This window comes from Glossina fuscipes, unplaced genomic scaffold (genome assembly GCF_014805625.2).
Source record: "Glossina fuscipes isolate IAEA_lab_2018 unplaced genomic scaffold, Yale_Gfus_2 42, whole genome shotgun sequence".
NCBI classification, from domain to species: domain Eukaryota; kingdom Metazoa; phylum Arthropoda; class Insecta; order Diptera; family Glossinidae; genus Glossina; species Glossina fuscipes.
This window is the reverse complement of record NW_023998426.1, coordinates 3,190,327-3,319,082: the sequence shown is the minus strand read 5'-3', so window position 1 is coordinate 3,319,082 and position 128,756 is coordinate 3,190,327. Positions and strand designations below refer to the sequence as shown.

Sequence of the window (128,756 nt, the reverse complement as noted above, 5' to 3'; positions counted from 1 at the left end):
ATATTGCCTTCGAGCGTGGATATTAACATTGCATGATCCCAAAGGGCCAAAACGTCGCAATGGCCAAACGTATTAAGAGTTAAAATAGTAATGTTTTTTGAATAAAATTTGAACTCTTAATACACTTCAGATGTTTTTATCGAAAACTAAAAAAGAATTTTAAAAAAATTTCTTTTGCTATTAATATTTTATCGAAAAAAAAGTTCTTTCTTTATTTAAGAAAAGAATTGAACAAAAAATTAAAAAAAAAAATTTCACTAGTCATTAATTGTTTATTATTTAAAAATTCAATTTATCATAAAAAAAAGTTTTCTCACAAACCGCAAAAGACCGCAAATTCGAAAGGAAAGCATATTTAATAACTACACCCTTCAAGTACAATGTTAAACAAAATTGCAAAAGCTTAGGTAAACTTGTGAAATAAATAATAAATTGCAAAAATTCAAAAGAATTCTGTTGAAAGTGATCTCAAACTTTGTAGTAATAAAATTTAACAATGATATTTTGTATTATAAAAAGGACGTACTTACCATCACTTCTTTTTTCCATTTCAATTTCTTTTTTTGACACATGTTCTTTCCTGCTAAATTCGAATAAAGGAAGTAAACACTGAAAAACATCGAACATTTGTTTGGTTGGTTGGTTGCTTTGGAGTATTTGCTTTCAGGTTACAATAATGAAAGACGAATCAGAGAATGTGAAAAATTTGATTTTTGGCGAAGAAAAATGGTATCTGGGACCATAGTGCATTGGTTGTTGATGGCCAAACACCATCAACGCAACATTCGTTATCAGTTGCTGGAAATTGCTGTCGAATAAGTTGCCCTCGGTGGTTCAATTTGCAAAAGTGAAATGCCACCAAAACTGCGTCCATTAATGATTGCGACATGTACTTGCTGTGTGTGTGTGTGTGTGTTATGGAAAATGGAAAAATTTTATTTTATTCTTAAGATTTCATTGCATGTCTATGAGTTTTGCATAAAACGTGATAGTCAGTCGTCAAGTACAGTTAGACAAAATAATTTCGAAAGCTTTCTTTCAGGCTTTTAGTTTTACAGTGAAAATATATTCGGACTACGGCAACTCTACTGATAACGGAATTTCAAAGCTTTTTTTACTACTTCATTAATTCATTATTCCATGATGATCATTGCGCAGAGAGCAACACGGCACAGTTCAATTCTCTGATTTTAATTTTCTACCAAAAAAGAAAAAAGCTTAAAACTTGCGCTAGCATTTGAATTAACCTTGTATTCTCGTGTTTATTATTAAGTAAAATGTTAATATTTCACTTTGCCCTATTATTTATTATTCTTTTCCAATTTTTTTTTTTCAAGCACTTTTTTTCGCTTTCTGCTTGTTGTGCTCAGCCAGCTTATCTTGCACGAATTTCAATAAAATTTCAGCCCCTTGCTGATTATTTTTTTTATAGTATGGCAATTGAGACATTACCTCTAACCAGGATTTTAATTTCGGGAATTTTTGCTCATCAATTGGTGCGAATAGAACAGCCGTTGAAACTGATGCGACGCAGCACAAATCTGCGATAGTCATATGATCACCGCATAAATATTTGCTTGTGATTAAACATCTTTCAAGGCCATCGTAGGCTTTTTGCATATAGGTAACCTTTTCTTCAGATATTTCTCCGCAACCAAAGTAGAGAACTGGTTCGACCATTAAACGAACTCGTGGAAATAGATGACCGCAATCGAAATACATGCGTGCATCGACTTCCATTCGTTCCAATTTATCTTTAGGATAAAGAGTCTCATCGACAGCATATTTATCAGCCAGATATGAACAAATCACATGAGAATCACTGATAATTAGACCGTTATCATCTAAAACAGGTACCGTATGCAAGGGATTCAATTTTAAAAATTCCGGTGTTAAATGATCACCATCTTTTATATTCATAGCTCTGCATTTCATCATAATAAATATATTAATTATTAGTTATATTATTCGAATAAAAGAAATTAACGACGATTGTGTCTACTACTAACCTTAAATCCAATTCAACACCTAAGGCAGCTGCCGTTAATAAAACAGCACGACAAGGTGGACTGCGTGGTGTATAATATAAAACTGGTTTGCTGGACATGTTGCAATGTACGAGACCTTAATCTATCTTAAATTAATTAAAAAATAAAATAATTTTTTGTTTAGCAACAAATATTCTTAAAGGATGAATTAGCAATAATAATATTAATTATCTCATTATTTAAAACAGTTACAACAACAACATGCAGTATATATATATATATATATATATATATATATATATGTAGTATTTTTTTTTTTTTTTTAAATTTTATTACAGCATTTTTTTTTTTTTTTAATATTTTATTTGATAATAACATTAAACGCACCACCTGAAATCTTTACCTGACCGCCCGAAGTATAAACAAACAACTGATCGTAGGTTTGTGAAGAGAATCTTTTGTGAAACGTCAAAGAGCAAATAATGATGAAAGCTTTTCATACCAAGTTGCCACTTTACAGCATGAAGATGATAACAAATGAAGCTTTTCTATCGTCAAATAGTGGAAGTATATGAAAGCTGCATGATATAAAACTAACTTAGCTTTCTTTTCTATGCAAACTGTCATCATGTCACGAAAAAGATCAATGTTACATAGAATATCTGCATAGCTTTCGGAAAGTTAAATACTAAACGTAATGATGGCGTCATAGTCGCCACGCCTAGCGCATAAAGCAGAATAAGGTGAACACGCAGTGTGTTCGCTTTGCTAAAAGAAAATTGTATGCTTATCGTTGGATCGCACGTTTAAACAAAGCGGAAAATTTCTTAAGTGAAAAATTTTCTTAATCAATTTTTTAAAGCAACAGAAGAAAGAAAAAAAGAAGTTTGAAAAAATTACCGAAAAATTGGTTCCGTCCTAAACTTTTGTGCATTGGCGTTAGTTTAATCAAGATGTGGTAATAAAGTCAGAAAGTTTAAAATTAAAATTGTTGTTCAATTACTTGGATGCTATGCGTAATGAATTCTTTCCGTTACAAAGAAATGTTTTCCGAACATTATGAGTCGTTAAGTGTAAACAACTTCTGCCGCTGGCATCCCTTTCGCACACTGCTTTGCTTCTTTGAGAATTTTTCACCACAAATTCACATTTTATCACTCCACCTTCCTATTCGGCTGACCCAGCTTAACCTGTTGAGTAATCATGTAGCTCAAAGTTAGCTTTCGCTTTAACCGGTTTAGCCGATTCTGCCAACCAGCTGAATAGAAACACCACAAAGCTACATTTTCCATTTCTTATTATCGCTCCGTTTTAGTTTTTGGCACTCAAAAAATTAAGGTAACCCAAGCTTAAGAAAAAATTCATATAATCTATGGCTACGGCCTTTTTCACGCAACCTTATCTCGTCGATTGACAGGAAAAACTCTCTAAGCACGTTTTCAAGTTTTAAAAGGTGACGAGATTTTAATTACTATTTTGTCATAAAATGTCCTATGAAATTTCACTATTTCGGTCCGATTCCGTAGGGAACTATCAGATGTACTTTATAAATTTCTCTTACCGTATGCAGTAATATAATGAACATTTTGATCACGTATCAATTACATTTCTTTATTAGAAAACCCGGCTGGGTGCCCTAGTAAGCCAAGGATCCTGAATGGTCGCGGGTTCAAATCTCAAAGTTATAGGTAGAGTTTTCAATAAACCCGATAGCCTTACTAAGACCTTAATTTTTAGAATTTATTTCTCTTATTATGATTATAATTATACTTATAACAAAAGTAAAAATTAATTAATTGAAAAACCAGTATTTTAATCTTCCCCTACTTAGCTTTCGCCATTAGATGGCTCCGGTAAGCGCTGTACAAGTACTGAATTATCATTAGTGGGTAAATCTTTAAACCACGGGATAACTTTCTCTGGGGTTAGATCAGGACCGCAGAGTTTTAAAATGCTACTCTTTTTTGCTGGCGACATAAGTATAAGATTAGAGAATGCCGAGAGAGTATGCAGGCCTCAGCCATCATTAGATGGCTCCGGTAAACGCTCTAGATGTACTGAATTATCATTAGTGGGTAAACCTTTAAACCACGGGATAACTAGAATTAGACTAGGATCGCAGAGTTTTAAAAGTTTAGAGTATACAGGCTTCAGACCTAAAGTTATTGTCCATCTGTGACTGCTTCTAGCAACATTTATTTTTTATGGTCAGGTGTATAGTCAACTCTATGAAATGTTCTAAGAAAGATTTTCTTCGAATTTAAGCCCCTTTCATTTTAAGCCCCAATACGTTTTTTTCCGTCCACCATTTATGTGTACATTTTTAATCAAGTCTAAACTCCCTTTCATTATTGGCTATCCAAAAATTGTTTTAAATTTTGTTATAGTGCATCATTTGATCTAAAGTTGCGGGTTTTTTATAGCTTGGGCAACGACAAAGTATCAAAAACTATAAAATAATTCTTCTGGCAATGAAAATGTCCAGTTCTGTGGCAAATAAAGAGCATTCGCAGGTAGCCTTTTCTTCCTTGCTTGAACTACAAAAAGCTTTTCTTTGCAGCGTGCTTCAATTAGCATGAAAACTGGATCTATCTTGATCTACCCTAATGTAAAAATTTAGAAATAGATCGATACGCACCATTCACACCTATTAGAAAAGTGGTGGCCGCCGCCTAGTGGATGTGAACTCAATCGATAAGCATTGTGCCTTTACCGAATGACCGCTCGCTATAGCTAGGACCAAAGTAAATTATATCCCACTGAGAAGCTAAATGTGTATCTTCTGTTCCATATGGACATCTCTACCGTTCCAAGTCGTCTACATGTCTTTATTAATTTGTAGCTAAATTTCATGAATAAAGAGGCAAAGTTTAAATATTTTGATGAATACATTCCGGGGCCTCAATGGTTCATATTATGCATTAAAGTTTTATAAATATTCTTTGATAACAAAGATCGAGAGGATTACTTCTTGCTTAACGTAATTAGCTTACACTGTTTACCTAAAAGTATGCTATTTATTTAAAACTCAAATGCTCTCTCTTCTGTTCAGTGTGCATTCTTCTTATATGAAGATTATTTATAAAGTAATTATTATAAGCTCTCTAAACATATACAAATGTTTGCAAATGTTATGAGTCGTAGTACCACTAACTTTGCAATATTTTCATTATTATTTCAGATGTAAGCTTGCATGAAGATTGACGTTTGCATGTCGTCGCTGCATCAAAGTTAAATGAACTCTTGCGCACTTTTAGGCAAGCAAACTCAAGTTTGCCAAGAGAAGTTTGTCAAAAAACTATTTAAAAAAGGACTTCATTATGTAAAAAGCAACAGAAATGTGAAACGGACGAAGAAGACGGCAGCAAAAAAACCCCATTCGCGACTTTTAATATATTTTTTTTAGGTTGTTTAGAAATTGAACTCTGCCAGACAATGAAAAGCAATTAAAAATCAATTTAATGCGAGCTTTTAATAAAGAAATTGTTTAACGTTTCAATAGGATGAAAGAAATTTCAAAAGACTACTTGAGTCAGGCCCGTTCATGCATTCTTAGAACCATTGCCAACATAATTGCATTCATAAGAAATGAAAGTTCATAACTTACATATAAATATTGGAATCGTAATTCTGAAACAAGTTTGTGGCGATTTAACCTTTCCGTGTCTTCTGTTGCCTTCCAGGAAACAGTAAAAAGAAAACTTGTCAGTAAATTAACCTCTTTACAGCATTAAAGGAAGCAGTGAACACCCCAGATGTAAATCCTATTAAGCGGGCCTTGGGCAATGACACCATTTCTTTAATGATTCATTTGAAGTTTAATTTGACATTTTTCCTTTTTTTCTTCTAACCGTAAGGGTATATTAAGTTCGTTTGGATGTAGGCGGCACCCAGATGGACTTGAGATAGACTCACCTTTGATTGTCTCGATCGACTCAGAATCATCTTCCGAAAGAATCTAAGATTTTTTTATCCCTCTTGATTCCTTGTGTTCACCCTACAATCTGCAATTTTTGAAATAATTTGGTGAAATTTGGTACACTGAAGTGCTTTGGCCCAAGCACGAATGCTGCTGAAAATGCTTCCGATCGGACCACTTTTTTGAATTACAGATTACAGCAAAAATCGCTTAGTAATAATATTTCGAGGTTCTAAGTTGGTGTGAAAAGTTTGGATGGGATAAGGCTATTTCTTCAACCTCTTGCCTGCTAATCGCATCTTGCCTGAAACTGCGTCTTTATATAGTAAGAAGCTTTATTTTTCAATACTGCTTGAAGGAAATTCGTTCATAATACTGATAAACTGATATAAAAATTATCCTTAGCAAATTTAGATCACGTGGGTATTTTTTTTTATCTCAACTCTTATAAGAGATTAATGAAAATTAAGCCTTTATATGACAGAACGGTCCAATTTTTATTATGTTATGATGAAAACTAGTACTTAGTAAAATCTTGTTTTTAGACCACGTCATATACAGGCGCTTTTTTCTATCGCAGCAACATCTAATCTAATGTGTGTTGGGTTTAAGTCAAGTTTCCTAAATTTGGACCAAGTTAGTTTACGTTTTAAGTATCGTCCAATATAGAGGCTTTGATAAAAATTATGGGGTTGTACGTAAGATTGTGATATATAATTTTTGGAGTGTTATTAAGAAAACGAGTGAATGATAGTATTAGGCGAAGTGGCATAGAATATCTCAAGGTCGGCCTTGCCCGGCTATAACATTCTTATTTATTTATTATTTATTTATTGATTATTTTCAATTATTTCGAACTTGTAATGGAAAAAAGCTGTAATTATTGAAAATTTAATTTCCATCTGCTTACATATCAGCGAGTTATCATGAAAAATAATCAATTTTAAAGGGAAATGTAGTTTTGCAAGTTGAGCAATATAATCCTGTACATGTGCATGCATAAACATTTATTTAACACCCATCGAAAATATGTTTACGAACTTATGTAAATATAAGTGACCTTTCTGACATATGCCCAGGAATATAGAAATTTCGATTTAATTCAATTTTATAGATTTTATCGTAATAATATTTTGTAATATAAACAATAAAAGGAATATAAATGAATCATTGTAATAAAATCATTAAAAACAAATACAATTCATTTGTTCTACATATTTTTTGCAGCCTCTTTAAAACCAAAAACCAACCTTCAATAGTTAATCTTTTCAATAATTTTACTTATATTTAAAAATTGAAAACAGAGTTTATTTGCCATATATTGAACGCTACACTGTAGTTGCTCTCTCTCTCTCTCTCTCTCTCTCTCTCTCTCTATCTCTCTTTTTCTCTCTCTCCTTTTAATTTGCATTAAAATCGTTTCACTATAAAATAAAATTTTGGAGAACAAATTCATTAAATCGAAAATTTAATTAAACGAATTACTTTGAACATATCTGGTATACAGGAAAATAAGAATGAAAACGAAGTACATTGCCTTTAAAAATATGCAATAAAATTTATAGTATGACGTAACATGTAAAAGTATACTACAAAATCATTGCAATATACCGATTACAAGGATTTTCTCCGACTGATGAAATGTTTGTAACGCACTTAAACCAGACTCACCGGAAATCTCGTCAAAGATTCAAATGGAGCGGAGGGTCTTTCAGGTCTAACGATAATGATTTCAAGGTTTTCTCTGGAAGAGTGGCTCAATATTAAAATCCGCCTTCTTATTTTTGTTAGGAAATCAGCTAGTCCACGGATATTTGTACTCATTGATGGGCTCTAAACCATTTTTAGGTCAAGTTGTTCTCATTTTTAAATTTTACATTGCTACCTCAATTCAAGTCGTGTAGATTAGAAAGTGTCTTCTTTGTAAACAAATTATTTTTGCGTCTCTATTTTAAACTACCACACTATTTATTATAAATATTGGGGCTTTGTGGCACAAAGCAAAGTCGCCTTGAAGCTTTTTTAAAGGAATTCAATGAAAATTATATAACTAAGCGCTATTTTTATGCCTTACACAGCTTAATAGACTTGAGATGCATCCATCTCTTATCAAACCAGTGGAATCAAAACCATTTTATGAATCAGTTTAAGCTTGTCTGTCCGTCTGTCTGCCTTACTTCCTTGTATTTAGCCTGCAGGTGGCAACTTTTGAAACACTTGCATTGATATTTGATACACTGAAGTATAGAGAGTGCTCAAGAATGAACGCTATTGTTTGGATCCGACTACTTTTTTGATCGCGAAGTCCCATACAAAGACGTATTTATAACTGTAGGAGATGTACAGTGTTAAATGGTACGCCATGGCTCGCGGTGCATGGCAGGCTAAGGAAAGAAACTTAATCAAATTTGGCTTAAAAAGTGGAATTTCGGCTTATAATAGATGGGAAAAAGCTTTTGGTTACAATGCAGTGCCCAGAACTAGTTTGAACATTCCGACCGTTTTCCGATTATTGCCGATGATTATCAAGAAACTAAAGGTTTTGATGATCAAAAATCATCGGCTCACCATTAGAAAGTCTGTACACATCACACAAATTCATCTCACAACAATACTCGTTCTCATACTACTTTGATTCTTCGAGACTTATGAACCAGAAATTCAATTCACAATTCAGAACTCCATTTAGCTCCGTCTGATTTTTAGCTACTCTCCTTGGAAATTTAAAAAAATACCCTGGTACACTTTGCAGATGATCGAGTGCTGATGATGTTGGCGTGAAACTTAAAACAGATATCAGTACAAAATGCTGGCAAGGAAAGGGAAAAAAATTTAGGTTTTTAGAAAAGCTTGCCCGACTTGCGTGAAAAAGTCTCTTTTACGTGATTTTTTTCTTTTTATTTTCAGAATTTCATTGAAAGATTGCTTTCAGTCAGTCGGTAAACAATTCAAACCGATTCATTGCCGTTGGTAGCCGTTAATATAAAGCGTTTTAGCAGTCTTTGAAAGCAAATAGCAGACAACACTACTCCGGTCCCACCAAGTGCGGTGCAAAAAAGATTTTCTTTTGCATCGTTCGCGAATGCTCTTTATTTGGTTCACAGCTCGACATTTTCGTTATTAGAAAAAGTCTCGTTGTTTGGCTTTGCGAAATGCATTCGTATTACTAGAAAAACAAGTTATATATATATAAAAACCACAACTTCCAACATATATTTCCTATATGTGACAAACTCCGATTTCATATTTGCATGCTTGGCATTTTTACATTTATTGCTTATAACATTAATAACTTAATGCAATTATTTTCCATTCGTATCGAATTGAACAAGAATTTTACGGGAAACAATATCCACAGATAGACGGAAATTCATAGCTACCGTTATACACCGTTTCGCTAACCTACTTATGCCTTTGTCTGCGCATATATTGATAAAAATATTCCATAGCAACGTTAGTCAACTAACTTATTATTGTTGTTGTTGTTGTTGGGTTTCTGTTGTTACTGTTTATATCTTTATTTCTATCTATATGCGTATGTTTCCATTCAATTGCTGTTGCTAGTAACGTACAATGATGGCAATAGAATTCATTTTCATCCTCCCCCCAAATCCCTCGTATCTCATAATTCCGCCGGTTTTTTTCTACGGAATCGATATCGAAATCGAATTTCCGGTAAACGGAGGTCACAGCAAAACGCATATATCCGATTATCATTTTGATTATTAATCCCGCAACAGAATCATCTACCTACATGTGCACCCATAAGTGTTAGTTTGTTTTTATTTTCTATTCATTTTTTTCTCTTGTTTTAACAATGTGAAGCTGGTTTAATTCAATACACTTTATAAAGGGATCCAATAGAATTTGCCTGATCTGAATGTGTGATAATTTTAACTTTTATCGACACCTTTCGTTCACTATTGTATATATGTACACATGCAAACGCAAACACACGCACACATACACATACATAAACAGGGCTTATAGACACGTAAACAAATTTTTGTTTCCTTTTTTTTTTTTTTGTTTTGTTGTAAGTTATTATAACATTCTTCTGTATCTTGTCATCTTTGGCTTTTCAGTTTTCTCCATTGTCCTGTCATGTAGGTATATGTACTCGATAAGCTACTTCATCTTCATTTCAGTTTGTCAGCGTTCCGAGTCTGAATAGCCGAAGTAATGATCATTACATTATAGCTTGTGTGGGTGTGCGTGGGTGTGTGTGCGTATGGGCTTATGGCAGTTCATATGCAAACAATTTTTATTGCACGAAACCGAGATTGGTATTGACAATTATTAAAATCATTTATGTTGGTTTACTATTTTATAGAACTCTTTTTATGACCACACGCCATCAGCAGATACACACGCATACATACATGCATTTCAAGTATGATATATTTATTGAAGAATTTCAACGTCCATCACATGTATAACAATCCAACAATGACATTAAATTAGTTCGAAGTCAAGCGGAAAATTTTAATTCTTCACAATGAATGCTGAAGAAAAAGAAAAATTATGTTCATCAAATAATTCCGCAAAATAAAGGAAAATCCTTAGGATTGCAAATTTTTGAGTCGTCGATAAGAAATCAAATTGTAACTTGCGCAAGTAATACCTAAAACACCGGCAGTCTGTCTTTACATTCCTTTCTGGCGACATTTGTTTTGTAGTCTGAGTTGGAGTAGATCGAGTCTGGCAGCCGGTTGCTTTACCGTTTTCCTGCCCTAATGGCAATCGAAACAAAAGTTCTCCGCGAATCATCAAAGATTTATGGCTTAAGTAAGCCTATCGCTAAGTGATCAACTGCTTCTATCTAATTCAATTTACGCTTTTGACGAAGAGTTGATGTAAGTGTTCCCCTACTCTCATTGTTATTAAGCATCGCTGTAAGCGGTGTAAGAAAAGGTGGGTCTATCTTTCACCTCCTTCTGAATATTATATACATCTGCAGAAACCTAGTATATCTTATATCGCAAACGATGTATGCTATGAAGTACAGCGAATGAATATTTCTTGTATCCTCTTGTAATTTTGGATGTTATTTATTAGAGCATTATAGTCAGCTACAGCCCAGACCTAACCGAAGCCAAGTACATTGCTTTAGTCTTCGTTATCAAGATTTTTTTGATAGCTATTGAGATTTCCTTCTGCTTTTATTAGCGCCCAGGTGTTCTATGATTTTTATTTTCAAAACATGTAAAAGGTACAGTTGTCCACGGCCCATCATGAAAAATCACCATTTGCCACAGATCGATGGATAAGCGGATACACGGATAGGCGAATAGACGGATGCACGGGTACACACACAGATAGACGCATAGACGGATAGGCGGGTATACGGATAGACGAATAGAAGGATGCATAGATAGTCGAATAGACGGATACGCTGGTAGGCGGGTATACGGATAGACGAATAGAAGGATGCACAGATAGTCGAATAGACGGATACGCGGATAAGCGGATAGGTAGATAATCGGATAGAAGGATACAAGAATATAAGGATAAGAATATATGGATAAGGAGATACACAGATACGCAGAAGTGAATCTGAATCACACAGGTGTACGCTTTCGAGTGTCACCTACATCCGCACAAACTTAATATACCCTTGCACTGCAAGTGCTGTAGGGCCGAAAAATGCTCTGACAAGACATAAGCAAGAATACTGGCGTAACACAGACACCTTGAATGAAAACTGAAACTTTACTTCTTCGCATACTATTCGAAAATCAATTGATTTTTTAACTAAAAACAAAATTTTATTATTTATTAACGATTAAATGATAAATGGAATTTATTAGCTTACTTTTAGGCTGTCTCAAGAAACAAAAAATTGCTTTTTCATTAAAGGAAATAATGCGCAATAATCTTCTTATTATAACACTCTAGAAGAATCCATAATGCCATGACGTAAGTATATAAAATACAATTGATTTATGAAAGAACAAAAGATATTTAAAAGATAGTAACAAGCCTCCTATATATGCATGTGAACGAGGTCAGGTGTTTTGCTTTCTTATGTATATTCTATGTAAATGTTTTGATAAAAATGCAAAATTTTCGTTTTATTTATTAAGGCAATTATGGCAAAAACTAAAATCAATTAAGTCAACGTGCAAATGTGTTCACCGAAGCTCGTGTAATACGCAATAAGTAGAATAAAAATTGAAGAAAGAAAAATTTCTTTTCGAAATAAAAATGCATAAGTAAAAGTACAAACAACCACAATAAAAAAAAACAGTGATCAACGCACATATATTCTACTATAAAATTATAAAAGTTGAGAAATCACGATAATAGTAAAATAAGGCGTGTGATGTTATTTGCACTTTGCATTGAAACCATTAAAGTGTTAAATTTTTTATTTTAGTTTTTTCATCTCATGTATTTGTTTTTTATAATGAAATTAAATTAAATTTAAGCAACTAAGAAGATTATAGTCAGCTATGATCGAATCTTTTATAACCACTACTCTTTTCTTACATGAAGAGACATAAAAAAAAAAAAAATAAATAAATAATAATAATAATAATAAATAAAATTCGGGAAATTTTTCAACTTTTTAGCTTACTTTATAGCTTTAGATATGGATATTTTCACCATTACACCTTTTCCATAGAATATGAACTATGAAGAAGTCAAGTCTTTGGTTTCGGAGGTTTTCTCAGTTTAAATTGCTTTATAAGCATCTGCTTCAACGGATTTGGTTGCATGCAAGAATATTTGATATTTCTGCCAAGTGTCAAACCATAACATGTTTAATTGTTTTTCTATTAAAATGATAGGAAGGGAAGAAAACCCATCTCTTTCTTTATAGAATACTGTTTGCCGTAGCTCCCATTATACATAACTGGCGACGATGGCTGTGGTGGTGTTGTCAACTTTTAAAATTTTTCAAAAACAACTTTTTTCTCCTACATAAGCACTTACAAGTCGTCCCGAATATTAATATTTACATCCGAAAGAAAACTTCTTTTTTAAGGTTGTTACCTCTTAAGTTCCTATAAGTTATCGAGCATAAGTCGATGAGCATAAGACATTAGAGAAGAACTTGTTGTCTATGCTAATAACCTTACAAAGATCATCAGTCAGACTCTCACACTATTTAGTTAGTTATGTAGAGTGTGAAAAGAAGTTTGTTCGTTTCTTACTGGAGGCATAAAAACATTTACCATACGTTGCGTGTTTGCAGTGCTTGCCTTCTTAACATTAGGTGAAGGTCAACTTGACAATTTTTGGAAATTTTGGTAACTGAAAAAGAAAAAAAGGTGTTATCTAATCTTTCACTTATGCGGCAATAATTACAAGAAGACAACATTTCGTTTATATTACAATACGTAAAGGAAAACCGGTTTGGCCCAAATCTTATCAGACTTATTTGCTCGTCTGCATTATTGTCAAAATGTAACACGCAACGACCTATAAAATATTGTGATGCTTTGTCGAACATCTCAGTACAATAGTTCACCAGCAATTGTCGTAATGTATAACTTGCTTAGCTTACTCGCAACTCTGGTGAGCGTTTGCGGCGTTTCCAGATCGTCTAACGTACTATCTGTCTTAAATGGCCGTATTTTTGGCGGTGATAATATTAACATCAGTTCACGTCCTTACCAAGTTACTTTACTGCTTCATAATAAACATCATTGTGGTGGCGTTATATACAACGAAAACACTATCATAACGGCGGCTCATTGCCTTATCGATGTACCGCCGTCTGAATTCAAAGTGCGTGCTGGATCTTCTTGCTGGAACAAGGGCGGTAGCTTAATACAGGTTGCAAGTTTTAAGTTACACGAAAATTTTAATGCAAAGAGCTTGGCTAACGATATAGCACTTATCCGATTAGCTAATGACTTGACATTTAACTCTAAAATCAAGCCTACGCCATTAGCTAATACAGTTCCTGTTGATGGTGCCGCAGCCATTGTCTCGGGCTGGGGTATCACTGATAAAACAGCTAATATTAGAGATACGTTTCCATTAAAGTCAGTCGACGTTAACATTATTGGTCGCGATGCATGCGCCTCCGCTACATATCGCTACGGTTCGTCTATTGAGTTGTCGATGATTTGCGCCCAGGATGCCGGAAAAGATGCTTGCATAGGGGATTCCGGTGGTCCGTTGGTCTCAAACGGCCAACTGGTGGGCATTGTATCTTGGGGTAAGAGTTGCGCTAAAGAAAAATATCCAGGTGTCTATGCAGATGTTGCGTACTTTCACGATTGGATAGAAAATACCGCCAAAAATATGAAATAAAAATAATAAATAAATTAGTAAAATAAATTTAAAAAAGGAGCTTTGTTTAAACGAGTAGACAACCCATGTCGAACACTTTAGTTGCAGGTATTTTTGCAAACGTAGAACACTAACTTTTATTATTGTTCTATGACGATCCCTGGAACAGTTTTAAAGTTTTACAAGGGTAATAAAGTAATTTGCTTACTCTTTCTCTCAAAGTGTAAAAAATTATAATAATCGTATAAATTAGTACTCTTGAATCGTTTTTCTTAAGTGGAACAATATTAGCTAATGGAATTTTTCTCCATTGAATTTTATTTTCCTACATAAACTGTATTCACATAATGCAAGAATAAGGAGGCAATTGCTTAGTTAGATTGACATGAAATTTCATTCTTATCAAGAATTTTTATGATCTACTACGACAAAGCCGACATTTCTTCCAGCCATAGATATAAAAATAATTTTATTATTCTATCCTATGCAAAGATATATTATTTCACCCATCACCGCAAGATGAGGAGTATATTCATGTTGTCAAAACGTTCGTAACGCCCAGAAGGAAGCTTCAGAGACCGCACAAAGTATATACATTTTGGATTAGCATTAAATTCTATATTGATTTAAGTGTGTCCGTCTGTCCTTTGTAAACATTCTCATGGCAGCAAAAACGGGAGTTCTTGTACGCAGGTTGGCATTAAAAATGGGCCAAATTGGTCGAAAAACACGCCCATAGCATCACTGCTTTTCAAAAGGAATGAAATATTGGTTTTTCGCTCATTACTCATACACTACACTAAATAAATGTGCAAAAATTTGAATGCATATGCTATGGGTGATGCCGTGGCATTCGTGCACAAGTATGGAAAAAGCTGACCACGCCTCTTATAGTGTATCAAAATTTATTGCATTTTCAATACCTCTAAAACGTCCAGCAACAAGCTTCAAGAACCCCACAAAATATACAAATGCTTGGGCAGTTTCAAATTTGGAATACATCTAAACACGTCCGCCTGCCTGTTTACGCAACTTTGCAGTATTTTGTGATAAACATTCTCCCGTTAGCGAAGGTGAAGATTTTTGCCTACAAATGTGCAAACGAATTTGGAATTAATCTAAACTTTTCAAAGGACACGCCTACAATGCCCACATTTCTTTTATTTTGAAAATAGAAGAAATTAGCTACGCCCATTCCATATTGTAGAACATGAAAATTTTATTGTTTTACTTCTTTCGTCTTTTTTTAGGATAACAGTGATGGGTATAAACGATTCGGTCCCGACCTAATTTAACTTTCTTACTTGTTACAACTCTTCGCAGACTGGTGGGAATGTTTTGTTAAAATGTTTGCAACGCCTAGAAGGTAAATTCAGAGATCCCATCTTCATCAGCATTAACTTTTGAATCGATGTAAGCATGTCTATCCCTCCAATTGCTCGTCTGTCTGACTGCCTCGTCCCTGTCCAGCTGTGCAATGCTTGCGTTGAATGTTCTGTTGGCCACAAAAATTAAGCTGTTAGCTTCAAATTCTTACACACAAATTGAACTCCGATCGACCGAAAGGGACCGAATCGAGAAGAAGGCAAACCTACAATGCAACAAAAATTTGGAGCATATCAACTATCTCGTTTTTTGCTCCTTACTAACAATACCCGTGATAACAATATTCATCTGTATATTCTACGAATAAAAAACAAAAACCATGCCATGCCCACCCAACGTTAGAGAATATAGAAATTTATTGTCTTTTTTTTTTTTATTTGTCTTTTAGGCTTAGGGTGATGGGTACGTAAACGTCACAGTTGCATATAGTCTTCTTACTTTTGCTTCTGTTATATGCGTTTAATTTATAAGTTAAAATCTGGCAGCAATCTATGCATGCAAATGACGTTTACTTTTATGCAAGCAATACGAAGGATACGAAGTGAAATTTCAAACAAGAAAAACTTAACTTTTCGTTTAAATTTTATTTTCATGTATTTGCCATAGAGTTTTAAATATTATTTACCGATGATGATATTACTGTACTGAGTGAATTTGTTTGTGTGTTTGTTTTGGGGAAGATGTGAGGACTCGTTTTTTTTTTCTTTTTCTCTATATCAAAGTAAATTGCTGAATATGTGTGCAGTTCACCTCTGTTATCCCAACATTTGTGTGAAGATTTGTGCAAGCAAGAGAAGGAAATCCGAATGGATAAAATTATTATTTTTAGTTTTTTCTTTTTATTTTTTGTTCCTCTCTTGAAGCGCATTCACCTTAGATAGATGAGAGAATGTTATCATCGGTTCAGCATATCGGTCACACTGCAATGTACGCGAACGTCGTGCGGATTATTAAGATATAGATAAAACGTATCTAAAACTCTAAAAATGTTTATGAGAAGACTTAAAATAGACGAAAAAAATGTGCGAAGAAGACTTTTGGAGGGGAGAAGATACATCCCTTAAAGCCAGATACAGGAAAATCGCTTCATTCTGTCATCTTATAAAATGCGTTAACATCATGGAAACATCTCAGTACACTGTTATAATTCACAAATAATCATCGCAATGTATAACTTGCTTAGCTTACTCGCAGCTCTGGTGAGCGTTTGCGGCGCTTCCAGACCGTGTAACGAACAATTTGATTTAAATGGATGTATTAGTAGCGGTAATATAACTAACGGCCGTTCATTTCCTTACCGAGTTTCTATACTGCATGTTACTAACCGTTTTCGTGGTACTGGCGTGATATACAACAGAAACATTATCATAACGTCGGCTCATGTCGTTTCTGGTGTAACACCGTCTGAATTGAAAGTGCGTGCTGGATCTTCTTCGTGGAACAAGGGCGGTATCTTAATGCAGGTTTCAAGGTATCAGTTACACGCAAAATTTAATCCAAAGAATCGGGCTTACGATATAGCAATTATCCAATTAGCTAATAACTTCATATATAATACTCAAATCAAGCCTATTCCACTTTGTGTTAATGCCGCTGGCTGTTACGCTTCCGCAGCCAGTGCCCTTGGCTGGTGTCCTACTGATAAAACTGCTAATAATAAAGATCCGTTTTCGTTAATATCAGCCAGCTCTGCCCTTATGAGTCCGAATGAATGTCATTCCCCATTGGGCGTCAGTTCCCTTAATGATGTGCCTGAAATTTGTGCTGAAATTCCCACAAACGATGCTTGCATAGTGGATTACGGTGCTCCGTTGGTGTCAGATGACTTATTGCTAGGCCTTGGAGTTAAAATTGCGGGTTGCGTTAGTGGAAAATGTTTAGCTCTCTTTACAAATGTTTATCATTTTCAGGATTGGATACACGCTACCGTCAAAGTAATGAATTAAAAATAAAAGGAACTTTGTTTCTATACCGTCGTGCCTTAGTTCCGGCTTTCTTAAAATTTAAACGAGTAGACAACCCATGTCGAACACTTTAGTTGCAGGTATTTTTGCAAGCGTAGAACACTAAATTTCATTATTGTTCTATGAGGATCCCTGAAACGGTTTTAAAGTGTTACAAGGGCAATGAAGTAATTTGCTTACTCCTTTTTTGTAAGCGTAAACAATTATAATAATCCTATAAATTAATATTTTTAAATCATTTTTCTTAAGTTTTATTATTATTATTATTATTATTGTTATTATTATTATTATTTTTAATTTCGCCATAGAAATAAAGTCTAAGACTAAACTCTTAAACTCTTGGCTTTTATTAAAAACTCTACCTCAGTTAAGATTCGAACCCACGACCATTGAGTTGCTAGTCGAGATTTCTCGCCTTCGGCTACTCAGGCGAACTTTCTTAAGTAGAACAATATTGGCTTTCGAAATCTTTCTCCATTGAATTTTATTTCCCTACTTGAACTGCATTCACATGATGAAAGAATAAGGAAACAATCGTTTATTTCGATTGAAATAACATTTCATTCTTATCAAAACGTTTTATGAGCTACAACGCTAAAGCCGACATATCTCTCCAGCCACATCTGAAGCTATATTATTTCATCTCTTCGTTTATTGTGGGAATGATTTGTCAAAATGTTTGCAATACCCAGAAGGTAACTTGAGAAATCCCCTATATATATATATTCGTCGTCAGCATTAACTTTTGAATCGATTAAAGCATGTCCATCCCTCCAGTTATCCCAGAGTTTTGTGATATTATTTTACCGATGATATTACTGGACTGAATGAACTTGTTTGTGCCGCTGTTTTGTGAAAGATGTAAGGATTCGTCCTTCTTTTTTTATACCCATCACTGTTAGATGGGGATAAACTCATTTTGCTTTTTGTCAATAATTACGTAACACTTAAAAGGAAGCTTCAGAGACTCTATAAAGTACATATATTCTTGATCAGCGTGAAATTCTGAGTTGAATTAATCATGTCTGTCCGTCTGTATACCTGTATGGCGTGTCGTTGGCAGTCTCCGGCTCGCAAAAATTAAGATATCGACTTCAAATTTGGTAAAAACGTGGGAAGTTTTTACACGGAGGTTAGTATTGGAAATGGGCCAAATTGGTCAAAACAAAAGCGCGAAGTAGAGCTTAAATTAAATGGAACTCAATTTTTTTTAACAAAAATTTTTAGTTTTTTGCTCGTTATTCGGAAATTATTAAACTTAGAAGACTGAAATTTTGCACATTTGCTTTGCGAAGCGCTATAGTCTTTACGTCCAAGCCATTTTCCATTGGCCAAAGTATGTCAATGCATGAAATTTCATCAGAATATTATGATACTTGTCGTACATAAGTTGAAGATATAAACACATGGACAAACATCAAATGAGCAGATGCCCCTAACGTGGATTCCTGCCGCTAATCTCCAAGAGACTGAATACACCTGTAATGGACAAAGACACACTCAGCGCGCCGGAGGTGACAAGTCCCCAAAAATCGAATGAAGACATTTATATGGGCACGTGTTTCCCTCTCTGCTAAAGACTTTGGGCCAAGCGCTCGGTTGGACGGAAAAACCAATTCCGAACAAGTAAATAAACTCTTCTCGTGATTTGGACCATTAGCAGCCACTGCGAACGTCACGCAAAGGGCCGTTCTTTCCGCCGGCCCAAAAGCTGGAGAATTGCTTTTGCAGTTTCTAGCACCAAAAGTAAAAGGAAAAAAATAAAAGAAGGCCGAGGCAATTAAAGTCTCTGGTTCGACTTAATAAGTCCTATCAGACTTAAAAACTCGCAGTGAGATGGAAAATCCGCAGATGACAGTGCGGAAAATAGAATCAGTCTATACTACTCGCATGGATGTAATGTTCGCACTGTATCTCCATCCATTCCATTTAACATGTGCAACGGTAAGCCAAAGCTCACTACGAATTCGAACATCAGCAATGTGAAGAAACCTGAAGATGAATATCCACCACGCCACCAAACCAGAAAGAGAAGAAGTCTCTAGCAAGACTAAAAGAGCTCCATGCGGCTCCCTGCGCCCCCAGTCGGTCCGTCACACTCAGATCGAGGAAAGCAAACAAAGACTTGACGGCCTCGTCGCGCAACAGCAATCGCTATTATTATCTCAGAAATAGACAGGGTGAGACTAGCATTGAAGTCTTCGTTCGTCTGCCATATTGCCACTGATTCTTGATAACTCGAAACTCTGACAGCCAGAATTAAATGATTTTCTAATACAATTTGTATAATTTCGCCCTTAGTTGAGGAGTAATCACTCACACCACTAATCTATCCTTCTGCCATAGTGGGCGTGTAGCACGTAAAGCCAGCAGGTTTGCTAATACTTTTTTTCAACTCATTTGAAAGTAAACATAAAATATTTCAAAATAAAAAATAAAAAAATTGCTTTTAAATCACTTACTAATAAAACGCCTCATATTTCATTAAGTCTCCAGCAAAATGAAATATTTTAACTAAAAAAAAAAAAAAAATATATGTATTTTTTTGTAACATAAAACCACGACACAAGTGGCTAAACAAGCGTACACACACATGCACATGTACATATAGATGGTTTGTGTTAGGCTTTGTTTTTAAATGAAATTAATTACCTTGACCCCCCTCGATCGATATGTATATGCATTTTACAATAAATTAAGTGCATTTTGAAGCAAGGAAGGCAAAGTTTTTATTACAAAATATAAATTTTTTATATTAAATAGTTTGTGAAACTTTTCGCTACATTTCGTGAAATGTTTAAAGTGCATAGAGTATATAGAGAAATAGCCTAACGTGTAGGTGTTCTGTAGGTAAATAAATATCTCTGTTCATGACTTGTTTTTAAAGCATTTCATTGCTACGGTATCTATGTGCATGTTTGTCGTGTGCAAACAAAATGTTTGGGAAAAGATAAGAAATAGAAAAAGAAAAAGAAAAAAAAAAGAAATTTTGGTTATATTCGTAGCGTGAAACTCTGCTGAACAATGATAAGATAACAAATTTTAATAAGTATTTTGCGGATAATCCCATCAGGTTAATAACCTTATAAGCTGCCGGATATTTTCATTCAGGCAAAACTCACTGACCTACACTTATTTCTTTCGATGGAATGAAATCTTTTTACCGAATTCATTGTAATAACTTTGAAAATGTAGTTAGAATAGACAACGATAGTCACAATTGGTTTTTGATACTTGGGAGTAATAAAATTGCAGTTGAATAAATCCTAATAAACCGACGATGACTAGGAAGATTGTCCACTCTTCCTCTCTTATTGCCATTTTAAATCCAAAAAATTGAAGTTTTTGTTTATCTCAAAGATACATTAATTTAAAATTTGATTTAATGGCAAGGAAGGCAAAGTGGCTGCCGTTTAAGTAAAACGCGCCCTACCCCTATACAGATTCATTTAGGACGTACGTGGAAATCTTTATTGTGCGTATATTATGATATAAGCAATGGCCTAAAAAACCTAGAGAGTAGATGTGTTCTTGCTTTAGGTTGCAGGGCTTGGCCCATTTCACCTCTAAGCAAGAGCTGCCTATCTTTCCACCAAATTTGAAACCGATGCATTTAATTGGAGGAGATAGACATGCGGACAGAGGGACAAACATGTAGATGAATAAAGGGACAGACGGACGGACAACCGAACGGGCGGATAGTTAACCGGGCAAACGGACATGCATTAAAAATATAATTACGCTATGGAGTCTCTGAAGCTTTCATCTCGAGATTGCAAACGTTTTGATAAAATGATAACATAAACAGCTCTCATCCCTCGGCAGTGAAATATAGAAAAAACACTCATCATTAATATATGCTTAACTTAATTTCTTAAAAGCTCTTTAATAGTAACCGGAGCCAGGGCCTTATAAAAATGGTTCAAGACATGTTAGAGGTTTGATAGAAAAAAAAAAGTTAAAAAATAATAGTAAAAATAAAAAAAAGTAGCAAAAATTTGTTGCCAATATTCGAACGATCAAAAAATTCGATGCAAATTTATTCGTTTGAAACTAACTGACGCGCTTTTAATTAACAAAAAAATTATGCCCTTTTTTAGATATTTTGTTGCATATTCATGAAGCGAGGTATCCTTTAAAAAAGTGAAATAAAAATTCTTTCAATTATTTTTTAACCTCATTGATTCGTTCGGTTAATCCGTAGTAGTTTTTTTTTTCTTTCATTTACATATTTATTTGCATTTATTTGCGTTTGTTTACAATCTATCGATTGAGCAGCAAAAAGCAATCATAGTTAACATGCGTTAACTCGTCCGTATCGCAATTATTATACGCTACGCCACTTGTGGCATGATAGGTAGGATAAATGCATGTGGATGTATGCAGCAGCCAAAAGGACTTGAGATAGACTCGCCTTTTATCAGGCCGATCGATTCAGAATTGCTTTTCGAATCTGAATTCAGGCCCCTCTGTTCGTCTGTCCGTCTATCCCTTCCGTACTCTGGCGTTTAACCAATAGGCTCCTATTTCGGATATATGTTGATGAAATTGCGTACACCGATGTATTTTGATCCAAAGGCGAAGGCTATTGAAAATTATTCGGATCGGATCATTTTTTCGAAATTGTCCCATACAATGACTTATTTTGAAAAATCATTATGTAGGATATTTATCTGTAGTAAGATTTCTTTTCAAATTACAAAAGAAAAAAAAAACGAATTATTAAACGTGAAAGCGTGGTTTGTGGAAAAGGCGAAAATAGGCGGTAGCTATGATAAAGACAACCTTAATTTCCATATATAAAATGTTGCCCTTTAATGTTGAAAGCAAAATTAATAACTTGATCAATAACGGGTGTAAAGCGTAAAGTGATATGTAAATGAAATCTCGGTTTTTTCTTATTTTTTTTAATATGACGAGCCGTTTAAGAGATGTCTGCCATACATGTAACATGATGATGATCCTGAAGCAATAAAGGAGAGAAAGAGATATGGAGTGGCCGCAATCTAAAAGCCAGGAGATATTTCTGACCTGCAACCTGGGCATTAAAAGTTAAAAATGTAATACTGTTTCAGATCGAATCGTCAATGAGGATCGAAAGCAACTACTCTCCGACTCTCCATATGTATGTAGGCTGCATTTCATAAGGGGCTCAATGGGATGTAATTTATTACTATTATTTTTTCAAAGTCTAATGATATCATTAGGAGGACTACAATTGACTTGTTTGAACGGCGACGGGAATCTGATGAGTAGTTACACGACGCTGCTCAAGGGTATGATACTGTGCCAGCCAAACTTGGACTTGTAAGCACTGAAATGGAATTTTCTAACACACCGTCGTATTCTATCGACATTGTTCCTTGCTATTATGCTTTTATCGACCGAGCAGTCACTATAACTACGACCAGAAGCGAACCGTAATTTAAGTATAGTCCACCGTAATTGGAAATTGAACCGGGTATGCCAACTTAATAGCCGCGCTTCCTAATTACTTGACTAAGCGGTGAGCGTGACTATACTTGAGACGAAAATTTTTCCCAGCTTTTATTTTCTTCTTTCGGAAAGGTCCCTTCAAACAAAGTAATCTTTAAAAGGAGAGGAGAAATCACACTTTTTGAATATTTTATTCAGCTAATAGAAGCACATATTAAACATCGTCCTACTACAGTATCCCTCAGGGCTTATAAAATTGGAGGGACCACTGCAATACCATCTATAAGGGTTAAATGATGATAAAGTCTTTTAATTCCACTCTCTCTGATCCTTTTTCTCCCTTTAACAAGAACAAGAAAATATACTTTATCCCATGTCCTTATTAATGAATTCATTAGGAAACATAAAAATTTCAAATAATTTACTTGTCAAACAACTCATATACGTGAGGTCTAATGAAAAACGGAATGCCAGCAATTAGAATATCTTTGTTGTAATATATTTCATACTATATTATGTCATCATTACGTACCTTCGAAAGAAACTGGGAAAGAGAAAGCAGCTTATAAAGATTGTTACAAATCTAAGCGTTTGTGTGTGTTTGCAGTGAAAATTTAACCGCTTTTATCCTTGCACTGTTCTAGTTGTTGAGTTAAGGAATTCTTGTCACTTTTCATGGGATATCTTGCTTTTTACCGCAAACTCATTTCCTTCTTTATATTAAAACGGGCAGGAAAGCTATATTTGGCTTAGGCCGAATCTCGCATACCCACCATCATTAAAACCTTTACCACCTCACGCTTTTATTTAGGACCACAAAAAACTGAATAGGATAAAAGTTATTTTTCGTCTTTTAGTTCACTAAAAGGAAAAGAGGTTAAGAAAAGTTGAACGAACGGTGGTGTTCACCATAATTCATTTCGAATTAATACACTTAGCTTGTCGCATTCTACTCTTCAAGTGTTTGATACTCACATCGATGGTGTTGTGACGAAAAAACTAATCACCCTCGTTGTGATGCCATACATATTAAACTGGGGGCTGGTGTGTACTCTCAGCAATTTGGAGCGTTTTTCAATATCAATCTGCTTGCAGAAGCTTCCAATGTTTCTTCGAAATTTTAGATCAGTATATTCATTTTTGCGACCAGGGAAGGATCAACAATACACACCACACATGCACATACAATCACACAGACGGACAGGCATTGCTTGATCGATTCAGAGTTTCACGCTGATCATAAATACATAAACTTTATAGGGTCTCTGAAGTCGTCTTTTGAATGTTGCAAACATTATGAAAAATGAGTATACCCACATCTTTTCGAAGTAGGGCCTTGTATGGAAAGTGACGGAAAAAGTTGCCCTTCGCACGAGACATCTCTACGTACCAAGTATCATCAAAGTATCTCAAAAAGTGCGAGTTGTAAGCTGAAGATTAGAAAGCAAGGGGGAAGGAAAGACAGACTTAAATCGATTCAAGCGAAAGTGATTCAGAGCTAATCAGAATAATGAAAAATGGATCTATCTCAACTCTTTCTGGATGTTGTACACATCCGCACAATTTTAATGTACCTTTGTACAATAATTGCTGTGGGGTATAAAAAGTAAAGTTCGGTGCTCTATTACATTAAGTGGGCGTGGCTAATTTTTTCCATTTTTTTAAAAGTATACATAGAAATGTTTATAGCGTTTCCGTTGTAATTAGTGAATAGTTAATAAAAAACCGCGAAAACACAAATGTTAGCAGTTTATGATAGGTGGGCCACATTCGGCGATTTCCCCCTTTTTAAAATTTCGATACGGATATTCTGATCGTGGGACCTTTGCTTCCTAAAGACTTTACACAGACAGACATACAGGCAGACAAACAGACAGATGGAAAGACGGACCCAAATTTGCTACTGCTCAAGGAACATATTTACACTCTAGCGTCTCTGAAGCCTCCTCCTGGATATTGCAAATGACGAAGTGAGTGTATCGTCCCCCTCCGTGGATGAATACAAAACCACACACACAAAAACAAAATTTGGATGATATCACCAATATTATTATTGTTATCCTTTATACATCATGTGATGCAAATAGAATAAATAAAATTACATATATAATTTAAATTATATATAAATTAATATATTTATTTAAATAAAATCACAAAAAGTATAATATAATGTAATAAATAATGAAAGAAAAAACAAGTAAATAAATATATTATTACGTGATAAATAATTAAATAAACAAATACATTAATGAATAAATAAATGAGTAAACAAATCGAAATTCCTAAATATAAAAGTAAATGAATAGATAAAAGAAACAAATAAATAAATTGTAGCCAGCTGTGAATTCGAATCTGCTATACCTCGCCAGTTTTATCTCAACAGTCAAAAAAAAATCAAACCATTGCACAAAACATGAAATTTGGATAACACATTGCAGGGAATGGGAATAATTTCTTCCATTTTTTTGTACAGGTAAAGCAGGATCGCACTCGCTCGGGCGAACTTATTTCGTTTTACTTGGTGTATTTGATGAGTATAGAGCAAAAAACCCAATTTTTCTTTCCTTGGGAAAACAAAAGTATTTTTCCTTTATATGGTATTGCAGGCGTTTACTTTGACCGATTCGGTCCGTTTTAAGTTTAACTCTTCCTACAAGTATTTCGAATCTTTTTGGAAAATTTTAAACCCGATATCCCGTTTTTGCGACTAAAATTCGAGTTTATCGCAGATATTTCACAGAGGGACAGACGCATATCCTTGCGATGAATTTATTACTAATTCGGAAACCCGTCCAAAACCCTATTCAACCCATTTGTAAAAATGGAAAATATCGCCTAAAAATTTCTAAAAGATTTTAAAAATGGCCCAGATACGTGAAAGAACATGGATATAACTGCCACAGGTTTTTTGCTTGTCACTCATAGAGTACAACACTTGCGCCCTATAAATTTCTTTTTTTATTCTTAAAATAGAAAAAATCAGCCGCGCCCCTTCAATTTTATAGAATATGAAAATTTAGCCCTTTTCGTTTTTTAGTTTTTTTTAGGGCAACGGTAGAGAGCGGAGTTGTTTCTCCTTGTAGAGGTCATGGGTATGGTACGCTTTATAAGTTCGCTGCAGCTTTTTTCTGACTCTTGCAGACGTTTTGGACAAATAAATAGGCGCTTTAACCTTTGGCGATGAAATCATTGGGAAAAGTATATCACATCACAATCTCTATCCTAAAATGTGCCGAGTTAGTGATAGTCTGAAAATTATGCAGCATGGATGGGGCAGCGGAAATGAAAAATATACTTTCCAAACGTTATTGGCAAATGCATTGTAGGCTTTATCAAAGCAAGAGGAGCCGCCAATACAAAACGATCCTGACAGATATTTGTACAGACAGATTATTGTTGTCTATTGCGTAGATCACTTTGTTTTTTAATTTTTTGTTTTCTCTTTTCTGTAGAAGAACGAACGGGCGAAAATTCAGTCTTATATCCCGATGCTTGCGATTATAAGCGATGCGAATGAACCGCAAAAATATACAAAAGTCAGTCAACTTGGAATCTTACACTGTTTGAAAATGTGAAGGTATTTTTGCCTTAGTGACGGTTCGTAGTCTAAATAGCTTATCTAACATTTCAAGTTCGTGTGTATACGATTTCCAGTCCGTGTGTATAGTGAATGCATAAAAACCTCTATTAAGCCATTAAAACTATTCATCTAGAGCTTAGCATTGTCAGTATGATATGCAACATTCTTTTATATGAAAAGTTGAAGTATTGCCTTCCAATTTCTGGGTGTATTGTGCTCAACGTACAAACTTTAGACTAAGCTTTAATTATATGAGACTCTTTCATTTCAACGAATGGCCACACAGAGGCTAGGGTTATGTCTTTCCTCTGCTAGTACTTTTTCACACTTTATATCGATCGGCATCAATTTAGGTTTGTTTATCATTAGAGGGATATAGATAGAAATCAACTCAGGTACATTATATCGACTTAGATCATGTTAGCACGCAAACGTGGAGCTTTCTCCCACTAACATAGGTCTTCACTCTATGTTACGTGCTTTACACGTGGTATTAGGACCAAATAGCCGTAATGGGCAGGCGACTAATTGCGCCGCTATATGCAAATTCCGATTTCATATTTACATACCCAATGCTCGTAAAAAACATTTGGACGCTTGACGTTGTTCGTGATAATTTGCACGTCGCTCACTTCTGAGTGGCATTTCATTCATTTTCTCGGCAATCAGATGCCGTCTAAGTCAATGTTTGCACTGCTTTATTAGATGGCATAACCAATCCAAAAACGAGATAAATCATACATAACAACTAACCATTATTTGTGTTTGCTTCACCCTACATCACTCGTAGCAACGAGGTGCATTAAACTGGTGCGTGTGTACGCAACATCACGAAGTGCTTGAAATCCACCTTTCATCGATTCCTGAATCGATCTGAGCTTGTCGGACTGTCTTGTTTTGCTTGTGCTTAACTTTCAGACCACAATTTTTCGAGATATTTTGATGCCATCAGGTATTTTGGCTCAAGGACGAACGCTATTACAAATGGTTGGTGTCGGACCGCGTTTTTCGACAATTTCCCAGATATTGCCTTATTTTGAGAACTGGTTTAGCGAACAAAGGCAGATGTAATAGCGGATCGCGTCCCACTATAATGTTGATGTAAATATTAAAGATTGTATGAAATTGTCGGTTCTTCCTTCTTATTTACTTTATCATTTATTATTTTTAAATTTTGAACATGAATTTAATATTCACAGCACGTGCTTACATACATTTGCCGCTGAAAAGTGCCTTCATTTTATAGGCATTAGAATGGTGTTTTTTTCTTTTTTTTTCATTTTTAACATAAAATAGACAAGATAATCGAAAAATTCCTCATATCAGCAGCTCACTTGAAAAAAAAAATCAAGAATAAAATGAAAATTTGTCGCGCAGCGACTCTTGAATGCCCAACATTTCATGGAGATAGAAAAACCACAAAATTTCTTTAGCAAATGTATCAACACAACGATGATTATGAAGACTACATGCCATGTCGACAATTGTATACTGACACCGCATACTTATATATCACTCTCTTCCTCTTTCCGCCCTCCTAGTAGATATAAACTTTGCAACTTTACATGTATTCTCCTTTGTATGTATGTATATCGCAATAAAACAGTAAAATTTTTGTCTTGAAATTGAAATAACAAAAACACCAACACACTGTCTAACGACACCAATAACATGAACAGAAAATGGGGGGAAAAGATGAAATGTAGATATGTACGAGCATAACACCTATAAAAGCAACCGCAAAAACTAGTTTCGAAATCTGTTATGGAAATGTTTTGAAATGTCATTTAAGTAACATACAAACTAAGCTGAACACACACACACACCCAAATTTTCCTTTTTTAGGCTTTGTATGGCAAATATTTTTTTTTTTGCATATTTATGGGAGTTAATCAAAAAGACAGAGAGAATGCAGTACAATGTTATGTGACAGGTTTTTATTAATTGGCTTTATCAGTCACTCTAAGTGATTCGTATCCAGAGAAGTTTATTAGGTACATATAGCAAATGAGAAGAGCTATGGAAAGAAAAAAATATGTTTTTGAAGGTGGAATAAATCTTTTGATATTCATGAACTGTAAGTTCATAACATTCTTTATCAAGTAATGCTTCTCAGCTGAAAAATGTAAAATAGCCACTAGAATGGTGTATGGAATATGACATTGACAATTGATCGAAATGGCTCACTATATAACATTTACCAAGGAAAATAAATATCACTAGATTCATCGTTTATTTAGTAGTTCACAACAAAGATGCTTTAAACTAGGCGATGTCCGATCTTCAGAGCATTTAAATGTTCTTGAATTCTCGTTCGCCGCTCGAGAGAATGCCATTTTCCGTAAAGTAAAATCAATGTAACATAGCCAGTCCATCCTCATTCGGCTTACAACGAAAAAATACTTTTAAGAAATTAGCAAACAGACCTCGGACTTTCAGTATTTCTTTGTATTTTATAACACTGCGATCAAAAGACAGAAGAGCCCATGTAACTAGCATGTCCGTCGCCACACTATTTAATAAGCGACATTTCTCCTTCATTATAAAAGATCAACAACTGCCATCTGTCTTACAACCCATGCCAATAAAATCAGTATTTACTGCAATACTGCATTCATCATCTTTCGATGAGGTCTTCAATCGAAATAAAATTTTGTTTAGAATTGCAAGAATACCCAGAAGTAATACAAAGCTAAATCAGGCGAATAGGCCGGTGAGGTAACAAGCGATGTGTGACTTAATGTGAGTGCCTTGTTTAGTGATACGATATCTTTAAGACGTTGTTCATCAAAATACATTGTCGACATAATGGATCGTGAGCCGATGGTACCAGCTGGTAGAACAATCAACTTACGCTTGAAACACCAGATCTACTTAAAGTCAATGGCCAGAAGCTCGCACTGGGAAGTGTTCCAGGTCGGCCTACATCTCATTATTTAGCCATGTAAAAACATGAGTTTAATTTTTAATCAAAAAGTCTTGAAGAACACATAAAAAAGCAAAAATAGTGGGTAACTATTCCATTGACAATTCGTCTTGCCCGGCTTTAATTCTCATTGTAACAGATCACATTTTAGTTACAATAATTGTGTGATTTTAGTTGTGATTTATGGATCTTCACAAAGCTTGATAAACAAAAGATAACAGAAGGAATAACACTCTTCTCTAAACGTATATAAGTTAAATATAATTTGATAAGCTTAGCCGATATATATATATATATATATATATATATATATATTCAGTTTACTTTCACTTAAAAATTTGCAGAATCGCTTGCATGCATTTTGTTGAGGCAAAGGTTTTCCAATTAAAGCTATTTGTGGTGCAGCAAACAAACCAATAACCATACAACTCTCATCTAAGCAAAAATAATATTTCATCCTCAATACCGCAAATTGCAGTTGGCTGAGCATATAAAGTTGTAAATTTAAAGCATATACGACAACTCCAGTTTTTATTTTATTTAGAAACAAATTGAAATACATTGATGTTATAACTGACTCTTCTACGACGGTTTCGAATACGTTATCCTATCTCAATGAAATGAATACATAAATGGTTGCTACTTAAATATATTAAACCCGTTCCATAATATATATATATCTATATATATATATAAATAAACAAGTAAATACATATGTGTTGATCAAATGAGAAGCGTTTGTTTTCAATTCGAAATAAAAACAAGCGAAAAAAAATTATATTCGGCTGTAACCGAATCTTTTATATCCGTTGATGTTATCATAAAAACTGAAAAAACTTACTTTGCATACTGCATATAATAATGGATGGGCGTGGCCAAGTTTGTCAATTTTTTTAGAACACAAATGGATATTTACAACGTCCATCTACTATAGTTACGAGAAAAAAAACGGTGGTAAGGAATTTTCATTTCATTCTAGGCGTGGCTTTTGATCATTTAAGTCATTTTCAAATTCTTCAGTATCTTCAGCATTTGTGAGAACGAGAGTTTGTTTACCACATCCTACCTCACACACATAGTTGGGCGGACGGACAAACGCTTAAAGGTATCAATACGAACATTCTTTGATTGCAGTTAAATGAATATCTCTGGATTTTTGTAAAAATTCAATTCTAGCAGAACACATAAATCTGCCCCTTATTTCACGAATAGTAGTGTATAATGTTGATTTTAGGATCTCGGAGAATTTTGCTGTATGTTGGAATAAACCGTTGCCTTGCATACATAACCTCAAATTAAAAAAGGTCCAATGAAGTTATATCGCCTGATCGTTGTGCATTCTTAACATTTGTCCCGAATTTTTCAATTTCATTACGAATACTAAGCTCTGCAGGTCGATTGGGTTAATCATAAATTTGCTTGTTGACGCACGAAATTTAGACCGAACGTAACATTCATTATGCAACAGTGTACTTTTTCGCGTTGATTTTGCAGACAATAAGGGAACATAAGCAATAAGTGTCAATTTTTAGCGGGAATACATAGACGCAAAAGTACGCGGTATGAAATTTGAAAAAAAAAATCATTAAATTGATCACCGGAGATATATCACACATAAAAAAGCAATGAACCAAAATAAAACGAAAATTATTCTCCTGAGTTTTTCACAGTATTTGCACCTATGGGTGACGTACGATAAATGACTTGTTGCACCTATGGGTGACATACGCTAAGTGACTTGTTTGCAAAAAAAAAAAAAAAACAAGTAAGAAAATTATATATGGGCTCAGCGAATCTTTTATACCTATGAGCTTTATCATAGTAAATGCTGAAGAAAACCAAAGAATGAAATTTTCATACGCTATAGCGTAGGGCGGGCGTGACTGCTTATTGCCGTTTTTGTAGAATACATATAGAAATTTTTATCATCTGTCTATCACAGTTTATGAGTCAAAGGGCGAGAACTTTAAAAAGCGGAGGTGTTCTTAGTTTATGTTGCAATGACCTTGAGCGATTTAACCTATTTTTAGTGCCAACCTGCGCACAAGAACTTCAAATGTTTTTGGTACATTTGAGGTTAATACCTTTATTTCTCCGCCCAGGAGAATGGTTAACACGTAGACGGATAGATAGACCATTATTCGGGTATGCATCTGTTCCTGTAGCGCTGTGTAGATTCAACAGAATCCGTTCGAAAGCAATTCCTGCTATTTGCCCTCAGGAATTTGTGTTGGGACTCGCTTCTATCTTTGCCTGCTTATGAAAATAGATTGCTTTTGTTAGCCTTACCGTCACTGGAGAGACGTAGATTTATCCTTGGTATTTCCCTCTTAATTATGCTAATAAATGGTGCTATCGATTCGCCAACGTTACTTAGTGAGATAAGCTGCAATTTGCCAAAGCTTTTCTCTACGAGCTTCATTTACACAAAGTTTAATCAATGTAAATGTAATTACGAGCTTTTCAATTCTTTAAGAACCCTTTGTAGAAATTTACAATCTAATCTCAATAATGGAATCTTTAAATTTTATCAAGTCAACTTTCGCAAATGCCTCTCGCTTTGCCTACGTCGTATCTTCTAACCTTGACACCTTCGTACAAATCGAAAATTTAACTCCATTTATTTCACTGTTATCGGTTACCAAGCTTTTGCATGTTTGCAATAACTTAGGTATTCATCCCCACCCCGGATTTGCGCGGGCTAAAGAAGAATGAGGGGTACATTCATTTTGTCGAAGCGTTTGAAGGTCGCTTCAGAGGCTCCACAAGGCATGTGCATTTTTCATCATCAAATCCTGAAACGATTTTAAAATGTCCGTCTGTACGCCTGTGTAATATGTATTGCAAACTTTCTCCTGACCACAAAAATTAAGCTGTCGACTTTAAATTTGGCAGAAACATTGGCAGTTCTTATACGCAGGCTAGCATTGAAAATGGGCCAAACTGGTCGAAGAACACGCCTACAGTCCTACGTAAAGAGATGAGATAAAGCTGCAAAAATTTGAACTTATATTTTATGGGTGATGCTGTAGTTCCTCTACAAAAATGGAAGAAATCGGCCATACCTAATCAATTTTATAATGCGTCTTAATTTTTTTTTTCAAAACCCTCAAGCAAGCTTCAAAAACTCCACCAAGTATAAAAAATTCAAATTCGGAACGGACCTATGCATGTCGGTCCGTTCTTTCGTTGCACAAATTGAGATATCGCCCATAAACTTGGAAGAGAATCTGACCTAAACTTTTCAACTTTTCCTTTCCGTGTATTAATAACACTTAGCATAAGATTTATTTCTAAGAAACGATTGAATTCGTCTGATAATTTACTTAAGCTAAAAAAAACTAAATAAATAAAAAGTCAGATCAAATTGCACCCAGCGAGTCATCGATAATCCATAGAATACCTGATAAAGCAGACTAGGATCGACAGTTCTTAAGCTCATTTCTCAATGTTACATATTCAGCATCAAAGTTTATATTATTCTGTACTTCCAGGCTGAATGTGTTGTGAAGCAGAAACCTATAGTGTATACCAGATGGAAAACAAGAAGCCACAAAACTACAAATATGTTTGCAATCACCACTTTTACATGCTTATACACGTAGATATATGTGCAAACATGCCTCACGATAGCGGTTGTAAGCAAAGATATGAAAATCTAACAGAAAATACGATATACCAAACGATGTTGGGATCATATAAACGATATTAAAAAAAAAGGAAAAACAAAAAAAAAAAAAAGAGAGAAACATAAACCGGATAAAAAAGACTTATTTTGAGAAATTTAATTCAAAGTTATTCTCAAACGTTTTTAAAAACAGAATCTAACACTGAAACTATACAGACAGACCTACATAGATTGTATGATGTTTTGCGTATGCATAAAAATGTTGGTATAGAAAATAATATTCTATGCCGTATACATACATATACATATACGTATTAGATTGAATGCTTGTGGTTGAGCAGAGTAGCTAAATGGGTAACAAACTGGTATTTATTTATTTAATAAAAATATAAATTTAATTTAATTTAATTTTTCTCTTTTCCTCCCCAACACTACCCAAATAAGTGCTTTAGACTTAGATTTTCGGAAATATTTTATCTTTTATCTTAATTTTATTACATGCAATATGGGTTTGTTTTTTTTTTTTTTATTATCTTTATAGATAAATTTCTTTAATTTTATTGCTAAACATTTCTTCGTCCATGCTTCTATACGCGCAACCGACTGCACTGGAAAATGGTAAGGCGCGACTATGTCAAAATTTGCGATTTGCAGACACTTGACTTTTTATTCGGCTTTAGTAAATAATGAAAAATACACAATTAATGCAGAAAAGAGAAATTGAAAAAAAGCTATTGCGAAAAATATCTCATTTTAAGATTTCATAAGTCGTGGCAGAGGTCGATTGGCATAAAAGCATTTTTTATTAAACCTCTTTTAAAATAAGCAAACAAACACACAAGCACATTTAAATTTGGATCATCGCATCGATTACAGTATCTTAGTTACAAGTTTATTATAAGAAAAGCAAAAAGCACCGCAAGTGACACCCTAATAAAAGAGATTTTTTTGCAAATTTCTTTTTGCGTGGTAGAAACCGTATTGAGAACGTGGTTAACGGTATATTTGAACATGAAAAAAAAACAAAATTGCTCTTGAAAACTATTAAAAATTAGCAATACGGAAGACATTCTTGCGAGACATGTATGATCGAAAGGGCGCGCAGCATAGTCAACACAAATCTGATTCTAAAAAAATAAAAGCAGAAGAAGTAAAAACATCGCATTCCACTTACAATATAAAAATACACCTACAACATTACAACCCATCCTACAGTTATCCGAACTAAGGCATTATATGGAGAATAGTCGAAAAACTATTCCGATCCGAACCGTTTTCACGTATGCCGTGGCCCAACAGTTTCACTTGATTTCCACTAGTCTGCAATCTCAGATAGCTCCACTTTCCGTTCAATCGTGTGGAAGCTTTGTCTATCTGCTGATAATCCTTTCTGATACCCGTAATCCCTGGTATGATTTCTGAAATAAATAAAAAACAACAAAGAAAATTTCAGTCGGTCGTGACCGCGTTATTAGAATAACAAAAAGAAGAAGAAATAAATTTTTAAACTGTATACTGTCGAAAAAGTGGATATTTATATGCATAGGCCGGCTTAGGACATTTACGAGTTATTTTCCAAATTCGTAGACGAAATCTTCATTTTTGCGAATGGGAGAATCTTTACCACAAATACTTGGGCAGATGGGCAGACGGATAGACGAGCACACGAACATGCTTAGTTGCATTCAAAATTTGAAATTGACCAAGTGTTTCTATACTTTATGGGGCTTTTAAATCTCCTTTTTACGAGTTATAAAGGATTGGAAAATGGAATTAGGTTTGGGTATGTTATGATATTGGGGAGGCGTGGTAAATTTTTCTCCTTTTATGTAGGTACTACAGTATCGCCCATAGAATATAAGTTCAAACTTGTATAGATTTGTCTGCTGTAGTTTATGGGTACTGAGCATAGAACCAATTTTTTATTCCTTTTGAAAAACAAAGGTGTCGTCGCTTTACGTAATACTGTAGGTGCGTTTTTCGACCGATTTAGCCCATTTTGAATGCCAAGCTACGTGCAGGAGCTTCCAATGTTTTTGCCAAATTTGAAATCATTCTTGCCGCCTGGAGCACGTTGACAACAGATATTATGTAGACGGATATGCTTAAATCGACTCACAATTTAATGCTGATCAAGAATATATATACCTTATGTGGTCGCTGAAGTTTACTTCTGGGTGATGAACATAAAAATTATTTCAAAGCAGATAAGAATCTTATTTTAAATGGAAAATTCATTCCGAAACATAGGAAAATACATTTTATAGGGAATATATCGTTCCAGTTATAAGATGTTATCGTATTTCCAGCATGTTATCTTCAAATTATCTTCAATTAACGAGTTGTTTTTTTTTTTTGGTTGAGCGCTTTCGTCAAAGGAAAGAAAATTTAGTTATAAAATACAGATTTTCCATAAGAATGAATTATGTTACACTTGGGATTGATGTTCAAATTATCATCTTGTTAAAGACCTTTTCATTGAGGCACACACACTATAACATCACAATTTGCTACTTTGTATCTAAAAAAACATGAATACGGTCAATATTCCCTTAGGGGTTACAAAAGTTTGTAAGTTGTAAGTCATAAATGGTCATAAAGCATGCCATGACCAATTTGCACTCACTCACACGTCTCCCATACGTATGTGTGTCGATTCTCTAAAACATTTCTTTTGTATCTTTATACCATATGTGAAATGATTTGAAGACGAGTGATACAAGAAAGAGAGTTAAAAGTTTAATTTGAATTCCTCTTGAATTCTGGTGGGTATCAAATGTTTATTTTATTTTAAAGCACAAACAGCAACAACATCAAATTTATTTATCAAAAGGAGCAGAATGTCTTTTTATAGATATTCAGTCAGTAATGAGGTAATGAAAAAACAAATAAGAACATTATAGTCGGGCAACGCCGCCTATTACATACCCTTACCCATACCACTTCGTCGAGTACAGTTATTCGCTCATTTTAATAATAATACTCCAAAGAGTACACATTGTTTTCACACAAAGCTGTAATTATCATTTAAGCCCACCTATTGGAAGTTTACATATTCTCTCCATATAAGAGTTTGCGTTTAGTGGCAACGCCTATATATGTTGAGGTCCAAAAATAATAGACCCATGTGATCCAAATTCACCGTTCATTTTTTTGCTCAAAGACTACTTTGAATTAATATTCATCTTAAAATATAAATATTCTTCCGAAGGACTTACTAGTCATGAGACATCTTATATGAAGCTGGGCCAAGAAATAGACCCATGGGGTTCCGAATAGGTCTACTTAATTTTTTTTATCTAATTACTACTATGAGCAAGTTTTCATCACAAAACAACCAAGAACATTATAGTCGGGCAACGCCGATCTTTAAATACCCTACACAACATTGTCTAACACAATTCTTATTATACCCATCATCGAGGGATGCAGAAGGAAGCATCACATATCCCACAAAGTATATATATCCCTGATCAGCATCAAATTCTAAATCGATTGAAACATGTACCTCTGTCCGTCTGTGTAAAGTGTGTTGTAAACATTCTTCTGGCCGCAAAAATGAAACTATCGACATCAAATTTAACAGAAACATTGGAAGTTCTTGCGCGCAAGTTGGTATTGAAAATGGGCCAAATCGGTCAAAGCAAACACATCACGTAAACTGAGAACACCTCTGTTTTTCAAAGGAAATGAAAAGTTGGTTTTTTGCTCATTACTCATAAACTACAGCAATTTGAATAAATGTTCTATGGTCGATGCTGTAGCAAGTATCCACAAAAACGGAAAGAATCCATCACACTGGTGATGGGTACAAAAGATTCGATCCCGACAGAAGTTAATTTTCTTACTTTTTTTTTTTTTTTGAAATTACTGCTAAGGGTTAATTTTTATCACCACATATTAAAACTTACACTTTTCTGGTCTACAAAGAATCAATTTTAGTGAAAATCCTTATTACTGTAGGATTCAAAAAATAGGTCGAGATGATCCAAATTTGGTGCTGATAATTTTTCTTTTTTTGTTAAATTTCTATTATGATATAATTTTCATCATGAAGTATTGGAAATTTGTCGTATGGGCTTTTGTTATATGAGAGAGTTAAAAAATTGCCGCACCCGTCCAAAGTTGTCGTACAAATTTAGAATGCCCAAATACTACTACTTAGTACTTACTACTTAGTACTTAAAAGTGTAAACTTTTTCCGAGAAATTTTGAAAATGGCAATTTTTTTCTGTAAGTTTTCAGAATAAGAACCGAATTCAATAGAGTTCGTCCTTGAGCCAAAACACGTCGCTGTACTAAATTTCATCAAAATATCTCAAGAATTGCGAATTGTAGCTTGACCATAAATTTACATACACAACATCAGACGGACTGACGGACAGACAGGCTCAGATCAATTCAATAAACCATGGAAAAAAAGAAATTATATTTGCTTGCTGCTCGATTTTTCCGTACATAAAAAATTATGTGTTTACTGTAGTGCAAATACGACAAGAAACTTTGCCCGTAGAAATAATGAGAATGAAAGAGCAAGCACCCAATTAGTTGCTAATTAACAGCGCTACCACTGTTGTTATTGATAACAGCAACATAAAAAGTCCTTAATAATCTCCTAGTTTGAATTTTGCTTAAAATGTTGGGCTAGTTTGTTATTTGGTTGTCTCTGATCCATTCGTCTAGCGTGTTTTGCGAACATCTGAATGGTATATAAAGTTTAGTGTCGAATTTCCACCTGTTAAAAGGGCAAAATCAGCTCTTGTTAAAATCCGTACCTTCCCGTTATCTCTTTTACTGTTCAATGATGTTTATTGTGAGCTAATAAACTGAATAGTCTACTTATGGCTTACAAATTTTTTTAAAGGTCTGCGTCGATTTAATGGTACACTCCTAACTCGGAGCCACATGTGTCACAAGTACGCCTATGTACTAGATATGTACATGCTTTTTTTTTTTGCTTATTTGTGTGTTTACATATGGATATTGCTCCTTTTTTTTTGTTGGGATGCTATTCCCTTGTTGCTGAATTCCATAGGTAAATAGATAATTGAATACAACTTTAAAAACTGTTGTGGCGACAAGTACAGGAAGTACATTTCTTCTTTGCGTAAGAATGCTGCCAACTTAACGGCAAAACAAAAATAATAAAAATTCTTAACACAGAGATGTAAAACTACTTACTTTTGTAACCTGATACAAAATTGAGTTTACCTGTGTGCAAGGAAAAAGAAAATGGTATGTACTCTGTGTAATTATTTTTAGGTGCACGTTCAGTTTTAAAAACGAAACAAAAAATGTTTGCAATTCCGTATCTTTAACTATCACAATTGATTTTATTATAATTTTCCTACCCGATTCCTCTTTACCATATTTACAGTCAAGCGATTAGGAAATCCGAACTACTTTTTGGCTTTGACCACATTCAGTTTCATTTTCTAGAGCGGTAGGTCATAACTTCCAAAATATTAATAATAGAAATAATAACAAAAATCTTGATTTGGCTCAAACTTGACGCTGGCAGTAATAGAATTTTTCAATAAGTTGGGCATATAAGATGTTCCAGTAAAAATTTGCTTTATTATTCACTGCTAAATAGAGATTCACTAACTAGAATAATATTGCCTAAAATAAATCTTTAATGTTAATATTATAATAAAATACCCCTGACTACCTTGTGTTTACGAAGTTTTTGTTCGCTTTTAGAAAGCTATTGATTCTTAGGCAATTATAATTTCTAATTCACACGTTTCTTTAAAAATATTTCCATCTAATTGAGAAACTTGATAATTGCCCAATACCCATCTTTTATTTGGCAATATTAAATGAATTTTAAAATATTATTCCTATTATTACATTTAAGTTAACCGTAGAAATAAATTCAAGGTTTTTAGGCACTAGTAACGGTGGTTATTGGCTCTATTGAAAACTTTCCCGCTCTTGAGATTTAAACCAATGATTATTGTATTGTTAGTCCTTTGCCTACTCGGTCACTAAAGCAGATAATATTAATACAATTTTAATTCAATGTGAGTTAAATTGTTTTTCTTCAACAAAAGAAAGGTCTATTTTACTTTTTTATTACATTCCAATTATATTAAAATCACTGCCTTTTTCTTTTCATTTTTAGTAAAAGTCCAAAAAAATATTAAACAATTTAGCTTCAGATATATTGGTTGTCACGCCGAATTTGCCTTTCAAGAAATTTCTTTTAAAGACTGCACAATTTGCACAAATAAGATTCAAATTTCTGATTTAGCATATTATTTTAAAATCTAAAAAAAAATATTAAAGTTGGCAGTGCCGCCAATAGTTGTCAATCAGCTGTTCGCATTATTGCGTTGTGCAAAATAAACTGAAAAAACAACTGCAATTGTTTATAATTTTTAATTTTCCGGTAAACTGATTAGTATTCATAGAAAAAAACGTAACACATTTATCGGAGATCCACTTGTCACTTGTAATGAAAATTTTAAAATTGGTGATAATTTTTATGCTGAATCTGTTAAATAATTTAGAAACATTTGTTGCCACATTCGCAAATCGCAGTTATTTTAGACGTAACTCAAGTATGGAGCAAGATGAGCAAGATGGAGAAGTGTCGCAGCAACAGGAAATAGCGCCACGACCCGGAACGCCAGTCGAAAGACTTATTGAAGAAATTGAAGTTTTTGACGCAATGGATCTTATCAATGGTAATGAAAATTTTAAAATTGGTGATAATTTAATGCTGAATCTGTACTATACGACCGAAAAGTTAGGTTCGGGTCGGAGTGTTTTGTTTTTTTTGTTTTTTTTAATTAATTCACATGAAATTAGCGTAAATCATATCTGTTTGCAGACAATGGTAGCGATGACGAAGAAAGCGTCAATGAGGAAAATGACGAAGATGAAGAACGGGACAATACTAGGAGTAATACAGTGGAAATTGCCGCGTGGATCTTAAAACAACTGCATGATTGTTTTGAGCAATCTAAGACACAACCGACATACACTTTTACGCCGCATCGTCTTCTCAAATGCAATTATAAAGCTGTATGTGAATTTGGCGAATATCCAACAGCACGAAGTGGTCATCGTATTATAGCGTCAGAATCCACTCTATATTCGCTGGGAGGTTACAATCCGAGCAGAGTTCCTAACGTACTACGCCGTGATGGGTGCATGCTGTTTCAAGAGCTTTGGGCGTATAATTTTGCAACAAATCGTTGGAAATTACTTCTACATGCAGATAATTCTGATATGCCTAGAGAGTTAGCCTCAAATGCTCTTGTCCTTTACAATAATGTATTAATTGTAAGTGTACGAGTATTTTAATATCTTTTATCGACATTTATGCATTATTAATGAAATGATACAAACCTTATATTGAACGCTCTATATAAAAGCAAGTTTTGTCGAAGTCCTTCCTTATCTTCCGCCTGACTGGCCCTGTGGGTAAGCATCTACCAAATCGCGAATTCAAATATCAAGCTACACTGAGTGCTCGATTGGTAAAGGCATAATATTTACGGATTGAACACGTCCACGCTTTCTCGTTTCTCTCTTCTTTCTTGTTAGACAAATATGGCAAATCTCCCGAACCATATTGAGCGTTTAATTATTAGTTCAAACTGATAACGTGTATTTACAAGGTTTAATATAAAAGCTATTTTCTTTCCTTTTACAGTCACATGGAGGCACTGGTTACCCGTTCGGTGAGACTTGCTCAAATGATTGCTATGTGTACACCATTGGTGAAAACGCCCAGGTGATGAGATTAGGAGTAACGGGAGATTTGCCGACTGCTCAATATGGTCCAGGCATTGTTATACATAATGATTATCTTTACACAATTGGAGGAACGACAGGTTTTGATTATACTTGTGATGTTTACCGATTAAATTTACATACGAAGATTTGGGAAAATGTCTATATATGCAGACCCGATATGCGGGACGATCCTGAAGGTCGTTACAGGCACGAAGTAGTCTACGATGGCTCTTATATATATGTGCTTGGCGGGGGCACTTCGCATACCGTTTATGACCTTCAACGCATCCCTGCTTTTAATTTGACAACAAATCGTTGGGAATATTTTGATACAATTCCTGATCGAATGATGATAAGATTTTATGAAAATGGATTTCCGAAACCACGTAAATGTCTTTCCTGCGTGCAACATACCTTACCGAATGGTGATATAGAAGCCTTTATAACTGGTGGTTTGCAGGTGAGAACAGAAGCAAAAAAAAAAAAAAAAAATTAAAAAGCAATCGATCGGCAAATACCTTTCATACTTTCAGGGTGATTTTTCGACATACTTTAATGATATATGGAAACTGAATCTGCGAACTAAAGAATGGTGTAAAATAGTTACGGCCCATTTGCCGCGACCTCTTTATTTTCATTCAGCGGCTCACGCTGGGAACGGTTGCATGTATATCTTCGGTGGCATCGAATACAGTGAAAAAGAAGTCCGCCGAAATTGTCTCTTTAAGATGTGGATGACTATACCGAAATTGAGTGAAATTTGTTGGGATGCTATTACATATTACAATAATAATTTACATATTTACAATAGAGAGAAATTACTGCAGATAGGCATACCTGAACGTTTCGTAAATCGCTTGCCATTACAAAAACGACCGCGTAAACACATTTCAGATGAATCATCGCAATCGTTGATTGTGACTGTTAAGCGGATGCGTTCACAAATCGAATAAAACCAATATGAATAAAAACCCCATCTAATAATATAATTTGTAAGAAGTACGTTAGACTATTGATTGTTTAAATTGTAATTTTAATTAAAGTCCTTGTGGTTGCCAAATGCTTTTCTAAGCTTTAACGATAAATCAAATTTCAACTGAATTGAGTCTAATTTCTAACGTATAATTTGAAAGGAGCCAAGTCCTTAAATAATGATCTGATAATTTTGATTGCGGCAATGTTAACATACCTACGTTTAAACTTAGAAATATATATTTTATTTTATGTTTAATTAACAAAATTGGTGTTAAATTTAGACGAGAACTAGTGTAAAGTCCAAATGCTCTTGTGTACATTATGAAAAAAAGTTTATTTTGGTAAAATATTTATACGATTAAAAAATATTATGGTTCAATCTTTATGAAAGGGCAAGAAAGAACCGCCAAGAACAAATACAAAACGTCAACAAGGCAAAGCAAAAAAATTATTGCTATATAACTGGGATCGCTAATTCCTCGTCTCCTGACGTCGTCAGTCACACTTATAAAATGAAATTACGTTTATTTTTTCCTTTTGATTACTCCGTTCACACTACAAAAAGCTATACATACGAACGAAAATATAATGTTTTAATTATCAAATTTAAAAATTTATAGTTAAATAATTTAAATGCAAATTGATGAAAAATGTTATTGTAAAAATCAAATGGAAGACTTACTTTAAAAATTTTTGATTAGTTAAAATAAAAACTGCAAATTTATGTTAATTTATGAGTATATAAATCCTCAGTTGTTTTAACTTTTGCTCAAAGGTTCTTAGATTATATAGAACGGATCACAATATCTGTAAGCTATGCATCATTTTAAGATATCTTTCCCTTGTAACGCAAAAGTATTGAATGTTGACGACACTATTTTCCAACGACCGTAGCACCAGAAGTCTGAAGAGTACTTCAAGAAATAAAATTGTAAGGTGCCCCTCTAAATATACTAAATATACTATCTCTGAGGTTTACGTAATACCATAAGTGATGTGTGGATAATACCTACCAGCGGTGCAAGGATATACTAAATTTCTGTAGATGTCGTAAGGCTTTGAGAAAGACTCACCTTTGTCTAAGTTTGTTTGTCCGTCATATAGCTTTGTATTCAACCTATAGGACACAATTTTGGAGATATTTTGATAAAATTTAGTCCACCGATATTTTTTAGTTGACATCTAGATCGATCGTTATTGAAAATTCTTCAGATTGGACCAGTTCCCATATAACACCTTATGTTAAAAAGTCATATGAATTGTGGGATTATATAGGGCATGTAATGGTGGGCCCTATGCCGGTACAATATCTTCCCATGGTCCTTTAAACTTTGAATAAGTCCAGGTCTTTGCCAACAAAAACTGTCAAATGCAGGAAGAATTAATTCTAACGGGTCTGGCATAAAAATCATAAAATCTAACGAACAATGGGTTTATTAGACGGTTGTGCCAAGTCTCTATTCCATCCGTTTTGACATAACTGTCACATTTGGCCCTAACTGGACGGCCCTCTCTCTCTCTCTCTCTGTTGCCCCTTTTCTTATATTAAAACATTGATATTATTTTTCGTGTTCTTGGCAACAACATTATTGGTGTAATGTTGTTGCATCGACATATTACTGTTATGATGTTGTTGTTGTATTTGTTTTTTCAAAGGCACATCCAGCATCTCTCAATCCTTAATAGCCATAACGCGGATTAAAACTTCCCCATTTACGGGGCCAGCTGTGTATGGTGTGTTATAAGCTACTACAACCAAGCGTGGTTAAGGGACAATACGTACAACGATAACTACTGACCTAAATAACCTGAGCAAAAGCGACCAACGTGCTTATGGTTTTCAACCATCTCAAACTTGATGTCCGTTGAAAAGACAGATCAAAATCGAAAATGGGCGTCATTCGTATGCGTTACAATAGCCAAAAGGGTATAAGTTTAAATTTATGGCTGATATTAATCTACAATTTGTGGAAAATTTGCCACGACCACTTAGTGCGTGAAAGTTTCGAAACATTGACAATAGAGTAAAGTTTCTAACTGACAAAGTGTACAAGATATTGGATAAGGAATTAACAAATAGATTGTAGGCTTACTTAAGATGTTAGTGCAAAAAAATCCCGTAAAGTTCACAATAAAACAGCAGTAAATTGCTACGAAATAAGGGGGCATGGTGCATCATAGGGTGCATCACTCAAAATAAAACCTTTAATAAGAAGTGGCCGAAAAGGTGATCCAGTGTAACAAATTTCATCAAAATATTGAGCGCAAAAAAGCGACACAGACAGACCAGCTTGGAATCTAGAACCATTTTCTGAATTGATCGATATTATTTTAAGTCTTATTAGACCCTTGTTATCACGTGGTCAGATCTTGGCACTCGTTGAAAGGAAGAAGAAGAATTGCGCAACATTGCCCTCTCGCCGCCTGCTTGAGATGAAGAAGATTGCAATAAACACACTAGTAGTTATTAAGCAATAGTAAGTAGTCTACATTTACAAATAGAAGGACAAACATATTCGGTATTGTGATAGGCTATAAAAATTACAGGACGGGAGCGCATAAATAAATAAAAAAGACCATTTTTTTTTTAATGTCTCTTTTTACACTAATATTAAATATACTTTATTCGTCTTATTGATTGATTTTTTTTTCAAACATTTATATTATCTTTGAAATGTTTTCTGTTTTTTTTATTTTTTATTTTACTAAAAGTAATTAAACTAATAAACTATAGAAAAACGCATAAACAGAGTCATGAGTACTAAGTAAATGTAACTACATACTTGTACATGTTTGAATACACACATACGCAAACACACACACACACACATACATATATATATATATATATATATATACTTAAAATAAAAAAAAAAAATTAATTATCCGTTATCCGTAAGCGAAGTTAAATTCAAACTAAATTCTTGGCGCGAAAAAGAGCAGAAAAAAAAAAACGGATTAAAACTGCAGATTAACATATATTTGCATATGGATTATATGTAAGGAGCAAGTATTTATATATCTAATTTATAATTGTTTTACATATTTATAGTAATTCTATATATATATATATATATATATACGTTTATATATGTGTTATGATATATTAAATGTGTAAATTACTTACCATACATATATAATTATATATTTATTGTTTATAATAATGATCGTGATAATAATGTTGATGCCGTTGGTGATGATGATGATGATGATGATAATGATGATTACATATGACTAAATCATTACTTAATATCAAGTAATTATACATTTCCACTATAATGCGATATATTTTTAATATTAGTGTCTTTTCTGTTTTTCTGTTGTAGTTTGTTTAAAATATTTGTTTTATATTTATTTTCTCTTTAATTTTCTTCATCATCAACTGTCGTGTGTGTGTCTTACTTAAGAGAGTGAAGTTCATTGAAAGTATATTTAAATACATGAATGAACTGCATGCCTATTTCGGATAAATCAAATCCATGCAATGGGATGGTTTTTTCAAAATTTTGTTTAACAAAAATGCTTTCTAAAAACAGATCACGAAAATCAATTTAGCAAATGATAGATAGATAGATAGATAGGTAACTAAAAAAAATTTATTCATTCAATTTTTTGTTTACTTACATTACTGACTATTAAAAAAAAAAATTTCTTCTTAGATATCATTTTTGAAATCAATAGGAAAATCGGTTTGAGAAATTTTAAGAGAATATATCTCACTTTTCACTTATTCACATATAAAATAGCGCTACACAAACGCCTATGTATATTTATCATCAAGTAATACGACCCCGCCCCAGCGTCCAGGACAAACGCCATTGAATAAGTGTTTATTTCTACTCGATAAAATATGTAATAAAATTTGAAATGATAATCAAGAAAACTTTACACTGTTCATTCACTAAGTAAAGTTTTTTAGTCTTTTTTTTCTTTTCTGGAAAATATACTTTGGTCTATATGCCTACAATTATTTAATATTAAAATGTTATATAACAATATGTGTTGTTGTAAGTTGCCGAGATTCATAACTTTCCTAAAACATCACATACAAGCGTTATGAACTCCCTCCTTTCTCCCTTTCACCTTTACACGCCGATAATGAAATCCGGAGAGTAACGAAATAAGCTTCCTCCGTAGGCCATGTCATGTCGTAAGTGTGTGCGCTGCTCCTTAAACACCAACTGATCTCCTTAGCAATATAGGTATCATTACTTTACGTTATGTCTTTATGCCTATGTCGCGAATGATTTCAATTTTTTTATTTCTTTCTTTTCCTTTTGAGGTGGTAGTGTCTGGTGGTAGTCTATGCAATGGCGTACGGTTATAAAGAAGAAAAAAAAAAGCTTATAATTGAAACTCTCGTCTATTCTCTTTACGGGTATACCATATGTACGTTTATGTTAACCCATATTAAATTTTTATTAATTTCTGTTATCTTCTTGTTGGGCGTACGCCTTGCTTTCTCTTCTTCCTTTTTTCAAATTACGCTCCTTTTATTTCATATAAACAAAAGTTTGTTTGGATCGTCAGGTGTTGAAATTATGTTATTTCTATGATGAGATTAAAGTATTATTGAGCGAGGCCTTGGTTGATCCATTTGACGTGACGATAGCTGTCGGTCTTTTTGATGGCGTTTCAGTATCACTTACGGTCTCAGCGATCGCAGAGTCCACGACCTTCGGCTGTTCAAATGTGCTTGCATAGGTATTGCTTGTGCTGGCAGAATGATTACCAACACAGTTTAATTTGTTACCATCATTATCGTTATTCTTGCCGCTGTCGGCAATGTTGCTTTCGGTTTTCGTCGTTTTGGTAGCACCTGAAATATTTGCATTAAGTATTCCCGAGTACGTGACACCATTTAATTCCAGATTTACTGTAAGATGGTGTTCACCATTTGTACTAATATCTGAAAAAAAAAACAAAAACAAATAAAGCAAAAAAGATCGTAAATATCATAAACAGCAAAAAGTTGAAAAACATTTTCTTACCATTACGTGTCACTCGGAATTGCAAACCAGATAATAAATCGAAAGCTGAGTTACACGCCGTTAATTTGTCGACGCCGTTAGGGTTGTCGCTAGAGGGGTCGGTAGTGTGATGGACTTGCTTAGATAAATGAATTTTCTTGGTTGATACCGGCGAGACTCGAGTTGTAGCTCCAGACGCGGCCGACGTCGACGGTGAGTTTTCTATGGCAGAATCATCAGATTTGTCGTGGTGTACGCTGTTGCTCATGTCTTGGAACGCCGGCAGATGACCAGGTACACCATTTAAGGGTCTTTCATTTGCATCTCCAGGTGGGGAATTCGCCGTTGAATTTTGTTCACCGTCATCTTCGTCAGGTTCTTGATGAGGATCACCATTCGAGTCGTTGTCTTTATATTGGAAATTAGGAGCGACCGGTATGTAAAAATTAGCTCGTTTTGTTGGCGGCGGCTGATGGTTGAAGAAGTCTTCTCGTCCATATTGCTCTGGACTAGTTACGTGTTCACGTTTAATGCTGCGAATAGGGAGAGAGTTAGATAAGTTGCTTAAAGCTTTGTTACTAACATAAGGAAAATGCATAAATGACAATGTTTTACACGTAAATCACAAGTGGAGTGCAGGAAAATGTGAAGATTTCGAACAACAACTAATGTAGCTTTAAAATGAACTTATCAAAAATGGCGAAAACATTCCATTTGTGTATGTGTTGTGTATGTATGTGTAAGAATATAACTGCAATATATTAAGTTTCTCAAATTTCTTCGTCTTATTACGTTTACCACTCTCTGTACTATTATCAGAAATATCTGAAAATTCCGGGTTCGCAATAAATAATTGTAGTGAAAAACGACCCAATACCTTGCATCACTCTATAGTTACTCATACAACGACTTTTCAAAGGTGTATGGAATAGATCCGTCTCGAAACCATTTTCGCAAGTGTTCCTCCTTCAGTCTACCAAATTGCATCAAAATATCTTAAAAGTTGCGACCTGTAGGTTGAGCACAAAAGACGAGAGGGACAGACATGTGAAATTACTTTCTGAATCGATCGTGTAAAAGATGCGGTCACGATCGAATGTAATTTTCCTACTCGTTAACCTTCCGGTCGCTTTGTCTGCAATGCGCCCTTCAAGTTGATCATTTATTTTCACTACGTTTCAGTAACTCATAACATGTACCACGCCTTTCTGGTCCATTCAAAAACAGAAGCTCTCCATCTTCTCGAAGCGAGTTGCTTTTGGTTCCGATGCCGAACTGCTAGGATTTAGAGCTTGGGTTTTCCCAATGAATCTATTTTTCGTCCGGAAGTTTTACAAAAGGAAGAGGGAAATTAAAAGGCGGTAGTGTTTACACAAATTCGACTTGAAAGTGGAAAACCTGGAACGATGGAAAGAATCTTTAAACAACAAGGAGACGCTGTAGGGCGTTGTGTTGTATACAGGCAACTCTAGCAGAAGTGGGAGAGAAAGCTGAGAAATTGGAATAGTTCTTTATTAGTGAACAAATCGTTCACATTTTTGTATAGCGTTTGTAGTGGCGGGACACGTTACGGCGAAGGTGCCGTTCATACAATCTCATCTTTCTTGGGCGCTTACATATTTCACAACTCCTGGTCTGGAGCCTTTAGGCAAGACCGGGAATTTTTAACGTCCGAACATATGAATATAGGTTAATTTTTCGCCAGATACGCTTAGGATTTCATTAACTTCATTGACTCATGTTGCAACGATTATTTTATAATTCCAAGCTGTAAGGAGTTGCCGATTAAGAAAAGAGGGGGAAAAAGGAAGATCTGATGCAAAGGCAATTTTCTGCTATTGCCTTGAAGCAGCACTTGAACCGCTCGCCTTCCCTTGTCCATCCACCTCTTGATTCTTCTATGCTCTTTGCCGGTTTTCGTCCTTTATATCGCAATCAAAATTTTTTTAAAAGTCGCAACAAGATCGCGCTTGTGTTCAAAGAAGCTTTTGCAAAATGCAACATTGTCGTGCGCTAGAAATGTGCTAAAAACCTTTGCAGCTACTCTTGCATTTTCCGTTATGGTTGGGATATTTTTAATCTTTTTCTCTTACCCTGATATTTCGCTGGCAGTTTTGACGTTACCGTTGCCGACATCACCGCTGCTATCACCTTCGCCATGTAGAGATGCATTCACTGAGACGGGTGGACTTGCATGATTGTTAACCATTTGCCATAATGCTACACGTGACATTCCCAATACATTGAAAGCTTCATGTTGACTAACATCGGGACTTTGCGATCTCTGACGTGATGTCGACTGATGTTGTTGGGCCGATTGTTGCTGTGAATGTGTCATTGGGTGTCCATTGCTGTTACTGTTGCTAATGGCGGATGCCGCCGCCTCTACATTCTGCTCTTTGTTCGCTTGAAGCAGTTTCAAGTATTCCAACATGCGTTGCTCAAAATCGTGAGACATCAAATTCGGCACTTGGGCAAAGGCGGGAGCAGTCATCAGTCTATGGTGTGCTGCGGCAGCAGCAGCCTGTGCAGCAGCTTGTGGATTATTAGCGGCGGCGGCATGTGTAACCAATGCCAGCGGCGACATTTGTTGCAAGCCACCTGACAAACTTTGTCGGGCCATTTGTTGCTGTATTTAAATAAAAAATAAATAATAATAAGTTAACTAATCGTCTTAATGATCAGATGAGATAATATATATGCTTACCATTGGCATTTGATTATGTATGGCCTCGTATTGGCCATAGCTAGAACGACGTCCTTCACGACGATTGCCATCGATCGCTGCTTGCAGTTCGGCGGGTGTACTCAAATTTTTCTTTTCACATTCGTACGGATAAAGATATTTCATATATCTGCAAATATACATGTAAAAAAGGATTAACGTTGCGTTACGTTAAGTAATAACCAGCGTAAAGATAATAGAAAAAAAAGTTAAATGCAATCTTTCTACGCATATATATCCGATGTACGCATACATATATGTAGTAGTAGTAGTAGTAGTAGTAGTATGCACGTGTAATTGCTTAGAGAACATTTTGAAGTATTGCGACATTGGATGTGCGTTTCATTGTAATTTTGAGAAGAATTCCTTTTTTATTTTTTTTTATTTTTCCCTTTTAGCTTAAGAAAATTTTGAATCGTTTATCATCTATGAATTTATTTGCTTATAGGTATGCACATGCACATACATACACAGGCAACTGCGATGACATAAAGCAACATTAAAGATTTGCCTAAATCAACATTATCATCATTTTCTTGCACTTGAAAATTCAAATGAAATCTAAATCTTGTGCAGTAGAAGACAAAAGGTGACACAACAAAATGCTAATATCGACTACGATAGTAGTGAAACAATTATATAGTATTTGTACCTGGGAATGGTTAACCTTTTCTCTGTTCATCATCATCATCATCATGATTGTAATCATTATTATCATTATCGTTATTATCATTATCGTAGAGCAGTTTTCGAGTTGATCAAATATTTGAATAATGGTACACAACAACAACAACAACAACAACAATCAGCAATCATTATATCGTCATTCTTGAAACTATGTGCAACAGTTGTATGCAATTCATTGATTCTACTCGACTCGACTCAACTGAAGATGTTAATGACGTTTGTCTTAAAAGCGAACAAACAAACAAACAAACAAACAAACAAACAAACAAACAAACATGCGAACAAACAAAGAAACGAACAAACGAACGACGAACAGCATTTCTTTTTTAAAGTTGGTGTTGGATTGTGTTAATTAAATTAAAAAATGCTAATGGACGCAATCGAACGGAACGAGTTGCGTTGAAAGATGTGAAATTACAACACAATAACGATCAACAATGCAATGGAATGGATAGATAGATATATATTCATATACGAATATATGCACCGATAAGCATGTTTTGCTATTTCAGGTGGGACATTATTGAATATAATGTAATGCGTGCATAAGGAAAAGAAGAACAAAAACTAAAAAAAAAAAAACATACAAAATTGTGTGAATATTTGACATAAAACTGCAGAAAAACTTTTTCTAAAATTAGTATTATATATACATGTGTGTGTTTGTGTGTGTATGTTTGTGTGTACTAATGCAAAATAGATTTTATACGTTCATGATGAAAAATACACGAACCGGCTTAATACCCCTTAGATTTAAAACAAGTTAATATGTTATTAGGCCGACAAGACCGACTCCTAAATACCCTACAACACTTTACACTCTACAATCGCAAGTTGAACATAATTAACAAAACGATAATGATGTTTTGACAAAATTATATGTAGTAGGTCCGGATCGTGAACAGCCCTGATCTATATTTGGTGTAGTTCCATTTTTTTTTTTTTTTTTGCTTTAAAACTTGTTATTCTTCACCATTTTCGTTATTAAAAAGTAAAAATTAAGACGTTTTTGTCTTATAAAGATTTATCTTGTATGGAAGACGGTCAGAATCATTCAGAGTTAGCACATTTTTATGTCCTCTTTTCCGTCAGAGAATGTACCCTATCTATAAATCACGGTAATGGTCAGAAATAAGTGGCGAAAGAGATGGAAAGAGCGGCTGCACTAAGCGCTAAGTTAAGCTTTAAACGTTAGGCTCTAAGCACTCACTGTACCGATGTCCAAAGTAAAATCTACTCTATTTGAGATTTGAATCAGGGAACGCTGTCTTGGTACCCCCGACTTTTATTAACTCGGCTTTGCGATACTTTTCGTCACAAAAAATACTACAAATCAGAAAAGATTTACGAAAAAAAAAAAGACAAAACGATGACATGGGAGATTGATCAAAAAAGGCTTCCATCTAATCCCGATTTTCTCCATTCCCTTAGTATGTCGTAACATCTTTTTTCATCTCTTTTTATTGAGGAATATACAAAAAAAAATTTTCATACAATTAGTTTTTCCATTATATGGAAAGTGATCGTAAGCAGGATTCTATTGAGAACTCCCTTGATCCCTTGCGACAAAAGCATTTAAGTCAAATCATTTGTCAAATTTGTTCGAAATATCGTGAAAATTGCGGCCATGAGACGATCAGGCGGCCAGACGGATGGACACGCTTTAATGAATTGAGTAAGTGATTCAAAAGCCACTCGTCTTGACTTCTCCCAAGTCTTTCTCAATATTGCAAATACACGCATAAGGTGTAATATACTTATGTAGCACAAGTAGTGTAGGGTATAATAAGCAATTCTCATAATTATTATCGCGTTAATTGGCATCAAAGTCGAATGTGTGTCTACAAAATTCTCTTCGCGTTTACTCGAGAATTCAGAGAATGCAAGCAAGCAAATAAAGCAAGAAGTTTGCAAAAAAAAAAAAAAAAAAAAAAAGCAGCGCACATCCTCTCTAGAAAGTATGCTTTTTCTGTCTTCTTTCCTTTTCTTTTTCTTTCGAGACGTTCTCATCGATTGAACTTATGAGTGTTTATTGAATTAAACGCAATTTTTTACACGTATGAGTAGATATGAATTATAAACAAAAATACGCATGCAAATCAGACAATTCAGTAAATGCATGCATACACACATTTATACATATGGAAGATGAAGCGCTTAAAAAAATAAATACTAAACGTGTGTGTGTGTGTGTGTACATGTTGTCGTCTTCTTGCAGTCAATAACTTCAACGTTACCAGTAATGAAGATTCATATAAGAATGTGATATCCTAGAGCTCTCTCTGCACTTATGTTATATGGAAAATTTTCTGCGCTACAGGTGGTACTGTAAGCTATTAACATATCGTCAATGTCTTACTATATCTTGCGAATGAATTATTTTTTTATTTTTTTTTTTTTTTGTAAATTTTATTTCCTTTGCGCCTCGTTACATAAGTAAAAGTAACCTTACGCACCGAATTTGACAAATTGACAAACGAACATTGATCACTGCAAGAATATTTATTTTCACGTCAATTAAATACCATATGTGCAGAGGCATTCATTCTTGTTATATCAATGTGTCCGTCCTGACTCCCCCCCTCCGTCAGGGCATAAATTAATTGTTATTATTAAATAATAACAATAATAATAATAATAATATATGTAATTAATATTATTATGACATGAATGTACAGGCGCCTCTCATTCAACCCGGTAGTTCGGGTCAGCACGATTTCGATAAGATCCGATTTCAAAATATCGTATGTGTGTCGATTTTTGCTTTTATTTTTAATCTTTGGGTAAATAAGAGGAATTTCATTCAACTTTGACGAGAAGAACAACAGATTAGTTGTAATTTTCGATGAAAATGAATTTTGGGATCGTCATCATCATTACTCCCTACCGCACTCAGGATTCAAGAATGCAATAAGTTTACGGATTGAACACCTAAAAGGATTGACCTACTTTTTATTATTCCAATCGATTGAAAAGAATTAATTCCTGAATCCTGAAGCTTGCTGCTTGGGTACCCGTCTGTCGACTTGCTTTATTGTGATCAACCTATTACCCATGGTACAAACACGAGCATTATTGAAAACAGTTCGGATTGGATCAATTTTTCAACCACTTCCCATATGACAACTTATTTTGAAAAGTCTATATATAAACAACCATGGATTAGTGTGTGGCATTTAATGGTGACCCTTGACACATTGTAGTGTTTTCGCTTCTTGTTTGAATATATTTTTAATTTTTGTATTTCGTCGCAGTATTGGCTTTTCCTTTAATTTTTTTTTTTTTTTTGAATTTCATTTCTATGTATGTTTGTAATGAAATCCAAGCTACCATTAAATTTTACGTCTCAAGGCTGACGGTACATATTGCCTTGATTTATATTATTTTCAAGGTAAGTGTAACACAAAGCAAGTTTCGATACAGTACGGAACAGATTGTCTGGGATTATATTTAACCCAAGTATCTATTTTATAACTCTATACGTCTTCGATACACCACGAACTAACCGTAATAAAGGAGAGGCAATTTTAGAATATTAGATTTTAAAAGTTTTGTCCCACAAGGACAAGGAAGCTTGCACGTTAGTTATTGGCAACACAAGGTGCACACCACAACTGACTGTTACATAATGATACTACCAAAAAAAAGCATTTTCATGTTCTATAATAATGAGTGGGCGCGGCTGATTTTTTCTGTTTTCAGAAAACAGAAAGTGGAAATTTATATCGTGTGTGTGTTGTAATTTATGAGTAACAAGCAAAAAACATGGAAAGTTAGTGTTCACAACTTTTGATACATACGCATGTGAGCGTGTTGTAGGCGTGTTCTTTGTGAATATACGGGTGCTTTTAAAAGTCTCTTGCAAGTTTGTAAGCGGCATCTTGACTTTTGCGAACGTGAGAATGTTTACTACAGATACTGCATGGTTGCGCAGTTGGGCAAATGAGCGAGCGGACATGTTTAGGTGCATTGCGAACTTGAAACTGATCAAGAATGTGCATAGTTTATAGGGTTGACCTTGCCAAATTTGAACTCCATAGCTTCTATTTGCGGCCAAGAGAATACAACAGACAATGCGCAGACGGACAGGCAGCCAGACGGACATACTTAAACCGATTTAGAACTTGATGCTGACCAACCAGATGTATACTTTGAGGGGTCTCTCAAGCTTTGCAAACGTTTTGGCAAAATGGATACATCCCTCATACTTTGGTGATATATATGAAAACAAAATGTTTTCATTGCTATTGCCGTAACAATGACTTTGTGACAAAAATAAAGATTTTGTTCACCGGGATAGATGAGTCGTTAGAATACACGACTTATAAAACCAGAGATAAGGATGCATTTTAGAGAGAGAGAGAGAGAGAGAGAGAGAGAAAAATACACTGGGGTTGCTTTACGCGTCTCGTTATCGAGTTAGCTCGAATGTAATTTTTAATTTTGGGATGACAGTTCTCACTACCGAGTGACTTTGAACTTTTTTCGAAATTTCATTCGGGTCTAGATAACTTGGATAATGTTGTTTGCACGCTATAAGTTTCAATTGTTTGCAAACTATCGTTTGATGTATATAGATGTCTAAGGAGATGGACGGATTTTACGGCATTGCTGCCCTTTTTTTTATTTTCGACTGGATTAAATAGGAAAAAAAAGGCATGTGAAGCTACGGAAATGATTAATTTGGCTCCGAGGAAAAATGCAGTAAACTATTAAAAAAAAAGAAGAGGTTGCGACATTCAAAACAAATTCGCTTACGTTCGCCTGTCGCTAACAAAAGCGAGCCAGGGAAATGACCTTCAACTTAAACTGGAAGCTTCTCTCAATTGCTCCGTATTCGCTAGATCTATCTCCTTCCCATTACCACGCGTTCAGGTGGATGTAGTCATATTTAGCAGATCAGTCGCTTGCAGAAGTTGGAGATGTGCGAAAATACCTCAACAATTATTTCATCTCGAGATCATAAGTCTTCTACTGTGAGGGCACTCGCCGTTTACCCAAAAAGTAGCAAAAGGACAAATAAAAAAGCCGCTTGAAAATGTCGGGACAGCAAACGAAGCGAGTAACCTATGTGAACATGAAAAAATAACTAACGAATAAGTTCCATAAAATATTATGCAAGCTTCCAAAAACATAGTGTCATCTCTAAATGACTACAAAAGTTATTGTATTTGGAAGTGATTTTTCTAGCAATGAAATACGAAGAAAGTGGCATCTTAAAGATTACAAATTAGTAACAGTATTACTAGGTGGATTGATAGAATAATTTCAATGGGAAAGGGACCACGCTGGGCACCACTTTTGTGTGACGCATGATGGTCTGTAATAATCCTCAATATCTGTCTATCGAACAATTCACGTCATTTGCATCTCATGGCCACTCTACAGAAGATTAGATCTAAAAGAAATACATGTGCTTTACTCACAAAAAAAAAAGCCGAACGCATGAAAGCTGCTTACCGATCAGCCAAATACTAAGTCGTGGGCCATTCTGTACCCTAACCTACCTATGATCTTCTTCGGGCCATGATCTGCAATAAGAGACGTGTGGGTGTGTTTCGACATAAAATACGTGTGTCGATGCAAAGAGAATGCGAGTAAAGGACATCTTGTTGCTTAGCGGAGAAAAGTTCCAGACATATGTAACTTATTCGACAGAAGATTATTAGCTATAAGAGCGTATTTCGATGAAAGAGCTGCAACAGCTGTTGTATACCAAAGACTAGACGGAAATTGTATCGTGGAAATAGAAATTATCATTAAAGGAAAATTATCAAAGGGGCTGAGGTGCTTTGAGGTGTATATACAGGTGACGATAGCAAATTAACATCGAGAAATAGTCCTGCTTTTTAGCAGAAATGGACGCATACACTATAGCCATATAAGGTTACGATGATGTAATGGAATCAAATATTCAGCTTTGTCATCGATGTAAATCATTCCCCGGCATCATGGCTTGTACCAACTCCATTTCTAATCGTCCGTCTTTTTTAGTAATTAAAGAGTGACAACCTCTTCATTTTGAAGCTTTCTTTTTTGGCTTTAAAACTCCAGCCGCCAAAAATTAGGTTGCTTGGAGCCATAAAGAAAATTTAAATCTAAGGATAATGCTTTAACGTGAGAGTGATTAGGTTTTCATCCAATGCGATTTAACACCAATAACTTTCTCTATTGCAACTTTTATAAAGCCTGTCGATATTACTATTAGTAAGTACTAGTTTTAGTAGAAAGAAGAAGAAGATTCAAAATATATTCAAAAAAACACATTTTCTTTTTATTTCTGAGCGTTACAAAGGGGAAAACACACCTAGTTTAGTGATGGGGGTTAAAATTGTAACACGATTGCATAGCTGAATGAAAGCGAATTTTTTTTTCAAATCATTTTTACACTAATATTAAAAATACTTTACTGGTCTTATTAAACGGATTCCTTCTTTAAATTTATTTAATTATCTTGTGTTCTTTTTCCACTAAAAGTAATTACGCTAATGAACTAGAAATAATAAATGATAGCCTAGAAGAAGGCATGAATAGAGCTCGAAACACGACATCCATTATTCATCGAACTCTACTATTCAGCAGGGCTGTCCTTTTAATTAATTAATGCTTCTCGTTTATGGCATGGAACTCGATCTGATTGAAGCTCCAAAAAACAAATATATATATATATGTATAGATATTATATTATTTATCATAATAACTTATACTGATGTGTAAACACATTTACCGGAGCAGGAATCGAACCTGGGTCCTTCGGCTAATAGCCACGCGATAGGTTTTGCTTCATGTGAACTAACTAACGTTAATTTCTATAACTGATCCGTTTTATAAGATTTTTGATTTTCCAAATATGAACACTTTTCTGATGGCGACTGGGAAATTGGGAAAAAATCAAACTGTAGAAGATTACGAGAACTGTTTTAGAGTAGGACGCATATTTATCTATCTGTAAATATTCACGATACATAGAGAGGGGCCACAGATTGGCAAACATAAGCAGGAAAGGACGATTTACGATCTGCCGGAAAACAGGCGTCTAGTCTGGGTCTTTCGGCTGAGGAAAATGCAACTCGAGTTTGAAAAATTACGTTTCTTTCTTTTCCCCCCAAAAGATCATCTGTGACTTTGAAAATGTAAACAATTTTTTGTTGGTGATTGATATTGAAATTGGGAATATATCGAAACGAAGGCCATCCTGTCTGTTTTAGGGACAGATTGGACAAATGGATATCAATCAAGATTTCTTGTTCTGCTTAGAAAGTCATTGAAACAGATTGGGAGACAAAACTATAAGGTCTCCTATAGTTTTTAGTTCTACATATGAAAAGCATAAACCACACAAAGCGCGCACCTTACTTAAGTCAATGACATTTGCATTACGGTACGTGTACACGAAAAAGCAGTACGGAAACAACTTTTTAAGACCAAGTACAGCAAACGGGCAATGACAATGCTATTGCTCTCGCTGTCGCTGCTATCTTCCTTTTTCCAATTTTTTTTTATTTTTATTTATTTTTTTTTTTTTTGGTTGCATCGTACACAACAATACGTATAGGTCTGCATAATGCAGACATGCATGTAGGTTCGTACATATGTGTACATATATATATATATATATATGTGGGTATATTTATATTTATTTGTATTGTGAACATATAAGAGACATACGTATGTGCTACTTCTATGTCCCTGTCCTATACAGTCATAGGGTGTTGGCTCTGCTGCCGTGTGCATATAGGCTAAAAGGCATAAAAATCGTGTTTGAAATATGATTGACAGGCAGACTGAATGCCTGACAAACTGTGATGGCGGACTTTAAATTCATAAAAATTCGAAAGAAAAAAAAAAAAAGAAAAAAAAAGTAATTTTTATGATTGAAAAATACTTTACAATGTTGCAGTCAGTCATAGTACAACACTTCAGTGGCTATTACTACAACAGTGTCGTTCGTCGTTGGGGCTTCTCGGATCTACTGAGCCATAAAATAAAATGATGAATGCATATTTTTATTGTTGTTGCAATAATTATTACTATTATTAGCAGACACATTGTAATTTGCAAGTAATTTGTTATATTGGTAAGCCAAATATACACACAAATGTTAACAACAAAAACAACTGTAATATCTATAGAAACAATAATAATAACAACAAGTAACCAACCATTCATTGGTTGCTTAACTCGACAAACATCATAGACCCTTATTGGTTTAACGTTGACTCGCTCGCTATAGCCATAAGATCTCGTGTTATCAAAATTATGTGTACGTTTGCGTGTGCAAGCATATAATAAATACATACATGTAGATACGTATGTATATACATACATACATACATACATACATACATACATACAAACATACATACATACGTACGTATGCATTTATTCGTGCGTGGCTATATTATTCCGTTTGTCTACGCGATTGCAGAGAGAAACTTAAGAGAAAACCTATTTGCGGTTATTATATACTTAAGTTTTGCGAAAATTTCTCTCGAGATAAAAATTAAAAGTAAGGTTTATGGTTAAGTTGTTATTTTGTTTAAAAGAAAAAAAAAAAAAAAAAACTATTGTTGTATATGTACGTGTGTGTGTGATACGGTAACTGGTAACTAACTATCAACTAACTCTGGTAATGTAGAAAAATACATATATATGTATATATAAATGCATATATATATATATTCACATATTTATATTTACATTTTATTGTTGTTGCCTTTATATAATAATCGTCTTTTTAAAAACTAATTTGCTTGCGGTTTTTGTCACAGGGCCATGCATTTGCATTCAGTCGTTCACATTTAGGTCTTCGCCCATAATCCATATCCACATTTATTTATTTAACTTATTTTTCGTTTTTTTATAATATTTGTGGAACACATTTTGTTCGCGGTATACATACACGAACCACAAACAACACATATTTCATAATAATAATTTGTTTTTTTTTTTTTTTTTTCATGAGTCTGATAGCCTTATTTGAATCGAAATATGTCTTTGGCAAATTTTTAATTACTTACTGCGTTCTCAGCGTAAATGCTGCACTTGTTATGCTTGACGGTAAGTGCAGTCCCTTTATAATCTCTTGCCATAGCTTTTTATTAATAACATCGACTAATCCCCCGCGAGCAATTACCAAATTGTATAATTCGTACAAATCCAGTACGGATTTTGCCATTATGGGTAAACGGTTTATCGGCGAACCTGAAAATATCCATAAAACGGAAAAAGGGAAATTTATTATGAATCATACATAATACGACTGACTACTCTTAATATTGATTGATATTTGCATTATGCCTAACGTATAGATGTTAAGTTCTCTTATTAATTAATAAACTTTTCCCAGTCTCAACCGTTTATCTTTCTTCATCAAATAATTGATGTTTTTTTATTATTGTTACGTGACTGGCAGTGCAACTAGGACTGTTTTAAGACCATTCTCAGGCGATTTAATTTCCTTTTTTTATTGTTAGCGATCCCACGGTCGCACATTCTTCGCCGCCCTGAACGACGAACGGACCATTCTTTTTTAACGCCCAAACAACGAACCTAGACGAGGTCTCAGCCATCAGCTACAATATTGTTTAGCTGATCACCAACAAGGGCGGAGTGTTCTAGATTTTAATAATCTTTGACTTTGTGTTAGAAGCACTCACTCCAAAGCCAAGCAAGTTACAGTTCCCATTGCCTCCGGATAGGAATATTGTTACCATATATTGCTCTGTAGCGAAGCTGCCTAGTCAAGATACTCAGCAGTGGGAGTCAGATATGGCATTAAAAATCGTATGTACGAAAAATATTATTTATTAGCGCTAAACGATTTCAGTAGGGTGTTAAGTATCACGGAACTCTTTTGCCCAGCGCTTAATTAGGTCCAATGTGCTTTTTGCCTTGTTTAGCTAATCAATTTTGATAGAAGATTGCATCAAAGTTCAAGTTTCGCATTGGCCACAGAGAGCATGCAGAAAAGTTTTTGCTTGAACTCGGTTTTATCAAAAAATATCAAGAATGATATCTGTTATGTTATATATGGCACCCACGCTAGACAGGTAAGCTTTGCCACAAAAAACCAATGCAAATACAATCGTTTCTTACTAACAACCAAGAAGTCTCAGTAAGGATGACATTGGACGTGGTTTCTAAATCGTTGAGCGAAAGTTTCTATATTTTCAGCGGGTTGCGGTCTGGACTGCCACATAGCCCGATTGTACGGTATATCACACTTGGTCGCGGTTATAATGAGTTCTCAATCGGTAAAAGGCGATTTGGAATATGCTCACCACCATGTCTTTCTCTACTTCTGTCTAACCATTACCATGCTACATATATAGGAACCATCCTCTAAGGGAGAAGTTGCATTTGAGAAAAAAAAAAAAACGAAAATCTATGAGAGATTGACATGAAGTTTCTTTCATTGACATAGCAAAAGAGCAGACTCTATTGCAAATTGATTGCATCAGACCACCATAGTACTATCATTTTTCATGTAACGTTGCATTTTAAAAAAAATTGGTGTTTGAAAAATTTTTTAACAAAAAATTAGCAGGCAATGTGTTTTCATATATTAAACCCATGTGAAATATTTAGGTGGGATGCATGAGTTTTTTCAAATCCTTCCCATACACATTCCCACGAAATATAAACACCTTTTGGCAAACAACTTTAATTTTTAATAGATTGTAGTGAAAATTGCTCCATAACAATTGAGGATAAATTTCGACCAAATAACTCCATTTGTGGACTCTTATGAAAATAAGAGAAAAAAGAGAAAAAAAATGAAATTTGTTAAAACTTTTTACGTAGGAAGGTTTCACAGAAAGTTCGCTCTCGCATAAGAAAAACGGTTGTAATATAGGCAAAGCAATTCTATTATATAATAACGTAAATCCGTCTATTGTGAATTTCATGTTATTTATTCAACTTTTTTTGAAATTAAGCTCATACCACCGAATTGCGGTTTTAAGGACAGTGTAGATTTTAGTAATAAAATCAAGAGATCTATTACAAATTATTTACAGGAAATTTTATTAACGACGCTTTGATTGCCGTTCTGGTCTTTCCACTTTCGACTGTTTTGTGATTCATTTTTCAACTTTCTTACGATTCGCTTACGACTGACTCGACTGACCTCGCCTTCCGCAAATATTCCGTTTATCCCTTTAGAAGCACGTTACCATTACCTAAATTCGTCGCGTCATTTTCAATCCGTTTTCCGCCAAGTTTGTGCCATTTGTTGTTAATCTTTTCGTCAGTCGCTAGCTGCGTGATGCAAATAACAGGCTATGAATGTGTTTTTGGTAAGCGGCGCATAATTGGAATGTGTGTGGCATTCAATAAAAATTCTTCTTATGATTAACACCTATGCTAATTGATGACCTATTATCTCTTTGAACATTTAACGCAAAAATATGTGCTTACGTAAGTAGCTTTAGTAAATCTTCTTGTGATACAAAATTCTATCACAAAGATAAAAGAATCTTACTTTAAATAAAATTTCGAATTGAAACCAAAGATTATTAATAAAAATAATAAATCCGCTTCCACCCCTAGCTGTTCGGGTGTGTCCGCTACTCACCATGCAGGGCAAGTCGCTCGAGTTGCATTCACTCCCTCTACACTACTGCACTCCTCCAACTCAAAATCTTCCTGTCCGTCAATCCTATCGTTCCTAATACGGATGACGTTCACAGGACGACAGTACCACCCAGAAAGTTAATATTCGTGTCAAAGCTGGCGCTTGACACCTCTGAGGATAGCATGAAAAGTGCTATAAGCGTGTTAGCATTTTCAAGCTGGCTTCATCTCATCATAGAGCAATCTCGTCCTTTAAGGTCTTACTTCCGACCGAAGTCATGGAAGTTTAGTTAAATAAATCATTGTGACCAGTTGGATCCTTATTATAGGAATTCATCGCTCGGGATTGCTCTCATAATATTAATTTGGTAGTTCTTTCACTATTCACAAAACTAAATGTTTCTTCAAACGTTACGGGCCTAAACTCAAAAATGCGCTCTACTTTCCTAAGTTCAGTGCGTACAGAGTTTTCCCGTTAGGCTTTCACTGAAAACTGGTTAAAGCTTGATTTACATTTGCAATTCTTGCCAGATTTTTAGAAAGGATCGATTGGATTGCAATGCTGGTAGTGTTTGAATTGCCGCATCTGCTGTAGTCCCGTCCTATTCATTTCAAATTCTTCAAATTCTCTTCCTGGCGTTGAAATTATTGCAATTCCGGCCGAAAATTGCCAGTAAACAGTTACATGTAACTTGCTGCTATATTTCCCTAAATGCAGATATCTATACTTATAAGAAACATGCTGTCCTCATTTGTGACGTGGACGAAAAGTCTAAACCAACTGATATAGTTATAGAATCGGGGGACGTCAATTTGCCACAACTCCCTTGGTGTTATAGTGAGAGAATTGTAGCTGTATGGTCCCTACTTCAACATCTGATGGAGCTATTTCCAATAACCTAAATGGTGTCAATCACTCAATCTCAATGTCGAACTTTTTAAAGTCTATCAAAGCAACTACGCTCAATACGCGCAGTCTGCCTATGTCGTATTTAGAATAACTTGGAAGCTTATCGTCTCACTATGGTTCGAAAATTCACTGTGGAGTGTGTACCTCTGCGCTAATTGCTTACATGCTTTCCTTTTGTTTTTTCTTATTTATTTATACCTGAATTGTGCTTTGTGTTATTTTTTAATAATAATTAGTATAAGATTTCCGGGTAAGAGTCAATTGAATTCGGCTGTTAATTTATTTTTATTTTATTTATTGAGCTTCAGGTGTAAATGCGAATGAAAGCGAATTCTATTTCTCATCAAAAAACCAGTTAAGAATTAGAGTTGCGGGCATTTTGTTGCACTGCTGTCAGATCCCAATTTGATATACATACTAGACAATTCTTCAAGTGCCAGCTATTGAACATGGATTAATTTGTGTCCTAAAATGGTCACAGTCAGCATTTACTGTTTTATTATTTAATCCGTTCTCGACCAGAGCTTACTGGGAAAAACATCCACCACAGCCAAAGTTTTTTTAAACTGATACAAATACGCCACATACATATGACGGTTGGTAGCGACAAAGTTAAACAATGAGAAAGGTAGCAGATAGTCGGCTGTTCCTTATGGAAGTTTGCGACGAATACGATTTCAATACTAAAACTCATATGAAACCTGATCTCGACTTTTTAAAAATGATGGGTATGATGCGAATGGCAAAGATCGACATCGAGCATGGAAACCTGAATATGCTGATTCTGCAGATGCCCTCACATTCACATAGAAGATGATGGGACATTGCAGTCGTGCTTTGGCAGAATCTACGTGAATCGATAGCGACCATACCCATCTTTCAGGTGTTACCTGAGGGAGCGATGACCCCCGTGGAAGACTATGACCACACTTAAGTCACTTTCCATTGCCATTTGGAACTGTCGTTCGACCATTTCTTTATGTCCGCCCAGAGTTCAAAAGCTTGCCTATCCCAGCCGGATCTCGGGTGGTGTGGTCATCATGAACCGGTGAGACAGTACTAGTTTTGCCGTGTGAAGGGTCTTAAGTGGAGGATAATTAACGAGTCAAATCTTCCAAAAATGTGATACACGAAACCCATCTATCAAAGGAAGCCGTATCTGTTTTGAGTAGGTAGAAAGAATCGTATTCGTAGTTAGCGATCAAGCTATAAAGAACTTTCATAACGGTTGGATCAGAGTTAACCCCATTACACTACGGTTTATCAGGAATTCAATTGAAAGTTGTGAAGAAAAAACGTCTCTCTTCGCGAGAGACGCGTGTAGAACACATCGCATTCTTCAGTGAGCTCCTTGCCGATAACTTTTTTATAATCATTATCATAAAGTTTTCGATTTATCAAAAGCATGATGAAGTCTGTTATCGGCAACGTTGTCAAGCCATAGAAAATTTTATAATTTTATGAATTTCCTTTAATTATTTTGTAAAAGTAGAAAGCATTCCTTTACAGGTGCACCAGTGCCAGAATGTTATTATATATATAAAGTGTTACTATGATCAGCATAACTATACGTTCCAATCAAGAAAAACAATTTTAATGCATTTACATTTCGAAGAATTTCAGAAGAGAAGAATTTTTTATTTCAAACATTACAGTACATGTGGTACAAAGATAAGGTAAGGTGAAGTTTGTGCGGGTGCATGCATCAACTAGAAGAATTTGAAGACTTGGGATAGACGCATCCCTTATTATACCGATCTAAGCTTGTTTATTCGTCTTGTCTTCAACCTAGAGATTGTAAATTTTAGAGATATTTTGGGGATATTTGTTACACGACAATGTTTGGTCTGAAGGCGAATACTGTTGGAAGTGGTTCGGATCGGGAAATTTTTTCGAAAACTTTCCATATAACCCGTTATATTGCAAAGTTCTTATATGAGGTGGGGTATTTGATGATGGGAAGTATACCATTACAGTGTTATTACTTGTTTTAATTGCATTTGTTGGTGAACAAAAAGGCAAAAATTATGTACATTTGTGTGAGCTTTGGATGATTAACAAACAAAAACACGCAAAAATTTACAAATCTTCGGAGAGAATCCCTGACGCCCACACATCCATGTATTACAGCGATTTCACAAGTATACAATAATAACCCCTTGTAGTAAATAAAACGTCGAAAATACGAATAAAAATATTTTTTTCACAGCGTTTAGAGGAGAGGGGGAAAAATCAAAAATTGAATTTTTAAATTCGCCAAACATAAAACAAACAGATCTCTCTGAATAAATAGCAAATGCTTTTGCAAAATTTTGCGGGAGAACGAAAAAAAAAAAAAACCATTTAAAGAGTAAATCCGTAGGAAATATAATAGTGAATATAATTCACTTTTAAGTTTCTAATAAAAAAGGAAAAAAAAAAACAAGAAAAGATGAAAACAGAAAATCTCTCTAAATAGTAAGTCAACAAGTAAGGCAAATTAATAGATAAATTTTGTTTATATGGTATCATAAAATTTGCGCCTTGTTAGACGTGCACTCGTATTCGTACATACACGTAAGTGAAATGTAAGAAAAGTTTATTTGCTTCTATCTATCCTTCACTCTTGCTGTCATTTGCTGCTTTTTATAGCATGCAATACAAAAATGCATTTAATATACAAGAAAAAAAAAATATGAATATATAAAAATGATATTAGAGATAGATGTTGTTTTTATTTCATCATCACAATGTGATGATGATCATAATCATCTGTCACAATGATAAACAAGATGCTCAACATATGCTTTATAATTGAAATAAGTGATTGTTTTCGTTCAGGTTGCGTTCAGTGACATTCGATTATAATTAATTTAAATAGTTTTTGGAGCAAAATGCTCGAGAGGAGAGAGAGAAAGACAGAGAGAGAGAGAGATAAGCACAGTAAATGACTTCATATGATCAAGTTTTTAGTTACAGCGTCAAACTGTCATTTCAAAAGTTTTGATTGACACACATTTAGTTTATCCAACAATGGTCTTTCCTCATCTTCTTCTTTTTCTTCTTTTTCTTCTTTTTATTTATTTATAACTTGAACTACTATGACTCATATATATGCTTAAATTAAAAAAAAAAAAAAAAAAAATGTGCTGACATTCACAGAAATCCTCATAAATCATTTGAAAACGTTGTAATGCTTTTATATGCCTGCCAGCCTCCCTTGAAAATCAGCTGGAATCGGTTGTCAAAGAATTTGGTAACGAATTCATGAAAAATTGAAATTTTAAATAAAGTAAGAGGAGGACGTAATAACTTAGAGCAATAGTGTGAACTGTGTTGCAGATTTCTAGTAACGAAATATGTCAGAAAGATGAAAGATACAAATCGCGTTCCCATTAAACCTATTCGCTACTAGTGTTTAAAAAGCAAAAAACCAAAATATATCTCACGGGAAATACCAATCTGTCCTATTTAGTTATTGATAATTGATAATTCGTTTGTGGTGAGTGACACAATTTTTATTTATCAATAATAGATGTTGAAACACGGTGATGATCGGTAAGAGCGAGGTAAGAAAAGAGGAATAGCAAGTGTACGAAGTCTGAGAAGTCGAAGTACACATAAACTGTGTAATACAAATCAATACATTTGAAATGAAAAAAATTTAAAAAGAAGTGTGTGACTTAAGTTGCTGCCAAAGGGAATCCTAAATATTCAACTCTTCCGCCAATTACGCGTTTTGTACGTGAGCATGTTGAAAGAGAGTTTTCTATTGTATTGTTATGTGGCCCATCCACACAAAGATCTGAAAGATCCAGGCTGCCCGTTTGTACCCTTAGTCGCCCAACTTTATAATTCTTATGAATTCCGCCAGTTTACTCACTTCGGAGTAGCATACTGTGCTTGGCATTATGACATGACGTATGATGCGTGGCGTGTTCGTCAAGCATCTAGTGTCTGAACCAGCAGATTCTGTCTCTCATTCATTTAGAATATGTTGAGACGTTCCACTCGTCCCGTGGCGGAACCTGCATAAGTAAGAATCGGCGATGCCCATATAGGCGCCCTCTTGCAAATACTTATAATAATACTAATAATAATAATGATAATAATAGTAATCTTGATAATAATTACACTAAGTCACAGATCAAGTTCCAGCCTGTTTTTGAAAATGTGCCATTATTTCACCTGTCTCACTGGAAACATACTATTTTTATTCTTGACTCTTTACAACAATGCAGTTTACGAGTTATCTCGTTTAAGCGAACTTTGAATAAAATATGGTTTGCGCAAAAAAAATCCCGAAATTCTTAAACATCTTGGTTGTAAACTGGTGCTATCTAAAAGCCCTCAGGTTCATAAGGACATTGTGTATTACTTCTACGAAACAAAAGTTCCACTAAGGCACGCTAGTAAATACGAGATATGCAATCAAGCCAAAAAGCTAGTGCGAGATGAAACAATTAGTATCGTGATTGTTCTATGTGAAGGTGATGCTCGGGTCTGTGTAGGAAAACATCAGCAGTACGGCCTACTATTGGTTTTCAAGAGTACGATCTAACAAGCGCTTCTTTTCTTTACCTTAGGAAAAACCAACAGTACTGCCTGGCTGTGTGCAGCAGGAGTATACTCTCTAAGCAACGCTCTTCTTTTTATTACGATATCCGAAAGGAAAAAAAAACAAACAGTTCTTTTGTGAATAGTTTCAAAATATCTTTTATGCTTTTGTTCTTTTAGAAAGATATGGAAAATGTGTAGCTGGCGATGGATGATACTTTGAATGAAATCTTTTTAATCCCATGCTACTGAAATTTTCTTTTATGCAAAAGTAGAAAGAATTACTTGTACAAGTAACATGCGACTTTGTGAGCTCGCCGATAGATGACAGAAAATAATATAATAATAAATTGTTCCCGAAACTAATATTGATCGCAAATAAGGCTTGCGGTTTTAAAGTTTATTCAAATAGAGGTCGAGAAATAAATATCCACCTATTGACATTATTGACATTATTCTGTGAATGTCTCAGCGAAACGCAACTTTCACATTTACATGTACGAGTAAGGAACTTTGAATGTATTCAACAATCCATTTCCCCCGTGTACATACACAATCACGTTCACACTTCTCAAAATCAATTTTTATATTGCAACACAACTGATGGATATCGTATTAGGGCGCATCTATATAAACGAAATGTTTGTTGCTGTACGCCTGTATAATGAATGTGTGCATAAAAACACAAATCAAAATATATAAAAACTACATACCTACTATATACTATATATGTTTAGTTGTTCTAATAAATTGGCTGCATGCAAATAAAATACTTGCGATTGCAAGCATAACATTCGTACGATGCATGTATGGAAGCTTTTTGTGCGCCGCTTATTCTTGCTTGAATACTTAATAGTTGGAAAAAAGAAGAAAACTAAGAGAAAAAAAAAAGAAAAAAAAATTTTTACAGCTCGATACCATACACTCGTAAAAATTTACATATGATGCTTGCCGTCACTCAAGAGTGTCAACTAAACACACTAATGTCACGTTTGATCCATCTTCTGAAAATATTTAAAAGTTATTAATTTCATTTGTATGCATAAACACATTGAAATGTATGCATATTTGCAGACATGCACACGCACACGCACATATATGCATAAGTGTGGTAGTGCATATAAGTATTTTATTTATTGCTCTAATACGTTTCTCTTTTTGCAAAATATAACGTTCATGAGGTGATGCATATGGCAGTCGTCGCAGTCGTCGCATCCCTCAAATGAGATGTAAGAAAAAGAGCAAGAAGAAGAAGAAGAAAATCATAACGTTTATTTGACATTTAATTAACATAATTTTGCTTTTTATTATTACAAATCTCACGATCTGCGCTCTTCTGTATGTTTTAAATCGCGAAAGCGACTGAAAGTTCTTTCAAAGCAACGATTCGTTCCAATGTTGATCATGTCATTAACAATCAACGTAACGTTGATGGTTCTTCAAATACTAAGGGAATATCCGCGATTGTATATCGTCCCGACAGTATGAATTTTTCTCGGTTGCTTGATTACAAAATTTTCCGCTAGAGGACACGCACAGTCTTACAGTGACTAATAAAATTTTAATACACAAATTCTTCTTGATTTTCAGTTTAGAGATCTTTCAATGGTTTTTTTTTTCAATTTTAATTGCAATTAGTTTTCGCAAAAAGCAATTGAATCGACATGAAATAAGAAACGGGGAAGAAAATGGTTTTGGAATGATTTTCAATACATTATCCATAACTAAGTCCTATTTTGTTTCTTTTTTTCTTAAGTATATCGAAAGAAACAAAAAGTCAACTTTTAAGATCAATCATGATCATCCTCTGGTATTGTAATAAGAATAAAAGCAGGGCCTTCACAAGCTATAAGTCTACGAAGCAATGATTGGTAAATGTAGAGTGTTCGTGGTTGGTAGTGTATTCTCCTTGAGTCTTTCGGTGCGTTTGGCTTATTTTTTTTGATTACAGGACTTGACTCATTGCCAAAAACTGCGTTATGTGTACTTTGCTTAAACATTGGTCACTGCTGAAAGTGTAAGCGTAATCCACCTTAATAGGCGAGTTGGCAAGAACTGCGACAATGGTTTAAATCTTATTCGTGGCAAAGTTTTCTTTAGTCGTAGGTATAATGGGCCCACTAGACTGTATTCACAACCTCCTCTCATTCCTCTCTTCACTCAGACATCCTGTTACATGCACAGGGGACATTGCCTAAGTGATTAGTCATGTCAGACAGAAAAATACAGTACTTTAACGTAGAGTAGTTATAGTTTACCAAATCTTCGCAGACACCGCGTCAACAACTTGCTCATGCACTTAGCATTCCCAAAATAATATTTATTATGCATTTTCCTTGAAAAATCAAATTAGATGTGAGCTAAAAACGGATAGATATGCTTATATCGTTTCAGAAAATGTTAATAAATGATGAATCGATCACAAGTCTTTCTGGATATTGCACATATCCGCGCAAACCTTATAGGCCCTTGCATCCCATGTTATGTAGACTACAAACATATATATCAATTACGTACACCTTTTAGGGAAAAGAACTGATAATCGCAGTTGCTAGTGCTCGTCCTGCTTTCTAGTCTTAAAATTTATTTCTCTGACTAAAATAATTATAATAATAATAATATTATTATCTAACTACTAGCATATCTAAGCCTACTAGCATATCTAAGCCTTACTCAAAACTCTACCGCACCTGAGATTTGAAACCGCTACCACTGAGTTCTTAGTCGAGATTCTTTGCCCACTTGGACGCTTAGGTAAATAATGATAATACTAACAATATATCGGTCGGAAAATCACTTGAACTGGATAGGAGAAAAACAGTTTCTCTTTTGGAAAATTCATTTTCATTCATCATCAAGAATGGCGCAATCAGTTCAACGCTTCTCTGACGTTTTGATGCCTTTCTTACCGGATAATTTATCGGATTTCCTAAAATAAATTAAAATTTCCGGAATAATCCTGTCATTTGATCTGAATCATTTTCCCTGAAGCATCCATTTTATGATTTGGAAACACAGGATTTTAGCTGGATTCCACTTCTGGAGTATACTATGCGAGGAGTAGCCATTCGAACTACAGCTCATTCAATTTTATTGGCCCTCCGGATGAGTAAGGGGTTGATGTGTTTGCTCCGCTACGAGCGGTGCTCATTTAAAAAAACTACAACAACAAACGCCCTCTGCCTTCTAATATTTATGGGGTATTAAATATTTCTTCCAACTTCACTTTTTAATTGTCGGGAATAATTTATAGAATTTTTCTTATGTTTTCATATGTAATCACATCTTTTCCGATTGTAACCACTTGTTTTAGGCCTCCACCAAACCACCGGTAAATTGTTGTTTTCAACGAAATATGGCTGCCATGGGAATTTTCAAGTTAATGCTAAGTTTAAAATCTATTTTTCCCCATTAAAAGTCAAGGCACGATATTGGGATTTTTTTCCACTGTTTCGGATAAACAAATATAGCATTACGAAGACTCTCGCAAATCGCAAGAAATAATCAAAATAATATGAAATTTTGCCACATGTCGTTTGATTGTGGGCGTTTTAGAGAATAAGGTGGTGGACTTTTTGCCAGAAATAGCATCGATATGTAAGTCACAGGAACTCTATGATTGGCGTAGATAGATATCTCATTGCTTTCGAAATGCATCTGCAGGCCTCGCTTAATAAGTTTCATATTTGAAGGGCGATGAACAAATCTATTTGGCACTTCACATTTTGATGGCAGATTATATAAACACTTTGTTAGATCCCAGGTTAGGGAAAACGTAATACAACTAATTTATATTTAAGTGGACAAAGTGGACATATACATATATATATCTTATGGCGATTGTAGGGGTAAAATAAAATTGAATTAAATATTCTTTTTAATGCATAAAATGGGGTTATGTTGATGTGTTTACTTTGTTAATTTAATAAACAGTTGATAACTTTTCAATTTTAATTGCATTAATTGTCTGTCAATTTTTTAAAGCTACTGTGTATATACGTACGAAATGCATATATACTTGGCCTTTTTTTTCATTTTTTTTTTTTTTTTTTTTAATCTAAAAAAACAATATTTAATGCATTTATAAATAAATTTTATGACCAGTCATAACATCCACATGAATTCAAATGACGCCTCAAGACAAACATAAGCAATGAAAAGCGAAACGTTCGCTAAACGTTAATGATGTTTATGACAATCAAAAAACATAAAAAGTATAAAAAAAAAAAAAATAAATAAAAACACAAAAAGGAATTTTTAAATAATAAAGTAATTAAAACAAAATGAAATGGGATGCGTGAGACGTAAAAAAAAAAACAAAAAACTAGTAGGAATAGTTTGGCTGGGGAAACAACATAATTTTCGTAAGAAATGCAAAAAAAAAAAAAGAAAACAAAAAATATTAAATTCATAAACACTTACCCTGTTTTTGCATAAATGAAAATAAATCATCGAGGAATTCTTTGCGTTTGGGATCATCATTGATTTCATAAAGCTAAAATGATAAAAACAAGTGTAAAAATTAATTATTGTGATTTTGATATTTTTTTTTTTTCTTGATTCAAGTAATAATAATTTTATAATCTTCCAGTTCACCTTGTATTGTTGCAAAATTCATGTTTATAGAGCTACATGTTAATCGCTTTACGATTAACAACAATGGCACTCTATAAACACTTTATAAATATTTTGACACTTCAGATAAACCCCCGTATACTCTGATAGCCAATAGTAAGTAGTAAACCTAAGGGTAAGCAAGCAAGCAAGCAGACACAATGAAACTATTGTAAATAAAATTGATATTAACCCTCGAGTGTCAGCATGCGCCACAGGTTATACAATTGAGAGATAAATGAACTGATCATAGATGCACTCTCATCCACTGAACAAATGAATCTCGAAAACAAAACGAAAAAAAAAAATAAATAAAAAACAAACAAAAGGTAAAAAAAAAAAAAAAAAAAAAACCCGCCGAGAAACGGTTCACAATGAGCCCTAATAATCATAATAATAAGATCTCTATATCAGATTTTGCCACCACAGAAGCGCAGTGTTTTATTACTTTAACATATTTTCTCTTCCTGCCGACTAATAGAGTTTGGTTTGTTTGACGACAATGAATAAGTCGAAAATTTCGTATCATTCATTCATTCATTCATTCATCGTTTTTTTTTTTGTTTGTCTGCATTGCACGTTAGCATTATATACAGGTATAAATATATATATATAAATTTTCCATATATAAACTAATTGTTCGAAGAACAAAAGGCCTAAAAAGAAGAGAGTTGAGAAAAAAAAAAAAAAAAGAATTAAGCAGATTATAAAGAGATACACGTTTGCTAAGTTTATGCATAACGTCAGGGGGGGTTACGCTATATGTTCTGTCAATATTTATGTAATAAAAATAATTTTTATTAATATTTTTGCACAAGAGTTCTTTCATCCTTTGCATGCATTCTTCTCGCATTCTCTAATCAAATCATGTTAAACAGTTTCTAACTGTGGAGGAAGGCAAGAATTTGATCAAGAAAACAATAGTAATTTGTTGCCGACGGTATTGTCACTACCAACGGTCACAGTGTATCTTTTCAATAACATGATTAGTTACTCGACAAACAGTGGCTTTCGATTATTTAGAACATTTTGACTCACAAAAACTTTCAGGATGCATGAGCTCAGTTAAGTCTATTTAGGGAGATAGAAAGTGTTTCAATACGTAAGCGATAGATAATCGGGTATCGGAAATACAAATGCAAGATAGCGGGAGGCACAGAGAGAGCGCCAACGCAAATTGATTATCTTCTCAATAACTTGATTAGTCGTTCGACAAACATTGGCTTTTCATTCTTTGCAACATTGGCTTTTCATTCTTTTCAATCACAAATACTTTCAAGATGCCTGAGCTTGGCTTCCACTGTTTACAGCGTTAGAAAGTGTTTTAAAACGCAAGCAACGAACGATCTGGTCGCACTGGTAAAAGCAATACAGGTCGTTAACGAAGGCTTCTCAGGGACCTTGTGACCGAAATTAATGGCCCCGAAGGCGCGAATTCAAGTCCAACGTTATGCGCAGATGCTCGTGTTTATTGACATAAAGGCAGGATTAGAAACTTATCTAAAAGCAAACGGGTCTTGAACAAGGTCAATCTGTTTAAACTCTTTAACATTTCGTCGTCTTTTTTTATCTGACAACCCAAATTTGCACACAAATCAAACACTCAAACAGATGACAAAGGTTGGTTCTCCATGTTATGCGCAAGAAGTACATATTCTTTTAAGCTTGATAATCGTACTTACCGGCACCGAAGAACTTACTCTGACACTCGAGTTCTTGCAGTGCAAGTTTCCACTGAATCTTTCCTCCTACGTTGAGATTAGAAATTATTAATAGTAGTAGACAGGACGTGTCCCAGCAAGGACGGAACAATTTCTGTTGGCACATCATACAAACATTTGCGACCGCGTACCGCTTACCGAGCTTTAATTTCTTAGATTATTACGCGACAGGGAAGATCAGTCAACATCTTCGCAATATTGCTGAAGACTATACTTGATTCAAGCATGCATTTGTTCCCAATACCGGCTTAAATCCGATATTGCTACTAATGCCAATTTTATTAAGTAATTTCAAAGCCTAGTAGTGCGTCAACTAAGATAGTATAAAATTGTCGTAAAATTAAAATAAATTTGATAAAGTAATGCTTGCATGTATTTTGATCAGCGACATAGATTGACGAAAATGGTAAAGTAATGCGAAGTACACAACGGTTAAATGTGATGATTTTGACCTGGCCCTGCATAAAATAAAAACTTTCCATTTAGTATTATTAAGTTATTCATTGTGCACACAGACGCTAAAAATGCATTTTCGGCAACCATTAGTTTTTTTGGTTGATTTGAAGAAATCTGCTGGCGAAGCCTATCAAACACTGTTAGAAGCTGGTGATGAATTGTTGGTTCTGTGGTGGTTTTGATGTCAATGACAAAGAACCGCCTTGAGAACCAAAAGAATTCGAGGACAATAAATTGCAAAATTTATTAAATGGAAAGCCTGATCAAACTCTCTTAGCAGTTGATGAATAAACTGTCTTTACATGCGACGAGAAAGATCCAAAAAGGAGGGAAAATACCAACTATTGACTAAAATTGTAATTTCTAACCATTTCAACATTGTGTTTTTAGTGCTTGCAAGCGCAAGAAATCATGGGTTAGTCCAGGAGAACTATACCCATCGGCACCTAAACGGAATATTCATGGCCATAAAGTTTTGCTATCCATATAGTGGAATCAGCAAGGTGTAGTGTATTAGGAGCTTCTAAAGCCAAATGAAACAGTTTGTGCAAATCTCTACCGAAGTTAGTTGAACAAATTGAACGACGTCACACGAGCGAGAGCTGTTAACCGGATACGGTTGTCATCCTCTTACATGACAACGACATAGAAAGAATCTCTTCCATCATTTAGACATGAGATTGTTAAAAAAAAAGAAGGAGTTATTTAAAAAAAAAAGACGAGAACTAACAAATGGGAGTATTGCCGATTATGCTTTACATTTGGATGAATTTTTTCAGTTGATATTGCAACCCTCTCCACGGGATCAAAATATTTAATCGATGATTGCCAAGTTCACGATCATCGATTTAATTGGAAGTTTATGGTCTTCAAACGCTGCTCAATTATAAAATTTTGATTGCGGCATTCCTTCATCACCATAACGGTTTGAAAAGGGTTACGTTAAATTTCTTACTTCGCAAACCATTTTATCTCTTACACTGAGTTTAATAAAATTTCTTTGCCCAATAAAGAAATTTATTTCCTAAAATTCGTCGTTTGAGAGAATTTCCCAAGTTTACTAGGACCACCCTCTAGTTTACACACCAACAAGCCAAATAACGTTAACTTACTCCATTTATTTTTTTACTAATATTCGAAATGATAGAATGTTTCAAATGCAAATTCCCTTTATTTTTTGAACATAGTAGTCGCTGTTTTTCATTTAACCAACATTTCTTTGATGAAATTAAAAATATCTTAAAACCATGATAGTGAAAAAAGGTTTAGAAATATTTGTTACTTGTAGTATTTCAAGATATTTACGTTTTATTCTTAATTCGTCTTCTTTCGCTTAATAGCTTGTTTTAAGGCAAGGAAAGACTGAACTTGAACTTTAAATCTATTGCGCTGCAAACGTTTGACAAAATAAATAAAACCCCCATCGATCGGTGATGGGTACAAAAACTGGTAGTATAGCTTCGTGAAGGCAACCGCTGGCCGAAGAGCGGATTTAAGACTGAAGACTATTCGAAAATTTCTTTCGGCAAATGAATTATACATTTTCTGACCGCGTGTAGAATATGGTATTTAAAAAAGTAGCCTTTTGTACCATTGCCGTGTATTAGAGTAAAAAAAGTTGTATTTTTCATCAAAAAAACCAAATCTTTTATCAAAAAAAGGTTTTTTAATTATCTTATTCCTCCGATATTCTGCGATTAGATGGTGCGGAAATTTCTTGCGGTTTTTCCCGACATTAGGTCAAAATAACTTGTTTAAGTTAGCTGCACAGGTAATCAGTTTTAAAGGTATATACAGTTACGTTTATTTTGTAAAAATCTTCCAAAGTGGCAGATTGTTCTTCTTCTAGTATTGAAGCATAAATTTTAAAATCGAAGCCGGCATATAAACGCATAGAGATATATGTGCTCTGTGCGGGACTAATGCTGTAGCAGAACGCACTTGCCAAGCTTTGCTTGCGAAATTTCGTTCCGGAAGGCTTTCGCCTTCCCGTAGGCCAAGTGAATTTGATGGCGATCAAGTAAATGTTATGATTGCAGTTGATCGACTGAAAGCGATTCGTGAGATTGCAGAAAAACTTAACTCATCCAAAACAACTGCTAGTGACCGCAATGCTTTTAAATAACCATAAACGCTTTCTAAAGGCGTTTGTTGGCGAATTGAAGAAGTAAGATACGCATAGATCAGATAAGATGCAACTTCCCGGTTGATAGTCATTTCTCACAGTTATATTATAGAAATATTTTATTTTAGGTATGATTTTTCTGTCCGTATTCTAGAAAGCGGAAGGCATCTCCAACTGGCCAATAAAGAATAAAAAAATATTTGCGGAAAAAGTACAGTAGCCCTCGCTCCTGTATATGTACACTTATATGGAACTTGTTTTACTCGCTGAAAAATAGTTGATAAAACAAAGCAAATACCTTGATTTTATAGGTCGTTCTATTTCTTAGTCATGACTAAGTGGCATGGTAAACTTTCCGCAACCCCTAAAACTAGGTAGAAACAACCCCTATTCTAGTTGAATTTACTTGCATTTGCGGACGTAGGTATGTAAGCGCATAAAACGGATTGCAATAAATTCGCTCTTTGAAGGATAATTTTCAACCAATGAAAACAACATTTTTTTTTCTTTTTTTGTATAATTGTAACCCATAATAATAACCGAAAATATTTGATAGATGGTATAAATCAATTTTAATATCATCGCATTTACGTTATTAAATATGAATGAAACAGCAGACGTAAGAAAGAAAGAGTCGGTCGAAATGTTGTTTTCTTTTTCTTTTTTTTTTTTTATAGCTCCATGAATCTTACTATTAACGGAAAAACCAATTATTGCAGGGATCTGGATGATGGTGTAAGATTAAAAATAAATTCTTCAGTCGTGAGCTTTCATCTTCAACTTCAAAAAGTGTTCTTTTTACGAACCTTGAACAATCTTTTTCACATAATAAATTTTAGTAAATATTTTATGATTAAATATTCTTTTACTTTTTCAAGAATAACGACTGGAAATTTATATGGTCGATATACAGGGAAAACGGCAAATCTCTATCTCTTGTGTCGTCTATGTTAGCTTTATATCACTGTTTGTAATTGTAATGGATATTATGTGAAATTGTTGTTGCTGTTATTGTTTCCATTGGTGTTTTATTATGTGCTCATCCGCCATTTGTTATGCTGTACGACGCACAGAGCATTGCTATAATGTTGTCGAGGCAACAGTATTCAGTCAACCAAAGAAACAAAAAAAAAAGAAGTCAGCTGCAGCACAAAATCATACATTCATGGTTTGGTGCATCAAGTCGGGGCGTTCGTTGGAGTTCATCGCTTTAGTTTTCTTTTTTTTTTTCTTTTTCTTTTTTTGCATTCGAATATTTTTAACTCTTGCACTTTGCGTTGTAGGCGTGACGCTTTGATATCAATCAAAACACACCACAAAATAAAATAAAGCCAAGCAAAAAAGTTAAATTTGCTTTTTGTCGAATCCTAAATACCCAACATACATAATAATATAAGAATGTGGAAAACGATATCTGCCATACCTTCTAAATTATTGATCATGGTGTTCTTTGAGAGTTAGAGAGAATACGAGAAGACGGACATCATTTTCTACTTCCTATTCTTATAACATATGAACTCAGCTTTAACCTCGTATCTCAATTTTTGCTACTATGAGAGTTTTTATAAGGGAAGGCGGGCGGACGGACGGATTAACATATAACTATGCATAATTTTCTACTCTATAAAATATAGTTTTAGCCTCGTTTCTCAATTTTTGCTGCCGTGGGAGAGTCTCAACAAGGAAACGCAAGTGGACGGATATAATTTTCCATGACCTTCCTCATAAAACATATGAGCCAAGTTTTAGCCGGGCATCTTAACTTTTGTTATCAATACAATTCCAATAAAGGAAGACGCGTTCATAGACGAACGTATCGTTGTATACAAATTTCTAAACCCAATTTTAATGAAACACATGACCGCAAATTTTTGCTGCCAGAAAAGGTTCGATAATGCAGATCGATGGACGGATGATTGTAAATAATTTTCTGCTCCCATAGTAGCCAAGTGCCAACTTCACAGTTTAATTTTCATTAGAACGAGGATGTCAACCGCTTTGGACGCATGGACAGACAAAGTTTTATTTATAATTAAATCGGTTCAATATGTAACGTTTCACGTCGGTTACATCTTATTAAAAATCTTTCGAACTTATTTCTCCACGACGTTACATATGAAATGACAAAACTGATATATCCTCGCGTTTGCCGAGAATGGATACAAAAATTTGTACACAATATTTCTTCTTGCCTTTTATGATCTTACAAAACGCGCTTTATATGTGGCAAAGCTTCAAATTGTAAGTAAACTAAACCAAAAAAAAAAAAAAAAATGAAAAAACCAGAATACCCCGCGTACGTTGGTTGGCACTTACCTCCTGTATTTGATCGTCAGATAAGTGCATTTTTTCTCCCTTTTCCTTCACTTCTGTGCCTTTTTCTTCTTCTTACTACTAACGGTTTTATTTTAAGCCGGGCTTACTTCGAAAACACATCACAAATATTATTTACTATATTTTTCGTGCATTTTTTTTTCTCTTTTTTTTTTTTGTTTTTTTTTTTACTTTTTATAGTTTAATTTAAATGAATAATATTTCTTTTAATATTATTTACATTGTGGTGGTTGGTTGGTTTATTGATTTGCGAGTTTATCACAAGCGTTGCATATATATATTTTCAACTGATGATGTTACAATATCAAAGATCTTTAATCGACTAAAAATAGAGAATGTTATACACGCATAATCAACTAATATTATTATTATTATATATATATATGTATGTACACACACATGCATGCATTCATGCATACACACAGGCACAGAAACACGGGAAAAACAAAAACAAAAAAAACAAAAATTTAAAACGCACAGCACCCTAACTAAACTCTCATTGAACTAGAGAGGAAAAAAACAGCAAATGTTATATTACTTACTATATAATGCCTACAAATAAATATATTTATTTATTATCAAGACCTGAGTTTTTAGTACCAGCGCACGAAATATATATACGTATACGTATATATACTAAATATGTATATAGTTGTATTCATAAATTTCGGTGGTATGGAAATTGTTGTCTCTGGCTTATTTATTATTTTAGTTATTGTTGCTTGAATTTTTTGTAAAATTCGATTTCATTTAAGCAGTGGTTTTATGAACGAACACCTATATAGATGCACATATACTCATACACAGCCATACACGAAACATCCATACAAACAAAGAAACATTTATTTTATTAATAAATGAATTTAGTGACGATATATATAATATAAACGATAGCAACCCTTCTTCTACTTTTTCCTTCCACGGCCATGACGACTATATATGAAAATACCTATTCATTACTCTCACCTATACTTATGCGCAGGCAAATATTTATCAATTTGTACGTGCATCTACGTGTATACGACAATATATACATATTTTAATATATTTTAATTATTTTTTTTTTTTTGTTTTGTTTTTGTTTTCTTTTGGTTTCGAAGAAATTTTAATCGCAAAATGTTGTTTGCTTTGTTTTGTTCAAATTCATCAACAGTGCGGATTAGTTTTAGTTTTAATCTAAAATGGCGACAGGAAAAATCTCTAACGCGGAAAACAGATAATATTTATTAGGTGTATTTACAGTTTGGCCCTGACGCATGCACTGCTATCGTTTTCCATCGTATGAATAGATCAATGAATGCAAAATATGTTTGCATTCATGTTGCCTTACATAAATTTCATGAATGCTTTAACTCGACTATAATTATTTTTTCTTTGCGATTCGTTTAGAATGTCGAAAATATCGCTTCTTTGCGCTAAATAAGTGAGACTTAAAATCCTGAAATCTAAAATTTTGAGATCGTTTCACCTTATTGTGCATCACACCTTTTTTGGGTTTGTGCGCGACCGTATGCAACATCGAGAAAGTCTTGAAATGGACTCATCTTCTACTATACTTATCGTTTTAGCAACAACTTCTGAATCGATATAAGCTTATCTGTCCGTCTGTCCGTCTTTTATGCAGCCTTCAGATCGCAATTTTTGAGATATTTTGATAAAATTTTCATGTTTCCCAACAAGAACGCACACAGTTGAAAGTGGTCCAAATTATACCCCTTTTCCCATTACTTGTCAAATAATTATTTGTATTGAAAAGTCGTTATATGACCGAGTGTATCTAGTGAAGTGATGCAGCGTACTTAATCGCCGACCTTGGCTCGCTATGATATATTTACTTCTTTAGCTATTAAGATCGTACGCATATCTATCACACTCATCTCCAAAAATATTATTTATCTTCCTGGAATATGTACAATACTTTTTAAAATACCTTCTAACCGTCGCACGTTTCTTCGATAGATACAAAATTTCTTTTTCGCTTTATAGGTATAAAGTAAAAGATTTGTATTATATTATAATTAATAGAAATAAATTGCAACACACATTTACATTTACATGTCTACACTATTTACATAAAAATAAAGACGATTCTTATAGTAATGTAATGACGGACTTCATTTGGAACGAAATGTTTGCCAGGACTGGTAATGAAAACGGAGGCAAGTAAAAAAAATTTGTTTTTTGCCAAAATGCTTAAAACTTCAAAACAGAGATGCCGAGAGAACTGTCTGCGTTTTCCGGACTCTTCCCCAGCGTACTCGTGACAGAGTGTTTGGATTGCCTGGAAAGATCATATAGAGGTGTTTGCAGAACGTTAAAGTAGAGATGAAAGCTTTTTGTCTTTCGTAAAAATGTTGCAAGATTGGCGCGAACGGAAGGCAGAAAGCATTTGTTTTGTAGTGTCCGACTCTCGATATCCAGTAAGTGAATGTTTAGCTGTAGTGTCATGGGACATAACAACTATGATGCATACAAGCTTTTAGGGGTTTCAAGCCACTTTCCTCGTGTTTATTTAAAAAAGAAAAAAACTCTTCCCTCTGTTCCAAATTTTGTAAATTTCTGTTAAGAACTGAAGTATCTAAACATTCGGGTAAATTGACCCTGATAGGGATGTTTTATGAAGGGACCAATTTCAGCCAAAGAAATTTATTTGCATTTCTATTATTTTTAAAAATCTGACAACATCTCCATAAAAGTACAAAATGCAACATCTTTTTTTTTTGGATTAATTCCTGTTCACATTCCTCATCCCGTTTTCCCACCTATTGAGTTACAAAAGTAAATGAAGTGAAACTAATACTATTTTATCATAAACTGAGAAGGTGTTAAGTCCAAGCTTCGAAAATGTTTACTAGAAGGGTATCTAAAATTCGTTTTATATTCAAGAAGTTTTTTTTTTTTTTTTTTTTTTTTTACTAGTCATCTGAAATCGTTTGCGTAAAGATAAAGAGGATGCATGCATAGATGCAGACGTAGAGAACTAAGCGCTTAAAAACAATAAATAGGTATTAACTACCGCAACTAAACCTATATTAAGTCGATTTACTTTTATACTCTTAACTGCATGTAGTCCTTCTTAAGCACAGTTGTTGCATTGCCTACATGTATGTACATGTACACTTGATTATATATTACATTGAATTGATCTTTAGTAGGTATACTATTTTTGTCATAAGAATTTTTCTAGAATTCAATCGAATATTAGCGCAATACTTAGAATAGAATGCATGTACACATGTACATGTATATGTATATTATGTCGAAACAATGCGTACGCATTTCGGAACCGAAAAGTAATGCAAGTGACCAATCTGAATGACGATTTTAGTTTGTATGTTAAGTGTTTTCTATTTCCTTTATTTATTTATTTTTTTTTTTCTTCATTAAACTACCAGCTTGCAGAGGGATCGTCTCGTAACTAAATATTCAAAAGTATCAAATGGTATAGAATTTTATAATTACTACGGCTGTTGTCATTGCTACCTATTAAATATCATAAAAATGTGTTAAACACATTTCTTACTAAATTCCTTTTGATAATCCCGTTGTTTTACACTTTTCGCCTTGAATAGATTTTACACAATACATACGTACATGTCTTCATACACTATTCTATATATATATAAATATATATATGTGCATTAAATTTGATATCCATAAACATATAGGCGCGCATTAATGCATACTAGTAAGTGTACAGTTGCAGATATTATAAAATCGATGAGTGATTGTACGATATAGAAAATAGAATGTATTCGTTAATAAGAATTCAATTTCAACAATTCATCTAATTCAAAAAAGTGGATCGCAAAAAGCAAAGGCAATCGAAGATCGATGATTGGCAAGAAAAATGGATGCAATACTACTGTGTATCGAATACCTGAACTCTTTGCATATCAAATCATAGTAATACGTTCCACATTTTTCGTTTTACTTCATTACATCACTTGCGATACAGGGTACAATAAGTTTGTGTGTAATACCTTTGATGATTTAAGATAGAAGCACTTTATAGTATTTCGATCGATTCAGAATAGCTTTCTTAATCGATTTAAGTATGTCTGTCCGTATGTCCATGAATTTTTTTGTGCCACCTTTTGAGATATTTTCAGCTGATGTCATACATTGATGTGTTTTAGTCCAGGGACGACATTGGATGGACATGGATTGAATCTGACTATTTTTACTATCACTCCCTATATAACGTTTTAATTTGAAATAATCGTCATCTGAAAGAAATTTCCAATTTTAAAAATTTCTCGACAAAAATCGCTGATTAATACTACATCGGCATACATAATAACTTGATGTGAAAAATTTGGATCGGACAAGTCGATGCGTTGAACCCTTTCCTATATAATGGCTCCTAGGAAAAATAAATCTTTGTATCGGGAAACGGGCATTGAGAAATGATTCATAATCGTAATTCGACTAATTATATCAAACTTGGGTTTGTATATGTCCGGTTTCTGAGCCTCAGCCCACTTAAAAGCTTTGATGAAACCTAAGCCTTTATATGACAAAAGACCATATTTCGTAATGAATTTTCATGACAGTACAAAATTCGGACCACGTAGTTTTTCGGATCTAACCCCGTATAGTCGCCGTTTACGCGAAATAAAAAGTGTTTGTTCGTGCGGTATATAAGAAAGGATGAAACGAGGATTCATTTCTGCGTTCCCGAGTCAAATCGGCACTCAGCCGACTGCAGAGAAATGGGCGAAAGCCGTGCAAAGCGGACAAGCGTCCCTGAAACAATGGCGGCAAAGTAAAATTTTAGTATTTTTCTTTTCTTTTTTTTTTTTTATTAAAGTTAACCTAAGGTAATAGTCCGGCATTTATATCTTTGTGAATCAGAGAAACAGTCCTATCGGCGAATGCTTTTTCTTTGGTCCAATATTCGACATCTTGAATGTTCTTGCAAAGTATGCTGTTTTATGAAACTTGTGGCGAGTTTGAAAGTAACCATATTGATACCTAGGCCCATCTGTAGGCAAGTTGTTGCCTCAAATTCGATATAGTAAATTTAGACCATTGTTTGGATTCTCTTGTGCATCAAAATTTTCGTGAAGAATAAACCTTTATATGAAAAATAGGTCGTACTTTCGTTATTTTACACCAAAAATACGTCAAGCACTCTTTTAGGAGAAAAAAGATTGACGCTTAGAGTACTTAATGATCGGCTTTGATTATAACTGGTTTAAGACTAATTTGAAGAGTGAAAAATGATTTTAAACTCCACTTTAACTAAACCTTTCTTGATCAAATGCGAAAATGTGCTAAGCTTTATTAGTGCGTAAAAATTGTCTTTGGGTTGTGCAAGGCATTTACAAAGTGTGAAGGGTACATAACATATGTGGTCGGATGGACTGTATATACGACTGGATAAGCGACGACGTGACGTCGAAGTGAATAGATATTCAATCTATTTTGAATCAAGTTGGGTTGGTTTCTATCTTCTTTCTTAGAAATTTTAATATAACTTAATAACAATACAACCGATCCTATGAGGGAGAACTTTAAAGCCTTCTCAACGAAACATGTGGTTTTAAAACTTTTTCCGTTTAAAATAAATATTTTATCATATTATTTTCGCTGTCTTAATTATGGCAAGTAGTGGATGTATGCAACATCAAGAAGATCTTGAGATAGGCCAACCTTTTATTATACCGAATCATTTTCACCTATGTCCCTCTGTCCGCCTTGTTTTCTTCTGTTCAACTTAAAAACCGCAATTTTTGAAAAACTTTGGTGAAATATGGTGCACCGGCATGTTTCGGCCCAATGACGAATGCTGTTGTAAATGATATGAATCGGAACACTTTTTCGCCCACTTCTCATATAACGCCTTATTTTGAAAAGTCATTCCGTGAATAACTGTAGGATATTTAATAATGCGCCTTGGACCACTAGAGTGTTTTTACTTGTGTTCATTAAATTTACTCAATGAAAAAATTTAAATAAAATTTTTTTTGAAAAACTAAAGTTTTCTTCCAAATACACATAAAAAACTGTCTGCTGGTATATTTGCGGGAAAATAAAGGAAATCATGTATCCCATCCCTTTTGTAAGTCTATTCTATCTACGTCCGACATTAAAGTTGAAATTATTCAGTACGTGAAATATAATTGACGATGATTAATGAATGTAACTTTATGTAAACTTATATGTAGACGTGTACGCTTGTGCGTATTCGGAACTCTTTTTTTCCTTTGAAATATGAACTAGAAATTTCAATTTTAATTAATGAAAAAAGAAAAGCATTTGTTTGTGTAAAAATGCAAACATCACTGCTTATAAATGCGCATAGGCGCGTGAGCAAGACTTGTCTCTTTGACGTTCAACGAATTGCAAAAATGTATTAGGACGTGTAGGTAGGTAGAGGTATACGTATAATAATAAATACATTGATTACAAATTCAAAATTCGTAGAGGTTTCGTAGAGTTTTTACGTACATCGCCATTATTTCCTTGGAAGAGCTTTTGTTTAGGTATATGTTATGATGAAAATAAGCGCTAGTTTTCTTTCTGATTTCTAGTTGAAGATGAAAGTTAGATACATTTATGCTCCACTTAACAGAAAATCCCTTTCGTGGCTTCCAGTTACGCTACCACTAATAGCTAAAAATAACTGAAAAATTTCTGCCAGTTACCTACTAATATCCGGACAAAACGGAATATCCGAAAAGCAAATACTTATCGCAATCTTTTTTTTCAGCTTCCGAAATTTATTTTCCAGACTAGCCGTCAAAAAGTTTTTTCTTCCCACTTTCCACTCTTCAATTCAATTCAAACGATGTTCTCGATGGTCTCAAGTTAGCAGAGGTTCGATAATAGGACGTGAATAAATAACGGCAAACGGATGAAGTTCATAACCTACGGCATTATGATAATAGCAGAAAGCCTAGTCTTACTTCTTCATGATCACAGCAATATACAACCTTGGATGCACAAGTTCACTTTACTGTGACAGTAAATATAAAGATTTATTAAGAGATTTGCCATAAAATGCAAAAGATTTATTTTTGTTTTAAAGGGCAACGTAAGCCGCATTAGCAAAAAAAAATTGTTTTCTAAAATATTTGAGAAGCTAAAAAAAAAAAACTCTGATACTGAACAAGAAAAAATACTATAGTGGGATACGGCTCACCATTACGTACTATACACCACTTTGCTTAGCATAGTTAAGCAAATATATTCAAAACAATGCGTTACGTGGGTAGCAGCCCGATTCGAACTGGTTTCAATAGCATTCATCCTTGGAACAAAACACATCGATGTAGCAAATGTCAAGAATAAAAGACAAGGAGTCGGTCAGACAAGTTTTAAAAATTTCGCCGAAATATATAAAAAATTTTAACGTAAAGATTGAACATATGAAGACAAGATGGACAGACGGACAGACAGACGAGTTTGGATCAATATAAAAAAAGGACTCTGATTCGATCACTATAATAAAACGTGGATATGTCTGTAGGCGTTCTAGAATCTTAACCTTACGCTTGCACAACAAGTGCTTTAGTTGTTCTATCGGCATAGAAATAATGTGAAGTTGCATAGCAAAAAAAAAAAAAAAAAATAAGTAAAAACATTGTAGTCTAGCTAGGCTGACTATTACTTACACCATTACTAGACCCTATACCATTTTGTTTAGTGTAGTTCTTCGCTTGTTAATATTACACCAAGAGTACACATTACAAAAACTCATTTTGCCGATAAATTTTGAAAATTGCAATTGGGAGCGATCGGAAAAGTCAACCGATCCGAAACACTTTTAACAGTGTTCGTTCTTGAGCCAAAATAGGTGTGTGCGTACCGGATTTCATCAAAATATCTCAAAAATTGCAAATTGTAGTTTGAACATAAAATGCATGGACAGACATCGGAAGGATAGGCGGAACAAACAGACTTAAATCGATTTTAAATCATTTTCTCAATCGATCGATATAATAAAAGGTTGGTCTATCTTAACCTTTCGTGGATGTTGCATACGTCCGCGCTAACTTAATATACTTTGTGCTGCTGCCAAGTGCTGTAAGGTAGAAACTCTAATAACAGTTAAATAGGATTAGTCATTATACACTTCGCGTTTCATCTGCAACACCTGCCTACGAAAAGTTTCTGACATGCGATGCAAGCACGCAATGGGGGAGAAAGCAAACAGAATCGATCAGTACGAAATGTGCGGTCTCACCGTAGCCACTCCAGACCATACATGCCTATTTAGTAGTTTGCCAAAAATTGCTGAAAACTAGTTGAGAAGTTTGGATGCATACACCGTACCGTTCCGACCTTGCCCCATTCGACCGCGTGTTTCACTTAGAGCAAACCACGGTGTGAAACCTGTGAAAGCGGCTTCGTGTAGTTGTTTGCTCAAAAATCCCTGAAGTTTTGAAGGATTTTCCAAAAATGGAAATTGTTGCCAAATTGTTGTCCATCACAATAGCTTATGTCAGTATGTTATATGATTTCATGCAAATGACATTTTGTTGCAGAAATATCACGACGTTCTTCCTTGGCCATATATAATGAGATATTATTTGATGCATATATCTGCACAGGTTGTTGATGCATAATAAATGTCGATTCGATCTTTTTTCTTGTCTTTATATGGGATAATGAAAACTTGACTTTATCTTAAAAATACTATGGAAATAAAATTTGCATTTGAATAATGAATGCCATTATGAATTCATGAACTATTCTATTATTAATTTCAATAGTTTTCTACGCAATATTCATAAAAATAAGTAAAGGATATTATGATTTTCTCCACCAATGTGTGTACATGTGCATGTGGCAGGCCGACAATTAAACACATCAAGTAAAGTATGAAAACAATGCACATATACAATAAAACAGGTAAGTCGATGGATAACTGGCAAAAAAAGAAAAAAAAAAAAAGACTGTATGCGCGTTGGTTGTGGTTGTGGTTGTCAAAAGTAAGCTTGGCTCCTTGGACATAAATTTAACTAACAAAGGCGAGTTCGTATGTTCTTGTCATAAGGCAAGAGGTAAGCACTTACGCTCATTTCATCTTATTTAAGAATAGGACTGCATAGACGTAACACATACGCCCTAAACGTATAAAATAAAATTAGTTTTTGTTAGACTTAATTTTTACGAGATGCTGGATTTCTCATTGCAACCGTTTACTCTTCATCAGTTGTTCCTTATATATAAATTAATGAAACTCTTACACAGCCATACACAGGTCAACACAAAATCTATATATATGTTTATACATATGTTATATATATATATATATATATATATACAGATATATGTGTGTATGCGTGTATATAAATCTCTATACATGCACATAAATTATATATATATATATATATATATATATGTGTGTATAAAACAGGTTCGTTTTCTTCTATAAATTCAAGAAAACATTTTAACGCTTGACTGAAGATTTAAAGAGAAATCAACGTGCGCCAACAGTGTAAATAAGCTTTAACGTGAGATATCTCATCTCAGCTCGTCATTTTAAGCAAAGCAACGAAACAAATCTCCAGATATGATTTACATGAACATCATTGCCGATTCATCCATTGGCCCCTTGTTGTAACCCCTCAAATAAAACGGCAAAGGTAATAGCAACCGCAACAGCAACAACCGCAACAACAACAACAACAATAACAATAAGAACAAGAACTCTATGCGCTCTCCCTAAAAAAAAAAAAAAAAAAAAAAAATTCACACTTGGTCAAAGTATTTGCGGTCAGACTAGCATTGTTAATTACTGTTTGCACCAAGTTGCTCATTAAAACTCAAGTACAAAACAAACTAACATTAATGAGCGCATCACACAGAGTAAATTCGCTCCTATGTATACGCTGTCCATTTATACGTTGAATCGATCAGTCGATAGTGGTGATGTGAAAGCAAGTCTAGACTTGGACGAAAGACCTTTTTTTTTGTTTTTTTTTTTGTTTTTTACACAGAAAATTAGCAACTTTCGTGCAGAAAGCAAAAGCATGTATTTTATATTATTATTATTTTTTTGTTTTTTTTTTTATCTTCCTTCTAAGAGTAATGATAATAAGTAATCATCCTTAAAAATGAAAAGAATTTCGTTTCTCATTCGAAAAACCTGAATTTTTTTTTCTTTTTTTTTTTCTAGTATTATTAATCCATAATAATTAACCACTTCTTCTTATACGCTTTTTTTACGGTATGCAAGCAATATTGTTCACAAGGAATACAGGCTGTCATGCAGTTAATGTATAATTTACCAATTACTCGAGGACAGTTAACTAGCTTGACAAAGTATGCTGGAAAGCATTCGTTCGTTCTGAAAATACTTTTTTAAAAGATAGAAAAAAAATTTTTACACAAACCCTAAATGAACCACCTATTCAACTATTTTAATTTACTACTCGTACCCCCAAAATGTAAACAACAATTACTTAAACAAAATTTTAAAGAAACAAGAAAAAAGTTTTTTTTAATTTCAATTAAGTTGCAGTGTACAATATTTGATTAACAAAGCGAGAGAGAGAGAGAGAGAGAGAGAGAGAGAGCGCGCAAAGGTCGATTCGTTAAATACATTGATCGATATATTATAGCTTCTATACAGTATAACGTATTTATCTCAAATAACTAAAAGCCCAGTCAGTAACGAGTAAACTCAACCGCAATTTGACAGCAATTTTACGATCGAAAGATTTTTCATGCGATGGGACAGGCAAGAAAAATTCGTATAATCTCGAGAACAGTCCTTGATCGACAGATAACGGGTTTACTCAATCGACTTTATTCGGCATCCAAAACCATAAACGAGTCCAAGACATTTGTATAGTCTATCGGCCCAGCATACTTACAACTGTGTTCTGAGCAACAGCGCCGAGACACGACAAGTCGCGAGGCGTTTTTGTTGCTTTCTGGTTTACGCCATTTGGCAAAAACATTTCGTGATGAAACTAATATCAGAGCATTTTCTTATGATGATTCCTTCGGAATATTTATATTCTTATAAAATCAAAGCAAGTTTAAGAGGAATATAAATCGTTTACTTTTATGATCAGTGACCGATTACAACCCTAAGGTATGCCCCTTAGCCTTATAAACTGAAACTGCCTTCATCTTATTTGTGTATAGGTTTTTAGCGAATGTTGATGGATTTATGTTTATGAACCGATTTACTTGATTTTCGATGGCCTTTTAAAATTGTTAAGTCTTAATATAGAAAAGCGGAAGAAAACAATTGAATGAATTGATTATTATTAACGAAACCAGGGACCAATCTTAACGAAAATGGTAAGAAATCTTTTGGGGAATGAGTTTATCATTCTGGCGGAAATACAGAGTTCATAAAAAACTCTCTTGTAAGTCGTACAAGAGACTGGCAAACGGATGGACATACAAGACCATTCACTTCGTGATTGAAATTTGAATCAAATTTCAAGATATTGTTGCCATTTTTTTAATGAATACCATTGTCATTATTTATGTAACGCATACAATATATACAAACTTGTACTGCTCATAGAAATTGATTAAACCGAAAATCGTAAATGATTACGGAAATAAAGATTATTGCCCCTTTGATGTAATGAAATGAACTCTGATGCTCTGATGAAAGCACTTTTCCGTGTACAAAATTGCTTTGCCTTTGCCATCATTGGCGAAGCCTAAGGAAACACGATAACTAATCTTTTGTGGCAAAAGTTAAACAAAAAAAAAAAAAAAAAAAAAAAAAACAGTTATGTGACGACCCTATACAAACGGATAAAACACTTTTCCACTTTACAAAATCTAATGAGGGATATAAAAAAACTTTTTTTCTTTTTCTTTGTTTTTTTTTTTTTTTTTAACAACACCGGCAACATTTGATTAGAAGATGATGGTAAGTTACCAATTATTTGATAAAGCAATGTATATATAAGAGTAAACTCACCTGTCTGACTTGTTTGTATTGTTCTTCAAAACTCCAGCCATTATTCTGTTGAGACGAATTTGATGTATCGCTTGATGCTGACGTATTAGAAACGGGATTCACTAAAATGAATTACGAATTTTAAATATTTCGCCTTGAAAGTTAACTTTACAAAAAGTGCGATTTCAAAAAGATATAAATATTTGTACGCATAACTGAAATCTTATAAACGCAAATGAAGAACATACGTGCCTATAATTACGAAAGTCGTCTAAGTCGTATATTTCTTATTTCGAGATATTTAATGAATCGCATTTGAATAAATCAAAAAAAATATTTTTGTATTATGCTGTGAATTTTAATTTATAGAATTTTATTAGTCTTGTTTAATGAAAATTTTTTATGAATTTCTTAAAAAAAATGTTGTTCTTCAAGTTTGAATTGACTTTGATCATTTTCAAAATCAACTGAATGTCCCATAAATAACTTGAAGCAGTAAAATACTGTGAGTTTTATTTGAAACAATAATTTTAATGAAATAATTTGCAAACATTTATTAATTATTTTTAAAATGTAATCAATCTTATTCTAGCATATGAGGCTTTTATCGTTACGACTTCTTCAGATTTTCAAAGTATTTCTGAAAAAGTGAAGGGAAGTATGGTATGGTAATAAACACATTATATTTTTATGCTTTCCTTCCGTTACTGGTCTAGTAGTGGTGTACAATGGAAATAGTTTAATATTTCCAGATATTTTTGGTCTTCCCCTTTTTAGGTGAAGGATCCAAAAAGTGGAATTTAGAATCAGCTAAGAAAGTTTTACAGATCACTTTATAAGGTTCATTTTTCAAGAGATAGATTCATCCGCAGTATTTTTTACCCTTCTTATCGTTGGCTTTTCTAGTGATTTTGTCAAAATAAATTTCAGCTGTGGCATTCGTTTTACCGAAAATGTATTTCCTCTTCCACACTTCTCTATGAATTCATAATAATGGTTACAATTGTAGATGTAAACTGCTTATTATAGGGGTATATTCATTTTATCAAAAGACTTGCAATGCACAGAAGGAATATATATATTCTTGATCATCATCAAATCGTCTAAATCGATGTAAGCATGTCCATATGTCCATTTGTGTAATGTGTATTGTCAACATTCTCGTGGCTGTAAAAATACATTGACTTCAAATTTGTCAGAAATATTGGAAGTTCTTGCACGCAGGGTCGTATCGGTCGAAGGGCACGCCCACAGCACCACGTAAACTGAGAAAACGTCTTTTTTTATCGGAAGATAGGAGGATTTCCAAATTGGTTTTTTGCTCATTACTGATAAACTATAGCAAATAAATGTAAAAAATTTGAACGCATATTCTACGGACGATGCTGTACCTACCACGCCTAACCATTGTTGTAGTGTATTATTAAATTTTAATTAAAATGTAATTTTTAAATACCTTTATAACGCGCAGACACAAGCTTCAAAGACCTTATAAAGTACATAAATTTTTGGCCAGTTTAAAATTTTGAATCCACCTAAACATATCCATCTGTCTGTATGCGCAACTGTGTAGTATTTGTGGTAAACATTTTCCCGTTAGCAAAATGTACAAAAGAATTTGGAAACGACCTAAGCTTTTCACAGGACACGCCCACAACGCTCACACGCCTATGCAACAAGAACATTTATTTTGAAAGTAGAAAAAATCAGCAGCGCCCGATCCACATTATAAAGAATGAGAACTTAATGTTTTCACTCGATTCGGGTTCGGTCACGGGCGAATGTAATTTTCTTACTTGTTCTGTTTTCGTTTCTATCAACCCAAAATCAAGGTTACTCGTTAGAAAAGAATGACCAAATATCAAAAAATTTATGCTGAGCAATTTTCATCCATGTCAATGTTAGTTTACTGTTACAATTTTGGCCTGAACAAGCATCACTATAAGCTATGACGTGTTTTTGACCACTTATATCCTCCATATGCATTAAAATGCATGATGCTGCTTACCGTGGAATGTGTTGTCATTTCTGTTATTGTTTGATTGTCATTTGTCAGCTTATTCTGTAGTTCAGAAAGGCATCAAAGAGGGCCACGCACCATTTCAAAACTATGTTCATATGATTTCTTTAAATTTTTGATTTAGATCACTTTCATAATTAACATCATATGAATTCCATATAATGTTGATATTGCAACCACGACCTAATGAATCTTTTTCATAATGATATCGTAGAACTTATATTAAATTAATTTAATTCAAAATAATGTGGTGTGAAATAAATGATAAACTAATTTTTTTTTAAATTTTATCTTAGATCACTTTTATAATTATAGGCACATGTACATATCAATTCTATTCATTCAATACATACTTCTATGAATTACAAATAGTTAATAAACTTAAGGGTTAAAGACCCTTTGTTTTCGTTTTTTTTTTTTTTTTTGTTTTTCTACAAATTTTTTATCAACTTAAACATTAAATATATTTAAAAGAATGGTATTGAAAAGGATTTATGGCGAACTGAATTCTTTATGAGGCTGGAAAACTCCAATTTTTGAGTGAAGTGAAAGCATAAAAATTCCTGAAATGGGCTTCAAACTATCGCTGCTTAATACCTTAATGCGTAAAAATGCGTTTTTTAGCAGATTCCTTGAAATAAACAATTTTTTTTTTTAGTTAAAAACAAAGCCATTCTTATACCCTACCCCACTTGTGGTGCAAGGCTATGTTAAGCTTGTGCGTCTGTACGAAACACCCAGAGAGAACTACCTCTTGCTATATCAATCCCACCAGAGTCATTATATGAATCTATTTAAGCTTATCAGTCCATCTATCCGTCTTATTTTCTTGTGTTCAATCTATAGCAGCGATTTTCAAAATTTTTTATGGCTATTGGTCTACTAACTGAACTGATTCGTACTAGTTCTTCAATTTTTTCCCCATATAATGTCTGATTTTGAGAAGTTGCATACGCTTATTTATAGGGTGGTGTAGGGTACATAAAGCTATAGCGCTTTTACTTGTTTTAATCAATATGTTTAAAAAGCCTTACGTTTATTGTTACAAGGACGTTAAAGCCAAAATTTGCAGACAATCAGTTGAGAATAATTTTAAATATTTACAACGAACGCATATACGTATATAAAGAATTAGTTTCCAATATATTGAATTGTCTTTCGTATTTTAATACAAAAAACTCGTCCAAAAATCCGTGCTCACAAGATAGCTTTACTATCCTTTAACTTCCTGCTCCTTTTGCAACGCATAGTCTCCTTGTAATGATGAATTTAGAATTCCTAAGTGCATCGCGGTATCCGTCAAATACAATTTATATTGAAGGTAGTTTTTTCTTAAGGTGCCAAGTATGGTGTTAAGACAAAGGTCAACCATGATTCGATTCAATACATTTTAAAATGCAAGATCAATTCTTTTAAAAAAAAAAATCTTTGGAACTAACATTGACAATTTTGTTGGATGTAAATTTTAGCCAGTTTTCATGTTTATATTAGGTTGGAGGAAAAGTTCTGTCGAATTTTAAATAGGCAGGTCATTTTTCTTGTAAATAAAAAAACACCTGCCTAGTGAGTCATTCGGTTTTTTTTCTGCTTTTTTAGCTGCTGTATAATAGAAGAGGAGTCTTTTTTTACCGTTCACCATTCATTTGTGATATTTAAAGTGAAAACCATGTCAGTAAATAAAGTGCATTTATGTCACTACATTTTGTATAAATTCCAAAAAGGAAGCAACGCATCGCTTGCAGGTCAAAATTTATGGGCGGTATTTGCAAAAGATATTGTAAATGTTCGCACTTGTCAAAGATGGTTTAGCAAATTTTGTTCCGTGGATCCGAGCTTCCACGAAAGTGATCGATAATGATGTTTTGCGATCCATGTTTGGAAAATAATCCACATTTAACAAGTCGAAGAAGTGCATGAATAAAATGCGACAGAACTTTCCCTCCAACCTATTAATATGCACTTATATAGCATTCGCAGTGAAATGTGCAGTAAGCCGCTGCAAACACGTTACTATGGGGTCTGCATGTGGGACTTGGCCATCCGGATCGGTGTCAATCTTTACAAGTTTATTTTATGAAACTCAAAAATTATTTAATTGAAAACATTCAAAACAGAGCGTTATTCAATAATTATTCAATATCAGTGCGATGAGTGAAAAGAAGAAACCAAATTTAGCCATCTCTGATGCACTTGGAATTACGTAATGAAAAAATTATTGATCAGACTCATCCGAAAATATTGCTATTAAACTTTTATCGCCTGACAAGTAAAAACCATACGGTCGGCCGCAGCCGAAAAATTAAACCAGCTGGACATATAATCTATAGCATCCATTACGTATACATCGCTATAAGGAAATTTATTAACATCAAAGCTGGACAAGGCGTTCCATTAAATCCTCTACACCGGTTTGCTTAAAAAAATTATTCATGGTTTTTCAAACAAAAGCGTTATATAGGAAGTGGTTGGAAAATTGTTGTTCGTCCTTGGCGCAAAACACGCCGTTTTACTAATTCCGTCGAAAGATTTTAAAAATTTGTGACCTTTACGTAGAATACAAGCATACAAGACGAACAGACGGACAGACGAGATATAGAAATTTTATCAAAATATCTCAAAGCTACGACTTATATGACGCCTATAAGACTGCAAGATGGACGGACGGATACACAAGCTTAGATCGTTTCCGAATTTTTTCTGCATCATTCAAAAATTCATTTCGAATCGATTGATAATTAAAATATGGGTCTATCTCAAGTCCATCTGGATGTTGTATATAATTATGAAAACTTAATATACCTTGTAGCAGGTATAGTGTAGGGTATAAAAATATAATGGGCCCAATATAAAGCCAACAATTATTTCTGCTTAATTGATAGAATTTTGCCAAAGTGCTTTTAAAAATTTCAACGGTTCGCAATGCAATTATCCGCTAATAAATATGTATACGCATAAGAAGTTAAGTTAAGACTTACCATCTTTTGTACTAGGAGCGGTGGGTGATGTAAATGAGAAGTTGCTATTATTACTATTGCAGCCATTAAGCATTGAAACGCCACTTGACGTTGAAGTTTGGATGGAATTAATGTGTGTATTGCACGTTATAACGTTGTTACCGGACTGAGCAACTACACCTTGAGGTACGTGACTAAATGGTGGCATTGTAGTTGGTGGCATAGTAAAAGCTGTAGTAATTGGGGCAGGTAGTACATTTCCTCCGAAAGCAGCCGCATGTACGGCATAATCTTGTTCCTATTAAATAAAATTCAAATCACTACAAAATTTCCAATATTTCTGAATGATTGTACGCATAATTATATTTATGTACAAACCATTAAACCAACTTTCATATCAGGAACTTGCATTTTTAATTTCTCCAAGACATCGCTATGCTGCAAATTTTGTATACTATGCAGGCCTCCAATACTTATAAAATCACGTAAAGCGTTTAACGGATGATTTGATGGAAAATGATGATGATGACTGGACAATGCATGTATACAATGTGATTGCGATCGGTACACCACAAGGATAGAGAAACACAGACAGAGAGAGAAAGAGAAAGGGAAAGGGAAAAATTAATTACAATTGATTATAATTTTTTGGGAAAATTTTTATATATAATAATAATAATAATAATAATAATAATAATAATAGTAATAATAATAATAAATTAATATCATTATAAAGTTACGCACCTCATTGACATATCATTGGCATGGTCTACGGGAGTACGCCGACCGACGGCGCTATATTTCATGTTACCTCCGTTCGATGGTAAAGACGTATTTAAATGCTCGCTACGACCGATATGTTGTTGCTGCTGCTCTCCTTCAACTGAATCACAGTCACGCATTTCATCATCCGTATGATCATCATGTGACTATAATAAGAGTAACAATACAAACAATAACCGCATAGCACTCTTAAGTGTGGTAAATGCAATGATATTAATTTGTGACATTAACTGCAACATGAAAAGATATTACAACAACCATTTATTTCCTCCTCCTTACGAATATATATATATATATATATATATGTCTACAATTGCAAATAGTCAGACAAAGTAGAACGAGTATCTATAGATATGCATAGTAAAGCAAAAAAAAAAAAAACAAAAAAAATTGCACCGAAAACGAATCGCGTCATACGTTACGGACAGAGAGTTAATGCCATGTAAAAACATTTGTAATCAATGCAGAATCCATCGATCGATCGATCGATTGAAAGATAAAACACATATACAACAACAATAATACGTTGTAGCGTTTCTTGCCCCTGCTGTGCCTACATGAGTACACATTTTTCATGATATTGCGCTACATTTGGTGCGAATTAAAAAAGGCAAGAAAACGTGATTTGTTTCTAGTTTGGCGGCTATAGACGTCATTGTTAGAAAACTCGACCATCTAATCCGACTAAGCAGGGTTTTTATGCAAGAACTTTATCGTACATTAAAGTTTGAGTTATGTCAAGCGATTATTAATGAAATGGTTTGAATTCATAAAATCGAAGAAAACAATTTACTTTTAACTATATCTTATAAATAAATATTGAATTAATTTATGAAAAATTGCATTTGTCTGCGTTGCGTTTATGCGTGCATTGGATGTTAGCATTTTGTCTGCTGCATGCATATAGAAAATGCATTTGTTAACTTTTTCGAAAGTCCTCATGGATTGAGGACTTTTTGCTGGAGGCGATCGTATGAAGAAGACATGCTTTTTGGATTTATTAGTATGTGGCTTAATTGAAAAGTCAGTTCATTAAAAATTTCTAAATAAATGGTATCCTCCAAGTCACCAAAAGTTGAGATCAAAAACTTAACTCAGCGTAACAACATGCTCCCAAAGGCGCAAAAACATAAAACATAACACTTTCAAATGCAAATTTTGTTAACATCAAAATATGACCTGAAGCACATACGAAATTGAAAATTGAATTCAATTTTTATTAGAATCATCAAAGTAAACAGTTTATAAATCACACCATGCACACTATTTATTAATACATTCGCAATTGAAAAATATCTGCTTACGGTAAGGATCATTTGAGGCGTTCATGGCGAAAGTGGTGCAAGTCTATCTTTCGTTATTGCGTGATATTTGCATTCACAATTTGGTCCTGTACCGGTTGTGGGTGTGATTCTATGCTACTTGGCTACATGCGTTCTTTTCCTTCTTATTTGTTTTATTGTAGTTATACTACGTTTTAATATTAATTAATTTAAGATTTACTTTAAGAGTCAATTGAACTCGACTGTCAAAATTTTTAGTTGAGTTTCTTATATAAGTGGAATAAATAAATAAATAAATATAATGTGCGTTATTCCTCTCTTCCTCGATGTCAATGATTAGATAATGTAGGTTTATTATCTAATAGAGATTTTAGCGCCGGGTAGGAAAAGTGAAAGTTGCATTATAGCATTATACAGACGTGCCTCACTTTCAAAATTGACGAGCTACGGTAATCGACGATATTTCATTTGTTGCTGCCGCCTTATGCGCTACTCCTCTTGTGAAAGAGAGTATACTAAGTGTGTGCGTGTGTGCGTGTGTGTGTGTGTGGATGTGTGTAATAGCCAGAAGGATTTAAGATCGATTCATAATCATTTTCTGAGTCAATTTAAGCATGTCTGTCCGCTTGCCAGTTGAAGACCGTCTATGTGCCAGGTCGTATTTCTTGAGATATTTTGATGTAGCTTGGTAGACAGTGGTGTGTGTTTTGAACCAGGGAGCAAACCTTACTGAAAATGGATTGGATCAGCCCATTTTTACGATCACCCCGCCTTTTTTTGGATAAGTGGTTACATGAAAAGTAATGCAATATTCGAAACTTCGCGACAAAAATCCCCGAATGATCGTATTTCGGCATACTAAATTGATATGAAAAATCGGGATCGGATGGATCGTTGTCTTGAACTCTCTCCCATATAACCGTTTCTAAGAAAGATAAGCTATTATATGGCAAAACTTTTAGTATTTCAAAACACTAATTATTCCATAATAGAATTTGTTAGTTCGGAAATTTCTTGCGATTTTTCGCTGCATAAGGAATCGGGAAGTTATATATTTGACATTTTGTTTAATAGTAAGTTACCGCTTATCAGGGAATTTCATTATCCCATCCTTGTAAAATTTCAAGTCTTTATACTGCAGACAACGAAAGAGATAGTAACCTGATGATGAAATTGCGGGACTATATGATGGATGTGAAGATACATCCTAGCCAAGCTCTAACAATTTTTGGCGGCTGAGGAAGAAATATTGATGTCTTGTATTGTCGTGATGAAAAACCATATTTTGTTGGTGGACCAACTCTGGACGTTCCTAGGGCAAGTTTTCATTTAATTTGCTTAGTTATTCACAGTTCACTTCTGTATTAATTGTTCATGTATTGACGATGATCTATTGCGTCGCACATTTTTTTATACGATCCATTTTTCTAGTTTTGTCTAAAGAGCATATCGCATAGTGCATTATGTTAAATGAATTTCTTTGAAATCGAATTTATTTATCAACTTGCACATGAAGCTCAGATAAAATAAATCAACAGTCGAATTCAATTGACTCTTAGGAATAAATCTTATACTAGTTATCATTAAAAACTAATACAATGCATATAATGAGAGGTAAAGAAAACAAATAATAATAATTTGTGTATAAATCAATAAGAAAGAGAGAAAGAACAAAAAGGAAAAGCATGTAGACAATTAGCACAATTGTTGGATGGACTTTAAAGAGTTGGACATTGAGATTAAGTGATAGACACCATTTAGATTTCTGCACACAACTCTGAACGGATTAAACAACGCATAATTATGTTTGCATTGGCTAAACTTAATGAAGAGGAAACGATTAAGGACAGTAAAGTTTCAAGTGATGGTAAGGACATCAGAAGCAACATATATTCATAAGGTGTGAGCGAGGCAAAAGAATCCCAACCCAAATTCATGAGAGCAATCGGCAAGAGTTGCTTCTGAATGAGTTCAATTGAATCTACATAACGCCTGTAGGAAGGAGACCGGACAACAGAGACATTCTCATGTAACTAAGCACATGTATAGCCTTTCTATAATGTTAGGATCCTTAAGCCCTTGGAATACGCTCAAACAATGTAGGTAAGGCACTCAACTTGTGTTCTCAACCTGTCTACTTCTCAACGCGATGTCTATTCCCAAATTTATGAAGCGGAGTAAGGACTTCAAGAACTGATTAAAAATCCTTGAAATAACATTACATTGCTCGTCAAAGCATGATTTCAGTATATATCATGGAATGCCATCGGGTTCAGGCGCACAACAATATTTCAGTGACCTCAAACCACATAAAATGTTGTTTTCTCAAATGATCAAGTTAGGAATCGGAATCGAATTAGTGATCGGATGCGGATAGTTAACATTTAAATCGGATTTAGCGGTTGAAAAATTTCTTCTGAAGTATTCAGTGAGGAGATTTGAGGTCTCAATATCATCAAAGGGTTCAGAGCCATTGAAAAAAACATGCGAGGGATACATGGAGACTTTTCTTTTGAAGTTAATAAACTCAAAAAATGTTTAAGAACAACAAGCAGCGAGGATTTTATCAACTGAAGGTATCTACAATAACATTGCTGGTTGAGGAATTAAACCTATTGCCTGCAGCAGAGTCACAAGAAGAACAATTTTTCATAAATTTTTTGAAAACTTTCTTTTTCCTATTTTTGTAATATTTAATCGCATTGGTAAACCATCGCAGATGCCGAGGTTGCTTGGTCGGAACATACGTAGAAATAGGACTAGGCTTATTATTATGATTATTATTATTATTATTATTAATATAAATGTAGCCAGAGAATAAATTCTAAGACTAAAGTCTTAAAGTACTAGCATCTAAGGGTTTCGGCTTTTATTAAAAACTCTACGGCATTTGAGATATGAACCCACGACCATTGGAGTGGCTGGTCGAGTCTCCTGCCTACTCGGCCTTTCAGGCGAATGGGGAATAGGCTTAATACATTATAGAACGAATGGAGTAGGATTTCAATATTCCCAAAAGAAAAATGGAGCATAATGTGTGCAAGATGAGGCCGAGTAAAATATTGGTTTTATTAAAATCATAATATTTATTTCCGGCAGTTGGATTTGACAAATTAGAACGGTTCAACGGACCATCACGATTGTAGTGAAAGGAAATGCAAATTGCTTGATGATACGGATCCTCAGGTAAGCTAAAAGGTGAACAGTGATTTACAGCTATCTCCGGGGAATTGACAAGGCAAAGATCAAGCCTTCTGTTGCTACAGTTAGGAGTACGGTTGTATTGCAGCGAACCACGATCAAGTAATTCATTGGAAATAGATCCATCAGATGTTGAATTGGGGACCAATACAGCCAGAATTATCACTATGAACCATTGAAATAGTCATCCTACATCTGTAGGTCATCCGAAGAACTTATTGAGTGTTAAGCTACGTATTCCTTCGCGACTGGAGCTTTTAGTTCTATTTTCCATGAACTTACTATCTTTCCCGTAAGATTTGGCGCCAACACCTCCATCATTCAAATGTTAAGGAATATGAACTATTTTGTCAGCAAATTATTTCTCGATATCTAATATTGCCATTGTATTCAAAGCTAAATATTCCTTACATTTAAAATAAATTGCAAGAGTTTCGACATATATTTTTCATATTTCTATTTACTTCAAATCGTAGCATCACCTCATTCTCGGCTCGATATGCAGTTGCGTCAACTTTCCAACATCCTTTTCCTTGTAACATTTAGGAATAAGTTTCATAGGACCTCGGAAGTCCTTTTATGAATGAAGCGCACAAGATTTAAATAAGGTGACCAAACGCCAAAATCAGTATTCGTTTTTGTTTCTGAGTGAGAAGGCTTTCCTTTAAATTTTTTCTTAAAGTTTCTTTTTATTTCAGATCATAGTTATTTCCATCCTTTCGCCAAGTCTCCCATTGCCAAATAATTATGAGCTCCTAATTTGAAGGAAATCCCTATTGCTTGAGCACAACTTTTAGCTTAGGCAGCCAAAAAGATCGTTGTGTTTAAGTAGTTCCAACTCCATAACTATCCGAGAGAAGAATCCAGGTTACTATCCCAGCCAAGGGGACCAGTTTTGCCTTTCTTCGCAGTTATCTTTTTGTTTTTGAATCAAGTTTCATACACACTAATTAATCATCGCCCACACACCCACATCACCCACCCTCAACATGCAGCCGATTTTCTCATGCCGAAGTCTTAATTCAATATACGACACGTTCTTTGAACACATTCTTAGCTTCTGGTGTCTTTCTAGTCTTAAAATTCGTTAGCGTCCTGCACTTTCATCGTCAATCGAACTAATTTGGTCACGTGTCAACATTTTTTGGGAAAAAAGGCTTATAAAGCAATACCACAAACTTCGATGTTTGTTTGACTAAGAAATTCAATTTTAGAAAATGATTGTCCACCAGAATACCTCCAATCGAGAAAATGATAGCAACAAAGGCAACATCGACGTTAGAGACCTGACACGTGACGGTTAAAACAACGCCATCACGAAGAAGTAAAAAGAAGAGAAATACTGCCAATATTTTAAATATGTAAAGATATCGTCAGTAATTTGACTAGCGATGATTAAAAGAACAAATACTATTGCTTTAAACTTTGGAAGTGGAGAGTAAAAATCATAACATTAATATTTGAAACTTGGAAGGGGTTGACTAAGAAAGGACTCTACGTGGTTGAAACAGTAAAATTGATGACCTAGAAGTAAGCCGATATTTCAAACGTCAGAAATAATAACCGAAAGAACCATTGTTAACGCAAGAAACTCCACGAGTGATGGCAAAAGAAAGCATTACTGACATAATCAACTTGGGAACAAATGGATGAAACCAGCGTTTGCGACACCTACTCTCTCTCTCTCTCTCTGTGACAAAAAATCCACTGGTCAGCTTATTTTAAACATCACTTCATCCATCCAGAATCTGCTTTTAAAAGCCGTCTTATAACACGAGTTCGCCTAAGACGGACTCGTATAACGCGGCGAGAAAATTGTGATCCTAGTCGTAAGAGAAACGTTAAAAGAGGCTCGCGCAACATGATGAAAGCGTGAGACAAAATGTAGATATGTATTGAGACATGTTCATACATTTCTCCTTCTTCTTGTGAAATTAAAGACATTTGTTAGTCGGCAGCCATAAAAACTATTGTCAGGTTGTGTCTGAAGCCTGATTAGTAAATAAACTTACTTTAAATACAACAATTAAGTTAATCGCTTAAGGCTGTAAACGGCTCATGTATTTATATAATTAAAGGACTCGTTTAATGCGGAAAGAGTCTACCCTTTCTGTCGGGCGATCTATGGTATTAGGTGTATGAAAATGGTCTCTGACGAATACAACACGAAACGAGTCTGTCGTCTCTTTCGGACGGCCTGTGGCATTAGGTATATAAAAAGCGTCTTGTTGTTTTGATAAAATTCAGATTTATTTAAAGCATACTTGTTACAGAGCTATAGTTATCTATATTAGATTGACAGCAAAGTTCTGACGTATTTGACTACCTACGACTAATTACATTCTTCAGATGAAGATAAGCTGGTAGAAAGCGTTAAGTGCGGTTTTATTATTCAGCGTACCTCTCGTGAGTTATAAGATGACTACTTTCAATACCCCTCGTCGGGTACTCACGGAATGCAGGGCGAATAACGCGTAGTATATAAAGTTAAGAGATTGCCCTTGGTATGGGTCCCAAAAAGCAAGCAACGCGTTGATTGCTTGGAAAAACTTTTCTGCAACGTTGAAAAGCGAAGTTCAGACTTGCTAAGGATAGATTCCCAAATTTCGGTCTCCAAAAATACCATCGATCTAGGCGGTAATGATATTTTTCGATCCATATTAGGAAATACACCAATTCTAATCGCTGTGTTGTTGCAAAGGAACTCGGTCCAAATTCAAATGTTTTATTTCAAATACGGCACAACTTTTCCACCAAACCTATATATAAAACATTTATAACTTTATATAGCCTACAATTTAATTTTGCATTATATTCGAAAAAACGGTGGCTATAGAGAGGGGTGGGTTTTCTCTTAGTCGATAAGATTTAAAGCGATTAATTCAATTCGTCAATTAATACCTGAAACTATAAAGGGAATGTTTTCGTATTAAAGTATAGCGGGAATATTTAAGAATTTCATTTATATGACATTAAAAAAGCTAATCTGTAATCGAAAGGCTCAGATGTTACGCGTGTTGTGATAAAATTTCCCAAATCTTACGAATTGCTATTTAGTAAACACTTAATGAAATTGGGAAGGAATTTAGAGGAAATTAATCGAGGAAAACATAATCGCCTTTGTTTTAGTATTTCCGATAATTACTACCATTTCCGTCATATTACGATTTGCTTTGTTTTTCGAGTCGTAAATTTAACAAATTTATTATGCCCTACAGCAATTGTGGCACACTGGCATATTAAATTTGTGCGGAAGTATGCTACGCTTAGAAAAATCTGAGATAGACCCATTTCCCCCCCGCCCGGAATCAGTTTTTGAATCAATTGTCTGTCCGCACAGAAGAAAAAGTGATTTTTATTGGAAAATTAGAAATAACTTAAAAAAAACTGAAGGTAATAATGCGAACAATAGACACTTTGTGGTCCACGATTAAGTAATTGAACTGAACTTGAGCAAAAAGTATTGCTTATGAAATTTTAAAGACTTTCTTCCTTTTTTTTTCTTTTTGATTCTGCTATGCTCTACTACTCTTTGAGGTTTGCTTAACTTCTTGTTCGTAATTAACGTTTAAAAGCGCTTTCACTGCAACTGTTCAAAGGTATTATATATTAAAAGTTTTCACTTTCTAGGAATAGCAAGCATAGATGGAAGTTGAACTGATGTAATTGATGTCTAATATCAGGAATTCTATGAATTACTTATGATACCATTAGCAAATTGAATTTTGATGAATGCAAGAATAGTAATAAGTGTTAGATCTTCCGGCACAACGAAATTGTGCAAGAGAGCCTTATAAGCTGAATTCATTTATATACACACACATATATCGCTATATGATTATGTATGTGACGTACGCGAGAACACTTTTAAAACTGTTTAAACAACTTATTTCACACCGTTGTGTATGTGTATGTACATAAATATTTGTTTGTACATAAATGTTTAAGAAAAGCATAAAAGTGTGACTATGTATTGCAAATCGGGAATTTTCAATTTAAACACAGCCAAGGCACTAAATCGTACCTTTGAAACATTAAAACGGCGCATTTATCGTTTATCGTTACGCTATTGAAAACTTCCAAGAATTCTTTGATGTTTGGCGAACACCACAGTGTTGCTCTGTAACCACAAAGGTGTTAAGCATTCCCAGTACGAATCAAATGAACGTAGAACCCATACCTGTACGCATTTACTCATATATATATATTTAAGTGCATAAATATATATATATATATATATATATATAGTTATATGAACGTATATTTGAATAGAATCATTGGTCGCATATACATTGCGTTTGTATAAAAGAAAAATTTACCTTTTAATATAAAGGAGAAAATTTTATGATTTTTTTTAAGCTTTGTACTTGCGATACAGTTTACGATTTGAAAGCAATTACAATAAATCAATTTTGTCGCCACTATTCGTTGCATTGATGCGAGCAGCTAATGTTGTAATGCTTATGATTATTGTTGCTGTTGGTGTTGTTGCTGTTGTTGCATTTGTTTTGCCTAGAGCCCTTAACATAATTATGCTTTTTATGTAAAATAAAAAATCGCATAACATCCAAAAAATTATATTCGGCTTAAGCTGAACCTTTTTCTTGTTTTTATTGTTTTTGCATAAATTTATTCATTTTGACAACACTGTAACATGCTATAAAAACGAAAACGTTTTATTCCACAACTGAAGCATGACACGTACGATAGTTAAGCCAATGTAAATAAACCGATTTCAAAATAGCGATCGTGGAAGGAAGTTTAGCTCTACTCGGGTTATGAAAAACAACCTAATTTCTTACCTAATCGCAACTAAGTCTACGGCATTCCTTAGACCGTCTAAATATGAGGCCCATTATGATCACATGACTTTGAATATTACACAGAACATATTTCTACAATATTTACTTTGATTTGATTTTGGAAACTGTGGAATGGATTTTTAGACTTAGCCAAGGCAACAGAAAATAATATATTTTTCTAAGTATAGTCTCTGTCCAGTGTTAGGTACATCCTTCTGATAGACCATCACTTCCCTGCCAAAAAGACAAGTACACTTTTGAGACTATTCACGTAGGTTTTTGTTATACTCTGCACCATTTATGGTACAAAGGAATATTAAGGAGGAAGATGGTAGGAATAAGTACTTGAGACTTGAGTACTTCTTTTATTATACTGATCGATAAAATATTAATTTCTGCATCACTCTAAGCTTGTCTGTCCATCTGTCCTCTTCTATTTTCTTGCACTCAATCTACAGCCCGCAATTTTTCAGATATTATGATGAAATGTGGTAGAAGGACAAGATTTGGCCCAATGCCGAACGGTACCGAAAATGATACGGATCGGACCACTGCTTGTTATATGAATAACTAACTGTATGAAGCGAAGTGCTCTAAGGTATTTAATAATGGGCTGTGTTCCTCTATATCATTTTCACATGTTTTGTTAAGTTAACACCACTGTCATGTTGATGCAACTGTCGTCGACGTCTTATATTCCTTATGTCGTATAAAAGTGGATACCTAGGATAAACCTTCAGTGAACGTAGGGGTAAAAGTGTGCCAACTATTTAGTGTAAGTGTTATGCCTTTACCGACTGAGCACTCATTACAACTATGACCAAAAGTTTGTTCTACTGAGATTTTAACCCATGAATACTCACTTGGTAATCACGAATCTTATCCACTTGGCTACTCCCAATTACTTATTCCTATTCTGATGGCAGCATAACAAAATTTTTCCACATAAAATTAATTCCATTAGCAGTTAAGAAAAGAAGAAAGTAAAGTAAGTAGCTTTCCTATATGGTTGCTCTGTCTGCTAACGTATCGTCAAGGTGGAAAAGAAAAGGAAAACCGCTTGCTATTGATTGCCATATCATCGACTACCAAATTGTGAAAGAAACGATAGTTTCTTTTTAGTTTCATGATTTTATTTTTAATGCAATAACACACAATCAGTCTAAAGTATTTAGGCACACATAACGAATATTAGCTTACATTAACACTCATGCGCACTCACTTGCAATGTGAAAGTGTAATAAACTAGAAAACAACAATAGCTTTTGTCTTATCGCTTTACCGAATTTTTTTTGTCTTTTTTTTTTTTTAGCAGTGCATTTTGAATAAAGCGGAAAGGAGAGGGGAGGGAAAACAATCGTTATGAATAGTTTGGGATGTAACACAGCTAATAACAGAGCAGAGAACAGTATTGACACTTTAGAAGCAAAATTGTTTACATACAAAAAAAGATGCAAAGGTCGAAAGTATTACAATACGATGTTCAAATAATTTTTCAAAATTCGGCTTAATACCCTCTTATTAACGAAATTGTTATTTAACTAATGAAACTGTTGCCAGAAAATGTATTAAAATTCTCTCACTCTTATGCCGACTTCGCAAGATGAATTAAACAAACTTTATCGTACGACGGATTGCTACAATTATAATTTCTTCTTCTTCTTTCTGCTTCTTATGAAGACGTAGACTTCAGTATTAATTAAAAGTAAAAAAAAACGTTACTAAAACTTTACATTAAATACCTTACACCGACTTACAATTATCTACATATCTGCTTTTCCAAACAAAACGTGATCTGAGAAGTGAACGAAAAAGTGATTTTCAATAGCATTCGTCCTTGGGCTAAAAGGTGTCGATGTACCAAATTTTATCAAAATATTTAAACGATTTTTTGGTCCAGACAGACGGACAGACACGCTTTGATCGATTTAAAAAGAGATTCTCCATCGGTTGGCCTATTAAAAGATGGATCTACCTCATGATCGCATATACTTAATATAATCTTGTATCACAAGTGAGCTAGGATGGGTATAACAGAGAAACTATGAAGATAGACTTATCTAAATCCTTAAACGCAGCGCGTGCCAGTGATCATGGAAGGAATAATTATAAAATAGATTCTTGCTAAATCCGCGAAGAGGGATATTTCTCCCATTGTTTGTCTAATTCGTTCGTTTCTCCTCAAGATCGCAAAAATTAAACAAGAAAACTGAAGCAGTTTTCTTTTAAATCCCTAAACGTAAGAATTAAAGGCGATCAAGATCCACCTACCAACAACTTAACAATTTAAAGGGCGGTTGAAGAAAGATTGAAAATTTCTGTGTTTTCGAGATTGGCTTAGTCTTTTCAACTAAAGTATTATATGATTGGTAATTGTTTAAATACGCCCATTTTTAATGCGATTATGGTTAAATGAATCGGCCAGTAGTGCCCAAACTGAATTGTTTTTTCCTACGATATGGTTGGCCCGATTCATAATCTTACGTTAATATAAAATCATGTGAATGTCTCGGCTTTTTATTATAATACCTTTCAGAGGACATTATTTATACAATGAGACATTTTTTGGCGATTTTTTTTATCATCTTTCAATCGTTTCTCTTTCTAGTAATCTGTCTTTATTTTCCCTTTATGGAATCTCCGGTCTTCACGATAAACTAAAGAAACATAAACTGGCCAACAAATTAAATAAAGAACGATAGAAAGGGACAATCGAATGGGAGCGAAAAAGAAATAAAGCGAATTTCTGTTGACCTAAAGTTTATTGGAGTTGCGCTAAGATTTGCATTTTGTCTCGTATTTTCCTATGCGTCTGTCTGTTCTAACGCTTGGCACTCGTACGAGTTATCCGGCAAAATAAACTAAATCCCCGTCGTATTTTCCATCTAATTCTCATTTTCGTCAGTTTTTTCTTTTTTTATCATATATTAAGTTATTATATTGCTTGTAAGCAAGTCATTGCTGCACCTAACTTTAAACATAAGATTAATTCTTGTTAGCACCAATAGGCCTAACACTAAATTTGATGAACAGTTTGGCGAAGTGAGTGAAAAAGGATTTACGTATTGTAAGGCCATCTAATCTGTTGTTACTGTATTTTAATAATTTATATCGCATATAGATCGCTGATAGTTTAGTTTACATATATAAATTTACGAAGATCATTAAACTGCAATCAAGACATAGGCATGGCCTGCCTAACATACATTCACAAAATGGATAAAATACTCTGCCTTAGAACCTGTAAGGGATGTTAGTTTATATACGTACATATATACGTACGTATACCAATATATATATAGGTATACGTATATACATATATATTGTTCCTATTGTTCAGCCATGGCCGAACTCTCTTATACTCACTAACTTGATGACCTTAGTGCTTGATACTGGTCAAGAAAGTACATCATTTATGGAGTCTAGGAAGCGTTTTGCTGTATGTTGCAGACGTCTTAGCAAAAAATAAAATAAATTTTAAATTTTCTATAGTAATGAAGGTGCTTAGTCGGATGTTTTTTGATACTGTAGTCAGTTACTGTAGAATCATCCATGGAGTACACATGCGAATTTTTCTCGTAGCTTCTGTGATGGCTTGTAAATAACGAATAAAATCCAAAACATTCTCTTGTTTCGAAGCCACAAGTGATATCAGACTACATTGTACTCTGAGTGTGTTCTTTGACCGATGTAACCAATTTTCAATACCAACTGTCGTGCAAGAGCCTATAATTTGAAACCGATAACTTCATTTTTGCGATCAGGATATTGCTTACCACAGACATTCCGGAGATGGATACATGGACCGACGGACACCCGAAAGCCTTGAATGGTGATCGACAATATATATAATTTTTGGGGACCCTGACGCCTTCTTCTAAATGGCGCAAAAGTTGCGATCAAATGAATATACCCCCTACTCACCCTTTCAAGGGTGCGGACAAAAAGTCCATAACAATTCCAAAGTATTAGTTTAAGATAGTGCAAATAAATTTCGTATGAGTTTCATTTGCCGTAAGTGATGCAGTTTCGTTACTCTTTGTAAATTCCCGCCTATGAAAATTATTAAGTTCGCTTATTTTAAAGCAAAATATGTTTAAAATTCAATTATTAGATGTAGAAAAATGACGCACAACTTTTTGTAACCTAATGTGAACGCGATTGATATCAAATATCAAAAGCATGTAAGCATTACATGTACAGGAATTTCCCAAACTGCTTATCTATGAACGAAGACCGATTATATATTTTCACTTTCGTGCATAGACTTTATGAGATTGCCGAGTGCTTGTTTATGAAATGATCAAAATATTTATCGCTATTTGTTATTTAATTAATAAAGAAAAATTCATCCTGAAATTAACAGTTAATAATATTTATTTATCTCTGCGAAGGACATTGCGGCGGTGTGTCTTAAGCTAACTTCATGTAACATTTTTTTTTCTCTCTTTCGTTTATCGTTCGCTGCAAAAAAATTGCATTGTGTACTAAAGGACTTTTGTCCACAATTTCTTAACGCATGACTTAGCGCTTCCCAAAAAAAAACTTTTTGATCTGAACACAAATTCGACTTCGTATCAACTCACTTCCCCGCCTAGGAAAATACTTAAGGCTGAATTCATGGTATGATTAAAGAATAAGAAGAGATGTTACATATATGTATGTATATTGAATATAGATGTATAGAATATACATGTATGTATATTATATATAGATGTATGTATATTGAAGCATAGAAATCAATTTTCAGTTAATTGTATTAAGCTCGCTAGCATGTAAAATTGATACCCTCTTGTTATACCTGAAGTATTCACTCTGTTACCGGACATGACAACCTTTTCCTTTCGTCACTAGAATTGCTTTTAATAGTTTTTGTGATAGATTGCAAAAAAGACTTCTTTTGTCCTGTCTTTGGATTTAAACACGAAAACCTATTACTTATTTACATATCATAACGAATATCGCATCTATTCGCCTATTCAATATGCAAAATATTGTGAAGGATGCGAAAACAGCGTGTCACAACTTTATAATCGTAGGATCATAGGATTAAATAAAAGATCATGGGATAAAACTTATGCAAACATATATGTTCAGGTACAGAGATTTGTACAACGATTGTGCCAATGAAAAAAAAAAAAATAAAAAAATAAAAGAAAAATCATAAAACTGTCTCTATATCGACGATCACTTACTTACTCGTGTCTGGTATGGCATTTGAATTTCCAAGAAGTAGTCATAAACAATGACAAAAACAATAAGATCATTAAATGAAAATTAAAAAGACACAGAACGAAAGGCACAGAAGGATCGATGAGACGATGTTAAACGCATTTACTGTATATACAGATGCTTACTTATAAATAAGTCTATGTACTCATATATATGCATATGAAAATGTATATATAGATATATGAATATATGTATATGTATGCATATATGTATGCATTTTTCCTATATTGTCTCGTCTGTAATGTCAAACACATGCTTACATTTGCCTGAGCTATCAGAATTTTCCAAATGACATTTTAATGTCGGTCGGCGGTTAAGACTAAAATTTTATTTATAAATATGATTCGCAGAAATTTTCCTTAGCCTGACCTTGCGGTATAAAATAATATAATATAATCCCTTAGACCTTCAATTGCGTTATAAACCTGTCAAAATTTCTTAGTTAACAACACCTATCAAAAGATACATTTTCCCTCATACATTTTCCAGTCTTCCAGATTTAGTTGCCTAGGAAAGTTTCTATTGTTGTTGTTTCCATTTTTAAATTGATAAAGCAAAGGCCGTAAATTTTAAACCAGAAACCGTCTTTTATGAGCGAACTTTCTCTCCGTGTAAATGACATTTTTTAATTATTTATCTTGAAAACCGCGCAAATTGGACATGAATCTAGCCTTTAAAAATGTAGATTATCTTTTCTTTAGGGAAAGAATGCACGAGAATGCATTCGCTTTAAACCAACCACCCCTTTGAGCTGCGCGTTGCATTCTTAAGGAACATGCAAGGATATGAAAATTAGCTCAACTATCTGATGATGTGATGTGATTTAGGTAAGCGCAGGCATCATAAAAATTTTTGTAAACTTCACTGAAACATTGACCTCAACATCTCCAAATATATCTCGTCGAAAGGATTTAATATATGCCATGCTGGGAGCAGGGTAGCGAGTTATCTATTTACTCATCTTCAGGGTTAGACTTTTTAAGGTCAAGAAAAATTTTAATACGAATCTAAAACTTAATATCGGTCAAGAGTTACATATTGATATAAAAATAATTGTGATTAGAATCTTCAAAAGGTTCTTTTCTAAAAATTGCAAAAAAAATTATTTCATTCATTACCACGACTGAGTATAAAGAAAATTAAGTGGTTTTCATAAAGGTATCGAGAATGAATTTTGAAAGAGTTTTTTAGCATTTCTTGAAAAAATGAAGAAATACAAAGTTCCCTTGACATATACTATATTTAATTATTAAACACGCCCCGAAAGTTTCATAAACTTTATGAATGACGAATTGATGAGTTTAAGATTGTACGTGGACTCAGTTTCAGCAGCATATCGAATTTCGATGCTATTCAAACAAATACACTTTCAGTCGTTCTCGGTTATAATTCCACAAATCGAGGTAAGCTATACATGCATATTTGTTCGTACGTTTGCATGTATATGTTGTATGTCAATCAATGTCTATACTCAGTCTAAGCTGCATTAACGTATCCATACCAAGATCTTAGCTCAAAGCGAGTTTGTATGCAACCATCTACTGGACTAATACTAAGAGTAGGGAGATGAGGCTTCAAAGGTGGTCCGACTACGCAGCTGGGTAGTAAGTGCTTCGTTTCCAAAAAAAAGATTGCGGGCTTTATAAGTGTAGGGGAGTGTATAAAAGTAGGGCGCTAAAGGCACCGACCAGTCTAATAGACCTTTCAAATCGCAATACGGATTTCCCATACACTTATTAACAATAACAAGGGTAACACGACTATACCTTTTTCAAAAGAATGATCTTTTTTCTTGCTTATTATACGCCTTAAATCTTTTAGATTAAACGGCAACAATTTGCTAATGGAAAAACATTTTTTCGTGTAATTTCGAATCGAACAGTTAAGAAATTTATTTATTTACGTGCATACATACATAATTACGATTACTATTTATACCTATAGCAAGGAGTCGATCAGTAAGAGCATAACGCACCACTCCGAGGCCTCGGCTTCTACCAATGTGTCTCTATCCGCTTCATCATCGTGATTGAACATACTGACAAACTGAATAATTTCCCTCTTACGAAATCACAAGCGATTGCTTTACCTACTCTCTAGCTTCTCGCATGTGCGACAATAGATAGATGTCTTTAGGAACAGTTTACTGCGACTTGAAAGCATTCCAAAGATAATATTGTTAGTGTAACTTCATCGCGACTACCAGGAGACGGTGCTGTTGTCAAGAAACGAAAAGTTTGGAATGAGAAAAATTTCTGCCATTACTTCAAGGTCATTTTCTTTCAGCTAAAATTCTGTCTATTGTCGCTGACTGCCTCAATTTCTTGCGATTTTGACAACTTCCGATTGCTTGCCAAAAATAAGAGTTTGAGAGATTTGTCTCTCGGCTCTGTTGTCCGTTTTCGAGCTATTTTTTGCAAAAAGATTTTGAGTTGTATTTGTCACTTTATTATGGTAGATGCGAAATTGTGATCTGTAGCGGTGCCGTCAGGCAAATCAAGGATGCAAAGAAAGTGGAATTATTTTCGCATCCATTTTGTTTTGAAAATTTTTCGAATAAATTGGTTTACGTACTTTAAGCCTTGCGTGGAATTACATTAAATCTCCAAAATCAAGGAATCCTTTTATTCGCATATATAAATAAATTTTCGGACAAGAGTATCACTGATATGGCTATGTAAATGCTGAGCAGCAAAAGGAGCACATCAAACCAATCTTTACTATAGTTCACATACACTTCCGCTTTCCATCTTAAAATGTAATTTCATTCATTTTATAATTGATTCATCCCCTTATCTAAAAGTTTATTATGCTATTTTCTGCTTCGTCTCGATATTAATTAAAACATGCAGTAAATGAAAGTGCTAAAGTCCCGACTCTCGGAATTTGTCTTGCGAGGTGTGATCAATAAATTGACCTCACTTATGATCAAATGACCTATGAAAACTAATTAAGAAATTTTTCTTTCTCTTAAATCTGAAAGAAAAAAAGAAAAGAAGTAAAAACGTTTTTTTTTTTTTTTCGTTTAATGCGCTTCTGATTCATATGTTTTTGCTCATAATACACATGAAAGAGTAGTGAGTGAATCTTTTTTAAGAGAAAAACCACCATAATGGCGTTCTGTAGCTCCATTATGCACATGGGCATATTACATATATGTATACATCTCTATACGAATATGTGGTTAAATTACGTGTGTTTGTCTGTGTTTGTACCGAACGCTGAAAATGACGCGAAAATAAATCCATGACGCGAAACTGGTTTCAAAATGAAATTAAAAGAAAAGAAAAAGTTGCATGTATACAAAAACAAAAACAAAAGCAAAAAAATAAAAAAAATAAATAAATAAAAATGGAAAAGCAACTAACCAAACAACCCTCACTTTAATACCACCAGAAAAGCAGCCACATAGAAATAATCCCACTGCAGAAGTTCACATACATATCTACGTATACACGCCATATATATATATATATATATATATATATATATACGTAAATGTCAGCTTTTGTGCATGGACACACAAACAAATGCTTTATTTGCTTATTGATCGATCGCGTAAATAAATTATGTTTTGTTATTGTTGTTCCATTGTGGGATTTTTCATTTGTTGCGATGGTTTTTTTTTTTGTTTTGCTATGAGGAGGAGGAAAGAGGGGGAGGGGGGGGGGGGGGGCAGATTTTTTTTTGGTATTAATTTGCCAACATTTCGCGCATTGTATACGACCAACGATCGTGCTCTCATTACATGAAAACACTACCACATGTTCGCAGAAATTTAAAGCAAACAAACAATAGCATATTAAGTTTGTCATGTAATACGTTTGTCGTTTTCAATATTGTACAGTTCAATGATATACTTATTGAAATTGTAAATAGCCTGTGACACATGTAATGTAATACAAAAATATTGATCTTTTTTTCTTTTCTTAATTTTTTGCAGGCTAAGAAAGTATGCAACAGGAGTGTTAGTCGGTATTGACTGAAAAATGTTTCATATGACTGTCATATTTTAGATTGTTCCCACTGAGCTATTTACATGGACCTCGGAAATCGCTTTTGACAAAGAGCCCCGATGACCTGTAAATGTGTCCATTTGTTGCAGTAGTCAGGAAGTTTATATGCTATTAGCGGGCCAAGACTCTTCGGACTTCATATTATATTCACCAATGTAATGTTAAATAAAAAAAATTATTATTTTTTTTTTTTATATCATAAAATGCCCATGCAACCTCTACAACGAAAAAAATATAAACAACATTTTCCCCGACAAGTTGTCCTTGTCTCTTTCGAAGAAACCTTGTACGGGGGTAAGGTGCGTGCGTAATTTGCCGTTTGATGAGTCAAAGGTGAACCACCGCATGACCGAATAAGCAAGTGTCACGACTACCAAGTCGCTGTTCAAATCTTAATGCAGCAGACCGTGCTTGATCTATACTATACCCTTATTCATATATATTCATATATCTTGTCTCATATTAGAAACCAAAAAATGAAAGGTCGATGATGTTTACTAAATTTTTGCTGAGCACGGCATAATTTATTGTACAATTTGGTAACTTTCGATAATACTCGTGTATGTTACGAAAGCCGAAAGTCAAATAAAGACGGACAGCGGCTTCCTAATTACCCATCAGCGGAATTCGATTGCAACAAAATAACATTAGGAAAGCGTATAGCTGCCCTTGCTATCTTTTAGGATACAGATGTGATCATGGATGTTTAGTAGTTTTATAGAAAAAATAAAAAATTACTAATATATTGTTTAAAAAAATATGGGAAAATAAAAATCTTTCATCCGAAACCAGAAATTTTAATAATGTATGTGTATGTGCGTATGGTTTTCGTTCTTTCTTTTTTTTTTGTTTTTTTTTGCTATGCGAGCTGAAGCTCGGTAGCAATCTTCAAAGAAATTACTACTGACCCCATACCAATAGTATCATCAATTTATCATTGATATATCACTAACGATTGCCAATATTTCATTCTCTATAGATGTACACTGCATCGACATAAGTCGTAAGTGTAGAAAAATTGAAATGTTACAAATGTATCAAAGAATGTTAATATACTTAATAAATGAAGAAGATAAACAGGGAAATCATCATTTGGTAAATTTTTGCAATCGCAAACAGTTCGAATGTGTATTTTAATATAATATATACAGATACACACACACACACACACAAACACACACATAGACAAATTTGAAAATCTTTAGCATATATATATATATATATATATATATACACACATGCACAGACAATATGTGTTTCCTTGTAAGTACATATGTATGCAGTTGTTAGTGCAAAGAGAACAATGTTGTGTGCAGTGTGCTCACCTATTAGTCACGCCCATATGAGTGCATGTTCGTTTTATTAGCATTTTGATAATTACTTTTTTTAATGATTTCATTTTGCAGCAGTTGGTTTTAGGTTTTGCGGCTGTTAGCCAACATTTAATTAACTTTTTTATTCGCTTGCATATACGTACATATGTAGTATTCTCGCTATGTTTTTCGATACAGAAAGGGTAACTGTTAACAAAAGCGTAATGTGTATATGGATGAATATATGTGGGCTCCAATCCCCTTACTGCTGAAAAAAAAAACAATTTTGTTTTCTTTTTTTTTTTTATTTTTTTTTTTTTTTTTATAATCGTAATCAAAAGCATTAATCAAAAAATTGTAAACTATTTTTTTTTAATTATTATATGAATAATTTATTTGCATTTATTTTAGTTAGACAGCCTGTCGCAAATAATTGATATTCAACAGATCCGATACACTTTTCTATAATTAGTTTATTTACACTTACCAATGTAAGGTCGGAAATATTTAGGTAGGAGTTGTTTTTTATCATATTCACCTTGATACTCTTTCGGCCAGAACAAAATGGATATCAAATCACTCATAAATTCAATTCGATCCAAGTCGAATAATACATCTACAGAGATTGACTACCTAAAACCGGATAAAGGGCAAAGCCAAAAGGCCCTGAAAATATACTTTTTAACCAATCCATAAGTCCGTATGAGTAGCATGAATAGACTAAGAATCGCAACTACCAGGTTGTAGATCGCGGATTCAAACATCATAACTGTAGGGAGTGCTCACTCGGTGAAGTCATAATACTCAGGCTGCGACTGTGTTATACGAATAGGGCATATCCCCGAAGTGATTGATCATATAATGAAAAATATTATTGTTATTGTGAAACAAAGTCTAAGACGAAAGTCTCAAAGCACTAGCATCTAAGGCTATCGGCTTAAAATAAAAAAATAAAAATCAACAAAACAAAAACTTTTGCTTTCTTCCAAATACAATTGAGGACTAAAACGAGAAAAAGGGGAAAGAGTCCATCTAAATTATACTTTCCAATTCTCTTTTCTTCTAGAAATGATAGAAAAGAAACTAAAACAAAAAAAAGGCAGAAAACCTTTCTGGCACTTGCTTATGCCGGGTTTTCATAGTCAGTTGATTAGAACGTGCAGAATGTAGGCTAAATATTTTAATGCAAGATACAAACAACGTGGATCGGTGAGTGAAATTCCACTTCTACGCAATCTGGCAGCACTGTGTAAGTAATTGTATAAACAAAAAATCATATACTTACATACTGATTAACCCGATTTATCTGATTTTCGAACTTCACCACAAATGATTTACTAAGAAGAAATTTTAGCCTCTACTGGCGGCTCTTGAACGTTCTAAGATCTTTAGATTATAGAGAGTTTAATTTGTTTGCGATCTTCGAGCTTGACCTAGATAATTTAATAAAAACAAATTTCAACTAAGACTTTTACATTAGAGGTGAGTGAGAAATGTGCTAACAAAAATAATAAACCCCAGGATGCTATTATTGCAGTTAGACAATAATCTAACACAACAAACTTGGAGAAAGTTTAAAGCGTGAAATGATTAATTTTTGTCAATATGCATATGGCTTTTGTTTACAGGTGAGCATATGATAAATAGAGAAAAATGATCAAATATTCTGGCTGCCTCAAAAAATTTCCTCTGGATGATGCACTTACCCACATGTGGCGATTTTACACGAACTTTTTGCTTTCCTTTCTCACTTTTTCACAAGTCAAGGGCAATTTCATTTCTTTTTCTCTCTGGTGATGAGACCGAGAGTGCAAAATAGAACAATTTTTCCGAATCGAGCATTAATGGCACATAAAAGCAGGGAGGTTTGGATACTCAGGGATTTCTACCTAATTTCACTGAAGCTGGCCATTTTGTAAAGATAAACTTTGGCATTTTTTCATCAATAAATGAAACTTTTTAATAATGTGAACTGAAATTAAGGTAATAACTGAAATCGTAGACATCTCCCCCGCAAAGGTATAAACACATTACGCGCATTACGACTTGTCTCTTTCCCTCTGTGTAAAGCAATCGAACGGATCATAGCAGGTTTGCTAACGGCAATCTTTAACTGATAATATCATATAACGTTAACGAAGGTAGCCGAGTTCTAGAGCTTTCACTGTATATGCAAAATTTTCAAAAGCAATGAATATAATGTAGTGCATATACACTATAAAAATTAAAAGGAATTTAGAGATGAGCCAAAAAGAGAATTAAGGTAAGAACTACTCATCACGTCAACACGTGTTAATTAATGTATTTCAAGATTTCAGTTTAAAGCTTCAAGAGCTACCATATATATGTAAACGTGTGTATGCGTAGCAGATTAATTTAAACCATTCATATTCTCGGTACCAAAACGTTGACTTGCATAAAACATAGCAGCACACAGGCATGTGTGTGTATATGCATACATGTGTGCATTAAAGTATTTTTAGAGACGTTAATTTTAAAAGCATCATTTTTTGTTTTTTTTTTTTTTTATGAAAGCATTTTATTGTAATGTGTGATTAAAATTAAATTAAATACACGCCTTCACACTCGAACACGGCATAAGAAATGCGTACATAAGTAAATAAGTGTGTACGCTAGCAAGGTTAGTCAAGGTAACTCTAATGCGGAAGAGGTCCTGAAAGCTACATTTGTAATTAGTTTTCTTAGTCTTTCAATTTCAATTTCTTGCTTTTGACTAAAAACACGAAAATATATATGTACGGGTTCCGGTTATCTACTGCCCTTGAAATTCATGCAAGAAAGTCACTGTAAATTGTGCAGAAAATCAAGGTTTTCTCTTGTTTTGGTTTAAATGTTTACTTAAGTAGCCATTATAGCATTATAAAGCACTACAACGGGCCGTGGCCAACCACTAAATACATTACTTCACTCACTATAAGAGTTATATGGCAAATGGATGAAAAAGTGGTCCAAGCAGAATCATTTTCAATAGCGTTTGTCCTTGGGCCGGGACACGCTTGTGTACCAAATTCCATCAGCCTAAGTCAAAAATTACGGCCTATTATCTGTACACAAAAACACACGGATAGGTATCAGACTGGCGGACAGATAGGTAAACTCAAGAAATGAATCTGAATGAATCGGTAAAATAAAAGTTGGATCTATTTCAGCTTAATGTACACGTGTACCACAAGTGATACGACGCGAAGGGATTTTCATTAATTTGAATATTTTTTACTAACAGAAAAAAATGTTCTCCGTATTCTTTGACAAAAGCTGAGCGTTTTCATCCAAATACTTCCCCCTTCGCTCAACTATTTCGATTGCTATACCTGTGAAGAACAAGCGTCCCGAGGAGCCCCTTAAATTAAAAATTACTCGCCAGATTGTCTTCGATGCTGTCATTTTCCAATATTTTTCGTAAACAATTTTTTTTTTTAAATCGAATTTATACTTGGCAAGCTCCACGATTACTATTAAATCATCTTTCCTTCTATCCAAAAAAAGATTTAAAAAAAAAATTTTTTCTATTTGCTACAGTCGTTGCTTGCTACTATTCGATCCTTTTTGCAAAACTTCATCAAAAGCTGTTTATTCCACCGTTTAGCGATATAACTTATGTTGGGGGCGTGCAGTTTAGAAATAGAACTTAGAAGTAGAGAAGTCACGGGTTCGCAAATGCTCAAAAGCCAGGGAACAACAGCAATTATTTTTAAGTTTAATAAGAAGCAGACGCAGTTTAAGCGAAGTGGAGACGCGAATATGTTTCAGGTATCTTCCGTAAATCTGAAGACACAATTTTCCTCGTGGACAAGCACGCACGAAATACGTTTGCATATGAAAACGAGATAAATATTAAATTTGCAAAAATAATTCCGGGAACATCTACGGTCTACCATTACACGTCACTTTTATTTATTGTTCATATAATTTGATTACATAAACAAGATCCGCATCACTCTTCGTCTTCTTCGTCTCAACATCAGCAGCTGTTTAACGCCGTCTCGTTTGCCGTGGAGATTAAAAACACTAACATGAAATTTATGGCTTTTTAAGTACCATCATCTTTCGTTTAATTAAATTTTATATTATGTACATACTAATGTGATTTTTCATAGATTTTATATTAAAACGATAGCAACAAACATTAAAAATTTCATAATTTAATAAAAAAAACAACAAAAAATAAAAAAAAACATTCAATGCACATGTGTATACATATCACTCGCATGCTTTCAGTCTAACAATAACTAACGATTGACTAAGCGCCCATATACTTCTATATATATATGTAATAATATTTTCCCACAGTTGATTAAAGCTAATGCAAACCAGATTTCGATATCGAAGCTGCTTGATTTTCAGCTATTAGCTATTGTTGTCGTTGTAACTAGGATTTATTACCAGAAATATTGCTCAAGCAGCTACCACTGCTACCTCTGCACCACTGAAAGTATAACATGTGATTACGTTTACATTCAATAATGTTCTGTGGAGTAACTGACAGGACGTAGTTGAATTTCGCTTTGCTTTCGTTTCGTTCGGTTATCTAAGTGTTACCAGCTGTAAAAATGAATTATGGTTTGGTTTATATATTTGATTTTAAGTATTGGCCATGGTTAGCTACTCCTTTTTCTTTATGTTTGTGAATGTGAATTTCATGATTCCAAAACTCAAGTGAGGCGCTGAGACAGTCCAGATAAAGGGACATTTTTCATTAGTCACTAGAGTGGGAACTCTGTTTAAAAACGCTAAGTAAATACAAAGCGGGTGATAGCGTAGTTCAGTCCAGCACTGCTAAACCTAAAGTCTGCCAGAGGAGTTTTACAAAATGAAGTTGTGCGTCGTCATGCTGAAAAATCAACCCGTGATGCGTGTTCGCTTGTTGCACAAGATTTTCTTCTTTAAATGATCGACGCAATTGCATCGGCTGTTCCTCCTGGTACTCCTTGGCTATAGATACACTGGATTTGATAGGCTGCACGTTTTTCAATTTTTATCTCCATATGTGTTAAAGCTGGCCACCGAGTTTCGACAAAAACTTAAGGATCTAGTAGAGGCTTACACAAAATGAATCTTCTTTTCAATGATCAGTCACTCAGGAGATATTCCCTACACGTGCGGGCGCAGTAGTGATCGGGAAAGGTTTTAGGAAACGAGTATCGAGACAAGGGAGCAATACTTGAGAACGTCGGACTTGAGAATGCAGACATCAGGTACGGTGAAAAAGACTACTGCGGGTAGGTAGTGCCCCCAAAGGCGGACAGTACGATTAAAGAACGACGAATCTTGGTAGTGTATTGCGCCGTATGCAGGTATCTCCAGGACGAGTGGATAAGAACTCGGAGAAAGCCCTTTAGCCCTATTGAAGGACTTAGTAGCTGAACAACACTTGCCCTGGATATACCTGTGCATAAACAAAGCACCCACCACATTACGATTGAATAATTTTAGAGATCTGTTTTCAGCATCCAACGCATTAGAAAATTCATATAGAAAACGTAATAAGTGCATTGATTTTCACTACTCAAATACTTGATATTATTCACCCTATACCCTATTATCCGAATTTGTGAGGCCCGAGTGCCAGCAAGCTGCCGCTTCCACCTAGCGCTACCTAACTTGACCATTGAGTAAGAGCGGTAGCTTATTCTCCTCAATTTCTTGATTTCTCAATACATGAGAAAAACTTTAAAGAATCGCCTGAAGAGAAACTTTATGTCTAACAAGATAAATTGTTGGGAATCTTAGGTTTATGATAATGATAATGACTCAATCTACCGAAACTTTATTGTTTGTCAACAAATACATGAAATATCTCACATATATATATATATATATATATATAAAATAAAATGACCACACACGAATCTTTAAAAAGCAATAACAAAGAGAGGTCAGAGTCGACTATTTCATTCACTTCCTCACTGTAAGTGAGGAAACTTATGCCACTCCTTTTACGATTTGCTTATTAAACTCTTCTTCTTCTTCTTCTTTTTTGTTTTCACGATTGTCTTTGAGAGGCTTAAGCAAGGGAGATAACACTGCATCATTTACTACATTAAGATGCGCGCAGGTTAAGGCGTCAGCCTAAACAAACTTCAGCGAAAGATAGAAATGAAAAAAAAAAAAAAAACTTCGAAATCAATAAAAAAATAAACACAAATAAAGAATAAAAGTCCAATTTAATATTCATTTAAGTTGCTAACAAATTACTTAAATAAATAATTTTAATATTTGATCAATAAATTTACTCGTGAACGTTTACCATCAACCGCACAACGATAAAGTTTATAATTAATATTCGAACAACAACATTAGCACATAATAAAGCAGTACTCACTTAATCAAAGGAATCATTGACTCTTACGTGCACAAAGTGAAGATAACGAAAGGTATAAAAATCTTTTCTCTTTTTTTTTTCCTAGTTAATGAAAGGCAAATAATACAAATAAAAAAACAGAAAAGAAAGGACGATGAAATGCACTCTTCATTGGTTTCCAGCCCTCATCTCATAAAGATCGCATAATATACAAGTATTTTATAAAAGGACTACACTGTCTTTATATACTGTTCTCCATTCTCTGAATTCCATTACCTTTCTCATTCTCATTCTCTATTTCTCTCTCTCTCTCTCTCTCTCTCTCTCTCTCTCTCTCTCTCTCTCTCTCTCTCTCTCTCTTGGCATTTAACGATTCTTCCATTCTCAAAGTTGCAGAGAATGTCAGATTTGGTTCCTTTTATAAAACTGGCCACGCCTCTTAACTAAAACCCCGTGATAATTAGAAATAAATATGAACCTGATGCGTTTCTTGATGTGCCTATTGTTCGGGAATTGGTGCAAGGCATCTAAGATACGATTGTGTTTATTATAATATTTAAAAAACCCGAAAATCTCAAAATATCTTAACCAGAGTTTTTTACTGATGTTCCACGGTTTATGAAAAACTGTATTTCTTTATAAGACCTTTACAGGAAAAGAATCTATCTTCAGTTGCTATCTCATTATATAATAAATAGAGAAAAAATTAAATTTCTTCCATAGGAATGATCGAAAAAGGAAAAAGTCTTTCAATACCAGTATAGATTGGCAAGAGACGGAGTAACATTCTGGATATCAAAAGGAATTTAACAATGCCGACTATGAACGTTTCCAAACCCTAAAAGAAGTAAAACTGAACCATTTATGATTCCGCAAACACTTTATTAATAAGGACAAGATCTGTTTGTCTTTATCGAATTAAATTTTTAAGTAGACACCAATGGGAAAACTGCGGAACTGCGATACCCATCGCCTGAAATTGCCAACTCAAAATTGGAGACTGGTTTGCTATTTGCTTTCCTGTCAGACGGTTAATACAGACTTTTTTTATCACTGGTTTTAGGACATAATTGCATCTGCTTGGGTGAACATTCGCAACAGCTTCTAAGTGAACACAGTTCACATTCATGACATGAGCTTGAGAGCAAAAAAATCAGACAACATGGACTGTAGGGCAACTGTTCAACTTGTTCTTCTTCTGCAAGTCAGCAAATCAACAACAAATGATTCACTCTGTTTGACATATAAAAAAAAAACCGTTAAACTACTGGCATTTTTATAAATGTCAACACAAAATCGCATCAAACTATCGTTCGCTATGGTTAGAGAAATAATTCGACTTGGATTTTCCGCAACTCAGATCCAAGAATTTTTCTTATTTCCTTACACGACTGATCTCATCGATTCGAATAATTTTGTTGAGGAAATTGTGATCTTGTTCATCCATTTCGAGTATCTAGGCAAAGGACGTATAATGTTTTCATTGTATGTTCATGGTTTAAATTTAGTTCGAAGGAGCCTCCTTCCGGCAGATTAATATATATTATGAATTGTAAACTGTAGCCTCTTTGTTCATAATGGGCGTGCATTAGATTTCAATAATCTACAATTATAAACGGTAAACCAGTTCATAAAAATTATAGCATGCTTTACCAATTCCAAGTGTAAGCATTAAGGGGATGCAAGCAATTTATGGTGAAAGCTTAGACGGTCATAGGAAATATTTATGTCGGTTATTAAAAATTTTTCATTTGTTTTTTTCTTTTAGCCAAGGGGGGGACTGACCATTGATTAGGCGTACATAAAGGACCATGATTGTCTCTAAAAGAGGCGGCATGCAGACGATCACAAACTAACTGTATATGTATGTACACTTTATAGATGTCACAAACGGAGAAAAGAAGTTAATGTATAGCCCTTCTTCAATAATAATAAGCAAAGTGGCGCAACATTTTCAGAAGGTTGAACTTTCTAATGCGAAGGTTGAACTTTCTAAACTGACCGATCACCTCTAACTAGAATGAATCCAAGCGAAGCCCGCCCCATTAAAAGTAAAAGTTTTGTGCATCACACTTCCAGTACACAATCAAAATTTCCGATAACCTTGTCTTACGCAAAATTAAAGTAAAAGATGACAATATGTACTCATCGCATATACATATAAATAAAGTGTTCGTACGAATATTTGCACTGATTCAAAATTTAATGTAAAGAATTGTTATTTACATTAGATATTGCAAGAAATGTAGTTTTGAAAAGTCAATTCTGTGTGTGTGTGTGTGTCTTCATTAAAAGAGTAGACAAAAGTAAAATCACTCATTATGATAAGAAAACAATTTATTTAGATAAATAATGACAGTTAGTTTCCTTACCAATAATTTTGTATTAATACAAATGTTTTAAGACTTTTAATGCTCTCGTTAGGGAAAACACAAACAAAGTTCGGCATATAACTCAATTAAAAAAAAAATTAATTAACTAAACAACTTTATTAATTTTCCAACAAAGAATTTCGTATTCACATTGAAAGTTGTTTTCTATAACACAACGAATCTTGTTTTATTCAGTTGATGAATTACAGAAAAAGAGGAAGAAGAAGAAGACGATAACAAATGTTTTTCATTTTAACTCTCAAAGGCTTTACGATCGCAAATTTTAACAGAAATGTGAGAAAAGTTTATTATAATAGATAATTATGTTCAAGTGCCTTAAGGAAAAGTAATGAAGGCAAACGAAAGAATTGTTAATCCATTGAAAAAGCCATTCACGGATCGTTTATCAGAAGAACGTTTCGAAGAAGATATTCATGCATATTGAAGAGGACGCCTCATGTATGATAGATCTTAGATAAGAAAATCTTGGCAGAAAATCTTTGAAATTCTCATCCTCTCCACTAAGAGTTATGAAAAATTTTGAAATTCAGAAAGTTTTGAAATAGAAAATCATGGCATATTGAAAAGAACTCGTCATATATGTGATAGATATTAAGATCTCAAAAACTTGGCAGAAAATTCTCCCTCTCCTTTCTACAAAAGGAGAGGCATTTTTAAATTTAGAAAGTTTTTCTCAAATCCTTTCACAAAAATATTTTTAATTAAAATTTACATTTCATACAATACCGACGGCAATATGATAACGATGATGATGATGAGGATGATTAACGGGACGCACTTACCATGTCATCACCCAATTCCGAGTCGCGTTCAATGGTGTTTGAACGCCCCGAACAGTCCATAGTATTCAGTACCATTACCACAAATTTTAAATAAACTGTAGAATTCCCGTTCAACACACAAATGAATAGCTCGGAATTATTTAACGTACATTTTTAAGGAGGTACATCGTAACAATAATTCTCTCAGTGAATTTTGTCAGTGAAAAATATATAGCAAATACATATATGTATATATATATGAATATATATATATATATATATATTTATATGCAATCTATTCCTTTACGGCAGTCAATTCAAAAGTGTAATCAAGCAAAATTTGATGATCTTTTTTTTTTTTTGTTTTTTTTTTTTTGTTTTTTTTTTTTTTTTTCGCTCTATATATAGTTATAATATATTTGTAAATGTATTACGTAATTAGACACAAAATATCTTTTTGGTGCGCATTTTTAAAGCATGTGCACTGCTCTTGCATTTATTATTGCATTTATAGCTAGCGATTAACATATAAAATTAATTTCACTATTTTATCAGAATAGTAATAAACACTAAAAAATAATAATAAAAATTAAAAAACAAAAAAAAAATAAGCTTTATAATTAATTTTCGAACAAATATATTTCAATTCAATTTTATCGCGTAGTATTTTCTGTCACACTTAATAATAAAACCATTTTAGATATATTTCAATTCTCACTATTACTGTTTCTTTTTATACATCTATATATATATATATATATATATATAGATCTATATATATATACATAGGTATAATATTTACGTAAAGACAGGCAATTATATTGAATTAAGCCGAGCTCGCGCTGCTCAATCAATGTGATCGTAAAATAATTCGATTAATTTATCCTTTTTTTTTTTTCTTTTCTAAGTAATTGAAAAGTTGCTTGCGATAAATATAGGGGATATTATTCACTTGCATTTTTTTTCACTCAGCGATATTATTATTTTATATTTTTAATTAATGCACCATAAATTTCTTAGCAAAATTTTGTTTTTATTTTTATTTATTTTTTTTTTCTTTTGATGAAATAGAAAAAAAAAGAAAACGGCAAATTGTGTTGTGTGTTAGCTAATAAAAAGCATAAAGACTCCGTCCATAACACGACGCCGTTGTATGGACGACGATCAAAAACCGAATGAGATAAGTAGACTGGATAGACAACGAGAGGCGAACAAAACGGAAAGAGAGAAAAATAAAAGAAAAAAAATCAAATTTAATCCGTTTCAAATCGGAATCGGAATGCGAAACACAAGCACACACTAGTTGCTTGTCAATAGCTGTCGTAGTAGGCAAGTTACCAATATAGCTTGTGAATATATATATACATATTTATATATATAATTATATATTTTTATGTATGAACAGACAAACACATGCAATCAACCGAATATTTATAAACAAGCAACATTAACAAAAAACTTATGAAAAATATATTCACTATGCTGCGAATTTTGCATAACCACTATCTCGAAACAGATATATATCGCTTGTAAAGCTCTTTTCTAATTGTCGCAGCATTGCTCGGGATTAATTATTACAGATCATCTTTAATAAATCTTTTGATAATTTCTATTATATATTACTACATGTAGAGCGATAGATTCCACAACTGAAGTCTTAAAGCAATCAACATCTAAGGCTGGGGGGTTTTATATTCAAAAGTTTATCGCACCTAAGAGTTGAACCCGCGAGCAGTGAGTTGTTGATCGAAATCCTTTGTGTACTAGGCTTTGCAAGCTTCATAGGGATATTTGAGAACAGATCAATCATATTAATATAAATCGAATGACTCTCTGCGAATAGAACGCATTCGCTGAATGATTTGTCGCAACAAAAAAAAAAAAAAAAAAAAAATTCGAATGAAAAAAATTTTTCGATTGCGGGTGTGAAAACTAGTCACTCTAGGGATCAATTTCTGTCAAGTATATTTTAAATATCTTCTCTTTGACATGATTTCATTTTTTCAACTCGTTCCCCACCAGGTTAAAAAAATGGTTTTGTCTTCTGATCGTAAGTTGTGTAATATATTTACTTATGTTTCATAATAATAACACTATCGCTATAAGAAGTAGGCCAAGGGATACTTACATATGATGGAGAGTATTCAAATATATTTATAAAATATTTATAAATTAAATATGATCATTGCCATCTACTAAAGTGAAATTTGTTAATATAAAATATTTTTTATCATTTACAATTTTATCCTAAATTATTTTGTTTAATTTCACATTCCTGTTAGAAATTTTCTCCTATAAATCGTAATCAACCAAATACCACATGATCCATCTCTTCCTCTTACTACGTAAATAAATGTTTTATTTTTATTTTATTTATTTATTTTTTTTTTTTTGATTATAAGTTTGTGTATGTCACTATGTAATATGGTTGTCGATATAAAAACGTTTTGCTGCTTTGTATGAAGAACTGTGAAGAGAAAATATAGTTATGCTTTTCCTTGATATGTACATAAAAAAATTAATACTTGGTCAAATGTATGTACTTAAATGCACATTAAATTTTTCAGCAGATGCCATTAAGTGATATGTGCTTGCTTGCATTTTCTGCAAATATGCTGGCTACACATATGTACGTTTCATTTTACATTTGTTTCTTGTCGAGCAACTCTTTTTTCCATTCTCGTTTCTTTTGCATTTTGCTGCTACTCTTTATTCCCGACGTTATGTGGTGTTTTTTGTTGTTTTTTTGTTGTTTTTTTGTTTTTTCTTGTGCATATGTGCATATAGTGAAGATGTGGATTTATTCTCTTATTATATTATTGAATTCAACAAACAACAAAATACAAACAACACTGAGGAGACTCTTTGTATTGCCGGCTTGCTATAATGTATATGTATGCATATATATATTTATATATATATATATATATACTGTTGTGTTTACGGTTGCTATATATATATATATACATATGTATAGACATATATATACACATATATATATACATATATATATGTTGTTACTGGTTGTGGATGAACGACCGTGGCATACAAGATGTATATTTGGCTGCGTGTGTGTGTGTGTGTGTGCGTATATCAGAGTGTGGATTTCTTTTATATAAATTAATTTTTTCCACTACGCTCTTCTTGCGCATATCGCTTCTGTGTTCGCTTACTCGTTCTCGCATCATTGAATTGGATTTTTTAATATTTATTTCATACGTTATGCAGCCAATCGGCGGCCGTCGTTCCATTTGCCAGGTGGTTGATTTCGTTTCTTCTATTCAAATTGAAATTTGTAATCTTGCAATATAAAATTGAAACGAACTCCTCTCTCTC

General features: G+C 33.9%; 5 protein-coding genes across 10 annotated transcripts; 3 read left to right on the top strand and 2 right to left on the bottom strand.

The window, feature by feature from the left end:
• Positions 1-641: 641 nt before the first annotated feature.
• On the bottom strand, positions 642-2,444 carry LOC119636899 (glutathione S-transferase 1). 5 transcript variants are annotated; one of them, XM_038032602.1, is made up of 3 exons: positions 2,376-2,444; positions 2,010-2,130; positions 642-1,924 (listed from the first exon to the last, which is right to left on the bottom strand). In XM_038032602.1, the coding sequence occupies exons 2-3, from the start codon at positions 2,105-2,107 to the stop codon at positions 1,333-1,335; spliced, it is 690 nt and encodes a 229-aa protein (XP_037888530.1). In that variant the 5' UTR covers positions 2,108-2,130; positions 2,376-2,444; the 3' UTR covers positions 642-1,332. The 5 variants fall into 5 exon arrangements, with proteins under 5 accessions (XP_037888530.1, XP_037888532.1, XP_037888534.1 ...); XM_038032604.1 differs by having other exon boundaries at positions 2,010-2,134; positions 2,376-2,412; XM_038032606.1 differs by having other exon boundaries at positions 2,392-2,407.
• A 5,724-nt stretch (positions 2,445-8,168) lies between these two features.
• On the top strand, positions 8,169-14,175 carry LOC119637029 (trypsin alpha-3-like). Its single transcript, XM_038032802.1, has 3 exons — positions 8,169-8,180; positions 9,366-9,470; positions 13,372-14,175. Exons 1-3 carry the CDS (start codon positions 8,169-8,171, stop codon positions 14,173-14,175), a joined length of 921 nt encoding a protein of 306 aa, XP_037888730.1.
• A 2,495-nt stretch (positions 14,176-16,670) lies between these two features.
• On the top strand, positions 16,671-17,486 carry LOC119637028 (trypsin alpha-like). Its single transcript, XM_038032801.1, has one exon. It carries the CDS (start codon positions 16,707-16,709, stop codon positions 17,484-17,486), a length of 780 nt encoding a protein of 259 aa, XP_037888729.1. The 5' UTR covers positions 16,671-16,706.
• A 21,907-nt stretch (positions 17,487-39,393) lies between these two features.
• On the top strand, positions 39,394-42,378 carry LOC119636890 (kelch domain-containing protein 10 homolog). Of its 2 annotated transcripts, XM_038032592.1 has the most exons (5): positions 39,394-39,531; positions 39,590-39,766; positions 39,913-40,367; positions 40,741-41,283; positions 41,357-42,377. In XM_038032592.1, the coding sequence occupies exons 2-5, from the start codon at positions 39,643-39,645 to the stop codon at positions 41,774-41,776; spliced, it is 1,542 nt and encodes a 513-aa protein (XP_037888520.1). In that variant the 5' UTR covers positions 39,394-39,531; positions 39,590-39,642; the 3' UTR covers positions 41,777-42,377. The 2 variants fall into 2 exon arrangements, with proteins under 2 accessions (XP_037888520.1, XP_037888519.1); XM_038032591.1 differs by having other exon boundaries at positions 39,394-39,766; positions 41,357-42,378.
• A 2,600-nt stretch (positions 42,379-44,978) lies between these two features.
• LOC119637049 (protein dead ringer) lies at positions 44,979-126,434 on the bottom strand. The gene is made up of 12 exons (XM_038032854.1): positions 126,223-126,434; positions 125,442-125,989; positions 96,059-96,243; positions 95,693-95,843; positions 95,336-95,612; positions 90,362-90,462; positions 71,626-71,698; positions 59,201-59,384; positions 49,476-49,623; positions 48,862-49,397; positions 46,790-47,301; positions 44,979-46,707 (listed from the first exon to the last, which is right to left on the bottom strand). The coding sequence occupies exons 2-12, from the start codon at positions 125,514-125,516 to the stop codon at positions 46,349-46,351; spliced, it is 2,601 nt and encodes an 866-aa protein (XP_037888782.1). The 5' UTR covers positions 125,517-125,989; positions 126,223-126,434; the 3' UTR covers positions 44,979-46,348.
• Positions 126,435-128,756: the final 2,322 nt, after the last annotated feature.

Excerpts from the sequence above, each read along its gene's own strand:
- LOC119637029 (XM_038032802.1), top strand. Across the intron at positions 9,471-13,371 it reads CCATTCAATTGCTGTTGCTA|TACAATAGTTCACCAGCAAT; the intron begins GTAACGTACAAT and ends CGAACATCTCAG.
- LOC119636899 (XM_038032602.1), bottom strand. The coding sequence starts at position 2,107 with ATGTCCAGCAAACCAGTTTTATATTATACACCACGCAGTCCACCTTGT. Across the intron at positions 1,925-2,009 it reads GGTGTTGAATTGGATTTAAG|AGCTATGAATATAAAAGATG; the intron begins GTTAGTAGTAGA and ends GATGAAATGCAG.
- LOC119637049 (XM_038032854.1), bottom strand. The coding sequence starts at position 125,516 with ATGGTACTGAATACTATGGACTGTTCGGGGCGTTCAAACACCATTGAA. Across the intron at positions 95,844-96,058 it reads GCCAATGATATGTCAATGAG|TCATCATCATCATTTTCCAT; the intron begins GTGCGTAACTTT and ends TGCATTGTCCAG. Across the intron at positions 49,398-49,475 it reads TACATAATCAAATGCCAATG|CAACAAATGGCCCGACAAAG; the intron begins GTAAGCATATAT and ends ATTTAAATACAG.
- LOC119637028 (XM_038032801.1), top strand. The coding sequence starts at position 16,707 with ATGTATAACTTGCTTAGCTTACTCGCAGCTCTGGTGAGCGTTTGCGGC.
- LOC119636890 (XM_038032591.1), top strand. The coding sequence starts at position 39,535 with ATGAAAATTTTAAAATTGGTGATAATTTTTATGCTGAATCTGTTAAAT. Across the intron at positions 40,368-40,740 it reads TTTACAATAATGTATTAATT|TCACATGGAGGCACTGGTTA; the intron begins GTAAGTGTACGA and ends TTCCTTTTACAG. Across the intron at positions 41,284-41,356 it reads TTATAACTGGTGGTTTGCAG|GGTGATTTTTCGACATACTT; the intron begins GTGAGAACAGAA and ends TCATACTTTCAG.